We start from the raw sequence: 139,964 nt of genomic DNA, 5'->3' as shown, positions 1-139,964 counted from the left end.
TATAAACTACTACTGGATTGGGACACCAAGGATGAAGAAGTGAAGGAAGTTATGACCAAGTGGGCCATGGACCTTGGATATAACTTAGAATTTGAAAGATGGGAGAAACTCTGGAACAAGGACATGAAATTTACAGCATGTGTTGGACTCCGAGAAAATTTACAAAAAATGATGTACAGGTGGTATATAACCCCTGTGAAATTGGAAAAAATGTTTAAGTCCGGGGACAAGATTTGCTGGAAGTGTAAATCAAAAGAGGGTGACTTCTTCCACATGTGGTGGACATGTGGAGAAGTGAAGAGGTTTTGGGGACTTGTCTATGATGAACTAAAAAAGATTCTGAAATATACCTTCCCTAAAAAACCCGAGGCTTTTCTCCTGGGAATGGTTGGGGAGGAGATAAGGCGAGAAGACCAAACCATGTTCCAATATGCAATGGCAGCAGCCAGGTTACTCTTAGCGCAAAACTGGAAAACCCCTATTATCCCAACTATTAAAGAATGGCAATCCAAGCTACTTGAATACATGGAGCTAGCAATGATGACACAGAAGATCAGGCATCAGAAAAATGTTAAATTTATTAACGATTGGAATAAATTCCTTACATATATAGAAAAAAACATAGGAAATATCAAAATTACAGTAGGTACAATATAAAATCTGAGAGGTACTGATTTAGATGGTAATAAGAAACCGCAGAGATATAAGGTTAAAATAGAGCTCAAACCGTGATGCAGGGAAGTCTTTTAATGTAAGTGGTATGTGTTTATTTATGTTATATGTGTGTTGCTTTGTTTGTTTTGTTTTGTTGTTTAATTTGTGGTGAAAATTAATAAAAATTAAAAAAAAAAAGAAAAGGGGTAAAGGGCTCCCGGCTCTGCAGGCAAACAGGATGACACCACTGGGTTCCTGAGCCCCCACAGGGGTGCCGCAGAAAGAATGTAGTCGGTCAAGGGTGCCATGGACTCGAAAAGGTTGAAAACCTCTGCTCCAAGGGGAAGCCATGGAGAAGAACCTTCTATGCATCCTCTCACCTCAAATCCTGATGGGACCATGAACAGAGTTTCCATCTTCCCTGCTGATCTTGAGATCAAATTGGCTGGTTTTTGGAGGAGGTATTCTGCAGGTATTTAGGATCCAAGGTTTGTAAAGCATCACGAATCCCCAGTAGCCAATGCAAAGCTTTGTTGTACCATTCCATCCCACTGCCCCTGTTAATAACCTGGCACCTGCATTCTGCCCTAGCTGAAGCCTCTGACCATTTTCAAGGGCAGTCCCACATAGACAAGCATATTGCAAAAATCCAAGCAATAGATCACCAGAACTTGAGTTATTGACAGCAGGCTATGCTAGTCCAGGAATGACTAGTTGGTGAACCAGACATAGCTGGAAAAAGGCACTGAGCCTCCAGTGACAATTGTGGATAAAGGAGTAACTCCAAGCTGCAAATCTGCTCCATCAAGGGAATGCTACCCCATCCAAAATGGGCTGTTTCTCCAATTCCTTGATGAAGGAACTGACTATTCACAGTACCTCTGTTTTATTGCAATTCAGTTGGGATTTTGCCAGCTTACCCACCCAGGTCTTCATTAAGTGCCTAGTTAAACTTATGGAACTATGAGTCCCTGCTTTGATATGTAACCAGAACAGTATAGAACAGAACATGGAAGTGGCTCCCCCAGTGCAAAACTTAAAATTTAATCCTTCCTTTAAAAGGAATCCTAATTTTGCAAATTTGTTTAGAAGTAGGCTTCATATGAATAGGACCAGGGTTTTAATTTCCTATTTAAACCTAGTGCATCATTGTAAGATAAGGGAGATAGGCAGACAATTCATTAATTGACAAGTAGAGCAACTCTATTATATATTGGTGCAACAAGACGCAGGAAACATATTACCGGAAACCATTGATCAGGCTATAGGCTAATATAATTTGCTTCTCCTAAATTAAAATAATTAAAATGAACTTAGCATTTCACAACTGTTCTGCTTCCTCCACCCCTAGCTTTGGTAACAGCATGCTTGAGATTCCACAAGTGCAATGTGCAAAAGGTAACAACTCGAGCAGTTGTAGCAGTTAGCAGGATTAGTGCAACCATTGAGGAGACCTAGTACTGTACAGTACTACATAAATTCATATGTAAACCAGCCACTAGAGGGAGTAGGTGTGCCACATAAATTTTAGCCTTGTTTATGCATGCTCTTAGAAAGGGCACGAGATGAGTCCTATCTTCTAGCGCAGTACAGTGGTATCTCGGGTTAAGAACTTAATTTGTTCTGGAGGTCCGTTCTTAACCTGAAACTGTTCTTAACCTGAAGCACCATTTTAGCTAACGGGGCCTCCCGCTGCCTCCACGCTGCTGCCGCGCAATTTCTGTTCTCATCCTGAATCATAGTTCTTATCCCGAGGTACTATTTCTGGGTTAGCGGAGTCTGTAACCTGAAGCATCTGTAACCCAAGGTACCGCTGCATATCTCCCCCTCCACCTAAATCTAGCATAAGGGTTTACCTGAGGCACCTGCCCAAACCTGTATCCCGGTAGGGACCCCACTGCCAATCCTGGGAGTCTCCTGGTCTGCTGCTTCTCCTCCAGGCTGTTGCCTAATTCACCTGGTCTACCTGAGCAGGTAAGCAGTGTGGGGAAGGAGCAGTAACCTCTATGCCCCTTGTCCCTTCCCAGGGACTGGGCCAAGAGGAAGATGCAAGCGGATCAGCAAAGACCACAGTGACAAGATGCAATCTCACTCAGGACTCCCTGAAAATGTGGAAACAATTACAGGCTCTGCTCCACAGTAAGCGTCCAATCTATATTTCTGAACCTTTACAGGCTACATTTACGGCTTAAAGGCAGCTGTAGAGTAGGAAGAACATTTTGTGCTTTCAGGAAAGTTTCACTTCTGATTGCCTCAGAACTTTTCTGAAGGCTCTTCAGAGGATTATTTTATATTGAAGCCTGGGGAATAGAGCAGATTAAAGAAAAAAAATCTGATGATCAAAACATTTTTGCTTCCATAAATACGCCTATGTCCCTACACCCAGAAGCTTCTTTCCTAAGCACTTTGCAGAAAAAGGATGAACAATTGTCTTGGCATTAAAAACCGCATTGGCAATATAGCAGAGGGAGGGCCGCCTGCTGCAAAAGTCTGCACGTTTGACTTCCACGTCATAAAAACAAACTGGATAACACTTGCATGAATGTGAGGATTGCCAGGTCACTACCGGTGGGTGTTCTTGGTTCATTTCTTCTGTGCGGCTGTTTGTGAATTTCCTGTACCTGCCTTAAAGAGGCAGTTTATAGGATCCTTTGTCGTTCGTCATCACTTAAACACAGGCACAGCGTAAACATATGGCTAAGCTTTATGATTATGCTTTAGCAATTAAGATGTTAAGACCTGCTCCAGAGAGATGTGGGTTCTAAGGTAATGTGCAAAATATGCACTTGTTGTGTGCCTCCCTAATCTCTGAACAGTGTGAAATTCAAGGGGTTTCAGGCGCTTAGCCAGGGTTCAGTTTGTATTTCCTCTTGGAAGGAAGGACAGTGTAGACTGTGGTGTCTTTAGGATATATGGTTTATTCATGCATATCTGCAACCTGAGCCTTCTGTGATGCAGTGGTTCACAGCATTCACTCTCCAAAAGGATCTTGTTTCTCCCACGGATTCAAACAAAATCAAACATTGCTCTCAAAAGTTGTTCTGACTGACTCACCAGTTTGCTGCTTTACCTCCAGGTGTTATTACTGCCACTTTCAACTCTAAACTCAGGCTATGTCCTTCTAAGTATCTCAGAGTTGAGGGAGGGCCCCCAGTCATTTGTCTTCTCACACAGTCCTTTTTGTCCCTTTTCCCATTAATGGTTTATATTTAAAGACTGGGTTCAAGGGTGAGAAGGATCTTTCACACATCCTACTTCCTTCCCCATAAACTCAAAACAATATGCATGGCATTCACTGACAAATAAAGTTGTAGGATTGGAAATATTTGCTCGCCGACATTTAGTAGACTCAGGGTAGGAAACCTCAGGCCTGGGGATCAAATGTAACCCTCCAAGTCTCTCCCCCTTGGGCTTATCCCCAGGTAATGCCCCCTCTGTCACACCTCTCTTCTTGGACCTCCCAACAGTCTTCCTTGAATGTTTTTGCCTGGCTGCACTTTGTTCTTGAACTCTAAACATGCCTCTTACTTACCTGAATGGAGGAGAGGTGTGTGTGTTGAAACTAGCCTACTAGATTTTTGGGATTCATTGCTCTGCCCCCTTTTGTCTCTGCACTGCCCACCCCTGGCATGTGGTCCTTAGACAGCTGCCCAGAGGGCATGAAGCCCTTGGCCTGGAAAGGGTTCCCCATTCCTGCAGCAGAGTACAGATCCATTGTTCCCTTTAATGTCCCCTAGTCCTGTGGAACTCCCTATCAATGGAGGTTCAGAAGGAACCATCTTTCCCACCTTCCAGGTGTATTTTGAAAACAAATACCGTTTAAACAGCACTTTTCAATATGAATTTTCTCTTTTTAACCAGTCAGTACTCCATGAGTTCACAATTTTTTTTTAAGCTCTAATGAAAATTCATGAGTGTGAGCTTCTCTTAGTATTTTTGTATGCAACATTTTTGTATGCACCTTTGCCCTATACACACATATTTTCAAATCAATTTCCTCATCTAGAGTGCATTTTTGTATGCTACTATTTTTGTATGCTACTATTATATGTGTTTTATTCACCTTTTACCCTTGCAAACACACACACACATACATATATACAGACACAGCATATTTTTCCATGTATAAGATGCCCCCATGTATAAGACGCCTATTATTTGGGGGGACTCCAAATTAAAAAAGGACCCCTCAGCACTATCTGTGTATGAGATGAGCCCCAATTTTAAACCTAATTTTTTGGTAAAAAAACCTAGTCTTATACATGGAAAGATACGGTGATACACACTGTAAAGATACACACACACACACACACACACACACACTATTGTACACATAACGTGGTTGGAGAACTTCCCTGCAAAATTAGAAGCATTGTGAATTTTGTAAAATGGCCTTATTTCAGTTCCAGTATTATTTATGATAGTGCAAATTGGAGAGGCTCACTTTTAAATGCGAACTGAACTGAACTTCTCAGCCACCCCTGACCAGTTCCCTGAAAAGAGAGAACACTGGTGTGCTTAGAGCTTTGTCATAGCTCCTGTGACTAGCAGGTTTGCCAACAAGCTCTATAGGGATGCAGCTGGCGCTATGGTCTAAACCACTCAGTCTCTGCGGCTTGCTAATCAGAAGGTTGGCATTTTGAATCCACATGACGGTGGTGAGCTCCTGTTGCTCTGTCCCAGCTTCTGCCAACCTAGCAGTTTTAAAGCACACTAGTGCAAATAGATAAATAGGTACTGTTGCAGCGGGAAGGTAAATGCCGTTTCCATGCACTCTGACTTCTGTCATGGCATCCCATTGCACCAGAAGCAGTTTAGTCATGCTGGCCACATGACCCGGAAAGCTGTCTGTGGACAAATGCTGGCTCCCTTGGCCTGAACTTGAAAGTGAGATGAGTGCTGCAACCTCATAGTCATCTTTGACTTGACTTAACCATCCAGGGGTCCTTTACCTTTACCTTGGGACAGATTACGTTGCCTCCTTTTGATCTTCATCTACCTCTACTTTGTTTGTTTGAGCATGTGTATTGTACTCTGAGAAGACAGGAGTGCCTGGCGTGCTCTGGTCTATGGGGTCATGAAGTGTCGGACACGACTAAACGACTAAACAACAACAACAACAATCGTACTCTGAAGTATTGCAAAGTATTTATTGTTCCATTGAAGTTTCTTAAAGAATGTAGCCTGCAATTTTATTTATTAAATGGATAAATCAGCAATGGTGGGTGGCATTTATCAGAGATTTGTGTCAAAACTTCCTTTGGAACAAAGCGGTTTTGTTGGAGCTCATTATCAAACCTTGTGATAATTTTCAGGCATGACAAAAATAAGTTTGGAAAGGATTTTAATCTACAGTATAGTTCATGTTATTTTCTTCGACCAAAGCCTCAGCGATGGGCTTTAAATGAGGATGTACCACCTTGGCAAGTAGGAGGCTGAAGAGGAAATTAAGCCCTGACTTTAATAATGTTTCAAAATGTGCTGCTATTTAGAGGGGAAGGGTTATTGCATTGCATTGTATTGTATTGTCTCAGTTTCATATGTAATTGTTATTTTGTAAACTGCTTAGAAACTGTATTAAATGGTATATAACTGTAGTAATAAGGACACAATCCTAGAACTGCCAGGATGAGTATAGTTATGATCCAGCAGATCTCTGACTGAGCCAGATTACATTCTGATCTTGAAATACATCAAGACCAGCAGATCTGGCCCGACTGCACTGGCTGCCAATTAGTTTATGGCCCCAATTCAAAGTGCTAGTTTTGACCTATAAAGCCCTGAATGGCCCACAACTGCGATATCTAAAGGGCTGCTTCTCCCCATATGAACCAGCCTAGCCCCTGTGATCATCATCTAAGGCCCTTCTTTTTGTGCCTCCTCCATGAGAGGTTCAGAGGGTGGCAACACAATAACAGGCCTTTTCTGTGGTGGCTCCCTGTTTGTGGAATGTTCTCCCCAGGGAGGCTCACCTGACGCCCTTTATATCTTTAGGTGCCCTGCAAAAACATTGTTCTTCACCCAGGCCTTTGGCTAATTGAACAATTTATTATCTTTGAAACTGGGCTGGGTGGGTGTTGTTATTTTGTTTGTTACTATGTTGTGTATTTTTGTGTTTTTATATTGTAAACCACCCTACAATCCTTGGATGAAGGCTATTATAGAAATTGAATGAATAAAAAAAAGACATCTTGTATTGGCAAGTGCAAATTCCTGGAATATGTGGAAATGGCACAATTGACTAACAGACTAAGAGGTAATACTAGGTAATCATTTATTCAAAAAGGGGATATGTATAAGAGATATCTACAGAATAGTAACAGTGGTACAATATCTATGGCAGCGTTTGAATGATTCTTGTCTAAAACAAGCAAAAAGGTATGAATTGTTGTAAGAAAGTATTAGAAAATACAGAAAGCATAAGGTAATAATGATAAGTACATTCATCACCAGAAAGGTTACATGCATTGGGAAAAAGAGATTGCATAAATTTAATTTAAATTCAATTTAAACTGGGGGGGGGGGGGAGAGAATTAAAAAAATACATTTTATTTATTTACTTTTTATGGTTAGTCTGAAAATCCCAGACTTGGTAGCTGAAGCGGTCTGTTGATGGCTCAGTTTTCAGACTGACCTCTTCTAAGTTTTCCAGGTGGTGGAATGGTAGGAATTTTTAAGGTGCTAATAGAACTTCTCTGTTCATGACTCATACAATTGCCGGAATTGGCAACCCGATAATAGTGCCCTGTAAGTGCAGAATTATGGTAATGGCTTCAGGTGGGTGTAGATTAACATGCTTCAGTCTATGACTACTACATATTAATGTTTATTATAATTGGCAGCCAGCACCTACTCAGCTATTTGAAACAGAAGCTGTTGTACATTTCCACTGCTACTGAATGTGAAAGTTTTTTTAGGATAGGTTAGGTGCCAGGTGGAAGGACTGCTGAAAAGCTACAAACCAACAGAAATTCATATGATGGCAATTTTTACTCAGTTCTACTATAACAATGGTGCGCACAACAACAGTGGTTAATGGCTGAAACGTAGCTGTTTCACCTCTCCTGTAAGGCCCCTACCATGGGCTAAATAGCTGTGATGTCATGGAATACTTATCAACACATGATGCATGTGTCATCTACAGAATGTTAGATTTGAAATGATGAAGATCCTGTGAACTACAAGAGATCAAAGGGAATAGGATAACAAGAACTAAGAAGCATGGAAGTAAATTTCAACATATTTTATTCCAGGATCAGACATCACAGAAACTGAAACATCAAACTATTAGAGCTCAGATTTGAATTTAGCATTGCCCCCCCCACCCCAAGGCATCTTTTCCAAGTAAATATGTGCATACTCTACTGTGGTTAAAGGGACTGCATAGCTGTACCTTTAGTTCTAAAATCTGTATTTTTATATTTGAAAATAAATAACAAGCAAATAAAAAAGAAGGGGATGGAGGAACGCAGGAAAATGTTATTTTAAACAATAGAACAGGTTTGTGCAGAGTGAGCAGTGGGAAACACAGAAGTGGGGAGTGGCAGTTTAAAACAAGATTTGTGTTCAGTAAGACGGGAGTTTGGAAAGGCTGTGTGATGTTAGCTTTTTGATGTTAGCTTCTGCACTGTATCTACCTCTGCTATTTCTCCCTGTTAAAACTGGCTTGTTTGTTTTTTAACAACAACAACTCGGTGTTCCTCCATCCCTGCTTTTTTCAAAGCTCTGTCATTTTTAAAAACCACAGTTTTCATTTCAGTGCTCCTCCATCCCTGCTTTACACAAACTTCTGCTGTCATTTGATTACAACGAGAAGGGAGTGATACTGAAAGGAAACAACTGGCAGTTTTAAACTTCTGCCTCTCCCATTCCTCAATTGCCTCATGTGCGAGAGGTAAAGCATGCCAAGACCCCAAATATTCTATAATACCATCCCACAATCATGTATTTCACTCCTGGTACCATATGTTGTCTTCAACATGAAGGTCCAGACTCAGTGTAGTACTTCAGAAAATATACTTTAACAAGCGAACACTCAAGTACGTACAACATCCCTCAACTGAACCTAACATTCTCTAACTGAATAAGTTGACAGGCTTGCTCCTTAAGATTCTATTCAACTTTAAGATACAGTAGGATATATCAGCACGGTGTGTTTGTGCAGAGGGGGGCTGCAGAATAGGAGAGAGGTGGAATAAAATGGGGGTGGTCTGTGTGCAAGGAAAAGTTGAGAAAAATGAGGAGCGTGGAGGGAAAGGGGCCCCTACCATTTAGATCAAGCGAGTTTGCTGCCCCAGGCAGCAGATTCTGAGTGTTCTGAAAGGACAATGAATCATTATTTACTTTTCATTATTATAACAAATAGAAAATATATGAAAGAGGTGCCAAATGGAATGAAAAAGCAAACATAGCAGAGCTTTCTGAAGGATCTTCAAGAGCTTGGGATATCTAAGAAACTTGGGATATCTAAGAAAGAGAAATATTTGCCTCAGAATGGAATGATGGTCAAGGGCCCATATGTCACTTAAACTGTAGCAAGCTCCATGACATCGGTAAGACGTCCACAGCGAGAATAAGGACTAAGCATTAAATATAAATACTTAATTATTCACAACTAGGACAAGGAGAGCATCAGAATAACTTGCATTAATCATCACATGAGTAGCGCATCATCTGCTCAGAGAATGTGGTGTAGCCAGCTGACAAATTTTAGCAAACGGATGTGGTCTGTTAAACTGCACAGGATCTCATTGAGTTTCTCTGCTTTCCAGCACCCAGAACTTCCTTCTCACTCCCTGGCCCCTGTGGGACCCAACTCCCTGGATATTTATTTGCATCTTCATTTCACCAAAGCACAAAAAAGTGTGTGTTTGTGTGTGCGTGCGTGCGTACACACACACACACACACACACACACACACACACAGCTCTCATTCATTGATCACCCCTATCTAACCAAATATCCTCATGTAGTCTACACAGATACATTATTGCAACCAAGGCAAATTTAATTCAAGCCAGACCTTGCCACAGTTTAGCCCTGGATACAGGAATCACTACCGAGGGTAAGGGTGAAGGATATGTAAATTCAAATTCTTTCAGGGTCCCCCCACCCAATCTTAAATCCAGTTCCTCACATTTCTGAAGTTTCTGAATTTTTTAAAAAATCCTCATGAAAATTCATCATAATTTTAGTGTGAAATTATCCTAATAAATACATTTTTATTTGCAGTTTTGACATTATGTGCACAGGTTGGTAAGCGATTTGCCCTAGCATAATGCATTCTTGCAAGCAATGTTCATGATCAAATTATTTTTTATGCAAACTCTCTCATAATATATGCATTTTTAAAAATTCAGATAAAGTTAAATTTCAAAGGGTGCCTGTGTTTCAGTTCCCATACTATTTTGAATTTGATAGATTTGACTTCAAATGCAATCTGAACTGAATTTCTCCCCTATCCTTACTGAGGGAGCAGAGATTCTTCCATTAGCAAGGGGGCCGTTTCTGGAATTCCAGCTGTCAACAAGAATACAAATGTTCTACACCTCCTCTACTTAAGTTCTGACTGAGCAGCCACATCTATTTTGTCCCTCCCCCCATTTTTTGCCTCCAAATATTTTGATGCCGGCCTGGGCACCAGAAACAGGTTTCAATGCTGGTCTAGTATATTGTGAAGAAACAAGGAAGAGAGCATATTCCTTTTCCCACTGATAGTGCCTCCAGTCTGTCACCATTCTGTGGGGTGGATTCAAGTGCAGAGTGCACATTTAGGTTTGTGCAATAAAGCAGTGTGGCACCACTCACCTAGGGAGGAGGCACTTACCACAGGGCCTGAAGCGCACCTAAGCCATGCGTCTCTCCTGGGTGGTTCGGGTGCCTGCAGCCACCGCACTGCCTTTTTGGGCAGTGTGGAGTTGTTGTCAGCCCACTGCCTCCCTCTCAGCTGGAGGGTGGCTGAGAGGGGGAGGTGGTGGGCGGACTCCATGCAGGCCCTGCCCAGAATGCCCTGCCCAGCTCCCCCCCCCATGGACAGCTTGCCCCGCCCCCGGGTGTCTGAGCAGCTAGCTACGCCACTGGTGAATTAAAACACTATTTCACCTTAGCACAGCAAATCTTCTTTTCTGGGTGGAAAAAGAAGACTTTTTGCAGTTGGGGTGAATGAATGAATAGTGGGAAGATGTATCAAGCAAACAAAATAAAAACAGAACCACTGCTCAAGCGAATAAGGATGAATTCAGAATGAATGTTCATTGTCATATTATCTCCCCACAAAGAAATCAAAACAAAAGCTCAATGAAGACGGGACATAGCCTAACCATAAGCTTTGTGACCCAAAATCTTTTTTTAAAAAAATAATATTTATTAACAGTTTAAAAACTATAAAAGAAAGAAAAAGAATTCAACAAAACAATACAATACAAAACAAAAACAAAAACACTACGTAACACTAACACTAAAACATTAAATTAACAAGACACAACAAACACAATTTAAAACACATCCAATAATTTCAGTATCTTATCTTTCATTCACTTGTTTTCACAACCTCCTCACACCTCCCTTTTTGTATTCCACTTCAATTAACTGTTTCAGCAATTCCTTTCCATCTTCCTCAGTTTTCTGTCCTGTAATTTATCTTAACTTATTCTAACCTTATTTTTTCCCTTTAATACATTAAAAATCTATTTGTACTTAATTCCTTATAACCTTTCTGCTAAAGCCATATAACTTCATTCCAACATTTTTCTAACATTCATTGATTTTACAGTATTTCTGTAAATAATCTTTAATTTTTTTCCAATCTTCTTCCACCAACTCTTCTCCCTGGTCTCAGATTTTGCCAGTCATTTCCACCAGTTCCATATAGTCCATCAACTTAATCTGCCATTCTTTCCGGGTGGGTAAATCTTGTGTCTTCCAATACTTCGCGATAAGTATTCTTGCTGCTGTTGTTGCATACATAAAAAAAGGTCTGTCCTTCTTTGGCACCAATTGGCCGACCATGCCCAGGAGAAAGGCCTCTGGTTTCTGCTTTGTGACACAAAATCAGGAGGAATGCTGAATAAACAGATGGCCCTTAGTTGGAGTGTCTGATTTTGACAGGAAAAAAAACCCTTTAGGGAAAGGGAAGTGCCTCTTCCCACATGCAAGCTCTCAAAGATATCAGTTTCTTCCCACACTGCACTGGATTATAAAAGCAAGGGGGAGCAAGAACAAAGATTGATGCCAATGAGTTTCAGATACAGCAGGGGTCACCCACTTCAAACCAGAGAAAATGTCATGTGCATCCCCACCCCAGATGTTTCCTCCCAACCTGAAATTGCTCCTGTATATATTCCTTTGGCCACAGGAGGGTTTATCCAAGCCTAATTTCAGCCAAAAGATTGTCCCTGTGGGTTTCAGGGAAGGCATCTGTGGGCACATGTGCACCCACACTGGCCACCTATGATGTACAGGGTGCAAAACAAGAATAATAATGGCCTTGTTGTTGTGAGGTTGGAAGCGATAAGAGTCAGAAAACACTTTGAACAATTCAAAGCTGGCCAATGATTAATGGATTAATGATTTTAATCCATGGGTAGAGGCTAAACCCAAGTTTATGCTAAGCCAAACACCAGTAGCTTCTTTCTTTCAGGTGACTTAGCTTTCTCAGGTTATGTACTGAGTCATGCTCAATAGCATCTATATGGTCATGGTCATGAACAATCCTTTAAGAGATGTTGTGTGGGGCCATTGGCTCTCACCATGGCCTCAGCAATTACCTAAACCAAAATTGGGGTGAGACCTCATGAGTCAGCTGCTGCTCCTTTTTTTAATATAGGTATGTATATCTTAAATGTTTTAGACCACACCTTCATCCACACATGGATTTCATGGTAGCATCCACAAAAATAGCCACACAATATTAAAACAAAGAATCAAAACCAAAGCAACACAGTAAAAGCAAAAGTAATATAGCAGAAGCTAAAACAACACAGCACATTTATCTAGTTGCTCTAACTAAGGGTAGTATAGATCCTTCCCACCCATCCAAAAAGAGGTGTTACACAAGTCATCTCTAAAATTATCAATGCTGTGGTATTCATAGAAAAAGAAACTTGTCACTCATTTGTACATGTTAACGGTAGGGAAATGCTTGAAATTTCCACAACTGGGGGTTCCACTGAAGTCTAGACAGATTTGCAAATGTCTGTAACAATTTGTGAGCCCATTCTGTGCCCCATGTGCTTTTAAAAATATATTTGCAGAATGTATGTGTCAGAGCTAAAATAGTTGTTCTGCGTTTCAGCCATCTTGTTGGCATCCATCTGTTTTGAGAGACAATGAAGTGCGCCTCCTGGGGTTAAGTCAAACCACTGTGTTAGCAGCACCTGCATTTTTAAGCAATATATGACAAAAGCACAGTGCTTTTTTAAAAAGGGGGTACTCAAGGGTACGCAGTACTGGCACCTTTTGTTGTTAAAAAGTGTGGGACTTACCGTAACAACTTCATGGTGAGTACCGGCACCTATTTTTCTAGAAAAAAAGCACTACGAAAGTCAAAACTAATACTAGATATGAAGTGACAGCTACTATTAGTGTCACAGTAAATTATTATTATTATTATTATTATTATTATTATTATTATTATTATTATTTTACCCAAGTCACCTCCCTGTTCAGTGCTGCTTTCACATGTAAACTCCCATAGTCTATAATTGCAACTCCACTTTTGTTTACAGCTTTGTTTTCAGACATACGTAGAAGCATTCTTTTTATACAGTGGTACATCGGGTTAAGAACTTAATTCGTTCTGGAGGTCCATTCTTCTGAAACTGTTCTTAACCTGAGGTACCACTTTAGCTAATTGCGCCTCCCACTGCCGCTGCGCCACCGCTGCACATTTTCTGTTCTTATCCTGAGGTAAATTTCTTAACCCGAGGTACTATTTCTGGGTTAGCGGAGTCTGTAACCTGAAGCGTCTGTAACCTGAGGTACCACTCTACCGTGAAATCCTTTACCTGCTTTACCACATAGATGTTCATAACATAATTTAATCTCCCACCCCCCCACAAAAACCCCCTACATAAATGAGGATCGATGTATGAGGTATGAAGACAAGTCAAACAGACAAAAAAGCAGGGGAACTATCATGGTTGCTTTACACTATCAAAAGGCTACAAGAAGGAATTGTTATTTCAAGCTGAGTGAGCCAATCCATTTTTCATGCAGGAGAAAGCAAATTGCAGGAAGGTGTAATTTTGAGGGAATTGTCGGGTGATGAAAAAGCTTTGATGAGCGAAGAACAAAGACTGCACAAGACCCTGTGGGCACAAATGAACCCAAGGAGATGTCAGCCAGTTATTAAAATTAGTAGACCTGAAGTTGCAACAAAGAGTTGCAAAAGTTGGAACAGAAAAGAGATAACTGAAACAACTTGCATCGGTTTGCAGAACACAATGTCAACTTAAAAGGCATTTTGTAAACCAAGTTACTTTATGAGCAGATTTTGTGCAAGGTAATTCTGAAAACAAATGAATGCAAAAATTACTGTGAGTTCAGTCCCTAGTTAACAGATACGCTTTATGGTATGGACTGATCTCTAGAAAATAACGTCAATTGTCCTTCCGATATATTTGATTGACTTGCATGGTGTTTACAAGTCTTTCTCTTAATCATTTGTTTATCTCACGTTTCCCTGTCAATTTCCTAACTGCAAAAAGCCCTGGGCTCCTTTGGGAGGAAGGGTGGGATATTAAATAAATAAATAAATAAATAAATAAATAAATAAATAAATAAATGGGGGATTTGTAGTGTTAGGGTCACAGAGTGCTTTATTCCACTTTAGAGATCCTTATTATTGCATGTCATAATTATTCCCAGGGCTTTTTTTTCCAGCTGGAACACACTGGAACTCAGGTCTGCCACCCATCAGGTGGGCGCCATTGCCATTCTAAGAGAACATGGGAGGTGTTCATGGTGAGTTTCAGCACCTCTTTTTCTGGAAAAATAGCACTGATTATTCCATTTTCAGTAACTGTTTGCAGCTGCAAAGGTTTGGGTTTAGCAACTCTGCTTTATCTTCAGTCAGTGCATAAGCTGAAATCCCGTAACTTTTTATACCACAAATGTTCTGACTTATTACTGTCCTGCTTTTATTGCACTATATCCTGTCCAGATGGCAATAATGTGTTAGCATTGGGGAAGCATCGTAAAACAACAGCTCAAGTGGAATAAATCCAGCACTAATGCATTAATATTTTGTCGAGAACATGTTTCAGAATACCCCTGATTTAAACTCCAATTAGGAGGCCCTGCTTTTAAAGTCTTGCCTTCGAATGAGTCATGCAAAATACTGGCAGCCCTGAAGTGACCATCAAGGCTTAGCACCTCATGTTTGCATGAAATGTGTAGTCAGTCCGGAGACCTGAAGGGGCAAAGGTATGGAGCAAACCCTGTTATTACCTCAGTGCAAAAATGTACCATGGATAGCATGAGGTGGACTTCCTTTAAGGGGTGTGACTAGGGACAGGATGTTTATGCATCTATATTTATATCCCTTTACTCATCATGCATACATGATTTGTGGCATTTCCTCAATGAGCTTCAGAACTCCTGAGTTACAGAAATGACATAACCTTTCTTTAGTGGCAGTGGTATAAATTTTCTCTACAGAAAACTGCTGTAAAAAAATTAATGATAATTTTATTATTTATACCCCAGCCATCTGGCTGGGTTGTCCCAGCCACTCTGTGTGGCTTCCAACATAATAAAAACACAGCAAACTTCAAACATTTAAGACTTCCCAATACAGGTGTTCAGGTGTTTTCAGAAACTTGTTTAGTTGTTTACTGTTTGACATCTGATAGGAGGGAATTCTACAGGGTAGGCAGGACTACTGAGAATGCTGCAAAGGGCCTAAACCATAAAGTTTGTGAACAAATCAAATGTATTATGTGCTGCAGAAAAAGTAAGAGGTTCATGGCGAAATTCTCTCCAATGCCCAGTACCCCAAGTAGCTATTATTATTGCTCCTGAAATCAGCGTGAGAACGGCGTACTTGGCCAGCCCAGTTTTATATGCTACAAAGTTCTGTTCAGTTCTTAAGTTTATTATTCTAGCCAAGCCCACGATAAGCTTGTAGCAATAATATTAATAAAATACAGAACATCCACCCATAAAAAAGCCAGCCTCCATGATGTAAGAGAGAGAAAAGATACCATCGCCAGGCCAAGATCAGCCCATCCCTATAGAAGGAAGAAGCTGCCACCAAAGAAGACAAAGAAGATTGGCAAGAATTAATTAATGAACTATTCAGGAAATATTAGATAATTTGAAACCCAAGAAAGAAAGAGGGTATTGTTTTGTTTTTCAAAAAGGGAAATGTTTAATGCATACTTTTCAAGGGTTGTGTACAGATTTTTGCATTAGTAGAACTTTAAGAAATCACTTGTATTAAGAGAAATAAGGTTTGAAAATTGGATTGCTAAGAGTATAAGGCTTTATGGACGTGCATGAATAAGTCAATATAATGGAGCCAAGAGGGGGAGTGGAGGGAAGTCAATTGAGTTAAGAATTACAATTTGAATTTTTATATTTGCTTTGTTATTGTATTATTATTGTTTTTATTATTGTTTTTATTTTTTGTCATTTTTGGAAAATTAATAAATCATTATCAAAGAGACAGACAGAGAGAGAGAGAGAGAGAGAGAGAGAGAGAAGATACCAGAGACACCAACAAGCTAGCCTAATTTCAAATTAAACCTCCGAATCTCCCAGCCTGAGAGCTCTTGATGCTACCCAGTTATTGCTCTTGTGTAAAACTGCAATTGACTTCCCACTGGGTCACATTATTTCTCAATGCACATCCTGCTATATTTCATCCACACCTTTGGGCTCCTCCAAAAGGCATATTTATTCAGCATTCATCCTGATTTGCTTATAGGAAGTCTACTCAGAGGTTACACAATTGCAGTTGATGGGGAGGTCTTGCACAGCAAACTCACTTTCCCATAACACTGAACTTTTTTTGTGATAAGGACAGGGAAATGCACTGGAATGTATGGGATGACGCTTCTTTTTGATGCAACATCATCTGATACAACATCATCTAACCTCCCTATAAACAAATCATTAAATATCTGACATACTCTAATTATCCTGCCATCAATGAAGGATGAATGCTCAGTAAGCAGGTGGTCTGGAAATGACCATGGTAAGAGAAACACAACAGAGACCTGTAAGCGGCTTGCATTCTTTCACTGCTGCTCTATGATGGAGAGGAGAATCAATACTGTGTACAGTTTGCAAAGCCCATTTTTGCTATGGTGTCCTGAATGGTGTCCTGAAGGTTAAGCTATAATTCTGATGATAATAATAATAAAGGACTCATCATCATCATTTTGCTGAGAGCAACAGATCAAGCTGCTTGCCACTCAGTGTTTATTGGATGCAAAGTTTAAATTGGATATTAATTTTTATAGGGCGATTGCTTTATTTCTTGTCTGCTTGTCAATTTTTATTGATCATAGTGAAGGCTTATTGTTTACAGTAATAAAATACTGACTGAGGCCAATTACTTGAAGATGCTTTGAGATGCTGTGAAAAAAAAACTGGGACATAATCTCTAAAACAGATTGATAAAATGCAGTGCACATCTTTTCCCCATTGCCTGTAGTAAAAAGCAAATGTGCTTGAAGGAAATGTACATGTGTACTTCATAAACTATAATTAAACCCACTTCATTAACTATAATTTAAACCTTGTCTTTCAAGCTTCTTTAATCAACAATAACCCACTAAGGTTCCAAAAGCAGCTTTTAATGCCTTTATTTCTGCCAGTACTGCAGGACATCATAAATCATCCAAGGCACTGAATACATACCCTGCTGTTATAGAAAAGCTATGTGGGCTGTTTGGTGAGTGCAGCGGTTTTGAGCCTTTTCAGGTCTGGGAACCATTTTCAACCCAAACATGTCTTTCTTTCTTTCTTTCTTTCTTTCTTTCTTTCTTTCTTTCTTTCTTTCTTTCTTTCTTTCTTTCCTTCCTTCCTTCCTTCCTTCCTTCCTTCCTTCCTTCCTTCCTTCCTTTCTTTCTTTCTTTCTTTCTTTCTTTCTTTCTTTCTTTCTTTACCATATGCTGTTATACTGGTAGTGCTGCTGTTGGGACCCACTGTAGATCAAGCATTGACCCAGTAGTGCGTTCTGACCCACCTAAAAAAAGACCACTTTTATTTAAACAATAGTCAATTGACTCAAGGGACCTATTACAATAAGCAATAAGCTGGTCTGAGTCAGTGTTTTGAGATTTGAAAGCATTTGCTCCCTGATAAGCATGTACAGGCTGCTTAGTTGGCTAAGGATCATTTTGCAATGGTTGCTCAGAGCCAGTCAAACTGCAACTTGTTGCTTACAAACAGCATTCAGGCAGCAAAAATTTGTCAGATCCGTATTTGCCCCAGTGAAATACAAAATGTGTCAAATCTGTGTCATCAGAAGTCAGACCAACTATCTCTGTATCATCCCTCTAATGTAGGCTCCTTATAAAATCATGCAGCAGTACCCTATATAGAGTGCATCTCAAACGTTACGTTGTCCATGCTTATTCCATATTGCTGCTTACACTAGGCAACATATTTAGACATTTGTTTTGAAAGTTGCAAGGAGGAAGGGGAAAAAAAGACTAAACATATGCAATTTTGGGCTTGCCACAACTGAGTTTATTGTGTGTTTGCAGTGTTCCCATTCAGGTTGTGTAGTCCACATGATGATGCCCTCAAACAACACCAATCTCAATGCTTTTCTTCTTTAAATTTAGGTTACCCAATAAGGGGATAATCCAATAAGTTGGGGGAAATCAGGCTCCAAACCTTTCCAGTTGGGGCTGCAGACAATTTATTTCAGTGTTTTTGGATGGGCAGGTCAGTTGTCACTTTCTGCCATTCCGCTTTCCATGCCCACTGCTTCCTGCTTTGATTTCTTCTCCAGTTGTGCTGTTTCCAGCATGCTCCTGAACAGAGTTGAAACTAGAAAACTGCACATGCAAACCATGGAGGTGGGGAATCTACACCCGAAATACAGGGCAGCAATCTGAAAAATGGGTGCTAAGAGTTTACAGTTGTTTTCGCTGCTCTGGTTTGCCAGAAGTGGCTTAGTCATGCTGGCCACATGACCCGGAAGCTGTACGCCGGCTCCCTTGGCCAGTAAAGCGAGATGAGTGCCACAACCCCAGAGTTGTCTGTGACTGGAGCTAATGGTCAGGGGTCCCTTTACCTTTACCTTTCCTTTCTTTTCCAGCCATAGCTGTCAACTTTCCCCTCCCCCCGCCAGTATTCTTTGGAAGGAAAATGTGTTTTAAATTTGCTTTACATGTATGGTGCATCTGCAACATGTGTGAGGTGCCACCTGTAATATGCACACATGCATTGGTGTGTAGGAAAAACATTGTATAAGATACTGCTGCTTAATCTTATAATAATTAGTCTTCTTGGGGAGGAAGATGAATTGGGGCTGTACTAAAATGAATGAAAAGAACAGCCACTAAATACATTGATTCCTTACACCCCGGCCACAGGAATGCACTGTTCTGAAGTGAATTCCGATTATCTGGAAAGTGTGACCCTGCTATGTCCAGGTATTCCAGAACTGAGACGCCATACCCATCATGTATTGTACAAGTGCCACATATACCTGAATCAGCCACGATAAGATTATTGTGGTTTCGACTTCCGGGTTGGCGCCTCCAGCAATGGCTGAATTCCTCTGATAGGGAGGAATTTGCTTCGTGGAAATCAGCGTCTGGCCGCCACGGCGAAGGCGGAGACCCACTAAAAATCACAGGCGGGAGAAGCCTGTGAACGTGGGATTCGGCTGGCACCTTTTGCGCCTCCCCTACTCACGGGGAAACCCAGTTTCGGAGATCCGGAGCGACGTGGGGTGAGTGGCGCGGTGCTTCGTATTGACTGCTTCTTTCACGGAGTGAAGCCGCATTGCTGTTGCCAGAGAGCGCTGACTTTTTCCTGTGGACAATTTGATCTTAAAACAACTACCCGTGAGTAGAACGGAAAATTGGATTTTTAAACGTCTTAATTTGGCACCGAAACGAGGAGGTTTCAAACAGGAAGTCTGCCTTCCCCTTTGTAAATAGACTGAAGCAAAGAGGTTGCAAGCTAAAGTCTTGGAAAGTCCTCTGTAAAGGATTAAACTTCCATTGGCTAAAACCATTAAACCCCCCTTGGAAGCAGGGGAAGAGGGGGGAAATTTTGGATCGCGCAAGCCTGCAGGAGAGAGAGTGAAGAAAGATAAATTACCACCACCCTGAACCTGGACTCGGGATGCTAGTAAGACTGACGTTTTGGGAAAGTTCATTGACTGTGAATAAAACGTTTGTTGACAGATAGTTAAATAAGGGAAATACATTGTTTCCATTGTTTCCTTCTGCGTTTAAAAAGGAGTAAAAGTAACTGAAAATTGAAACTAATTTTATTGCTTGAACCGTGCTTAAAAGGATTAATACAAATAGAAATTGTTTCCCTCTAGAGGGAGCCTTTGAAACTGTTACAAGAGTCGAGCTGGGGGAATCTCCAGCTGCAAGATAAAAAACCGTGAGAACCAGGAATTGACCTTGGATTGGTAAGAATGTCGACAGAAGAAGCCTTAGTGATTGCATTATGCAAGATAAGTGCTTCATTGGAACAGTTCCATAAGAAGACGGATGTGATGACTATTAAAATTGATAACTTGGGACAAAAAGTGACTGATTTGGGACAAAATGTGAACATCTATACAGAAACTATTCAGGAATCGATTCAGGAATCTACTTTGACATGGCAAATTGTGGAGAAGGCGAGGGAGAAAGTTGTTGTTGAATCTAAAGTAATACAAGTGGAGAGAGCCCCAGCCTTACAGAGGCAATTTGATGAATATAAGTTGTTGCCTTCTATGACTGAATTTAGAGAAAGTCAGATTTTGAGGATTGGAGTCCTGCTTGGACTGGAGAAGGAAAGTTGGATAGATCCCCTCATGCAGGGAGGTGCTGACCTTTGGGACCTGGACTTGGGTCAGGAGGAGATTGGAGTTGTGGGGACCTTCAGATTTGGAGGGATTTTGAAAAGATATCTTGAATATCTTTTGGATTTTAGTTTTAACTACGGAGATTTGGCTGACCTGTCGAGAAGGAATAAAAACATTGCTAGGTCGGAGCTTCCCCGAGATCTACTCTTCAGCATCAAAGGAAGGAAACTAAGAACAAGATCAGCAGAAGACAAAGTAAAGGGCATGTATAAATATGAAGAAGATCTGCAGAAGGGACTTGGAAAAGAGTTAAGAGCCTCGGACAGAAGATCACCAGGTTGATGGACTTATCGTGAAGTATTGGAAGACACAAGATTTACCCACCCGGGAAGAATGGCAGATGAAGTTGATGGGCTATATGGAATTGACGGAAAGGACTGGCAGAATCTGGGACCAGGGAGAAGAGACGGTGGAAGAAGATTGGAAAAAAAATTAAAGTTTATTTATAGAAATACTGTAAAATTAATGCGTGTTAGAAAAATGTTGGAATGAAATTATATGGCTTTAGTATAAATGTTATAAGGAGTTAAGTACAAATAAGTATTATAGTATTAGACTCTTTTTCTTCTTTTTTGTAAGGTTTAAAAGTAATAAAAAAAGATTCTTGTGGTTTCTAAGTTCACAGCAAATGTGTCAAAGGTTTTCCAGCCCTCTCTGTTGCCTCCAGCGCAGGATGCTTATTAAGAGTCCTCTTCAAGCAGATTAAGACCAAAACTCTCTCATTATGTGCTGAAAGATGACACCATCTAGCAAACGAATTATTTTCAGGTGTGCAAAGAGCAGGCAGGGCTCCTGTGCAATGTGTAGGATTATGACGATTCGGATCGCGGTGTTTCAAGGACACATCTCATTCCAGTATGCCTCAAAATAACAATGAATGATGACAGCGATGATAATCCAAGAATTTCTGCTTGCCAGTAGGGGAGTATGTTCCAGAATGCATCTCAAGGAAGTGTGTGTGTGTAAAAGAAAGTAACTTCTGGGCCAGAGGTCCACAAAAGGGGAACCACTATTACCTGGGCAACAATGAGAAATGGGCAAAGAAAATTACGTTCCAAATTTGCTTTGTCCGTGGGGAGAAGAAGAGACATGTCCTCTTACATTCAGGTCACCTTCTTCAGGATTGTCCTGCAAAGGAAACAATAGTGTCTGAGGGGAAAGGGGCTCTTTCTTACACTTAAGGTCCTATTGCCTTCATGTGAGTTCTCCTGCCTTCTAGGCTGTGTCCATGTAGTTCCATAAGGCCAGCTCTGCCTCCACGTGCCCTTTTATGGGTTATCCCCACCCTCCCAGTCATATCCTTTGCAGGCTTAATCTTGTGGTTTGGGCAGAGGCCCCGCCCCAATCTCCTTCAACCCCAATCAGCTGCTAAGTGGATTGGCCAGCACCCAATCACCTCCCCTAGAGATGAAGGGCAGGAAAAACAAAGAAGCAAAAATGCGCTGAGTCAAAGATAGTTCTCAGAGAAACAAATAAGGTGCTGAGGCTTCCTCTCATCAGTAGCACCCAGGGCCAGCCAGACATAAAGCAGCAGGAAGACAGGCTGAGGATTGCAGCAACAACAGCAGCAGCAGCAATGGAAAGAGGTACTACTATGAATGTTGGTTGGATGAGATCCAGATTTGTCCCTCTAGGGGGTGCTAGTTCCATCTCATCTTCAAGGAATTGGATAGCTGAGAGGACAAGGAAAACAGCATTTTCTGCTTGCATGTTCAGATCTGCACATCCCTAGTGTTGTCAATGGCTGAGGGCATGTTGTGTACGGAAATGAGTTATCAAAAACTACAGATAGAATATTGGTGCTTTTGCATCAGATCTGAGAAATGCAGGATGCAGTCCTGGTTCTAGACACTGCAAGGCCCGGAATGTTGCTATATCTCAGCTTCTGGTTTCCATCTGTAAAATGGGAATAAGAAGCTTCCTTCATAGGATCATTGTGAAAAGAAGCTTCACAAGGAAATGTTGATGTGTGGCCTGAGCCTTTGGCTGGACTGTATAGCTAAGGAAGCGTTGAGGATGTTTGGCCAGCAGGACATTTGACAATGACAGCTATTTTAGCTACAGTTTTTACAAAGCCATATAGGGAGTCTGAAGGGCCTTTTCAGTGGTGGCTCCCAGCTTGTAGAATGCGCTCTCGAGGGATCTGGCACCATCTTTATCCAGCTTTAGGCACCAAGCAAAGCCTTTTCTCTATTCCTTGCCTTTTGGCCCTTAATTTGAAGAATAGCACTGTGGTGTCTTTTAGTGGGGCAGGGCTCGTAGTCCTGCCTTTTTGTTTTGCTGTGTTTTTAGGCTTTTTTATATGTATTGCTTGAATTGTAGGTTTTTATTGTTGCTTTGAATTGGTTTTAATGTCAGTCCCCTTAAATTACTTTGCAAGAAGAAAACTGGCAAATATTAACATCAAAAATAATAAAGTGTCTGGCCTGTATTAGGATCAAGGCAAGTGGCAACCTACTCTATCAGAGGTCATGGTAGTTCACAGCATTGAGCACACTCGTCAAACCCTCTAGCTATGCAGGGGCTTCTGGGCAACCTATCACTAATAATGGCTTTTGTTCTTATGCTATGGAAGTTACTTAAACAAAGGAAAATTCAGAAATCTACTGAGCAACAGTGACTTCGAGTCACATGATGGTATTTGCTGCTGTGATGTCCCTTAGCTTCTCCCTCAGAAGACATCACTAGGATTCCTTTATCCAAGACACTGAGGAGAACTTTGTCTGTGAAACATTTGGGGCTCCTGGGATGAATCCTGCCTGAGCCCCAAGAGGGATGAATGCTGTTACCGTATTCTCTGTCTAGGCAGAAAAAAGACAAATCTAGAACCAGACCAAAAGTCCATTGTTGGCAACATCCAGGAAAGCTTCCATTGTGAGCAAGAACAGCAATTTCTGGGGTGAGGGAACTAGCAATTATCTGTCTCCTGCTCCCCGTATTTACCAGGGAAATGGTATAATCAAAATTATAGGCAAGATTCGATGAAACAGTTGCACTAGCGAGAACCAGCACAACAAGCGCCACAAGTACAGTGGGATTTTCTCCTCTCTCCTTCCCCATATCAGATCTGGGGGGTCAGGATAATAGTGTGAAAGGGGAGGAGAGGGGAGATTCCTCCATCAGGGAAGCAGAGATGCTTGCAGTGACTGAGCAATTTCCTGTTGTTTTGATTCCATCCAATAGTATTTCCCTGCAAAGGATATTACAGCGGTACCTCAGGTTACATACGCTTCAGGTTACAGACTCTGCTAACCCAGAAATAGTGCTTCAGGTTAAGAACTTTGCTTCAGAATGAGAACAGAAATCGTGCTCCGGTGGCGCAGCGGCAGCAGGAGGCCCCGTTAGCTAAAGTGGTACTTCAGGTTAAGAACAGTTCGGACCTCCGGAATTAATTAAGTACTTAACCCGAGGTACCACTGTAAAGTTTTATAGAAGTTTTTCAGTATTTAATCTACTTACTAAAAACAGAGAGAGAGCATGAAAGCATACAGCAAAGGCAGAGAACTTGTTGCCCTCCAGGTGTTGTTGGACTCCAACTCCCATTAACCCCAGTGAGCACTGCCAATGGTGAAGGATGATTGGCACTGTAGTTCAACAACATGTTGAAGGGGGCATAAGTCTCTCCTTCCTGCTGTAATAGGTTCAATGGAATCTGTATACTAGGGAGGACACCTGGAGTCCCATTGGCCAAATCTGGCCTCCTGGGTGGTGTTATGTGGCCTCTTTTCCCAGAGGGAAAGGGGTGTGAAGGAGCATTGTGTGTGGCAAGGGGATGTGGCAACCTGCCACATTTAGGAGGGGAGGTTGGACTTTGGCCTTCCCCTCTCTTGCCTGAAGTGGTCTTAAATTGACAAAAAAAGTTGCTGACTAGCTCGCTGTTTACATGGGAACAGGATTATTGCATTGCAGGTGGTTGGACTAGATGACGCTCAGGGTCCCTTCCAACTATTCAATTCTACGGTTCTGTAAGTTAAATGGATGCCCAGACAGCTCCCTGTTTCTAAAACAGTCTGGTTTGAAGGCAATAGAAAAACATACAGTCAGAATACAATACAATTATATTATCTGTTTTATTAATCTCTATAACTAAAATGCAGGGTGTAGTTACATTTAAATAGATAACCAAATGGTAGCAACAGAGTTCAACAAGTCCAATGAACCACATAAAGTATTTTCGTTTTCAGCAAAGGCAAAGGTGGAAGGCAGCTAATTTGAGCTAATTCATGGACAATTTGAGATCTGATGTAAATAGTAAAGACACTGAAGGCTATCACGTGACATTTTGCCCTTGCCACGGTTCCCCAACTACAAAGCAGATGTGTATCTGACATTTTCTTTCAGAGATGCTGAATTTCTGGGAGGAATTCAATATCACATTTCCCCAGTTGTTCTGTCAGCTTGCCAGGTGGAACAATCGCCCATCTTCTTCACCATGTGCTGATTTATGGGTTCCCTTGACCCCCAAGCCAAATTTGTGGGGGGCACATGAGGGGAGACAGTGGGGAAGCCCCATTGTACTAGTGGAAGCTCTTGCAGTCCTCTGTTTCTTTTTAAAATACTTTAAAAATGGATTAAGTCTATGCTTGCATGTATTTTAAAAGGGTAATGGCAATGGTAACAGTTTCCATACATGCCTATATTACATTTGTTGTGATAAGAACACATTTCTGTACTTACGTATAGTATTGGCAATACTGAGGTAACCTTGAAACAATTTCAGACCCACTGACTCCAAAGAAATGTTTAGATTCTGTATTCCTAGCTTCCAGTTAAGCAGCTGGGTTGTTGTTTTTTACCAACTTGGTCAGCAACATATGTCAGTAAACTCTTAGGTCATATTATGTAACAGGTCAATTTTATATTGGAGTATATGACTAAGCTTTAAAAATGGTTTCTGAAACTGACCATTACAAAAAAAAATACTGCATTGTCCAGTAAATTTAATTTGATTGGGGTTTGTTTTTGTTTATAGTAAAATAGCAATACGTAACACTTCTCCCCAATTTAAATAAATGTTTATATAGATAGCCAGATGTGAAGTGCTCAGTAGCCATACAGTTTCATTTCTACTAGTTTATTTAAAAAAAAAACACCACCTTGAGTTTAACATATGAATTTATTGCTTTGTACAATCACAATTTGAAGACATAACTAGAACAATACTAAAAATGTGACATAGGAACTGATATGAACAGAATTAAAACAGAAAGTATGAATGCCTTAAATTGGGGTGTCAGTTTTTACCAGGGTGGCAAGAACTGCTCAGGTAAATACAATGCCAACTTTGGGGATCACACTGCTCTATGAACCATGGTACAAGCTTTATTTGCCAGGGCCCCACTGAGGCTGCAGACAACACCCACAAGATCATTAGGCAGCTTGGTGTGAAAAAAAGAATACTATTTTATCTCCTAAATGGAACAAAACAGCGCAGTAATCTAGCATTGTACAGGGGAAAACCTGTTGAGTCACTTCTGACAAGGCATAAGGTGGTAATCTGAGTAAAGACATTTACATAAGGAAAGGTATGGTGATGCTTCCAAAAAATGACATTTCGGTTCATTTAACTATCTCTGCACCACTATGTGTGCTATTTATTCTACTTTGCAATGGGTTTGTATGGCCAGGCTGTTTTGACATGTAGGCTGTATAAACCAGAATGCCCTTTTCCCCCCCATTTCTTTTTATTGAGTTTCATATAATTAACCAAAAAGGAAAAACAAATCCACAGTTACAAAAAAAATAAAAAATAAATAGAAAATGTCTAAACATAACATAAAAATATTGTCCATTTCCATTACAGTTCTTTGTCTTCACATTTGTTTCTTTATATATTTAGGAACTTAACTCAACCAGAATGCCCTTGATTTTCAGAGGAAACTTCATTTGTTGTCATTTTATTTACCGTACTTAAGTTTTTCCAAACCATCTTTTGCGCTGAACCTTCCTTGCATAAACAAAAACCACCAAAATTGATTGGCATACATAAAGAGAAGGAAAAAAAAAACACACACACACGCTCCCTAACATTTAATAGGGCTGAGCCAAAACAAGTTGCAATTAATCATAAATGCTATGAGCCGGAGGAAATTTGGAGCACGGTAAATTATTTCCGCCCTTTGATAGCCTATATTCGCATCTAGAAAATCAGATAACATGCAAACCGGCAATCTTGATAGATTATCAGACATGCATCAGCACAAACTCACCCACATCAAGGCTTTAAAATAAAAATAAAAAACAGACAACCAGATCCACTTCTAGGAAAAAAATGGGCAGTTCGAAAACTCAAGCCATGCAAAAGATATATTAGATGATGTAAAAAGTGACAGATAACAACATGAAAAGGGGTTTCATCTAATGCTAGTTATATTCAGAGGAGACCCATTGAAGTTAATTCAGATGTCTTAGGTTCATTCATGTCCATCTGCCCTGAGCAGAATTTAGTTGGGAAGAACTCAAATAAATTAAGTAGATTAGGCTCCCCTATAATTCCAGACTCTGATCAAGCAGACCCATTTCTTCCTCTGCCACTCCCCATTACTCTGCACAGAGTGTTCACAAATGTTTCTAAAAGGAAGGAATAATTCTAAAACACGAAGACCCTATTCCTGACAAGTCATATGAAGTTATCAGTGATTCCATAAATATCCCTGACAACATTCTTAGCAGTTGCATGAAACATTTGTGCCTGAAGGTATCATCACAGCACAAAATCATTGAATTTTAGCTTCAAAAACAGATAAATCCTCTATCTAAGTTACAGATAGATGATCTGTTAATTTGAGTTTTCTGAGTTTCTCATCTTAAATTCAGTTCTCCATATTTCCGCAGCAATTTGTCATTTTAAAATATCATGAAAATTTGTCAGCATTTTAGTATCAGTTTCTTTTCTATACACATTAATTAATTAAATTTATTTTTATTATTAATTATTAATTAAATTTATTAGTCACTTGATTTGCCACACCAACTCAAAGTGACTTACAATATTTTAAGCAAAAAACCACATACATTGAAACCAGCATTAAAAAACTGTAAGCAGTTTTAAATAATATACACATTTTTGCAAGCAATTTCCCAATATATAATGCAATTTTGTTTGTTCTTTTCATTAATATATTCATTTTTATGCATACTTTCCCCTAATATATGATTTTTTTGTAAAATAAACAACTTTGGTTAGAAAATTGTACCACCAAATTCAGATAACTGCGAATTCCAAAGGATACCTGATGTTGCGGTTTGCACATTTTTTCAGAAAGTACAAATTTGGTTAGTTCACCTTTAAATGTGGACTGAATCAGATTTCTTCTCCATGCCACATCTAGATGTAGGACTGCAATGAGAGTCAGACACATACAAACCTCAAAGAGCTACTTGGGAAGAATGAGTGCTTAGCCCAGCGGTAGGCAACCTATGGCTTGGGGGCCGGATGTGGCCCAATTACCTTGTCAATCTGGCCTGCAGACAGTCCGGGAATCAGCGTGTTTTTACATGAGTAGAATGTGTCCTTTTATTTAAAATGAATCTCTGGGTTATTTGTGGGGCCTGCCTGGTGTTTTTACATGAGTAGAACATGTGCTTTTATTTAAAATGCATCTCTGGGTTATTTGTGGGGCATAGGAATTCGTTCATTCACCCCCCCAAAAAAAAATATAGTCCGGCCCACCACATGGTCTGAGGGACGGTGGACCGGCCCACGGCTGAAAAAGGTTACTGACCCCTGGCTTAGCCAAAAGCCACCTGTTTCTCAGAACCACCCTCCCCTAAAGCGGTTTCTCTTTAAAAACAAACAACTTTACAATCTAAATCCATTTTTCCTTTACAAACCAACCATCCATTCAACAAAAACTCAGTAGTGAAGAACCACTGCCAGTCAGTACAGACAGTGCTGAGCAAATGGACCACTGGTCCGACTCAGTACAAGACAGCTTCCTATATGTCCCTAGTGTTTGACTGAATAGATGCCTCCGGTAGGAGAAAAAGAAGAAAGGCAGATTTTGTCTATCCCCCCCCCCCCCCGCTGTATAGTCCCCAGTGCCCTCTGAAAATTGGTCTCAGAGGGTTGCGTGACCTTCCGGAATATGGTGGAAGGTGGCATTAGGCCTCGAGGGGGAAGAATAAATCATCATCATCAACAACAAAATTGTTTCCCTTTTTCATTAGCAGAAGAATCTGCAGGATCAAAAGTCCATTTGTGAGCACAAGCTCACTGGATTCCAACAAACAGCAGCAACTGGAATCCACTCATAGGGAACAGCATGCCAGAACAGTATGAGGAGGACACTCAGGGGCTAGCATCAGATGACATGAGAGGAAGCAATGACTATGCTGAAAGGAAGGCTAGGGGATAGCATTGTTGTTGTTGTTTAGTCGTTTAGTCGTGTCCGACTCTTCGTGACCCCATGGACCAGAGCACGCCAGGCACCCCTGTCTTCCACTGCCTCCCGCAGCTTGGTCAGACTCATGTTTCAAGAACGCTTCAAGAACACTGTCCAACCATCTCATCCTTTGTCGTCCCCTTCTCCTTGTGCCCTCCATCTTTCCCAACATCAGGGTCTTTTCCAGGGAGTCTTCTCTTCTCATGAGGTGGCCAAAGTATTGGAGCCTCAGCTTCACGATCTGTCCTTCCAGTGAGCACCCAGGGCTAATTTCCTTAAGAATGGATGCGTTTGATCTTCTTGCAGTCCGTGGGACTCTCAAGAGTCTCCTCCAGCACCATAATTCAAAAGCACCAATTCTTCGGCAATCAGCCTTCTTTATGGTCCAGCTCTCACTTCCATACATTACTACTGGGAAAACCATGGCTTTAACTATACAGACCTTTGTTGGCAAGGTGACGTCTCTGCTTTTTAATATACTGTCTAGGTTTGCCATTGCCTTTCTCCCAAGGAGCAGGCGTCTTTTAATTTCGTGGCTGCTGTCACCATCTGCAATGATCATGGAGCCCAAGGAAGTAAAATCTCTCACTGCCTCCAATTCTTCCCCTTCTATTTGCCAGGAGGTGATGGGACCAGTGGCCATGATCTTCATTTTTTTGATGTTGAGCTTCAGACCATATTTTGCGCTCTCCTCTTTCACCCTCATTAAAAGGTTCTTTAATTCCTCCTCACTTTCTGCCATCAAGGTTGTGTCATCTGCATATCTGAGGTTGTTGATATTTCTTCCGGCGATCTTAATTCCAGCTTGGGATTCATCCAGCCCAGCCTTTCGCATGATGAATTCTGCATATAAGTTAAATAAGCCGGGAGACAATATATAGCCTTGCCGTATATAGCATTAATTATAGGCATATTAATTGCCTGCTGACTCTTGCTTTGTTGGATCAGATTAAGGTCAACCTGCTCCAGTACTCTGCTTCCAATAGCAGCTAACCAAACACCTATGGAAGCTCACACAGAAGGAGCATGAAGGTGATGTCATTGTCTGTTTAGAACCAGGTTGTCTCCAGCCACTGGTACAGAGCAGAAGCTACACCATCTTTGAACATGAAGGCTCCATTTAGTGAACCTAACTATCAACCATTGACAGGACTTGACCTCCATGAATTTGTTTTGTCCTGTTTTTCTGAAGTTGCTTTTTGAAGCCATCCAAGCTAAGCCAACATGATGTTTTGTGGCAATGAATTATGCAAGTTAATTATGCTTCTTACCATCTGTTTTGTAGCACTTCCTTCCATGTGTTTTAAACACCAGGTGATTACTTGCTTCCATGTGTGAATCAGCCAGTTCATGTATTTAGTTGAATTATTGATTGAACATACATATTGGAGCCTTATATTTCTTTCTCTTTGTATACCACCCCAGTATGTCTGCAGATTAAGGTGCAACCAAGAGGCATTTTTACTGAAGTAAATAATGATAAATATATGAATCAGTTCAAAAAAAACTTGAAAGGGAGGGAGGGCAGGTTAGATGCAAAACCTGTTAAGGAGAAAGGTTTAATGCAGAGATGGGAAACCTGCGGGCCTCCAGATGTTGTTGAATTCCTGTTTCCATTAGATCCGGACAGCACCATCAGTGGTCAAGGATGCTGGGAGCTGTGGTTCAACATCTGAAGGACCACAGGCTCCCTGTCCCTGATTTAAGAAGAGAATTGACAGGGTCATAACATTTGAAGGAAAACATGGTTTTAGCCAATGCATTTACAACTGACTAGAGGAAGATACAGTAGGAAGAAGGCCCACAGCACTGTATCGTTTTTCAGGTTATCAGAAGCAGTGTTTAAAAACAATGAAAAACATTGGTCTAGGGGAGGGACTACCAGAAGGATGTGCAAAGTCTTTAGCAGGAGATTCAGAAAGGAAAGAGTAGATCTTGAAAAGGAAGACATGATGTGATTGTTGTGACTGCACGTGAGAGATATGCAAATGGAAGAAAGGAGTCAAGAGATGACCTCAGGCTTGTGATGCTATTGCATGAGAAAAAATGATTTCCCTCCACTACTTTAATGCAGAATGATGAGGCCAATTACACCAATTTGTGGATCATAGAAGTCTCAGATTCTAGGAAGGGACCCAGTCTCTCCTAGTTAGACACTTCCTTCATACTCATGCTTTGTTTCCTCAAGACAAGTTTAGCCAGTTCTGGGGCAGTTCTAGCCAGAAAATCTGAGTCAGCTATTATCCACGTGACACATTATGCAGACATGGATCTTGTTTTAAACACAGAGTTAGGACACTCATTGCTCACTGCAAGCCCAATAAACAGGCAGATTCCCGTGGGGTCATTAAAGCCCCACCCTTAATAACCCCACCATTCTCTTCTGGAAGGATGCTATCTTCTGGTTTTCAATAAGCGTCCTTCACATATTACTCTTTTTATGTGTAGAAGTAAAAAACAAAAACAATCTGTTTCAAAGACAAGGGTCTTTGAATTCAGAGCTCAAACCCCCACTAAGGGCTCATGGAGTCAGGATCCAAGTCCCAAATCTCCATGCTCCAACTGCAAGCGAGTGGAGGAGATTAACGAATTGTGAGCCAGCTCTAATTAAACCAGGAATTAATTCCAGAACACACTGATTAATCTAGGATACTGACTCATACAAAGGACTTCATTCTAGGCTGCACACGTTGTATGAACTTCCTCCAGGTGACCATTCTGTGTGTTTCCTATGTTCACTAACAACCAGTAAACATAACAGGCACACTTATTTCTTGCAGAAATGAACTGCAAGGCAGGAATTCAGAGTCAGACTGGGAATGCCAAATCGTAAAATTGAAACATAGCTCAGAGAGGGCCTGAGTCAACGGCACAAGGGTGGGCAGGGAAAGAAAGAGAAATTGGCTAATTTTTATGTATCCTTTGCTTTTTGAGCTGCCATGGGAGTACCAGACCTTTGTGTGAAGGAAGACACTTGAAGGGGCAAACATGCTCGGCAGAATGGACTGAGACACTTTGCACTGCAGAGAGTGGCTGCCACATATAAAAGTTCCTGCAAATCTGTGCACATAAAGAAATGTAGTAGCCTTTGCCTGGTGTGCTAGTTTTTGACCTACAGGGAGGAATGTGAGGGAGCATTTATATAAACCTGCTAATAGTGGAGGCTGGCTTATGGGGCACGGCCACACTAACCACAGTCTGCCCCCAGCCAGCCCCCCCCATGCCTGCCTTACTACTTACAACCAGCCCAGGGAGTGGTACTGCCGGTCAGTTCCTTTGTCTCAGTGTGGTCCCTTGTAGGATTCAGCAGCAGGGAGGATGAGGACAAACCTAGAATGAGCTGGCCCTTTCTGTAATTGGCTCTTGCTCCACCTACAGCTGATCCCCCTCTTCCACCCTTCCATCTTCAGTCCCTAGGGGCAGTAGCTGTCACTGTCCTGCAATGCCAGGGTGAGACTGACTACCACCTGGGTGTGTGTGGCAAATCCAGAATGTGCTCGCTCGCAAAAGGGAAAAACTGAGGTGCAGAAAAGTACAATGCAGGGCATTCCAACAAGCAAGGCTGTTTGCCAGCACAGCAATGCCCGGGTCCACTTGGCAGCCCTGCTCCTTTGTCACCCAAACATATACAGTGGGCTTTGGGTGCAATGATGGGGAGAAGTTCCCTCCATTTGTGAAATTCCCTTTCTTCTCCCTAGAGATGCTCAAGCAGTGTCCACATTAATAGCTGTCCAGTGCCAGGCGAAGTCCTTTCTTTTCTTCTAGGGATTGTAAAGTTGTTATAGCATCATTTCCACACCTTGTATTGATATCCATTATGTGAGTCTCGGCTGTTATCCTGATTAATTTATTTTGCCCTGTGCAGTGTGTTAACCCTCTGTCATTTTGATTAGTTCACCTCCATCATTTTAGGGTTGTGCTATGATTTTTAGGTTTGATTAAGTCAGTGGTTCTCAAAGGATGTGGTGCGCAGGAGAGGATGGCAAGTGTCGTAGGAAGATTCAAGGGCCATCAAAGAAACATTTAAACATTTCAGTGAAGTATAGTACTGAATCAAAATAATATTTTTTTATTTGCTGAATATGGATAAATATATTCTCAAAATGGGAGCAAGTGATATTGATGACAACCCTAGTTGTGTTTCCCACTGTATTTCTTTCTTTCTTTTTTATTATATGTTTTATTGATTTGAAATATTGTATCACAAGAGTACAAAAAAACCCACCACCCATCGGTTAGCAAAAATATATTATGTAGAAATATTTTTTTTTTACAAAAATAAATAAATATTGCATATAAATAAAATACAGTTCTACCATACTTTCAGACTTCCGTCTCTCTCAGCATGGGTCCTTCATTTCCTCATTAACTGCATTATATTATAACAATTAATATAGATTGTCTATATTCTTTATAACATATTATATTGCAGAATGTATATTGTCCCAATGTATTTCTTATCAGTAAAAAAATCTGATATAGCGTGAAGTAAATTCTTATTCTGAAAGTATGGCCCAGATAAAAAAGTTTGAGAACTTCTGGATTAAGTTTGTTTTAAAACAATAAATGGTGTTATTTAAATAAAGTGCACCACCCAGAGAACTCTGGTTATGGGGTGACTCAGAAGCACCATAAATAAATAAATTGAGGCACTGAACAAGACAAGCTGCAAATGTCCCCTGAGAATTTAGAATTATTTTGAGTCCATAGACATAACACCAATGCAAGCTAAGAACCACCTAAGTCAGCTCTGTTTAAGAATAGAACACTTTCCACCTTTCCCTGGGAAGGTGCAATCGTACCCAAAGCCAATAGGAATTTCTGCCAGTCAGAGAGCACACAACTTGACTTACTTTATTTCCTCCTCTCTTTCTAGCTGGAGAAATAGTGCAAAGTGTATTCTCAGGACAGTGGGACATAAGACAACAGCGCAAAGTTCCAGAAATCCCCAAACAAATTAAAGATATGCAGAGCACAGAAGGTGCAGGGGCCCAACCACAACAACACAAATTCCAGGAAATTCCTCTCCAAAGTGATGCAGGACAAGCGGGGAGCTCCGGCGCTTCAGGACAACAACGAGGGTCTTCAGGGCAAGCAGGGAGCTCTGGATCTTCAGGACAACAACGAGGCTTTTCTGGACAACCAGGGAGCTGTAGCTCTTCAGGACAACAACGAGGGTCTTCAGGGCAAGCAGGGAGCTCTGGTTCTTCAGGACGAGGCTTTTCAGGGCAAGCAGGGAGCTCTGGTTCTTCAGGACAACAATGGGGCTTTCCAGGACAGTCAAAGAGCTCTGCTTCTTCAGGTCAGCCAGGGAGCTCTGGCTCTTCAGGACAACAGCGAGGCTCTTTGGGGCAAGCAGGGAGCTCTGGCTCTTCAGGACAACAACAAGGGTCTTCAGGGCAAGCAGGAAGCTCTGGCTCTTCAGGACAAGCAGGGAGCTCTGGTTCTTCAGGACGAGGCTCTTCAGGACAAGCAGGGAGCTCTGGCTCTTCAGGACGAGGCTCTTCAGGACAAGCAGGGAGCTCTGGCTCTTCAGGACGAGGCTCTTCAGGACAAGCAGGGAGCTCTTCAGGACAACAACAAAAAATCCAGGACCTTCCTAGTCCAAGCCAAGACAACAAGGGCGGTGAATTATCTAGGTAAGGAATGGTCACTGAGAGGACAAGTTAGAAAGGATCTCTTGTGTTTACTGGACCCTATTTCCTGTTCAGTTCAGGTATGTGTACAGTACATAGTCACAACTTTAGAGTCTGAAGAGGATACACAAATAAGTCACACTGCACCTGGATTCTGTGCATATTTACCTTATGCACCCGAAAATTGTTTTCTTTAGGAAAACCCAAAAGTTGGAAAATCTGGATGTATAACAGCCCTACCTTACAGTCAGATGATTCAGTGGGGCTCCAGGAAAAGGTGCTTAGCATTGCATCCCACAAGGGGGTTGGAAAGAGGGAGAGAGAGCCAAGTATGGATTGGGACTCAGTTAATATAACCACCTCTCCCCAAAGAGACTCTGTACCTTTAACTGTGATATTAGAGGCATCATTATCATCGCCAACGAAAGCAACTTCCTCCTTTTACTATATCTTTGTACTTGTAGAAGTTGCCCATGCTTAGTTCCTATACATGCAGCTTTTGCAAGAAAAACTGTAGCAACCCTGCTACAGTTAGGCACTCACTAGAATAGTCCTGTGAGCACCACTTTCTCACACCATTATTTTCCCATTTGTAAAAATGAGAATAATAGCAACTAAGTTCATAGTTCAGTTGTGAGGATAAGCAGGATAACAATTGTAGAAGAACTTTGCATTTTAAAGGTGTCCTTGCTCATGTGAACTTGTCCCACTCAACTCAATGGAAAACTACTTAAAATATATAGATTTTACAGCATCTAAATGCATGCTAAGTAATTATGCATAAAACAGCATTATATGCAGAGCTACTCATAGGGAACCATACCATGAAATACACAATCTAGACTAGACCCTAAAATAGAACTTGCCTCCCTGAAAATCTCAACATTTCTTAAGGTAGGTTTTTGATCCTTGTGGCTTGGGAAAACATTTGAAAATTAGTGATTAATGCCCATGAAAGATTCAGACTGCATATGTACATTTGAAACACATGGCCCATGAAAAAAAAATCCTGGGAACTGAAGTTTAAGCTTCACAGAGCTACAATTCCCTGCTTCCTTCACGAACTACAGTTCCTAAGATTATTGGGGTGAGTGTGTGCCTCATAGTTCGTTTAAAAAAGAAAACAAAAAGGTGGACTTTCAGAACTACATTCCCTATGCCTTGCTGAGTTCCCTTCTCTCCATCTTTCTCACCGGCTGCCCTAGTCAACATTTTCCTTCTTTTTGTGTCCTGCACCATCTAAATCCATGCCAAAATATTTCTAATGGATTTATGTGTTTGAATACTATGGAATACTACTGTAAGAGCATAGAATGCAAGCTTACCCATTCATTTTCACAAAAACTCGAGTTTTTGGTGAAGTCTACATGCTGGGTTTTGCATTTTATTCACATGCTTTGGGAAATGGGGTTGCATTCAACTGCATTTTGCTCAGAATAGGCCCATTGAAATTAATGGACCTAAGTTAGTCCTGGTTATTAATTTCAATGGGTCACACAACCCATGGTTGCTCCACCACAATACAGGTCATTTGGGCATGTATATAACTTGTTTGCAATGTATGCACTTTTTACATAGTTGCCTGTCGTTTTCTATCCATGCCCAGTGCTCCAATTCTATACAAGAAGCATAATAGGTTGCTGCCTCCTATTATAAATGAACCAACAACAGGACTGTAGGAGTCACTACAAAGGTTGGCATAGCAAAGAAGCCACACTGTTTATCTACCCAGGCACACTTTTATAGTTGTTTCAGCCAGTTTCCACAACCATCCCCATTTTGTTGTTGTTGTTGTTAACTGAATTTCTATACCACCCTTCATCTGAGGATCACAGGGCAGTTTACAATATAAAAACACAAAAATACATAATGTAATATTCGGTTGCCATGGCATGGGTGTTTTGTTGCGACTTCTTCCAATGTTCTTCTCCACAACCATCACGAAAAACCTATTCAGATTAATTGATTCAGAGTGGACTCATTGAAATGAATGAACATAACTCTTAGGTCCCTTCATTTCTACTCTATGTAAAACTCAGCTGAATACCACGTGAATGGTTTATGCAATCAAAGGTTTGCAATGGGGGCATGTCCTGCAGTTTGCTCAATAATTGCACTGCATTTGCCTTACTTGGGTCAGCTAGTTCCTCTATGTGTCAGTCAGCTGATCTGCTGAAATACACACAATATGTGTCAATCAGGGCATGATTTCTCTTGAGCATGGACACAGCCCTGGAATACATGCATACATAAAACTTGTGAGCACCTGCATCTGGAAACAGGTACAAAGGGTTTTTTTTAACTCTCTGTACTGAGCATCAGGGAAGGGTTTCCAAGGGAGACAACGTGATCTCAAGCCTGGTTTAAATTTAAAACACAAGTTGCTTCAGTCCACAGACAGATTATAGTATGTGTTTGGTCAAAGGACTTAAAAGAAAGAAAGAACAGGCAGATCAAGACTGCTAGCTTAGCTGCCCACGCCTGGAAGCGTGAAGCCAGCTGCAAATCAGGCACAATGTCAGCGGACTGGCAAAACTGGTTTATGGATAAGCACTAAGAAAGTCACCACGCGGGTGGCGCTGTGGGTTAAACCACAGAGCCTAGGACTTGCCGATCAGAAGGTAACCATCCCCAACTTCCTGGATTAGGAGAGCTCTAACCCTAAAGCTGATCAGAAGGTCAACGGTTTGAATCCCTGCGATGGGGTGAGCTCCCGTTGCTCGGTCCCTGCTCCTGCCAACCTAGCAGTTCGAAAGCACGTCAAAGTGCAAGTAGATAAATAGGTACCGCTCTGGCGGGAAGGTAAACGGTGTTTCCGTGCGCTGCTCTGGTTCGCCAGAAGCGGCTTAGTCATGCTGGCCACATGACCCAGAAGCTGTACGCCTGCTCCCTCAGCCAGTAAAGCGAGATGAGTGCCGCAACCCCAGAGTCAGTCACGACTGGACCTAATGGTCAGGGGTCGCTTTACCCTTTACCTTAAGAAAGTCACCACAATCTGGAAGATAAACCAAAACCCAGGAGATGCATGTGACACTTTTCAATTAGGTCGGGGCAAAGTATTATTTAAAAGCAGTTGGATTACAATGATGAACCTGAGCCAGGTATCTAAAGCAAGTATTGTTCTCGAACCACAACAACTCGTCCTGCTCTCCAGCGTTTAAGGAATTAAAGTTCAATGAAATTCCTACACCCAAAAAATCCCAAGAATCCCCGTAATCCTACCTCCTCATTCCTCTTTCACTTCTCCACCTACCTTTTTTGGGTTCAAACTGGCAGTCTTCCTGTCAGCAAAAGCTGTCCAATCAGCTGCTGGGAAGCTGTGAGAAGGGCAATGCTACTCAGCATGACAGGACTGCATCCATGCAACCTGTACGCCTCCAAAGATGTTGCAGCAGCAAGTGCCAGGCCAGGTCTCAGGGTGGAGCCTATTCAATGGGAAACGTTGGAGATGGAAATAGCTCAGGAAACAGGATTAGGTTTTTGGAGGCTTGGGTTAGGTTTTTGGAGGTTGGTCAACATGTGTTATTCACAGGTTATGATACTCCTCTCCAGAAGTAAGGCCGGTCCTGGATCACAGGGTGCTAAACTTTTTGCTTTGCTTTATCCTGCAGAAAGCTACAGTTTATAGCACCCTTAACAAACTAGGATTCAAGGGATGTGTATGTGCTTTAAATATATGGGGCGTGCCTTCTCATGCCTGCTTCTTCTCTAGTCTTCTGTTCTAGTCCTTCCACACCGTCTTGTGGCACCTACATCTCCTTTCTTATAGAATCATAAAATCACAGAATTGTAGAGTTGGAAGGCTTCCTGAGGGTTTTCCAGTGCAACCCACTGCAGTGCAGGCATCTCTCCCCCACCCCATTTTTTAAATTGGTTTTCTCTTATAACACACAAACAGAAAAACAAAAGGAAAACATTACACTTAACACAACATAAAAACAAAAGAAGAATTTTTTCTTCTTGTTCCCAAGTATATTTACATTGCTAAAAGACTTCCTCAACACCCTCCAACCTGAATTTCATCATATCTCAAATTTAGCAGTTCCCAATTTCATATTTATAACATCAATATCTTCTTTCATTACAAACTCTTATCCTTACTTCCAATTATAATAGTCATCATTATTAATCTTTTTCTATCCCTTAGCCTAATCTGTTACTTCTAGGAATTTATTAATTATCTTATATTGCAATATCTCGCTAAATATTCTTTAAATTTCTTCCAATCTTCTTGTGTTTCCTCCTCTTTCTGGTTGCGGATTCTTCCAGTTAGGTCAGCCAGCTCCGAGCGATGCAGGCATCTCAGCACAAGGTCTCCCATCCAGTTTGAAACCATACTGTACCCTGTTTAGCTTTGCAAATGTGCTAGCATTTTTATTACTGTTGGAGTCTGTTCAATCAGACAAGAAGGGAGTGGGTGCAGGCAGTGAAGGTGGACCATTTGATGAACAAATCCAGCATGGAAAATTCAGCTCAACCGATGGGCATTATGATGTGCCTGTTGCAGTATTGTAGTGGATGTGGGCACCCCATCGATGACCCTCCACAGTAGTTGAGAACATGCTGTAGACAGATTCCTTTACTTCTTGTTGCAGTGGGTGGCATTCAATGCTAGTCCTACACAGAGTAGACTCACTGAAGTGAACAAACATAACTCCCATTCATTCATTTCAGTGGCTCTGCTCTGGACTTAGCCCAGTACAATCCAGTGCAGCCCAAAGTTATTTTGACTTTGAACAGATGAGGCAAGTATTGCTAACGTGCAGGCTGTCCAGTGAGCAGCCAGTTCTTAGTGGGGCTCCGTTGATTCTCTGAATGTCACCCTTATCAGCTGAGTTTGTGAGGTAAATGTGGTGGTAGCTCCTAAATACCAGACCCTATTGTGTGTGTGGAATATGCATACCAGCCCCAACGTGACCCACACCCCACTCCAGAGCACGAAGGAAAAACATTTCATTGACCCTTTCCTGAAGCACAATAGGGTTTTGTGCATCTACATTAATAGGACGAGAAGCTGTTAAGCAGGAGATGATTCTCCCCAGGTAGGCACACAATAATAAACAAAATAAGGAAAGCAGACACCCATCAAGGATGATACAATTCTGGGGCATCCTGATTTAGGGGATGGTGTTTTCATAAATGATCCATGACATGGGGGTCTTGCAGCAGCTCTTCAATCTGCTTTGGGTCCATACAATGAAAAGTGATATACACAAGCCTCAAATAAGTAAAATAAATAAATGAGAGCACCTGCTTTCTCTCCAGAATGAACCCCTACGCTGGCCTTGTGGACTGCCTGCGCGCCACCTGGCTGACGGGAAAGACACGTCCCATGGAGTATCGGCAAGGGCAGCTGGAGGCCCTGAATCGCTTCCTGGAGGAGAGGAGGTCAGATCTCCTGCATGCCCTGAATCAAGACATGCGAAGGGTGAGTGTGGTCATCCAGGTCAGAGGAACCACAAGGGTTACGGCATGGTGTGGCTCTTCAGCCCAGAATGGACTCTGCTAATGTATTTTCTTTCTTGCGTCCTCTGTACAGCCCCATTTCGAAGGGGAGGTCGCTGAGGTTGCCTTCACAAGGAGTGAGGTGAACAATGCTCTTAACAACCTGTCCTGTTGGATGAAGGATGAAAACGTGAGCAAGAACTTGGTAAGGAGGCTGAGTTGAAAAAAGAGGAAAGATGACCTCGTGTGTTAAATGGGGAGAAAAGTCTAGAAGCTGTGCTCATTAAACTGGGGGTGGATCTTGTATCTGTGCCGTGCCCTTTCAAAACTGTTATATGGAAGTTCTGTTCGAAGGAGTCATTTAACTCATTCACTATTATTACTATATCTATATCTATCATCTATCTATCTATCCATCTATATCTATCTATCTATCTATCTATCTATCTATCTATCTATCTATCTGTCATCTATCATCTATCTATCTATCTATCTATCTATCTATCTATCTATCTATCTCTCTATCTCTCTATCTCGCTATCTCTCTATCTATCATCTATCTATCTATCATCTATCTATCATCTATCTATCTATCTATCTATCTATCTATCTATCTATCTATCATCTATCTATCTATCTATCATCTATCTATCATCTATCTATCTATCTATCTATCTATCTATCTATCTATCTATCTATCTATTTGTATGTAAGGTCTCAAACTAGGGCCTCCAGCAGCTTGTCTCCTAGTGCTTTAGTTCCTGTGCCAGCAGCACTCAAATTCCCACGGGTTTAGTAAGATCACATAAGTGCCCCATTTTAGCTATGTTGACTGAATGCATTTTCACACTAAAGATCAGCAATGGTTGAAATGCACATTCAGGCTTTCATTTCTACAACTCGCTTCACTCTTCTTCACTCTGCTCCACTTGCTTCATAGATTTTTTTGTGTGCCTTCACTTCCCTATAGGCCACCAAGCTTGACTGTGCCTTCATCCGCAAGGACCCGTACGGCGTGGTCGTCATCATTGCACCCTATAACTACCCCATCCATCTTCTCTTGGTGCCTCTTGTGGGGGCCATCGCAGCTGGTGAGTGAAAAACCATCAGAGGTCCTCCATCTAGTGCTTCACAGCATCTCCCTTCTTCCACTGGTCTCTTTACAGCGGCAGCTCCTTGTTTCCAGACATGCTGAAGTCTTTCTGTCGCCTGTCGTTATGGTAATGTGTCCCTTTTCTCCCACCAGGGAACTGTGTGATTGTCAAACCCGCAGAGCTAGCCCGCCACACGGAAAGGCTTCTTGCCGAAGCGCTGCCTTGTTATCTTGACCCGGTGAGTTCCTTGGTTCTTTCTTGTTTTCTCAGAGCACAACTGATGCCAACTTACTGGACATGCCTTCTTCATGCTCCTGAGCATTACCGTTGTCTTCCTTCCCCGGTGTGATGGGTATTGTCAAGCGGTGGTGCAGGGGCCATCACTGAACTATCTCTCAGGAGGGTGGTGGTGGTAGTGGTTAACTGAATTGCATAAGAGGAGCTGTGCTGGATCTAGTCCAGGACTCTGTTTTCCACAGTAGCCAACCTGATCGCTATGGGAGGTCTGCCAGGGAGGAATGAGCACACCATCACTTTCCTGCCGTTGTTCCGCAGCAACTGGTATTCAGAGGCTCACTATCACTGATTTGGAGAGCTGCACTCTTCATAACAATAGCCACTGGTAGCCTTATCCTGCATGAATTTGTCTAATGCGAACCTTCTCTTATTTTACAGGAAACCTTTGCTGTAGTGACAGGTGGCTCTGAAGAGGTAACCAAACTCCTGGAGAACCAGTTTGATTACATCTTTTTCACAGGTGATCTCTCCTTTTTATTAAAAAAAAAACACCTCCATTTTTATTACCATCACCCTTTATATAGTGTTTATAAAATTAAAGCATTCTCATAAGCCACATCCCAACAGAATGTCAGATTTCTACTTTTTTAAAAAAGCAAACCTTGATCTTGGAACGGCAGTAAATTATAAAAATTAAATATGGGCTATGTTACTTATTTCCAGAATTCATTTTTACACAGATTCTTACTTTAAGCACAGGATTTGGGGTTATCTTGGTGCAGAATGTGAGGTGGGAGTTTGAGGAGTAGCGTATCTCTCTCGTGACTCCCCTCAATCTTGCCATCCCTCTGCAGGGAGTCCTCGCGTGGGAAAGATTATCATGACTGCAGCAGCCAAACACCTGACCCCATTGACTTTGGAGCTGGGGGGCAAAAACCCCTGCTATGTGGATAAATGCTGCAATTTCCAGAATGCGGCCAACCGAATTGTCTGGGGAAAGTTCTTCAACGCTGGCCAGACTTGCATTGCACCAGACTATGTGATCTGCACCATTGAAACGCAGGAGAGGCTGATGCCTTGCCTGCGTCAAGCTATCCGTGAATTCTACGGTGACTGCCCCCAGGATTCGCCCGACTTTGGCCGTCTGATCGACGATAAGCACTTCCGGCGCCTTCGAGCATTCCTGGAATGTGGCCGAGTGGCCATTGGTGGAGAGTCTGATGAGTGTGACCGTTACATTGGTGAGCAAGTGACCTGCTGACAGGGAGCCTGGGGTGGGGGAAAGACCAGGAGACCCTCTTTGATATTTCCCCCCTTTTTATTTTTGACATTTATATCCTGCCCTTTCTCCCTAAGGAGCCCTTGGCAGTAAACAATGTAACAAAACAGAATTAAAATATATTAAAAACATTTAACAGCACAAGAGGAACCCTGGTGGATCAGGCCAAAGGCCCATCTTGTCCAGCATCTTGTTCTCACAGTAGCCAACCAGATGCCTAGAGGGAAGCCCACAAGCAGGTCCTGAGCACAAGAGCACTGGACCCACTTGCACTCCCTAGTAACCGGCATTCAGAGGCAAATTGTGGGCTTGTGCACTGGGAAGTGCAGCCTTGGGTGAAACGAAGGCCATGGCTGAATTGGAAGGCATGGGAGCAATCTGAGAATATAATGTGTCTTGATGCAATCTTCTGCCTGCAGCCCCCACTGTACTGGCTGATGTGAAGGAGTGGGAGCCAATCATGCAAGAAGAGGTCTTTGGGCCCATCCTGCCCATTTTCACTGTGGGAGACTTGGACGAGGCCATCCACTACATCAATAGAAAGCAACGCCCACTGGTTGCCTATGCCTTCTCCTGCGACTGCAAGGTATGCTTTAGGGTTAAAGGTATAGGTAAAGGGACCCCTGACCATTAGGTCCAGTCGTGGCCGACTCTGGGGTGGCGGCGCTCATCTTGCTTTATTGGCCGAGGGAGCCAGCGTACAGCTTCCGGGTCATGTGGCCAGCATGACTAAGCCGCTTCTGGCGAACCAGAGCAGCGCACGGAAATGCTGTTTACCTTCCTGCCGGAGCGGTACATATTTATCTATTTGCACTTTGACGTGCTTTCAAGCTGCTAGGTTGGCAGGAGCAGGGACCGAGCAACGGGAGCTCACCCTGTCGCGGGGATTCAAACCGCTAACCTTCTGATCAGCTTTAGGGTTAGAGCTCTCCTAATCCAGGAAGTTGGGGACGGTTACAGGAACGTGACCCAAGCTGGCCAACAGCCAGAGAAGTGTGGTGCTGCTTTCGAAATGTGCTTATGCTTGGCTGTATCAACATTGGTATAATGTCCACGGAGCAGCTCCCAGCAGCATACCTCTGCATGCCCACAGTGTTTAAACAGTGCGCCGGTGGCAAGGAGGCATGTTGGACCTCGAGATTCTTTGTAACATACAACAAATGTTTGTGTATATGGTAAATGCACAGCCCGAGGCTTGTTTCTTAAGAAGTGAATTCCATGGAGTTAAAGAAGACTTAGCTACAGCATTATTAAGAAACATGTATGGGCTTATATCCATAGAGGGTTGCAGCCTCGTTTCCCAAGTAAGTATGCATAGGATTTTAACCTGAGCAAGAAAGAACAAGCTATATTTGTACCGTGAAAATCAGTGACCACAGTGAATTCTGACAGCAGTGAATTTGCTCTGACCTACAAACATAGAACCTGAGGTTGTTTGTGGTTGTGATGGACAAGGATACAAATACATGCCCACTAAGCCTTTTTTTTAACATAAAATAAAAAATGTACTGAAGTATCTAGCTATACACGGAACAAGGACCATCAAGTGGTGCTACAAGTAATCTAGTGTGCAGCTGTTTGAAAAATAGTCAGAATTTGGTCTATGGCCAGCTCTCTTCCTATTTATCCCCTAGTCCCTTAGCCTAACATTAAAAGGTGACAGAAAACCAAGTGACAGAAAGTAGAGCTGAGGCTTTAGGGTTTTAAAAAACCAGCAAGTGTGCCATATCATTTCAGTTTTGTCCCTTCTGCAGTGAATAGTAATTTTGGAGCAAGAGGTTCATTTGGCAGACTGGCAGCCCAACTATCTTTGCAGTGAGTGAGGCTGTGTGGCTGAGACACACTAGAATGCCTTGCTGGTGTAATTGAAGTTATTAACATCTTTAGATAGCTGTGGTGGCGGAGACTTTAATCTTCAGGCTTCAAAGCAGCCCGTAAATACACCAGTTATTATATGTATCAGTGGCATAAATCACACACAGAGGCTTTTGGCTTCTGGACAAAAGACAGTGTGTTTTGTAAAACCGCCTTTCAAGGTAAATCCTTCTTCCTAGCCAGAGTTGCTGGTAAACAGCAATTCCTGCACTCAAGTAGCATGAATATTGGGAGAGCTCTAAGACCATAAAATTCCTATCACACTCTGGATGTGGGGACGGTGATAGTGTTAGTGTCCAGTGTACTTCCTTGGATAGTGGCTCTGACATTGCAGTATAGTTCCATTCCCCCACCTACCTGCGAGATTTTGAGCCCATTATTTCTTTTTTAAAGGGGAGGGAGTACCCAATGCTTTGTATCTTTTAGTTTTAAAAGATCTCTTGAGAGTCCCATGGACTGCAAGAAGATCAAACCTCTCCATACTGAAGGAAATCAACCCTGAGTGCTCACTGGAAGGACAGATTGTGAAGCTGAGGCTCCAGTACTTTGGCCACCTCATGAGAAGAGAAGACTCCCTGGAGAAGACCCTGATGTTGGGAAAGATGGAGAGCACAAGGAGAAGGGGATGACAGAGGATGAGATGGTTGGATAGTGTTTTCGAGGTTACCAGCATGAGTTTGACCAAACTGCGGGAGGCAGTGGAGGACAGAGGTGCCTGGCGTTCTCTGGTCCATGGGGTCACAAAGAGTCGGACACGACTAAACGACTAAACAACAACAACAACAACAGTGCAAGCTCTCCCACCCCTCTCTCTCCCCCTCTCTCACACACAATTCTATGCATGCTCATGTGAAAGTTAGTTCTACTGAATTAAGTGGAGGCTTACTGTGCAATTCAAAGTGGGGAAATCTGCAAGGGGTCAGACACGCTCGTGATTTACCCCATGCAACGTCCACAATATCCAAACCCCTCCTTGCCAGCAGACCTAGTGGTTTGAATTGCTCTTTGTAGCTCAGGAAAATCTGTATAGCATTTCAGCATGAATTTAATGTGCCACAAAACTCTTTGTTGTTTTTGTTCAAAATTTCAGTTCACATTTAAAATAAACCACCTTATTTAAGGGGGGGGGGCTTAAAATGTGATATATTGCAAAAGTGAATTAAGATCCCTATAAAGCACATGGGAACAGTCCATCAGGAAAAGTTCTTATACAAATGCCATTGAAATGAATGGAAACTGTGCCACAGTCCTAAGTGCCAATTCATGCCCCAGATGTGTATGTTTTTCATAGGCCCATATGAAGCTGCCTTAAACAGTCAGGTCACTGGCCCATCCAGATCAGCATTGTCTCTACCTAGAGATGCCATGGATCAAACCCGCTGAGACTTTCTATATACAACTCAGCTCTGCCGCTGAGTTGACCTCACCCTCCCAGCCCCAATAAAGGGGCTGCGCTGCATTGTGGCAACACCATGTTTGCCAACAAGGTTTTGCTGGGCAGTGAGCTGCGGCCGATCCCAGATCCCTTGTGACTTGGCTTGTTAGACTCACAAAACCTCGTTTTCTGAATTCATTCACCAAATGGGCACTGAAAACAGTTGGATGATGTATCTTCAAAATGTAACACGCGCTACTGTTTTCCTGTTTGGGGTGACTGGGCTGCCTCTGAAACATAAGCTCCTGCCGAAACTGCTGCAAATAGCCAGCAGATGGTGCTAGTGCAGCAGACACCTATTATTTCATTTTGACATGTATTTGCACCCACGTTTTAGTTTTTCTGTAAACTTTCCCACTCATCGCCTCTGCTATCTATCAGAAGCCTAAGTTGTATGTAATTTTATTTTTAAGAATCCAGACTCTGAATGCAAGGGATCCATTTATTAACAGAGGACTGCAACTCCTGCAGAGTATCAGCTGTGCACACATCTCTTGCAGTTCCTTTAGATCAGGGGTCAGCAACCTTTTTCAGCCCTCAGACCATGTGGTGGGCTAGACTGTATTTTGAAAAAAATAAATGAACGAATTCCTATGCCCCACAAATAACCCAGAGATGCATTTTAAATAAAAGCACACATTCTACTAATGCAAAAACACGCTGATTCCCAGACTGTCCGCGGGCCGGATTGAGAAGGCGATTGGGCCACATCCGGCCCCCAGGTATTAGGTTGTCTACCCCTGCTTTAGATTTAGCAAACTTCTAGACAGTAGCCCCACAGCATTTGATATTGCATCCTTTAAAAGTCAGAGCACCTGCTATAATTTTGTTATAGAGACACTACTGAACACGATCTCCCCTAGATAGCTCATTTGGTTAGAGTGTGGTGCTAATAACACCAAGGTTGCAGGTTTGATCCCCATATGGGGCATTTGCATATACCTGCATCACAGTTCACAGATGATTTGCTAGACACTGTCATCAGTACAGAAACTTTTAGAAAGGACTAAGAGAACATGAATGAAAAAAACCCTAATAAATGTATCGACTCACAAAAACAGACAGTACTCAGTGAGCACTACCTCCTTGGTTAAGGGAGTTTCCATTTGGGTTTTGAGATGCAAAATGTCAATAAACATCTATTATTGGAGCAAGTTTGATGATGCAGCTCTGAAGAAAATAAATGCTTGGAAGGGTTTCCAATTACAAAAGCTAAAACCTGTCAAACCCCAAACTTGAGGCTACCAGGGACAAGGCCCTTGATATTCTTCTGCTCTTTTTCTCTCCATAGGTTGTGAACCAAGTATTGAATTGTACAAGCAGTGGCAACTTCTGTGGCAATGATACCATTATATACTCAACATTGGTCTCCTTACCATTTGGTGGCATAGGTATGAATAAGGCCTTTCTCCCCCATGTTGTCTCTTTCCCCTACCTCTGCAAATGCTTCTTCCCAATTTGATACTCCTTCCTTTCCCATGGGTGAAGGCCAAAGGCCTTGAAGGTTTCCGTACTGCTCTTGGTGCATTTGTTGATTACACGCACAAAATGCAAAATAGAAAAGGGAATTAGCTGCAAACATGCACCCCAGCGTGCCATTTAGAAGCTGTAGTCTGGAGATCTGCTGGCAGGAAGGGCTCTAGGCTTTGAACCCGTCCTTTACCAAATTATAGCAATCTTTCTGGGTTAACTTTGTTGTTGTGGGGCTGGAAGAATCACTGTTCAATTCAGGCCAGGTCCCAGTACCTCTAGTTCTAGAAGTAGTAGTTGTTTCATATTCATAGGTACTATTTGTATTACATATTACACTTTTGCAGCATATACACCAAGATAACCATCCTTCTCCATAGGAATATGGCAACAATTTTTTGTATTCAAATCTGCCAGAATGCAGCATCTCCTTCCCCTCCAGTATTCATACGGCAGGCTTAATCAAAGGAACGTGTTTCACATGTCCAGCACAATCCTGTGCATGTTTACTCATACATTAGCTCCATTAGGCTGAAGTCTTGCTCCCAGGCAAGAATGCAGAGGCCTGCAGCTGAATTTCTTTACATTTTTTAAAAGCTGGTTATTATTTTTTATGTGCCACACCATGGATCATTTTCACTAATGATAGTAAAGTGGGAAGTCTTGCCGAACATCAGAACACAGTATCCAAGTATATACTGTTTGCAGGTAGAATCAGGTAATAAGATACTAGATTATCTTTAGTCAATGATTTTAGGTTGTGATGCATTGCCAAGTGGGTTCAAAACCCTGAAAATGCCTTGAAGATAAACATCAAGGGCTGTGATAAGGGAACTCTTTCTGAGCACACCTGCTGCAATCTGGCTTGGAGAAATTGATAGTAGTAGTAGTTGTAGTAGTAGTAGTAGTAGTAATAATAATAATAATAATAATAATAATAATAATAATAATAATTTTATTATTTATATCCCACCCATCTGCCCAGGCTGTTGGGCAAACACTAAGCTTTTGCCAGGGAGCAGGATCTGAACTGTATGCTTTCTTCTTCTGTTGCAGGATACAGCGGCTTAGGCAAGTACCACGGCAAGTTCAGCTTCGACACATTCACTCATCAACGTGGTGCACTCTTGCGCTGCATGGGATTGGAAGCAATCAACACCGTTCGCTACCCTCCCTATACCGAAGGCAAATTACAATTGTTGCTCTCCCTTGTTGACATCAAGCGTAGAGGCATGTGCACCTTGCTTTGAACTCCATGAATCACATATGTCTTCTGGCCCCAGGAGCTGCTAGAAGAATTTAGCTGCTGGAGACAGAGAAGATTGTTTTATCTGGCTCTCTCCTCGCCTCCCAATAAGGCACTTGCCTAAACTTTTACCTTCTGGAAAAGCCTTGCCCCATTATCTTGATTACTTGCTACATGCCCTCCCACCCACCCCTTTTTCTGCTCCCCAGTTTTGGTCGGTCCAATGTCTAGCTGGTGGTTATATTTTGATGTCATACAATGTATAGGACCACCTACTTCAGTTAACTAAGTACTTGCAAGGTTTTTGCAAAAGGTAAAATCACAGTTTGATTTCCCTTTTAACAGAGTTTTATGAAGCTAATTACTGATTTAATGTCCATGATCACCAATTCCTTTGTAAAGACTGGTGAACACTGTACACTGCAATAGCTATCCTCACAAATATATCTGTATCTGTATGATTTCTTAAGGAGTGATATTTTCATGGGTGAAAGTAGAGGCTGGTGCTTAAACCAATTTAATTCCAAGAAGATTCAAAGTTAAATCCATGCAACTTCTTGTACAGCCAAATCTTTTTAGTTCTATATCCTCAATGCAGTCATGCACTATCCCTCAGATGCACCCCTTCTAATAATCACAATTCTTCTGATATCCATTTCTGTACATTAGCCACATCCTTAACTCAGATTCCTCATCCCATCAATAACTTTTGCACTAAGCAATCCTAAGCATCTGTACTCAAAAGTTAATTCCTACCAAGTTCAATGGGGCTTGCTTGCTAGTAATTATGCTTATGAACGCAGCCTTATTAACACTGCTTGCATAACTGAACATTTTACAAGTAAATGTTTTATTTCTGTAATAAAGATCTTGCATCAAATCTAACCAGTTGTTCACTTGTATTATTCAAATGGTGCCATCAGTATACTTAGCATAATTTCCTGCCCCAAGGAACAGAAAGGGACCAGTAGCAGTACTGAGTGAAGAAATCATAAATGGTTCCTAACAAGGAAATGTCCATCCAGAATGTCTGCTTATCCACGTTATCAGGTTTCTTCATCAATCATAATGAATTTTTTTTAATGAACTGTCATTCTCTGCATGTTCTCAGATTCCAAGTTTTCTCCACTCCATATTGTAAATTGTAATCAACTGTTAAGAGGGCAGGTTGTATTTCCACGCAGCTTTTGAAACCCTTCCTCTTCACTCAGTTGGCTGAAAGACTGAGCCCTCAAAGTGGGTTGCACAGGAGGAAGCTGCCTATCATTCACCCGTAGTTATGATCACAGCTACACATATGTATATGTGTGTGTATTCATTCCTATTTGCACTACATACAACTGGAAATCAGATATGTGCCTATTTTGTAATTAAAGCTTTTCCATTTTTTAAAAAAACAAGAACTGCAATTATATATTATTATTATATCCCACCTTTTTCCTTGACAGGGACTCAATGTGGCTTACAGCTAAAATAGGTGGGCAAATAGCTGTTTTTATGTGGTAATAAGGCCCACACTACCTATTTATATCAAAACAAAAGTTCCTGGTATACTCTTGACACAGCTATCTCGCTAACTGGTTTGTATGGATATTTTGAAGAAGAGAAATGATCATACCAATATGAAATCGTTCAACTCTGCAATTGACTTCAAGGCAATGTTACTGACAGAGAGGAACTTCAAAAGAGAATACTGTACGTTAAACCACTGAATTACGAGTAATCAGGAGGGACTGTGTTATTGTGGATAGGACTGGACAATGGATTTTTTATCATAGATGTTAACTGGCTTACCGACGTCAAGATGTTTTTCGCGAACAGTCACTTGCAATAACATAATAGCCCCATACCTTCTACATCTCCTTTCGTTCTGACCTTACTTTACAATACCCCCAAGGATTCATGCACATGCTGCAACTCAGGATAGCATTTCAGGCATCCAATGGAGCAAACTAGTCCACTAAAGCTTATGCAATTTGTTAGTTTTCAAGGTGCCTCTGAGGATAACACGGAGGTGGCGGGAAAGAACACGCTAAACTCGCTGGGGGGTGGGGTGGAGAAGGAATACAGTAATTAATGTAGCAAATAAATAATTATTTTTTAATGTACGCTTCGATCCACTACGCTTGCTAGTAAAAGTCTACGCTGCAGGGAGACCCGCAGCGGCACCAGGCAACGCGAAGATGGAATTCTATGAACCTTCACCAAACCATCTCCGCCAATCCCTGTGGACTTTTAAAATGCTCGCAGCCAATTACGTACTGTTATTGTCCGCGTCATCAACTCACCCTTTCCCCACAAAACATTCCGCCCCTTCCTATCCTTCCATCCAACCAGCCAACCAACCAACCAACCAGCGAAGAGATCCCGCCTCTTCTCAGGGCGCTCCTAGCCAATGAACGTTCAGGAAAGCGGCGATTGGTCCCAGTTTTTACTCCCGCTAGCCGCCGGCTTGGAGCGGAGCTGTGGTCTCTGTCGTGGGTGAGTTCCCTGGCGTCCTTCTTGACGCTCCCTGACGCCGGGCGCGCGCCTTCCCCCCTCCAGGCTCCTGGAAATTCTATCCGCGCGAAAGGTGGAAGGAGAGGGGCGGGGGGAGGGAACGGAGGCCGTGGCGGCGCCTGTGCGCCGGGGACCTTCACGGGGGCGCCAAAGGACATGGAGCTACGCATGCGTGGGGCCGGTTGAGGTCGTGACTACGCATGCGCCTGGTGGGCCCTGAAGGAGCAGGCAGGGGGATGTGCGCATGCGGATTTATTCTGCTCCTATGGCTGAGGGGGAAGGCCGAATTGGTACCGCCCAGGGGGCGGGAGAACAGGAACCAAGGCCCCGCCCCCTGAGTTCCACCTCGACCCCTGCGCCCCACGTTGCGCTTTCGGTTGCCTGAGTAAGTGTCAGCAGCGCCCTCCCCAGGTCTCATCGTCGTCTACGGCGGGAGGGCCGTGCTAGGCCCCGGGTGGGCAGGGGATTCCCTCCCGCTAAGGAGCAGGGGGCGCCTCGCAGGTGCGGCGCCCCTGGCTCTGGGATGCCTCTGCCCAGTCCTGTGTGGGCTGCTGACCGGGATTATTTTAACATTTAACTATAGCAGCCTGTGCACTCTGATAACTTCCCCACTGGGTTGCTGCAGTGTGTGCTTGGTGGGGCTTCCCTTGGAAGCTGTCCCGGTGACACAGTGTCACTGCAGCGAGCGGGGACCATGTCACACCCATTCTGAAAGTGCCGGACTTGCTGCTGGTGAGCTACTGGACTCAGTTCGAGGTGTTGGTACAAGTGTACAAAGCTCTGAGTGCTTTAAGACTCATGGGTATGGCTTCCCCCCGGCACCTGCCAACTGGGTTTTTGCAGTCTGCAGGGAGGCCAGATTTGTGGTGTCCTCGGGGAATATTGAGGCACCAATATTTTGCGTTGCAGTTCTAATTTTGTTTTTAATGTTGCATTCTTATTAGCCACACTGGGCTCTCATGAGAGAAATGGTGGGGTGTAGATAATAAAATAATACCTGAATGACTGCTGTCCTTTGTATTTTCAAAGGGAGAATAGTCATTGTTTTCCTGGCCAATAAGCCTTCAGTGCAACCTGAAATTTTCTTTGTACTTTTCCATAGTCAACAGTGCAATCATATGTGTGCATACTCAGAAGTCTCACTGTGTTTGGTAGGGCATATTTGCTAGTAAGTGAACATTGGCTTGTATAATAATCCTACATATTATGCTTAGAAGTATCAGCCGGTTTGTTCAATAGGGTTTACTTCCAAATAAGTGTGTATAGAATTGTATGCTATGTCTGCATAATGCCACCATCACTCCATATTAAGATTATGACAAATTGCATATGGGGGCTTCTTCAACATGTCCGGAAATATATTTTTTCTTGCCCTCCTTTTAAAAAAACTTTTTAACATCCAGATTTTTGAGTCCTGGTGAACTTGGATCACTTGCACTTTTCCTGTAGAATATTTTAATACATCATATGAAATACAACTGTTGACTGCTGGATTAACAAGATTAGGTAACGGATTTAACTGGATTTAACCAACTTGATTACTGCTACTTCTTTTTTTTTACAAGAGTGTTTTTGTTTTCCTTCCTTGTTCCCTTTGCAGAGGAGTCCTAGACTCAGGTTGAACATGCCTGTGTTGTGGATAACGCGCCAGGCTTCCCGAATAGGTAGGCTGCAACAAAAAAGTCATTCGAGTTCAAAGTTGGCATTTGATCAGAATCCAAGAAGGAATATTTGTTTATGTAAATCCATAGAAATAAAGTTGCAATGACTGATGCTGTCTAATATCCTTGAAGAAAAAACAAAGGGAAGTCTACCATGGGTGATGAAAGTAGACTTCTTGTTGGCTTTTGAACAACTCTTACACCTCTTATGATAGTATATTTGACTGTTTTGAAGAAGTATTTTAGGAAAGTCCTCCAATGTTCTGGCTGTCTCCTAGTTGGATTCTACAGTTGAAGAACCTGAAGGGAACAATATGAATTCTGTGCACACATTGTGGATGCCATTGTTCTTGTGCAAATCTTGAAGACTGTGTGGTTGAAACTTAATTGTTTGTAATACTTTCCTAACACGACCTTTATGGTCTACATAAAACTCAAGTGCTTGAGCCAATTTTGTAGCATTGGCCTGCTTAAAGGCACAACATAGGTTTAGAAGTGCTTCTGGTAGAATTTTCTGGGAAGGTAATTGCATAGTTTCATTTCAAAGTGTACATATAAATCGCAAGATTATGGACATACACTGTAATAAAAGTGGCATATGAATCCAACTAAATAATGGTGCTGTGGTTCTATGCTCCTTTGGGACTCTGGGACTAGTGTTTCTACTCTTATTTAGCATGTTGCCCAAATTTTCTGTTTTCTAGGGACTCCAGTATGCTTAAGTCTTAGCCGACATCTCAGCAACACAACCCCAAGAGCCTCCTACAGTAAGTACATAATAGTGTTCTCTCTGTCTGAACTACTTGAAACGATAGTTTAGAACATTTGTCTCTAGAGGTTGGTCCTAGAGGCTCTTCTTGGGGGCATAGATATGAATTTTGATAATATCTGCATGTCCCCAAAAGTGACACCACACATGAACATTTGGGCATGAATCTCTTTGAAATCTTGGTTTTAATGAACATTAACATGGGAAATTCTTCGTAGGAATGTATTACAATTAAATCTTTGGTGTTTTTGGACAGCAACAGCTTACACTTTTCTGTTTTGGCTGTAGAATATGTAAATCTAAGAGAGGAGCCGACAGACATGAAATCCATTACTGACAAGGCTGCACAGACCGTCCTGTGGACAGAACTTATCCGAGGTGAGAACCAGAATGATGGTTGCAAAGGCTGAGCTGGTAAAGAAGAGAAACTAGTTTTGTAACTTTGAGCAGTTTGTCTGAGTGGGCATGAAGGGGAAGACTCTAATATGCAGTCCTAGAATGGATTATCCAGAGAGCTGGCAACCTCCTCATATCCATGGTCTCCACAGCAGTTTTGTCTAGAACCATGACAAGGTATTTTCATCTCATGCTGACTGGCTGACTGTAACTACAGGCAACTCTCAATTTACACACATTCAATTGGCGTGCTGTGTCTTTTCCCTAGTTTTTCCCAACATTATAGCTACATGGGAAAGTGGAAATAGTGCCCTACCAGGGCATTATTTGCCATTGAGCTAGGTAAAGGTAAAGGGACCCCTGACTGTTAGGTCCAGTCGCGAACGACTCTGGGGTTGCGGCGCTCATCTCGCTTTACTGACTGAGGGAGCCAGTGTACAGTTTCTGGGTCATGTGGCTGGCATGACTAAGCCGCTTCTGGTGAACCAGAGCAGTGCACGGAAACACTGTTTACCTTCCTGCCGGAGCGGTACCTATTTATCTACTTGCACTTTGTACCTGGTGGTAATTGTGACTTGTTCTAGGTAAGCAGGCAAGCTATAGCACTGCAACAATTGGAATATTAAATCTAGTTTAGTTCTAGGTAATTTATTTAGCAGTTAAATAACTCTTAAAATTTGTTTGAACTCTGTTGTTGACATGCTCCCAAGTTTGTGTATTTAAATAAAACATCTGCTTTCTCCTTTCCCTCAGGCTTGGCTATGACCATGAGCTACCTCTTTAGGGAACCTGCCACCATCAACTATCCCTTTGAGAAGGGTCCCCTGAGTCCCCGCTTCCGTGGGGAGCATGCCTTACGCAGATATCCATCTGGAGAGGAGAGGTGCATTGCCTGTAAGCTTTGTGAGGCTGTTTGCCCTGCTCAGGTAAGGCCCTTGTTACCAACTCTTTGCTTCCTTTCTGATGTGGCAGGTGACATTTGTAAGCCTATGGAAAGCTGCAAGCCATTTGGGAGTTAAACTCTCACACAACCTGTATGGATTGGGTAATAGGGCCTGTAATATAGTCCTGTTCAGATTCTATTTGCGAGTAAATTCCATGTCCATGGGACCTACTTTCTTTATCTGAACTACATGAATGTCCATTCTCTTTAATTTGCATGCAGCTGGTAGCAAGAAGTGAAATAATTTGTCTACTTGGTGCTACAATGGTGGGATAAAAATGACAATGTATGGTAGATCACTTGCTTCTGCTACACCTACCCTTGCTGAGCTAGTGCTTGAAATAGGGCTTCCTTTTTGAGCAGGATGGTAGGTTCTTGTTGACTGTGACATCCCTCTAAGCTTGGGTCCCTTCTCTTCCATGGCATCTTTGCAGTTCTGTTGAATCCCTGAGCCTCTTGATTGCAAATGAGGTTGCCTTCATTCCAGCAGGGATAAACTTGCTGTTGCTCCTCCTCTAGTTCAGCATGGGTTTTCAAGGCTTCTATCACTGGGGCTTGGGGAATGCCACATGCTAGTGAGTTACGTCTCTTTCTCCCTCACAGGCAATCACCATTGAGGCAGAGCCCCGTGCTGATGGCAGCCGCAGGACCACTCGCTATGACATTGACATGACCAAGTGCATCTACTGCGGATTCTGCCAAGAAGCTTGTCCAGTTGACGCCATTGTGGAGGTGAATGGGTTGGGTGTTTTAAGGCTAATGAAGAGGTGCTGTTACATTTGCCCTCTTTCAAATTTGTGTCTAGAAGATTGAGCTACTCGGAGAGAGAGAGTATGCAGTATGGACATATCTATGTGTACATGTAATTTTTATTTGACTTCATCCTCCTTTCTGTGTTATGCAGGGTCCCAACTTTGAGTTCTCCACGGAAACACATGAAGAGCTTCTGTACAACAAGGAGAAGCTGCTCAACAATGGTGACAAGTGGGAAGCTGAGATTGCTGCTAACATACAAGCTGACTACTTGTACCGGTGATGGAGCACTTACTACAACCCTCACACATCCTCACCAGCCGAAGCCAAGTCTGCAATAAAGGGCATGCACTCATCGTTTGTCTCCCTGTGTCTTGAGAATGAGGAAGACATTGTAGGCAAACTTTTTGAAGATAATGTAGAATGCAGAGTCCTACTTGGAGAGGAAAGGATGAGGGGGCACATGATCCATCTTTTCTTTTAATGTAGGAGTTTTTATTGCTCTAAGGGGGGAAATTTAAGAGGCAGTGGAAGGGTGTTGGTCTGGGAACAGTTGATGGATAAGGTGAGAGAAAGGAGAACCCAGATCTATTTCGTAGACCTTTTTTGTTGTTGGAAAGATTATTTACTATTATATCTCATTTAGTGGCCTCAAACGTTTTGGACAGGTGTGTATATTTGGAATTTTGGGTGTGTGTCATGGGTGGAATCACAAAATGGCTTTTATGCTGGGCATGACTCCCATTTCTGGTAGGGGCCCCACACTCCTCAGACTCGGTGAACATGCATGCACACAAACCACACATAGTTCCCATCTGCACAGATTCCTGTCCTTTCTCTCTACCTTCCTGCCACCGGTTGGCTTACCTGAGCTTCTTCATTTCTCAGCTCTCACCAGCTTACCATACAGCAGCAGTGATGGGGCTCCTTTTTTTTTTTTACAAGACAAACAAGAGTGTGCTGCAAAGCACTGGCCTCCAGCTGCCACTTATCTTCATCTTCTGGGAATGCACTTGGGCCCATGTGGGGCACTGAGGCAGTGTGGGAAGATGGCAGCAGCTAGAGGCCAGTGCTTCACTTTACAGTAAGCCCTGGGAACCATTGCATTCAGAACATTGTGGAATCAATTCAGATATTCTGGAAAACTTGTTAAGGGTTCCATCAAGGTTAGAAACATGATGCAGGCAGAAAGCTACCTTTCTCCAATGTGGGCTAAGCAAGAACCTTCCCCACTGACAGAATACCTTTCCTCATAAAGTATGTTTTCTCACATGTGAGAGAATTTTAAAGAGGCAACTTAGCTCCCTCCACCTAGGTGCATTCAGTTTGATGCAGTTGTGGGAATCCTATACTGCATGCTTTTTTTCAGAATATTTGAATTGGTTCTGAATAGAGTTGTAAAAGCTGTTTTTGTACTAAGATAGCTACTGCTCAAAGCATTCTTATCTCTCTATTCTGCAGTGAAAGCTTTGTCAGTACTTGCTTGTTTAAGATATGCCTGAGTGGATAAAGGAGGGACATGCACTCAACTCATAAAAGTTTTGCTTTGAGAAGTGGGCACAACCTTCAGCTGTTTAGCTGCTTATTGTCCAGAAGAGGGAGAATTCTTATCTGCCTCTTGTATTTTGTTCAGTCCTAGAAACCCTGTACTCCATGCAGAAAGAATAGTTTTCTTTTGTTCACATTGATGTCCACCACTACTGGTCTATACCATACTTACGGGAGTTCCAGCAGGCCTCTCAGGAGTTGGGTTGCATTATCTCTGAACTCTGATAATTTAAGCAGTCTTGAAAAACAAAAATATTCTCTCCCACCCCCATCCTCTCTTAAGAATGGAGCCAATTTCTTCTGCTGTTGGAACATGATCTGAGTTGTGTTGCACATTTTTGAATTCCTGTTCTGATGAAGTGTTGTCACGTAGCTTTTATTTCTGTTGTGACAGAGCACCCACCCTAAATTCTGAAAGCTCAGGGTTGTGTCACTGGCCCTGTGGATCAGTAGCCTCTATACCGTAAATTTCTGTGTATAAGACTAGGTTCCCCCCCCCCCAAAATGTCAAAAATTAGGGGGCATCTTATACTCTGGGCCATCTCCCCCCATTTTCTTAGAAATCTGAGTCCCCAAAAATAGGGGGCACCTTATACATGGGGTGTCTTATAGACGGGAAATTTCTGTAATTTTCTTCTACCAACAGCATCTTTAAAACTATCAGCACTTAGAAAACAAAGATATGAATTATGAGTAGGAATGGGGAAGGTTGAAATAAAGCAGTACTGGTGCAAAGAGAAAAAAATCCCTACTTACAAATATTGTAAGCATATTGATAACAATTTACTATTGATAAGCATTTCATCTCAAAAGTACACTGGGTTCTGCATACAATTGTTTATCACAGTGCTGGCTCCTCCTGATGCACTGATCATCGCCAGGAGGAACAATAGCCTCCTATCTGCATACTACTGTTTCAATCAGTTCTATCCAATAAGGTCTGCATGACCTGCTAGTTCAGTCTATAGTAACCTGCTTATCTTAAGATTCTTCCTAAATGCTTTCTCTTCTCATTAATATACACACCATCTCCTGTACAGGACAGAAAGCTTGAAACACTGGACAGTTGAAGGGTGTCACTATGAGGCTGGGGGAGGGAGGAGACTGAATGCTGGGAGTGGGAAGTTAGTTCCCACCACATTCCAGGCAGGAAAAGGTAGATAGCAGTGTATAAAATTGTGGTTGTGTACCTCCAATAAGTATGAGAAGCTATCTGCTTAGTGGCAAACATTTCCTATACTGTATTTCCACTGATACATTTTTAGTGAGGATGAATCAGTATGTATAACCAAACCTGAAATAGTATTTGAGACATGTCATGGGGAAAAAGGAACTAAGAGGGAGTCAAATGCTTTTCCATCGGAGAAAATGAAACTTGTAAACTGGGCAGCTGGTGATGAGTAAGTCCTCAAGCAAGCTGGCATTTCCACATGTGTAGCTTTTCAAATCAAAATGACCATATAATCTCTTAACGTAGCGTGAATTGTATTTAGAGCTAAATTCAGTTGAACTACCTTGGTTTGAACATGTATATGTCATTGTATAAAGGAGGATAAAGGATTGTCATGATGGAAGTGGACAGCAGTGTGTTGCTTATTTATAATAAGGTGGAAGGGGCTAGTTGTCACAAAAGCTGCTGATGAATAGCTTGGGGCTACAGTAGCACAACCCTAGTTCAGTGGGGCATGTTGTTAAGTTGTGCACACTTCTTAACAGACACCCGAGGCATCTGGTTATTGTAAAACAAATTACGGTGCAGAACAGCATCTGTATATAATTGCTCCAAACAGAGTCAACATTTTTATTTGAGTATGGCTCCAATAGGCCTCTTAGGTTATTGCCAGCTCAGCCCTCATCAGTGTATATGTGAAGCTGTTTAGCACCAGTGTGCACTGCTTTACACTTACATTTAGCTGCATTTGCCATGTTATTGTCTATCCACTTTAGACAGATCCTTTGGAGCTTTCATTCATTTTATAGTCCCTCATTCTGAATAATGTGATGTTGTCAGGAAACTTGGCCACCTTGTTGCTCACCCCCAGATAATTTATGTATGTTGAATTACCGATACTGGTTCTTGGAGAGATCTATTTCTTATATTCATGTGCTGTGGTTCTGTTTGACCAATTACCAGTCCATAAAAGGACCTGTCCTTTATTTTTTAGCATGCCAGAGGTTCCTTCTTGCTGTACAGTATTCAAAGAGCTTCACCTACGTTATATCATAAACGGAATAGTCCTGCAGCACGTTAGTATTCTGTCCCCCGTCCCCCCCGTGTTGCTAATAATTGCAATATAAACTAGGACTGGCTGGGAATCTCAAGCCTACAGGCCAAACTTGGCCCAGTAGAATTTGTCATTTGGCCAGTGAGGTTGTTTTCCCCTGAAACCATGTAATAATCAGGTGTAGCACTGGTAAAAATGCAGAATTAACACCCTCCCCTCTCATTGTGCACCAGCTGATTCATTAGGTTATGAATAAAAGCTACTAATAAATGATTGTAGCCCACTCCAGCGTGGCATAAGATCCCAGGCTAAACAGTATATTTATCTGAGCTATTCAAAATACCAGACCACAAAGAGAAATAAAGACTTGAAATAAAAAGGCGTATTTTAATGGGGTTGGAAAACTGTCTTGACACCATATCTCTGGACAGGGAACATCCCTTGTGCACAGAAGTCACTAGCAACATCTGCCACTTTGTGAAAAGCTGCTTGAGGGACTTTTCATATTGTTTGGCTGCCTTTTTTGTATTATTTTTATGTTTATACCTCATCTTTCCTTCAAGGACGGTCTATCGTCCCCATTTTATTCCTGCAACAACCCTGAGAGTGAATGACTGGCCCAAGGTCACCCAGTGTGGGATTTTGAACCCTGGTCTCTTAGGTCCCACACCAGCTGTCAAATATCTCTCTTGACAGTGCTATTTTTATAGAAAAAGAGGAGCCGGAACTCAACATGAACGCCTCTCTTGTTCTCAATGGCGCCCACCTGAGAGGTGCTAGAACTGAGTTCCGGATGAACGCCTCTCTTGTTCTCAATGGCGCCCACCTGAGAGGTGCTAGAACTGAGTTCCGGCTGGGGAAAAAAGCCCAGTCTTTTAATACTGTGTCTGTGGTGTGATGCTAGCCGCTTTGGACTTCCTTTTTAAAGGAAAAGGGGGTTACAAATGCACAATTAAATTCAATTAATAAATAGCTGGTCCTCTAGCATTACACATGCAGCTTTCACTGGTTTGTTGATTTGCTTCTACATAGTTGAATTGAGTGTTGCAGGCAGGCAAGAGCATAAGCCTCCCTCCATGCCACATCCAGACCCACAGGTGCCCAGTCCAGGCAGGCCAGAGATTCCTGCAGTTTTTGCCATTGCTGGTTCTGGTGCGCCGCAGGTTGTCAAGCACATAACCAAACCCTTGCCATGTCAAGGAGGTGGTGGGCATCCGAGGTGGGTGCCCTTGTCTGGGTGGCCATCAGGCCCCCGTGCACTATCACGTCCTTTGGGGCATCGCTTTGTCTAGCCACAGAAAGCCCCCCGGACATTTTCCTGGGAGTAAGCGCCGCTGAATAAAAGGTGCAGGCTCGGGGCTGAACGTGGGATTTACTCCAAGGAGGGAAACAGATCAGACTCCATTCTGTTGGAGGGGAGGCGAAAGGGAACCAGGCCACCGACCTCCTCCATCTCTCTCCCCCCACCCCCGGCCTCGCCGGAGCAGCAGGAAGTTCCTCGGAACCGCGTGCGGGGAATCCTCTTGGGGCGGGACAGATCTCGGTCCTCCTTGGAAGGAGCCCAAGCGCCTGTTCCGCGCTCTCAGGACCGCGCTCCCAGGCGCCCGCTTGCTTCTTCCGCCGCATCGCGAGGTTGGTACGGCTTCTTGCCGGCCGGCCCCACCCGTGCCCTACTTCCTCCGAGCGGCCTCCACCCGCCTTCCTCCTCCATGCCGGGCTGCTCTTTCTTCTCGCTGCATCCGCTGCCTCGAAACCAGCCTCAGGTTTCCCCAGGAAAGCAGCTTTCCCCCGTTGCGCTTCCTTCCCCCGCCGGGACTGGTCTCCCATCCCACCCCGCTGCTCTTTGTTCCTGGGAGGGACGGAAGGAGGCGGCGCTCGGTTTAGGGGGCTTCCCGCAGTGGATCAGCCGCAGATCCGGAGGCAGCGGCGCAGTGCGCGCAACCAGTTGTGGCTGCCGGTGGGGGAGAGTAGGTAATGGTTAGGGGCGAGAGCGTGGATTGGTTGGTGATCTTATGGGGTGGGAGTTGTGGGGTTGCTGGAGAAGGAGGTTGGTGGGTGGTTCGCGGAGGGGATCTCTTGGCCTCCCTCCATCTGCGTTTATTTGAGCCGGGGTCGGGGAGCACATCTAGCCGGGCCCCTGTTTTCCTTCCTGGGGTGCGATAGTGCTGGGTTTCCTCATCCACCCACGTGCCTGAGCAAGTCGGGAAAAAAGGTGGTTTCCTTCCGGAAATGCCGTCCTGCCTTCACAATGGCCGCGCTCGTGTGCGGCTGTTCTTTGAGGGTGGCGGTGAGGGTGAAAAGACCAGCCAACCTCCGCTTTTTGGTGGGCTTCCAAACGCAGTTCTATAGCCGGATTGAGAATCGGGAGAAATCTACAGTGATCTGGTTCTAGATCTTCTGGGTGGGGATAGTCAACTGCATATACACTATCCCCCACAATCCTAGAATTCATTAGGGGTATGTGCTTTAAATTCCGTATACATATCCCAAACTTTTTCAAACACAGGTTATGGCTACTGTATTCCCCTCGCCCCCACCCCCAAATCCTAGAGATAACAAGTAGGTGAAATTTGTTACAGATAGGTAGCCGTGTTGGTCTGCCATAGTCAAAACAAAAAAAATTAAAAAAAATTCCTTCCAGTAGCACCTTAAAGACCAACTAAGTTAGTTCTTGGTATGAGCTTTCGTGTGCATGGTATCTGAAGAAGTGTGCATGCACACGAAAGCTCATACCAAGAACTAACTTAGTTGGTCTTTAAGGTGCTACTGGAAGGAATTTTTTTGTTTTGAAGTAGGTGAAATTGTATCTTTTTGTTAGGGTATGTTCTTCTGATGCTGAGGGTCCTCTGTGGAAGTGATGGTGACCTCACAGAACCTCTCTTATTTTTTTACAACTTCCTCACTCAGAATAAAAAATATTAAAGCCAGTGCTTTTTTTCAACCATGAAGTTATTATAGCAAGCGCCACACTTTTAAAGAACCAAAAAAGGGGAGGAGGTGCCAGTACTTCGCACCCTTGAGTACCCCTTGAAAAAAACACTGATTAGAGGTATGACCCCTGGTGGAAAAGGTTGCAGCACTTGTTTTACACTTTTCCATGCCCTCTTCTTTTTATTTTTATATGATTCTATGGTTCCCAGAATTGTCACAGAAGAGGGGTTGATTGTTGACCACTCTGAATTGTAGCTCTGTGAGGAAAACAGAGGCACCTAACAATTCACAGCACCCTCAACAAATTACAGTTCCCAGGATTGTTTGGGGCTGGCCATGACTGTTTAGAATGGTACTTCTTTAAAGTATCTGTGCCTCCCTCCCTGTACAATTTGGAGGGGGCACACCTGTACACTTCCATGTTCATCAAATAAAAAACACCATTTTGCTTATATTTTTTGTTCTCTGGGACTAACACAGCACAAAGATGGGAAAAATAATGCATTAATTTGTATTTGCAATCCATAATCAGAAATAAAATGTTCAAGTAGTGGCATAGTCGCCTGGCACTCATGATCCAGAGTTCCTTCATTTTAAGTCTTGTTATGTTGGACAGTGTTTTTTCTGTGTAGTGTGGGAACACAAAGTTCTGAGAGACAGACAGACAGAGGGAGAGAAATGTGCTTCTTAGACACCTCTGGAGACTACACAGGACCTCACAAGGCCTAATACGCAGCAGGGAGTGCCTAGGTCTTCTGCCAGTAAATTAATAGATCCCCTCTGGGACCAGTTTTCTTCCTTTTGGGAGCTCTGAAGAAAGGCAGGGTTCATTGTGTGCACATATTCTCTCTTGCCACTGCAGAATTGCAACGGAATAAATTTGCACCTATGGCACTTCTTGACCAAAACCTTTAAAGGAATAGAAGACTTGTTCTTAACTAAATATTTCAATCACTAATACAGGGATGGGGAACCTGCGCCCACCAGATATTGTTGAGGCTCCAACTCCCATCGGCCGCAGCCAGCATGGTCAGTGCTCAGAGATGATGGGAGTTGTAGTTCATAAATATCAGGAGGGCCATAAGTTTTCCATGCCTGTCCTCATATAAGGTGCATCCCCCTTCAGTAACATCCAAACAGTAATCAGCCTGGAGTCAAGGGGATCTTCAAAGTAGCAGATAGGTGCTTGGGGTGAGACTAGGCCTACATGTCTTGGTGGTGATGCTTTGAGGGGATTGCAGGGTAGATAGATAGATAATTTATTACGGTCGGAGACCAGCTTATGGATTGCAGGGTACATGGGTGGGAGCGAGACACTGAAAGCGGTGAGCTGGCAAGTTTCTCAGGGGGAAAATGGGAAGAATAGTGGCTGCACATTTTACCTCATAACTTGGGTTCCAAAATGCTAGCAATTTATTCTTATGAAAAGAGGGAGGGGGACAGAACTAGGAATCTGGGGGTTATGGTTCATGGGACAGGAGTCCAGAGGAAACCCATCCCCCTGGACACCCATGGCAGGGTGCCCTGCTATGAATATGTAGCTTCAGTAGCAAGAAATGGCCTCATGCAGTTTGCTAACCTGGAATACTAGATATTCTGTTTAACCATAGCCTTGCAGTGGTGTCTGTGGTCTAGACACTTATCTCTGTATGTACTGTATTTTGACTGTTGGTAAGTCTTCATAGTTTCTCCAGACAAGCAGAGAGTTGTGGGAGGTGCCGCTCTTCAGCTATTGTTATTGCTATTCGTTTTCTCCCAGCAGAAGTGATCCACCACTCAGGTAATTCTAACAATATGGAGAAGAGAAATTGAGAATGAAGATTTGAGGGGGAAATGCAATTTTTTGACTGACCACCAGATCTTGCCTATTGCTTCTGCTTCTCCTCAGGCCCAGCTCATGACTGCAAGGATCTCTCCCCTGTTTTGTCCAACCTGAGTACCGCAGTGCTCTGCCACCTCGGGACATTTTGACCTCTCAGTGAGCAACTTGGGAGTTCTGAGTCAGGCGCCCGTTGTGAAACGGGAGGCCAGGTCTTGCCCTGGAAATTGTGTCGCAATCCCAGAGTTCAGAAAATCCCACGTGAGTCAGCAGAGTCTGGGCGCCAGCTGCAAGCAGTCAGCCCCTCGGAGCTGCAAAAGACACAACTGGAAAGTTGCTGCCTGCGGAGCTCCTGCAGGGTTGGCCCCATCTTCCTGCCGTCTTTCCACTTTGTGAAATACCTAGAGGTAAGGGAGAACCCTTTTTGCCAAGTAGACTTAGGGGGCTTTCGCTGCTACTGCACCTGAGCTTCATGTAGACTCTTCCTACATTCTTAGTGATGACCTTCTGCAGGTTGTTTGTGCCCTCCTTCCTGAGCCTCTTTTTGCTCGTCTGTTATTTCCCCTCCAATGGACAACCTGTCCCCTTCACTGTCCCTGAAGGCATCTTCTTTCCTCTGCACAATCCTGTTCCTATTCCCAGTCATTGATTCATTGTAGTAGGACACTTGGTGATAAGGGGAGGACATCCCAAATCCCTCTCTACCTTCCTGGTCCCAGTACAAATGAACGTTAGCCTGTCAAGGGAGGTGATGTGCATATTAGTTCCCTTTGGGCCTCATCAACTCTGTTCAACTCTCTGTTTTAGGACTCAGCTGTGCAGCTGCAAATAAGACCTTTTAAATGTGTTGTAAAGTGCAATGTACAAATGTGACAATAGATGGCGAAAGTGAGCTATGCCAAATTCAATGTATTTTCCAAAACCTTTTTTAAAAAAAGCATTTTCACAGTGTTTTAAATATGTGTGTACATTCCAGATTCCACCTTGGTCTCCTCCAGCAAACATGGGCTCCATGTTCCGCAGCGAAGAGATTTGCCTGGCCCAGCTCTTCTTGCAGTCGGCTTCGGCATACAGTTGTGTCAGTGAATTAGGCGAGCAAGGACTTGTGGAATTCCGTGATGTACGTGCAAGAGGGTTTGGGGAACCTTTTTTTGGGGGTGGGGACACCAAACAAGCATGTTGTAGCCATTTTCATAGAGTAATTTTCGTACAAAAAGTACATTTAAAATCCAACCTAAATTCCAATTCCAGTGCCCTTGGGTCATTGTGATGATTTTATAGATTGGTATTGTTTTTCTACCATCTAAGTCTCAAAAAGTCTTACGTCAGTAAAAAGACATAATATACAAATTTTAAAAAAGAAATTGAACATCAGAAATTTAAGACAGAAATGTAATGACAGGTCTTTGCTTTTAAGCCTCCTGTCTGAGTGCTTTTTCTTTTCTCCATCGCTTTTCCCATTAAAAAACCCTGCTTTTCACTGCTGAATAGAAAAAATGGCAAATCTGCAGAAAATCCAAATTGCCGTTCATTCCAATTCCGTATTAAAGAGCATTGTTTTCTTGGGGAAAGCAGTGGGGCAAGGGGGGAAAAGTGCTCAGACACGGACCAGGGATTCCTAGAAACTATGGATGAGCCCTAATAAAATGTTCAGGAAACCTGGAGAAGATGGTAGAATTGGGGTGAGATAGAGAAATGGATGTTTTATATCTGGGCAAAGGGTCATGCTGCCATTGCAAGCCTTAAGAATGGGTCAGCAAGCAATGGAAAATTGGGCTGCCTGGTTTGCAGTGTTATCTGCGCAATCTTTGGTGGGCTCTTCACTAGTAATGTTCTTTTTTTCTTTCTAGCTGAACCCCCATGTCAGCGCCTTCCAGCGACGTTTCGTGGGGGAAATCCGGCGGTGTGAAGATATGGAGAAATCCTTCAGTGAGTGGCACTCCGGGGGGCGGGGCGGGCTGTCCTCTGCTGGGTGGCTTAGATGATGACCTTACCATCGGGTTGGTGACACAAATCTTCTGAAGACGCACCCAGGCCGGCCATGTTGCCACAAAACTGCCTTGCACCCTGCCAAGAGCAGTCAGAAGACAGGGCCAAGTTTCTGGGCGTTGAAATTGCATTAGGAAATCATGAGACTTTTGCAAACAATGCAACATTTTAGATGTAATTTCTGGTTTCTGGCTGAGGATAGTTGCACTTCCCCTCTCGGCCTGTTTTTACTGTCCTTGTTCAAACTGAAGCATCTGTAAAAATGGAGAAGGGGTTAGTCAGTTGTTGCATTGCCATCTGTGATAGCTGGCTGCTATAATTTGCACTTCTTGCCCTCCACCTGCCTGTTGTGACTTCCTGTTTCTTCTTCCTCTATCATCAGTTTGTAGCATTTGAGGGTGGTTTGCATATTCCATATTTTTCTTTTCTAATGTCCTCCTCTGATTAAGATCTCATTTAACATGTTTGACTTTTTTTGGCACTCAGAACGTTTTGGGAAAGCACTAAGGGCATTTTGAAAAGCACATCATGTTACTATTACAGTGGTACCTCGGGTTAAGTACTTAATTCATTCCGGAGGTCCGTACTTAACCTGAAACTGTTCTTAACCTGAAGCACCACTTTAGCTAATGGGGCCTCCTGCTGCTGCTGCACCGCCGGAGCACGATTTCTGTTCTCAACCTGAAGCAGAGTTCTTAACCTGAAGCACTATTTCTGGGTTAGCGGAGTATGTAACCTGAATAGTATTTAACCTGAAGCGTATGTAACCCGAGGTACCACTGTACATGAAACAAACGTATCTCAAAAAGTTTTTCCAGTAGTCAAAAGTCGTTAATGTGAAATATTTGATTTGGGGGGAATCCAGTAAAGCACATTTGCTGCTGCTACTAATATTAAGCATGTGTATGGTGCTTTCAATAGTTTAAAAGTCCTCATGTGTATTGTTTGCTGGGTTACCTTCCCTAGTCAGCCATATTTCCTGGGAGATAATGGGGACTGCATCTCTCTCTCTCTCTCTCTCTCTCTCTCTCTCTCTCTCTCTCTCACACACACACACACACACAGAGAGAGAGAGAGAGAGAGAGAGAGAGAGAGAGAGAGAGAGAATATTGCAAACTGTGCAATTTCCTGGGGGGGGGGGGGGGGGCTTGTTTGTACCAAAGGGGAAAATTTCCCTAGTGCAAATGGGAGCCACTTGGGCCCAATCCAGATTGGAATGGGCCCAATGGCACTGGGTGGGGGGGGGCCTTTAATCCTTTGCTGCCCACTGTAGTCGCAATCCAGATTGGGGGCTGCACAAGTGCAGTCTGCATTGCCAAAAAAGGATCAATTTGTCTGAACAGCTCTTTTTGGGTGATACAAATTGCCAGTGTGTCCCTCTCCATTTTGGTTCAGCGCTGAAGCAAGGGGTAAAGAATTAAAGCTTCCTTATTCCCATGCAGCAGGATCCTGATTCTTACCAGGCTGTACTGGCTGGGGAAGAAGAGTAGCTAGCACAGAAGTTGAGGAAGGAGCAGGGTGGGGACTAATAGTAAAGGCCCCCTTTACTATTGGATGATGGTGATGAATGATTAAATTTCTATCCTGTCCTTCTTCCCAGCAGAGCTCCGAGCAGCAAACATCAAAATGTTTAAACAATGCAATTTATACAAACAATACAATGTTTGTAATTTTAGGAAGCAATCCACTTTTGTAAAATAAGCGAGGAAACCTTTTTTTTTCTTACTTTAGGAAAAATATGCCTGCTTATATCCCTGGCTACAGTGTACTCTGCAAATTCACAGTGCTGTTTATGATTTAGATGCTCTGGTCACCACCTACTGTGCCTCCTGGATTCAGTTGCAGCAAACGAAAATTATAGTGGTTATTTCTGACATCCTGTGCTCAGCTTAGAAGAGCCAAAGGCCCACTTCTTTCTGGAAGTGGAAGCTCTCGCAATTTCATAACAATGTAATTCTCGTAATTGCAGAAGCTAGCGTATTTAGGAAATTCCTGACTTTCAAGCCTGTCTAAAGCCTGAGAATTACTTAAGTATTTGGCTGAATCAAGCCAAAGGCCCATCTGCTCCAGCATCTTGCTCTCACAGGGGCCAATGAGACGTAAATGGAAAGCATGCAAGCAGGAGGACATGAGCGAAACAGCACTCTCCTCGCTTGTGCTCCCTAGCAAATGCTGTTCAGAGCATTGTGCCTCTGGCACTGAACAGAGCCGTCATGACTAGTAGACATTCTTGAACCCACAATCTTGAGATTAAGAGTCTCATGCTTTACCAACGGAGCTATTTCGCTATCCTCTGAAAAATCTTTCAAAGCTATCTTTTAGAGCTATACAAGTTGGTGGCCGTTGCTACACCTTGGGAGTAGCAAATTCCAAAGTTTAAATATATGCTGTGTGATGCATCTTTGGCAGGCTTGTACAACATCCAGCCAAATTCAGCTATACCAGGGTTAGCAACCTTTTGGGGCCAGTGGGCCCATTTTGAGAAAGTGCCGCGATCTCCTGTCCCAAAATGGGTGCCATAAGGACACGGCGTAACACAAAATGGCTGCTGCATCTGAAAGAGCAGGAAAAGGCGACAGCAACACAAAATGGTGTCAGTGTGCCTCTTCTCATCAGCCCCCCCATCAATGGGGGGAAAGGCATCTGCACCAGCCCCTTTCAGTCGCAGAGAAACAGTCCTTGCACCTCTCCTGTGTTCAGAACAGATGAGAGCGTGAGTGTCCAATCCTGGCATCTAATAAAATTTGGGCATGCTTAAGAGATTTCTGTTTAACGTAGGAGAGGTTGAGTACAGGTAGAACCAACTGTGTCCCATGTTCTGGATCTTTTTATTTATTTATAAATCTTTTTTGTTGAGTTTTACATTACTAATTTAAATTCAAAAATTAAACATCATCATTTAGGATTCCCTGAATCCTTTGACTCCCCTCCACCCTTCCATGGTTACCATTTTCAATCTTTTCCCACTGCTTCACATATTTTCTCTATTTTTCTAAAATAGCACAGTTTTACCTTAGCTTTTCATACATTACAAGCGTTACTTGGATCCTGCCAAATTTTTTTGTTGTTTGCAGTATTTTCTTAGGTATATTGTAAATTTCCCCCATTCCTTCTTAAATTTCCTCTCTTCCTGGTTTCTGATTTTCCCGGTCAATTTCGCCATTTTGGTATAGTCCATCATCTTCATCAGCCATTTGTCTCTGGTTGGGACTTTATCTTCTTTCCATCTCCCATGTTCTGGATCTTTGAGAGAGTATTTACTCATTGCAAACTCTTGCAGCTGAATGTTTTCTGGGCCTTGGGAGCAGAGGACAGTCCCAGGTTCTGCCCTTCTTCCTTATGTCTCTAATCTCCCTCTCCAGCTTTCTTAGCACAGCAAGTGTGGAAGGCAGGCCTGACACTGACACCCCCTGAGGAGAACCTGCCAGCTCCTCTGGCTCGGGATGCCCTGCAGATCCAGGAGCACTCTGAGCGGCTGGCGCAGGAGCTGCGGGAGGTGAGCCACAACCGCGAGAAGCTGGTTGGTCGGCTGCAGGAGCTGCGGGAGCACATTCAGGTGCTGCAGGAGGGACAGCGTTTCACTGGCCAACTGGTAAGTGAGTTCCGCCCCTTCCGCTTCCTGCTCCATCAAGACTCTCTGCTGCGCTTGGAGGAGAAAGGGATGCAACTGCAGCTGATTGGCTGAAAGTTAGATTAGGCTTGCTGAAATTGTACATTACTTCCCATAGTGCGGGGGGGGGGGGGGGCTTAAAGCAATTTGCAGCAAGAATGAAATACAATAACGGAAATGAGATCCTTGAGGCAATACGGAATAAAAATATGCTAAAAAGAAAATAATTCATTTCTCCCCCCCCCAAAAAAAAGGGTGTCATGTTTCACAGTGACAGCAACTACTACTACTACTAATAATAATAATAATAGGCATAGAGTATCAAGCCTGCTGGTGATTTTCTTCTTTGCTGTTCTCCTAATGCTTTAAAACTATTTGAATATTATTTGACAATATCTGAGTGGCCTGTTGCTCAAAAAAACACAAACTGACCTGTCAGTGCCTGGCACTCTCTACTCCCTCCCTCCCTGGGCTCTGTCACTTGAAGCAGTTTTCTCCTAGCCGGATTCTGGTAGAGCAAATGAGCTTGACTGAAGAGAAAAGCTACTTTACATGGTGGAGCACAGCCCGGTTAGGAGTGGAGAGCCTCACCTTGCCTGCATGTTTTAAACCTTTTGTTAAAAAATCACCTTGACTCCTCCACCCGTGACTTTTTTTTTTACTTGAATGAGCAAATACATGAAGAACAACTCTGACTGTCCCTGTTGCATTTAGCTTGGCCCTGGATTTTATTACTGGAGCCTATCAAATTTAAGAATATTACGTTGTTGAACACTGAAGGTGGTCCTGGGACACCTGAGAGGGAGCTCACGAGTCCTGGGATGGTAGCAGGCCCTTCTCTCACAGGCTGTTTTCCCATCCGCAGGTGCCGTTAGCATCACCAGCTCGCCCACGAGCCTTCTCTGACAGAGAACCTCTGCTTGACCCGTCCATGGCACAGCGGCTTGACCTCAAAGTAAAGTGAGTTGTGAGGGGGCGGGCGGGTCATTCAGGTTGACAGGGTAACCCTTCTGTATGAGAGATGAAGCTTGTCAAGTAAACCAAAGCCATTGTTCCTGAAGTGAGAGCTGATGTAGCCTAATGGTTAAGAACATGAGGCAGGACATTCTCATTTTTATTTTAAAAAAATAAAAATGTCAGTGTCACAAACTGTATGTGGCCTTGCATAAGCCACTATTTAAATACTAATAATGACCCCAATATTATTAATACAGTGGTACCTCGGGTTAAGTACTCAAGTCATTCTGGAGGTCCATTTTTAACATGAAACTGTTCTTAACCTGAAGCACCACTTTAGCTAATGGGGTCTCCTGCTGCCGCCACGCCACCAGAGCACTATATATTTTCTCATCCTGAAGCAAAATTCTTAACCCGGGGTACTATTTCTGGGTTAGCGGAGTATGTAACCTGAAGCGTATGTAACCCAAGGTACCACAGGATTTGAATAATTTTCAGTAATAACCACAGTATTAATAATAATTGTGTAATAGTCAATAATGATAATTGCAGTGGGCAGTTCTGCTAGGGAAAGCTCTTCAGGAATTTCCCATACCTGTTTTCTCCCTCAGTGCCCCCTAAATCTGCTCCTGAAGGTTGAGGGGAAACCCACAACAGCTTTAAGGGGCACACAGGGCCCCTTAATGCACACTGTTTCAGGGCAAGGAGAGGAGAAGGGGGAGGTGTTCCATTGCACAGCCCAAAGTGCCTTGCGCTAGCAAAACTGTTCAGTTGGACACCGTCCAGTATTAAAAGTAACCAAAATCCAGAATGAATTTTTTGTCAGCAGGGAGTAAAACAGCATGGAAAGTATGGCAAGACTTTCAGAAGGGCATTCTGTAACTGGAGTCCCACCACTGAGAAGGCCCTTTCCTCAGTTGATGGGGGCATCTGAAGAAGGTCATCTGAAATTGACCTTGGTTACCTAAGGTGAATGCTCATCTAGCTTCTAGGGTTGTTACAGGGATTACTATGATAATGTTTATGAGGCACTTGGTAGACTACAAATGCAGTATCTAGATGCTAAGGGCTTGTTATGTTGCCGCAGGGCACTGTGTGCTCAGCCTCATGTATGCAGTTTCAGTGTGCATTTTGTATGCTCTCCCCTTTGCTCTCAAGCTTTATCGCAGGCGTGATCCACCCATGGCGGGTGAATGTGTTTGAACGGCTGCTGTGGCGCGCATGCCGTGGCTACCTTGTGGCCAACTTCACTGAGATGCCGGAGCCCATGGAAAACCCAGCCACGGTGAGACGGAATGAAGAAAACGGGTGGGTGGGGTGTAAGATGGCTGCCTGTGAGGGGTGGCAGGCAATGTAGAGGGGGGGGTGGGATTCAAGGCCTGAGTTTGGGTGGAGCAGGGTGTGGCACAGCTTGGGAGGCTGCATGTACACTCTGTCATGTGGCTTAGGCCGAAGGCCCGAATGGTCCTTCTCCTGCTCCTCTCAAGTGCAGAGGTTTCTGAGCAACCTGTCCCTTCATGTGTAGGGCGAGAGCGTCACCTGGGTCATCTTTCTCATCTCCTTCTGGGGGGAACAGATCGGGCAGAAAATCCGCAAGATTGCTGACTGGTGAGTGCTGTGGGTGGTGCATGTTCCCTCTGATGTCTATTGATGCTGAATAACACCCCTCATCCGTCTGCCTTGGTCTCCTTCTGCTTGCTGTTTATAATTTTCCTGCCCTGATGCCATAACATCCCTAAGGTCCAACAAATCACAGGCCCTGCAATGTTTCACCCTGTTTCACACATGACATGCCTTTTTACCTCCTCGAGAGGCCTGCACACACCCACCCTCCAAATCAATTACTGTGATATGTTCCTTGCATTTAAATTTATTTATTTGGTTTTTCAGATTGAGATTTTACAGTCACATATTTAACATACAACATAAGAACAGGATTCCAGTGAATCTCTTGGACTTCCCTCCTCCCCTTTGTGGGTCCTATTTTTAATCATTTCCTCCTGCATCTTTTATCCAAATCTTTTATCTTGCCATTGTGTCCAAAATTCACCATTAAACTACAAGTGATATTCCAATCCTACTAGCAATTTTAACTGTTTACAATGGTCTTTAAGATAAGTTATAAATTTCCCCCTGTGCCTTGTTCCAGTGGTGTCTGACAGACCATGAGGCTGAGGAAAAAGTCAGACACTGACTATATTCCTTATTCCCTAAGACAGCTCTACCTATCTTCACACACTGGCCAAGCTACCCACCATCTTATCTTATCTCATCTCATCTCATCTCATCTCATCTCATCTCATCTCATCTCATCTTATCTTATCTTATCTTATCTTATCATCTTTTCTTTTCTTTTGAAATCATTTTTATTTGATTTTACAACGCAAAATTATATTTTAAAAATTCAAATATATATCTATATGCCCACCATCTTTCAACAAATTGCTCCCTCTGCTCCTCTGTGTTGCCTCCTACCATCTCCACCCACCAGTATGTGTGCATGTGCCTGTGTGTATTCACTCTGTGTTGTGTCCCTCCAAAGCTTTCACTGCCACCTGTATCCTTACGCCGACAAAGAGGCGGAGCGCTTGGAGACACTGTATAAACTGCGCACTCAGATTGAAGATCTGACCACGGTAAGGTGATAAGGACTGCTTAGGGTAGTACACAGGGTGGGCTTGAAATCCGGGAAATACTGTCAGAGAGCTTTTGAGAGGATCCATGGTTTCCAGTTCTGGGGCAGGAAAGGAAATTGCATGGGTGCAGTAGTGAGAGTGTACCACTGCAGATGATTAATTTCTTTTCCAAATTTTAAATAGGGGAGGGGGGTTGGTGTATATTAATTGGTTTGCAACCGTTGTTGTCATTGTATTTGCTAGTTTCTTTATACAAAAAAAGTGTCTCACTGTGACTTAGCAGCAAAATTCAAAGAGGTGAAATGATTAAAAAAAACCAAAATGACATACAATTCAAAATCCTTAAAATGCTCATCCAACCATGCAATAAATAAGGACAAGTCCTACCCCAAACCACTAAAAGATGAGCATCACAGGGTTTAATTAAGGCCTTGTAATTTAAAACAGGATCACACCACTTTGAACAGACATGGCTTCCCCTAGAGAATATTGGGAACTGGAGGTTAAGGGCACTTAAACCACTCAGGGTTGTAATTCTGTGAGTTTCACAGTCAAGCCCTCTTCCCAGGATATTCTGGGAACTGTCGCTTTGTGAGAGGAGTAGGGTTCTCCTAACAGCTCTAAGCACCCTAAACAAACTACAGTTCCCAGGATTCTTTGGCAGAAGCCATGACTGTTTAAATTTGTATGGCATTACTTTAAATGTATAGTGCAAATGGGGCCTTGAACGTACTTTCCTCCTACCCCAGATCCTAATTTCTCTGGGCGGGAAAGGCCAGTATATTGGTGCAAGTGCTCCTCCCCACAATGGTTTTCTCCACTGCATTCATGCAGAGTGTCACATTTCAAATCTGCAACCACACTCTGTACTTCCTGTGGCCCCGTGTGCAGCCACATTTCCAGACTAGTAGCTCTAAGCAGCACTTTCCATTGCTCAACTGATTCCTTAAAAAATGAAGTACTTTCCTTCCTAAATCCCCCTTTTGCTCCAAGTCTTCCACCGTCTCCTGAGTTCTGCTTCACACTCCTTATGAGAAAACAGGTCTTGGGCCAGACGGAGCAATACCTGGACCAGCTGCTGCAGAAGGTGCTCTTGGAACTGCCGGCTTGGCAAGTGCGGATACAGAAGATGAAGGCCATCTACTTCATCCTCAACCAGTGCAGCTTCAACATCACCGACAAGTGCCTCATCGGGGAAGTCTGGTGCCCCGTCCGCGACCTTCCTGCCGTTCAGCAGGCTCTGCGTGAGGGATCGGTTAGTGCTGCAGAATATTGGCTCCCTTCTGCTTCTCCTTCCATGTACCTTCCATTTCATGTCCCCCTCCCCCTTCTTTTTGTACACCTACCTGTTTGCACAAGTAAAGAGCAAAATATTTTGAGTCAGGGGTTGATACATGTGCTTTGTCCTCCCCACTCCCTGTGGGTTGGGCCAAAGGAAGGTAAATAGAGTCCCAGCAGGGCAAGGGCCAAGAGATTTTGCTGCCTGATGCAAAGGACAAGATGGTACTCTCTCCCCATTCCATACACAAAAGTCCACCTTGCTGGCAGGTTGACTCGTCCTTCAACACTGGTTATAGGACAGTGTCCTCCACTGTGCCTGAAGGCAGCAGGGTAGCTTAGGGAGTACAGGACCAGAGTAGCTTCTGGGGCTCTGTGGGAACAGTAGGGTGGAGCTGCCATTGCTCTCTTGCTCCCTAGGATTTTTTGCCTGAGGCTGCTACCTTGGTTCGCCTAATGGTAGGGCCAGCTCTGGGCAATACAGTTGTACCTTGGAAGCCGAACGCCTTGGCACTCGTACGTTTTGGCTCCCGAACGCTGCAAACCTGGAAGTGAATGTTCCGGTTTGCAAATGTTCTTTGGAACCCGAACATCTGGTGCGGCTTCCGATTGGCTGCAGGAGCTTCCTGCAGCCGATCGGAAGCCACATCTTGGTTTCCGAACATTTTGGAAGTCAAAAGGACTTCTAGAACGGATTCCGTTCTACTTCCGAGGTACAACTGTACATTGGTAATATATTGAGACAAATTTAGGATATGGCAATGTTCTTCTCCCTCCCCCTCCCTTCTCCTTCCCTCCCTCTCTATCTCCCTTTCCCCACCCCCCACTAGCTAGGACCACACCCAGCTGTATGAATGCCTCTCTCCTTTTTCAGAGCTCCTGGGCAAACCAATGTACTTGATGCTCCTGAACTGCCCAGTTTGACCCTCTCTTCCCCTTACAGCACCGCAGCGGTTCTGGGGTGGAGTGCTTTGTTCATCAGATTCCCTGCACTGAGAGCCCCCCAACCCTCATTCGCACCAACAAGTTCACTGCCGGCTTCCAGAGCATTGTTGACGCCTACGGGGTATCCAGCTATCAGGAGGTGAACCCAGGTGAGCAGATCTGCCACATCCTGCTCTTGACCTTGCAAGGGGCATGCACAGTTGCTCAGTGGAACATCCTCTTTTTGGCGAAAGAGGGAGGGCACCAGGGCATTGCGCACTGACCTTTGAGAGATTGCTCCCAATAAAGGAAGGCTGTGTGTTTTCTTGGCTTTCTGGCTATGGGACAGAGAGGAGGAGGAGGAAAACTAGAATGGATCTTGTGGGTGGAATTGTCTTCACAGTTGGCCAGGAGTGGAGAGTTTGTCTCTCCCCCCCCCCCCCCGATGCCACTGAACTACAGTTCCTATCAACCCTGACCAGTGGCCATGCTGGCTGGGACTGATGGGAGTTGGAGTCCAACGATGTCTTGAGTTGCACAGGTTCCTCGCTCCTGCTGTAAGTCAAGCAGAGCAGGGCGAGAGTGGATTATATATTTTTTATATCCTACTTGATTAGTATCATTAGATTAGATGCTTTGCAGTTCAAAGAAAGGAGAGGTTTGTGATTTGGGGCTAGGTTAGGTGAAATGGCAATTGACTCCCTGGTTTTTTTGTGGGGGTTGCAAAGGGGGGGGGGGTTGCCTGGACTTCCTATCTGACGCTAGACCTGCTTTGCAGCTCCCTATACCATCATCACCTTCCCTTTCCTGTTTGCTGTCATGTTTGGGGATGTTGGCCATGGGCTGCTGATGTTCCTCTTTGCCCTTTGGATGGTGCTGGCTGAGAACCGCCCCAGCATGAAGAAGGTGCAGAATGAGGTGAGCCCCAGATTGCGGAAGAGGCAGCGGGTGGGAGGGGATATGCTTTGGGTGGACGGAAAAGGATCACATGCTTTCTACAATACACCTCGGGATATGTTTTTATTTTATTTAGTACCTTTGTTCTCATTGCCACTTCCCTTGTTCTCTTATAATGGCAATGGCGCCTACCTGAGAGGTGCTGGAACTGAGTTCTGGCTGAGAAAAAACCCTGGTTCTCCTTCGCCCTATTTTACCCTTGCAAGCAACCCTGTGAGGTAGGCTTAGATATAGCGACAGGCCCAAGGTCACCCAATGAGATTCATGACCAGGTGGGGATTTGAACCTGGGTCTAATCCAGGTTCTGATCAGTCACACTAACCACACCAGAGATTTACCATCTCGTCAAACATACCCTTGTCTTCCTGCCCCCAGATCTGGCAGATGTTCTTTGAGGGCCGCTACCTCATCCTCCTGATGGGCGCCTTCTCTATCTACACTGGCTTCATCTACAACGAGTGCTTCAGCAAGGCCACCAACATCTTCCCCTCTGCCTGGAGCATCGCTACCATGGCCAACCAATCGAATTGGAGGTACTGACTAGCCCATGACCCAAAGCAATGCGGGCGGCCTCTTCTTTCATGACGGCTGCATCATTCTCATGTGCTGAAGCAATTCCTTCTCCTTACAGTGAGGACTTTTTAGCTGGAAACCCTGTTCTTGCTCTGAACCCCAATGTCACAGGAGTTTTCAAAGGTCCCTACCCTTTTGGGATAGATCCGGTAAGTATTGTAAGAGCACAAGAGCTGTTTCTCAGCTTTCCCCAGGCTGGTGTCCTTCATAGGTTGCAATGCCCACGAGGGCACCAGATTATGTGGGGCTGCTTTAACTGATTGAACAGTGCGGGACCCCTGGTAATTGCTGTTTGATGTGTGAAGGTCAGATAAGGGTGTTCTGTGGGGTGTTAGGGGAGGGGCAGTGTCTCTGGTAGGGGACACATCAAGTACTTTATCCACCATTGATCCCCACCCTGCACTCAGCTCTCACCTGTGGCGCCTAGAAGCTGTTGACATGTGACAGTGGCCACACCCCAGGTAATGGCTGAACCACATGAGGGTAGCCAGGGAGTCTCAAACCCTCAGTGGGCTAGGGACTTGTTTGTCCCCTGCATGCGAATCCAGAAAATTGAGCAGATGAGACCAATAGCATAAGGAAGACTGTTTCTGCACGTGCTGTAGAGGGTAATGAGAGGCAGATCGGGCTTATCAACCTGGGAAGGTAGCCCATCTAGGAGAAGGAAAGCTGATCCTTAACCACTGTTGCCTTGTGGGATATCTTCAGGAGAAGAAAAGGCTAAGGAGTAAACCCTACACAAATCCAGAGTGGAGTCCCTAAGGCGGTTGGATGGTGTCTTGTACATCTCCTTCTGGCAACTCCTGCAGCCAAGCTGGTGCCAAACGTATCGCTCTGCTTTCCTTCGGAGCACATCAGTGAGACTGAGAGGGTGGTCTTGTTGTCTGGGAAGCCCAGGACCTCCATACACACTGCCCGGCTTGTGCTCTGGAGAGGCGCTAAAGTTGCTAATGCAGCAAGAACAACATGGGAGGCAGCAGTTACGAGGAAGTGTTCTCTCCTTATCCCCTCTTCTAAAAGTATTGTGTATTGAATGCAGCCTTCTGCAACCTGGTGTAGTTTTGGACTACAATTCCCATCTGCCCTTAGCCAGCATGTCCAGTGGTCAGGGCTGATGGGACTTGTAGTCCAAAATATCTGGAGGGTTCCAGGTTGGGGGAAGCTGGCTTATCATGTATGCATGTTCTTGATTCTTCCCTTCCATGCCTGTGACTCAGATCTGGAGCCTGGCCATCAACCATCTCACCTTCTTAAACTCCTTCAAGATGAAGATGTCTGTGATCCTGGGCATTGTGCACATGAGCTTTGGGGTCTGCCTTGGCATCTTCAACTACATGTAAGTACTGGGCTGGTCCTCCACCTGCAGCTGCTCCTGCGAGGGACGCGAAGGACCCCTCTGGTGCCATTTCACCCATTGATTCCTGCCAAAGGAATCCTGTCTTGCTTTCAGCCAACAGATAGGAATTCAAAAAGGGGATTAGACAAATTCGTGGAAAATAAAACTACCAGTGGCTACTAGCCATGATGACGTCCATTGTTGGAGGTGGGAAGCCTCTGTATATGTAGTTCCTTGAGTGTCCCTAAGTGTGCAAAGGGCTGTTGCACTTGGCTCCTGCCTGTGGTCTTCCCATAGGCATCTGGATAATAACTCTGCAAGCAGGACGATGCACTGCATGGAGCTCTGGCCTGACCCAGCAGGAATCTTCTTATGATCCTGACACATTTATTCTCATGCTCCCTCTGTTGCTTGCTCATTTTTTACAGCCACTTCAAGAACTACTACAAGATTCTCCTGGTTTTCGTTCCGGAGATCATCTTCCTGCTGGGACTCTTCGGCTACCTTGTAATCCTGATCTTTTACAAATGGCTGGCATATGACGTCTCCGATTCCCAGTCTGCTCCCAGCATCCTCATCCACTTCATTAACATGTTCATGTTCTCAAATGATGCTGATAACGTCCCACTCTTTAACCACCAGGTAACATTTTGTGGCGCTGTGCTTTATCTGTTGGGTGTCTGATGGGTGTTGACATCCAGCTCCTCGGGTGTTTCTTCCCCTGCTCCTCTCCCCATCCTGCTTTGGGGAGGGAAACGTTCAGGACTTGTAAGGCTGGCTGAGACAGAGTAGATCCAGTAATCAAGGGGCGGGGAATCTTTTTCAGGCTGGGAGACACATCTCCTTCTGGGCATGCCAGTGGTTGGAGGGACTAGAGGAAATTTGGGCTGAGTAGCAAATGTAAGAATTGTACCTTTGTACAGTAGGCTAGGCGGGTGGCGCTGTGGGTTAAACCACAGAGCCTAGGGCTTGCCGATCAGAAGGTCAGCGGCTCGAATCCCCACGACAGGGTGAGCTCCCATTGCTCGGTCCCTGATCCTGCCCACCTAGCAGTTCGAAAGCACGTCAAAGTGCAAGTAGATAAATAGGTACCGCTCTGGCAGGAAGGTAAATGGCATTTCTGTTCACTGCTCTGGTTCGCCAGAAGTGGCTTAGTCATGCTGGCCACATGACCCGGAAGCTGTCTGCGGACAAATGGTGGCTCCCTCGGCCAATAAAGCAAGATGAGTGTCGCAACCTCAGAGTCGGTCACGACTGGACCTAATGGTCAGGGGTCCCTTTACCTTTACTTTACCTTTACAGTAGGCTAGCTTTGACACATATGTCTCTCTGTGTCCTCCATCCATACAAGTATGAGGCATTGTTAGAAAAGGGCACATTCCAGATAGGCAAAAAGACTTGGGATGCCAAGCCACACAAGGGGAAGTTGGGGAAACTTCTGATGGCCAATAAAGGGGGGGGGGGAGGCCCGTATTTGGCCCCCAGGCCTGAGGTTCCCCATCAGTTTACAGCAGAGTGAGAAAATAGACCTTACCCAGATAGTGGGTTACCCACATTATCTACATTACCCGGTGGCCCAAACAACATTGGGTGCTGGTGGGCTTCTAAGAGAAGCTTATGGGAAAAGTCAGTTGAGGTGGCTTAAGCCTGCTTTACTCAAGTATGTTTATCGTTTGATAACCTGCCACTTGATGAAATGCTGCTGAATCTGAGAACTGTCTTAGTTGAAATACGCTGTGTTCTAATGTGAAGGTTTCATTGACCTGGGGTGCTTGATCTCTGACAGGTGCTTCACAAGGGCAAGTCATCACTTGTTGTAGCCACTGAGTGATGAATGTGCATGTTTGAATCAGCCCTATGCAAGGAGGCACAGACCCACAAGGTCACCAGCCAGTTGGGGCTGGGGGGTAATTCCTTTCTGACCTTGAACACAGTGATCAGTTGCAAACCTGAATACAAAAACAAAACCCGACTGCTGAGGGCTCCGTGAAAATGTCATTTCCTGTCTCCTGAAAATTTCCTCTATGTTCAAAATCCCAAGTCCATTTTATGTCTGAAGGCTTTCGTGGTATTTTTTTATTGCATTTGCTGTACTTTGAAGTTGTTGTTTGCCTACACAAACAATTTAAAGTTGCATGGAGTAGTCCAAATATTACAAGGGACTGCATTTTTGAGCTTTACTGAGCAGTGCCTCATTGAAATGCATAGTGCTAGTCACATCATCTTGGGTGGGTGGGGAGCTGGGCACCTTGGGACAGATTACCAGGTTTGTTTCCTTTGTTTCCAGCTGACAAGGCACTTAGGTGTCACGTTTTGGTTTGCTCAGCTGTAATTTTATTGGCAAGACTGCGTCATAGCGGGGCTGAAGACTGAGTGGGAAGCAGGAAGGATCCTCACCAACCGAAGCCCTGTAGGATGGGAGCTGAGCCAGAACAGGGAGAGGAGATGGTGGGAGAAATGGGCACCATAGGCACATCCCTTTTCCGAGTGGCCCAAGTCCCAGTTTTTAAGACTGGGCCTGCAATCAGTGTTTCCTTTCTGCCCAGTGAGATCAGGCGTGGTCTGTGGCTTTGTACTGTGGCTGATTATGATGATGTTTCTGTGTGGTTATTTAATGATTTGTTGCAATTGACCGGGGTACTTTCTTGCTGATGTCTTGATATTATCTCATAATACTATATCCAAAATGGAATCCTGAATTTTGCTGGGTTTTTGTTTCTGTTCTATTTTGAACTGTCCAATACAGTCATACCTCGTGTTGCGTTTGCTTCAGGTTCAGCATTTTCAGGTTGCGTCCTGTTGCGACCCGGAAGTACCAGAAAGGGTTACTTCCGAGTTTCGCCACTCGCACATGCGCAGACGCGCAAAATGACGTCATGCGTAGAAGTGGCAAATCTCGGCACACACAGACGCGGCTTGTGTTCTGCTCATGTTGCGAACGGGCCTCCGGAACGGATCCCATTCGCAATCAGAGGTACCACTGTATTTCGAATTGTTCAAGGTGACAGTGTGGTTTCGGTGTGATCCCCCCCACCCCATTTCTGTGGGTTGCAAACTACCTTAAATGCACTGATATAGAAAGGTGCCATATCAATTTTGAAAACTAAATAAAAATGTACTTGGCTCGCTCCCAGCCTTCCTTTCTTCCAGCTGTTCTGACTTGCAGGATCTTTCTCTTTCACTCCAGGCCCTGGTGCAGACAGTGTTGGTGGTGGTAGCCCTGGCTTGCGTGCCTATCCTGCTGCTGGGGACCCCCTTGTACCTCTGGAGCCAGCACCGACAGAAGGCCTCTTTGTCCAGGGTAAGACCCCTCTATATGACTGGGCCTGGGGCTGCTGTCCACCCCTGCCTTTCTATATCCCAGTCCCCTTGTTGGGGAGGACTGAAAGCTCGAGGACTGAGTCTGAGGATGATCTCAGATGGCCACCTAGATGCCACAAGTGGGAAGCTGTGTGTCATGGGAAGGATTCTGTGGAGGAACAGTGTCACTTTTAACCTTGTGGGTTCAGGATTGTGATACTTGAAGCCTTTCTGTGTGCAAGGCTGTCCAATCACCCCCCCCCCCACTGACCAATGTGTTTCTGGGATGCTTGCAGCACAATGCCTCCAGCGCAGAAGAGCGCCAGCCTCTGCTAAACTCTCAGGAGCCGAGCAGATCCGTGAATGTTGCTGAGGACGATGTGGATTGTGCCAAATCCAAACAGGAGTTGGAGGTAATTTTCTGTCCAGCAGGTCAGGATTCTGGGACATGACTCCCATTTTCACCAAGTAAGTGCAGAAGTTGCTGCTGAATGGGAGTGGTGTTTTTTGGTTTTGTTTCTGTGTAAATTTAGAATCATATTGTAAAAAAAAGGTATGGGGATAAAAGGAAAGTTTGAAATGTGTGGAGTAAGGGAGGCAATAAGCACAGAAGATTGGGGGCTGGCGCTGGTTCAGTTGCTAAAAAAGGAGAGGTACATGGGCCTGGAAGCTACACCTTCTGACTTGAAAGGTTGGAGTGAGTTGGTGGTGAAGCAAATACACTCTTCATATGCTCAAGAGCCCCATCCCAATTTCTCATTCATTCACACCTTCAAAGACTGACCCTAAAAGAAAAAAGATCCCAAGGAATGAACAATAAATCCAGCTGGGGGGGCAAATGGAAGGAGTTAGAAAAGGCCACGTTCAGAAGCAGGTAGGCTTGTTCTTCCTAAGAACAAGGGCTTGAAGTCCTCAAATATTGTGCCTTTGCAGGGGCTATTCATAATAGCACCTTCTTAAGACCTCTGTTGTTGAGAGAGGCTACACAGAGGTGAATTATTGGAGCTTGTCTGGATGAGGTTAGAGGGGATGACCTCTAAGAGACTCCTGCATGGACTCTGCTCAGAACTGTAGGCCCTTTCTTTGCTGCTGTTCAGGATACTTAAAAAAACTAAACTTGGCTGAAAACCTCCAACTTGTCGTGGCATCTCAGATTACCATCATATGGAAATAATGTTGAGCCAAGCAGCGCTTCACTGGCATAAAAGGCTAGGATCCCCCATGACACTTTTTGCAGGTTCTTTGAGTATACAGAAAAGGCACTGGTTGCTGTTTTTAAAAACAAAAACAAGTTACCAGGAAAACTGCTCAGAATCTGGCTTGGGAGTCTGGTTTTCCTTAGGAACATGTTTAAGGTGAAAAGTTCTTCCCATTTGCAGAAAGTTCTTAAATAGAGTCTACATATGCTCTCCACCAAGTCCTTAGCCTTAGACCAGGGCTGAAGAACCTGTTGTCCTCCAGATGCTGCTGAACTACAGTTCCCATCATCCTTTGGGAACTATTGGCTGTGGTGCCTGAGGGCTGATGGGAGCTGGAGGGCCACAGGGTTTCCCAACCCCCTGCCTTACACTCTGGAAGCAGCTCATGGAGGAGTGGGCTTTCATTTGAGTCCCTATGCTGGTTTAGAGTATTAGACTAATCCATGGGTAGGCAAACTAAGGCTGGATCCGGCCCAATTGCCTTCTAAATCTGGCTTGCGGACAGTCTGGGAATCAGCATGTTTTTACATGAGTAGAATGTGTGCTTTTATTTAAAATGCATCTCTGGGTTATTTGTGGGGCATAGAAATTCGTTCATCCCCCCCCCTTCAAAAAAAAATATAGTCCAGCCCCCTACAAGGTCTGAGGAACAGTGGACCGTCCCCCTGCTGAAAAAGTTTGCTGACCCCTTGCCACCCCACTGATTCTTGCCTTTCCCCCCTTCAGTTTGACTTCTCCGATGTGTTCATGCATCAGGCAATCCACACCATCGAGTACTGCCTGGGCTGCATCTCAAACACAGCCTCCTACCTCCGGCTCTGGGCTCTCAGCTTGGCCCATGCACGTGAGTTTCAGGGGCTGGGAGAGGAACGAGCAGAAAGCAGGAAGCACGACAAGCGATTTGGCCACACAGACCTGGGGGAGGCCGGTGGGCAAGATGGTTTTTGGAGACCTCACCACATGATACAGGCATCAGGCCCCATTCCTGCACTGTTGGAGGCTCCTTTGCAGCCACTTCTAAAAGCTTTTGAGGGACTCTCTCTGCCCCAGCATGTTTGTGATGTGGTTTAGATTTTTTTATGGCAATATCTTAGTCTTCAGACTGGAGCTAGCAATGTGTATTGTGATTGTGGGGTGCTTGCATTTGTTAGCTGCCTTGAGTGTCTTTTGAACATTAGGTGGGATATGTGTTTTGAAATAAAGAAATGCATTTTTGACTGGTGGATGTATTCAGGGCCTATAGGGAACAGGAAGTGTGTGTGTGTGTGTGTGTGTGTGTTAGCGTGTTAGCGGTTGGGGCTTTACAAAGTACTAAGGGTGGAATTCAGTGATTGTTCTGTCAGCGCAAGCATTTCTGCTTGTCAGATGGAATAATCTTCTTTTTCCAAGCCCCCCCCCCAGCTGCTTTTGGGGCTGGGGGAAGCCCCATAGCACTAGCAGGATTCATTGTACTGGTTCCCATTAGTGCAGCTCCTCAGTTGGATCCCACCTTGGGTGGTTTGTAAGGGAGGGGAAAGGCTGTTTGGCTGCTCTAGTGCTCCCTGACAAGTCCTTCACCCATCCTTCTCCACAGAGCTCTCAGAGGTCCTGTGGACCATGGTGATGAGGAACGGCCTCCATTTTACGGGCTACAAAGGTGGGGTCCTCCTCGTCCCGGTTTTTGCCTTCTTTGCGGTACTGACTGTGGCAATCCTGCTGGTGATGGAGGGGCTGTCGGCTTTCCTGCATGCCCTGCGTCTGCACTGGTGAGAGACACACATGTACATACCCTCTTTCTGTCAGTGAATCCTGTGCAAGAGCTGCTCTCTCACTTGGCTTGCTGCCGTGGGCTCTTTGGGGCGGGAATGCGGGAGATAAATCTAGTCAATCAATAAGACTGCCAGGTGCTTCCACTCTGAGCACTGAGACCCAGGTGGGGTTAGGGGTGTGGGTGATAGAGGACTCTCCTCCTCACGAGTTCAGGAAAATTGTTCTGTGTGAGAGGGAGGGACCTGGAGTGGCAGAGTTTATTTCTCCTTCCTCCACCCAACTGTGAATCAGGCCGGGACCTGCCTGTTTCAGGGATTGTGTTACTACTGGGATCAGTGGCGTAGTGTGGGTTGTCAGCACCCGGGGCAAGGCAAGTAATTTGCGCCCCCTAACCCGTGGATTTGCGCCCCCTAACCCCCAGATGTTGCGCCCGGTGCGGCCAGCCCCCCCTGCACCCCCCACGCTACGCCACTGACTGGGATTAGTGTTGCAAGCTGAGAGCAGTGCTTCTGGATTTCAACTTGACCACTCTTGTGTTGTTGTTTTTCAGGGTGGAATTCCAGAACAAATTCTACACAGGCTCTGGGTACCGGTTCACCCCGTTCACCTTCACTACAGACATCTGGGTTTAAGAGAGAAAGGACTTCTTTCTTCCCAGAGAGCAGATGTACTGTGTGCCCGCATGAGCCAATTGGCTTATGCTGTGTTTTCTTTTTTACATGAACGACTGTCTCTTGCTTCCTTCTTTCTACCACTTGTGCCTTGTGTCTGACTGGAAGGTGTGGCAGAACTTCTTTAACTCCCCTGACACGCACCTTTCTTGGGGAAGGAACTACCTGCCCTGTCCCCGTCTGTCTGCTACAATTAAAGTGAGGTCCTTCGCTGCCTCACTGCCAGGATATCAGTATTTAGGATGGAGTTCTGGAATTTAGGGTTTATCAAGCCATGTTCCTTCCAGTTCTCGATCCTTATGACTTGCAGCTGAACCAGCTTGCCTTGTGCATATCTCTATAGCTGTTAAGAGTTGCTTCTAGGAAAGAATGGGAAGCGGCCTTAAGGAACATCAGAATATGGATACCACTCACTATATAGGTGTTTTTACAGGGCTGCTAGGTGGCTCTCTCTCTCTTCTTGCTTCATCCCTGTTTGCTGGGGTGCAGCCTTTCTGATGCACATCAGAGGACAAGAGGCCCGGCCTCAGGTACTTGGGCCTTCTGGTTTTTCTAAATTTACATTCAGTCATCCAGGTCTGAGACTCTCTTGTTTCCCTGATGGAGAGCCTGGAGTTGACATTGCATCAGCCAATGCATGATGTGGGGCTGCACATTAAAGCCAAGCCCTCAGTGCATGCATGTTTTTGAAAGGACTCTACCTGTGCTAGCAAGCTAGTACTTGTCTTTTCCTCATTCATGCTGTTTTACCAACTGCTAGCAAAATCCACCAACAGCTGGGGACAACAGCTCTGTACAGGTGGAATACAGAGACTTAAATTGCCATGGGCAAGAGAGGGGCTCCTGCCCTGCATTCAGAGGTGCCTAGACACCCAGAGCCCCCACAACAAATGTTTTGTGGGGATCCACACTGCAGGGCCCTCCACTCAACTTCTGAGGTCTCACAAGGAGGTCTCACGAGGCACCGGAACCTGACTTCCAGTGCCACCGGAAGTCACTTTCTGAGGCCAGGGGGCGCGTGTGACATCATGTCATGCCGCATGTGACGTCATGATGTCACGAGCACTGGGCACCCATAACCTGGGGCCCAAGTTGGCTCCCCTGCCTGGATTGCAGAAAAAACTTCCTTCATACTGAAGGCACAGCATGTCATGGGCAGGACTCAAGACTCACGCTGCCATTTAAGAGAAAGACAATGCTTGTGAGCAGGCTGCTGAGAACTCTGTGCTTTAAAAGCCCTCATAAACTCTTTGTCGCTGTAGCTACCAAATCCCACAATAAAGACAAGATTCTTAACCTTCCCTGCATTTTAATACTCTCCTCTGAGTTTATTTTTGATGCAAAGCTGATTTAGGATTTCTGATTTGTAGAATTGGGTTTTCAGCCATTTTTTCCAGTGCTGTGGGGTTTTGGAATTGGGAGACAAATTGCTTTACAACGAGCTGAGGAGCAGAAGCAGTTAGGAAATGGCCAGTATCTCAGCCAAGTATGTTTCTTACACTTCACCAAGCTTCAGCTTGGACTCTGCACCCCTCTCAAAGGAGACGGATACTGTACCCAGCCTCTGTTAACTGTCCATATACATAGGGGACAATAAGTTAGAAATTACGTTTGCCTCGGGTGGGGAAGAGGGAAGGGTACCAGGGCTTGAAGGTACCATCCACAAAGTGCCCTGGAAGGTAAACAGGAATGGACTAGACCTCCTTAGCAGGCCGTGCAACGATGGATGCTGCATGAGGAGAAGGTGGACCTGAGGCGAGTCCCTGGAAGATAGGTTCAGCCTTGGGGTAGGTTGGGGGGAGAGAGGAGGGAACTGCCTGATCTGTCCACCGGGTCTCTCTTCCTTCACTGTTCATAGTCCCCGGCAGTGTAGATGTTGAGAGCGTGGAAGCTGGTGGCCCGGCTGCTGGGGAGGGCGTAGGGCGTTGCCCGGGAGCGGGCTCCCACGTAGATGCTGTGATAGGAGAGGTGCTTGTAGGGCAGGGACCCTGATGCTTCACTCAAGGGTCGTCGAGCAAGGCACATGTCTGGGAGGGTGGCGGGTGTGACCAGGGGTGGGTGCTGCAGCTGGGAGGCGTCTCTGAAGAGGGAAGGAGGGAGGTGATGATTGCTGGCAAACCCTAGAAAAAGAGAAGGAGCTTAGAGCTGAATGACTTCCCTGGCCAACCAAAGTCAGCATGACTCACTCCTGGAAATATTTAAGTCTGTCACTTTTTCACATCCTGCCAACTCGATCCATTCTGTTAATCAGAATGGAGAAGGCTAAGCCACGAGTGACTGAGAAATTTGCTCCAAACTTCCACCCCTGTGGTTTACCTCTATTCAATCTCACCAAGAGCTCAGAATCTCTGCAGGCTATGCCATGGCTTATACTATACCACGGCGGCGGCTGAAAAGCTTCTCTTGGGTGGTTGTGGCTCCATATTTGTAGCAATACACTAACTGCGTGGTTTGGCTAGGTCATGTGGTTGGTTTCTATACCAGTGGTTCTCTCAGTGCAGATGTGGCACTTGTTTAGAAGGTGACCATGCCACCTTGCTGAACCGTGTAATTGCTACTCGCATGCTCTACTGAGATCTCACAGAGAACTGCATGAATATGACTACACTGCAGTTAGGAAAGCAAAGAAACCAAACTACATATGAAGAAAGGCATAGTGAGCAAAATATCCAGAATATCATAGGGTGAGCAAGGGAGATATTATTTGTTTGTTAATAGCATTTTTACACCATCTAATATTTCAGACATCTCCAAGATGTTATACTATGTATTTTTGTGTTTCTGTATTGTAAACCACCCTGTTATCCTCGGATAAAAGGTGGTATAGAAATAAAAATAAATAGAATTTAAATAAAATAAAAATAAAAGAGATGTCAAAAGATACAAAGAGCACTGAGAAACTGCTTCCTAGTCACTGGAAGCCCTTACTATGCAGCATTCCCTCTCGTTAGAAATAATTGCATGTATGATTCTTAGCTAATTTTTGCACACATAAGCACCGCAGTTGAGATTATTAGCATCAAACATCTAAGTTTGTGCCTGAGAAAAATCTGCACCAAAGTCATGACGGTGACCAAAGTCAAGGAGGAGACCCTGCCATCTCTCCATAGCCCCACCATGCCCTGTACCTTCCCATGGAGTTCTCTACATGCAAGGCTTATTTACCATTTGTTTTTTTCACCTTACCCTTTTCTGTGGTTTCTTGAAGCTGGGCTAAGGGAGCCGCACCCCCATTCCGAGATAAGCAGCCTAATAGTTTTCCTGGTGAGCCAGGCCTAGGCAGAAAAACAAGACATGCACTTCATTGGTGATGGACTTTGTGGAAATAGGACAGGCAGAGCTATAGAAGTTGTTATTGGGAGCAGTCCCAGACTTGGCTGCTTCTGTTCTTACTACCATTATCCCTCCCATCTCCTTTTGCTCCACTCGGTAGAGTAGCTGGATGCAAAAGAGGACAGGGCTCCAGCACCTTTGTTTAATAGCTGTGCAGAAGAAGGAATTTCAGCCTGTGCAGGTTGCTATACATACCAGAATTCCCTCTTCTATGCACACATTAATGGGCCACAAGCCTTGTTTTCCCTGGCATGTGGCCACCCTAGCTATTCAGGTGGCACACAGATTGTCACATACTGGCCGAGAATTTCCAACCCAGCGTTTGTTTCTAAAATGCATCTTCTGCCTGTCTTCCCCACTCAGAGTAATACTTCTCTAAAGGTACAATCTTATATAAACTTACCTGGTAGAAAGCACCATTGTATTCAGTGGGGCTTGCTTTTGAGTAGCCAGGCATAGCAGTTGTGTATAGCTTGCCATAAGTGACCAGCAATGTCATATAAGTGAGTGGGTGGGCGGGCTGGTGGAGGGATGGACCTCTCACTTCCATTGCTAGTCTGCTTGGTTTCCATGCTTCCTGTGGAGGAAGGGAAATCTATCCCTGAGTTCTATTCACCTCTTTGGTAGAAGACAACTTTGATTTTACAAGCCTGCTTAAAAGGCTTTGGAGGAACAGCCAAATGGGAAACAAAGGCTGCTGGTCTTAGCCATCTAGAAGCTAGTAACTTTTGTGGGCTTATTTACAAGGCTGATGTGTATAGGATTGCAGCCTGAGAATGGAATTTGCTCTGTTTGCAGCTACATCGCCTAAGAGGCTTATCCCTCCACCTGTGTTTGAGAAGGCAGTGCCATGTGCGGAGACTTACCAGTCATCTGGCTCACACTCCCGGAACCCTTTTGCGAAGGGGTTGCTAGCAATTTTCAGCTGTGTGATCTGCCGAGAGAGTGAATGAGTTTTCAAGCACACACATTTTCCCTGCCGCTCCCTCTCTTGCTATAGTGGAGCTGTTGCTCTAGCTACTGCCTGAGAAAGCAACACCAGCCATGATGTTACTACTGTGGTGCATCCCGATCTATGTCACGACCCTATGAAACTTAAGCACACTGCTGGGAGCTCTTTGAAAGAAGAGCAGGATACATGTATTTAGCATTCAATCCCAGGACATAGCGTTGAAGCTAAGCAGGTCTGGGTGTGATTAGTACCTGGATGGGAGACGATCTGGGCACTACAAGCATGCCACTTTGGATTCTATGAGGGATATAGGTGGGATGTACAAAAGCAAAATGGATATTTGTACATTGATTTCTCCATGTACGTTTGCTTTTTATCCTTACAACAATCCAGTGATATAGGTTATGTTGGTGACTTAAGGCTACCCAATGCACTGTGTAGTTTTACAGATAATGCCTTCTCAATTCACAGCTATCTCTAAACATTACACCACATTAAACAATTAAAGGCAATTATTACGGCACCGTGAAAGATGCATTAGGAATGCTGCACAGCTTGGATTGCACAGCCAAAGGTGTCAGTGTATGTATAGATCTGTTTGCCGGCCTCCACCAGCCACACTTAGTCCTGTCCCAATCCTGATTCTCTCCAATAGGCCAGCTCTCCCATGTGATACTGACCAGTGTCACCAGAGGGCTGTGCATGCGTGTTCTCTCACCCGGTGGTTCTGATAGGCTGTCACTGCCATGAACTGAGTCTCTGTGAAGATGAAGGACTTGAAATTCTCCTGGGCGTAGCGCTCGCTATCTGGCCGTGGATCTACCACCACCACATGGAAGCGTGGCTGGTACCTGTGCATGGAGTTCAGGATGATCTGTTTGATCAAGACAAAGCGACATTTCAGATGGCTGTTCAATAAATGGGCTCTCATTTAACAACTCTTGTTTACACACCCAGGAACATCAAACGACTCCCACACCCCATGCGTATTCCACATGCAAATGTATCCCCTGAATGGTGCACAGTGTAAGTGGGAAGTCCCATAAATACACTCTTGCAAGTTGTTTTCATTTTAAGTAGTAGGGACATAGGAAGCTGCCTTAAAGGGGAGTCTTCAAGCCCTACCTGGAGACGCCAGGGACTGAACTTATAAATACCACCAGGTTACATTTATTATGTTACATATGATGCATATTTTTATGCTCCCTCCCATTTTTCTGAGATAGGAAAACTTGCAGGGAAGCAGTGTTAACCCTGATTTGGTTTCCCTCCCTTCAGGTACAGCTAAGTACAGTGCAACCAGGTGACTAAACTGTATAATGACACTATCTGCAAAGACACTGCACAATTAACTTACATGGCCATTGTCATCCATCAAGTTGTTGGTGAGCTTGAGCTTGTCAAAGGAGACAATTTGCCTCATCCACTGGCCTCCCTTGGCAGGGGAGTCAGGGTGGAAGTGAACCCGGCCAGGTGTAGCAGGATCTGCCTTGCCAGCTACCAGCCAAGCGGAGCTGTGGAATGCGTATCTGCAGGGGAAAGGGATTATGTTGAGGAAGGCCCCTTCCTTCCTACCTGATTGAGGACCTGCAAGAGTTTGGGTGGGTCTACTATGCTTGCCTTGGTGTGCAGCTATATATAATCCCAAACTACAGTTAAGCGGGGGGGGGGGGATTCCAGTTTGTTTTGTTCTGTGTATAGAATTCAAGCATATTTTTATGGGGCATTCTACAGCAAGGTAAAACAAGAGGCAGGATTCACGTATAGCAAACATTCAGATTGAGAGGCTTAACAACCATGAAAATTTCTGAGCAAGCATTTTCAGTGCAGGGAACAACAGAAGCTGGAAGGTCAGAATAGCGAAAAAGGAAAATAAACAGAGGGAAATTGGAATCTTCACATGCAGTACTGCATATAACATATTGCATTTTATCCTTCATGTGCATCATAAGTTCAGAGACCATCTCGGCCACCATTAACTAATTCCAGCCCAATCCCCTGTATGTTCTTGGTGGGCAACTAATACTGGGAAGACGTCACATTGATGAACCGTACTTCCCTCACCCAAAGGGGCCTGATGCCAAGTGCCTCTGGGATTGGCAACAGAGAGCCAAACCTGGCCAGATGCATGCTGTTTTCCTGCAGAAACTTTCCACGTGCAAATCTCTTCTACATATTAAGCAGTGCAGAAAACCGCTGGGCTGCTTTGTGTGTTGTTAATGGTTTATCAGGGTTTTCTTCTGGCTTGAAACCCTTCTGCATTTCCTCTGTAGTTTCCTCTCCCCTCCAATCTCACACATCCTCACTCACCAACCCTTAAACTCACTACACACTTTCAAACTCCATACAATACGAGAAAGAGAAATAAAATAAATAAATAAATTAACCATGGCACTGTTAAAGATAGTAAAATTAATTTTAAACTTCCCTCAAATAATGAAGTTGCTTTAACTGATATTAGTCTTTTTATGTTGTTGCAACCCACCCTGGGACCTTACAGTGAAGGATGGGGAAGAAATCTGTGTGTGTGTGTGTGTGTGTGTGTGTGTGTGAGAGAGAGAGAGAGAGAGAGAGAGAGAGAGAGAGAGAGATGTCTACTCCAAATCTCTACATCTTATTGTGTTTTACCAAACAGATGTGTCCTGGCTCAGTGCAAGGGTGGAGTTGACTGTTAGGTTTCTGTTTGTGCCACTGTGCAGTGCTTGGAGTCATAAGACTCTGTTTACATTCCAGAGATTCCAGACTGTTGGAAGTCTCACGGGAGATAAGAGACGGATGTTGATATTACTGGTTTCCTATTCCTTTGTTCCAGTTGCCTCTCTGCTTTCACAGAGAGAGGATGTATACTCTTTTCTGTCTGCGTAGTTAGAAATAAAACTCTTAGCAATGTAGCTCATATTTTATCATCCTTCAGCTGCTGCTTGAATACTCTGCGTAATGGGAACATGCCTGGAGCCTCATCAAAGGCTTAGGTCATTAATCATCGTCGGAAGGGGTTCCGGAGACTCGACCGGAGGAGTGGCTCGGTAGAACGGAGATTCCGACATTGACTATATTCCATTATTAGGCTGCTCTCCACCCCTTCTAAATGGTCTAAATAGCACTTAGTTCCCATTAGGGATAGTGGTTAATTTGTACAGTTAAATCCCACCTGGAAGCTACTTCTCATAACTCTGATGGGGTCAAGGGGTTACTGCGGGGTAAGTTAGTGATGAGGGAAGTAGTACCTTTTAATTTTGATATTTCCTTTATTACTACATTCCAGGGCAAGATTTGAAACTTGATTTTGGAACAGAATCTCAGCTCAATTTAAGGCTTGATTCAATTAACACTCTACACAAAGGGCACAGATTTTTTTATATTATTCCATTCATTTGATCAACATAGGAACCTGTACATATCTGGAAAACAACAAAACAGCAACGAGCAGCTCCATGTAATAAATCAACACATCTTCTGCAGGTTTAAAAAGTCAGGGTGCCTCAGTTCAGAACTCCCTGCTCCTACCTATGAATTTATAGAAATCCTTCCATTAACACTTCTCAGGCCTAGCCACACGCCATGTCTTTTGAGTCTCACTGGCACCTAGCTTGCTCTCGCTGACTGGCTAACTAGCAGAAATGGCTCCAAACTCATTGTCTCAGAGCCAGGCCCAGGCCATACCGGTATCTCTTGTCGTCCAAAGGCACAAAGTCCATGAGCAGCACATAGTCAGCCAAGGGATCCATGCCGGATATCTTCACCTGGAAGGTGGGGAACATCCTCCTGCCACAGGGAGAAAGGAGTTTGCCGGGTGATTCTGCTTTCCCACTGCCCGCTAACCTCCATCTTACCCAGGGTAGGGTAGAGGTAGCCAACTGTGTGTCTTCTAGATGCTGTTGGACTCTCCTCAGCCCCAGCCAGAATAGCCAGTGGTCAGTGATGTTGGAGACTGGCAACATCTGGAGAACTTCACATTGGCTACTGCTGAGGGAGATGCCCAGGGCCTTTTGCAACAGGATACAATAGCTTGAGGCAGGGTGGGGAGGGGCTGCAGTCCTTAGAGCAATGGCTCATGGTTTCTTGCCCATTGTTGTGGGAAGCCCACCTCAGGCTTTGTTGTAGGGGGCACAATAAACACCCTTGGATCACACTTTCCCTGATGGTACACAGAGAGTTGTGGTACAGTTTGTAACTGTAGGAGTTTGCTCCATTTAAATAGCAGACCTGCACATTGTTTTGGGCTGTGGTCCTGGGAGTTGTCTGAAAGATAATCTCCTTCCCTACAAACACTCCTGGACATTATGAACAGCAGAGGGGGCTCTACTGGCTGTTCTGCTGCCCTCAGAAACCCAGGGTGGAGATGGTCCTGGAGAGGGCATTCTCTGCGGCAGCCCCTAGGTTGTGTAGATACCTCCTCATATAGGTGAGCCTGGCAGTACGGCTATACAATTTTCAGCAAATGCTGAAGAGGCACCTCTTTGCCCTGACCTTTGACACTTGAAATATATAGTTTAAACATCTGATTTTGGTGTGTACCTTAAGGTGAAGGGCAGGTAAATAAAAACAATGCCAAATGCCTGAATGAATGGGTATTCCATTATATAGGGCACATTATTAAGGTCATTGTAATTTGGTGTTGCTCCTTAATGTTAGACTAGTAAAAGCTAATAAGGATTATTGTAGTTCCTGTTTAGTCGCTTTATAGATCAAAGCTGTGTTTTTAATCCTTAATCCTTGGACCAAAGAACATTATACCTACCGCCCTGCCTTGGTGACAATCATCTCAGTGCCAAGGCTATTGAACTCCTCCCAGAGACTCCTCATCTCCAGTTGCACAGTGACGCCAGAGACACACTGGTTTTTCCTGGCCAACTGGGAGCTGACCCCTTGCTTTGCTGCTCCCTCCACTTCATACTGCTCAAACTCTGGTGTTGTCGCCAGCAGGCATGGTGCTCCCACAGGGCTTGGTGAGAAGGGGCAGCCGTCCGACGTCAGCACACTCAAGCTTGCGGCGATGAATGCTGGGGATGGAGAGAAGGACAACTGGCATAATGACTATATTATGGCTATGTATGAACACAGGAGGCTGCCTTACAACGAGTCAGACCTTTGCTCCATGTTGTCAGCACAGACTGAAAGCAGCTTTATTAGATTTCAAAAAAAGGGGACATTCTTAGCCCCAACTGGAAACGCCGGGGATTGTTCCTGTGAGCCGTTGGCATGCAAAACAGATGCTCTACCACAGAGCTATGCCCCTTCAGCTCTGACATGAATGGCTGTAGCTCAGGAACCGTCTGCCAAAGGAGAATGCTGACTCTGAGGCTACTCCTTCCCTGCAGTTGCTTCAGGCAGAGCCATAGCTATGGCGGGGAGCACTAGCTAGATTCCTTGCCCTGGGTGAAGCATCCAGAGAGATGCCATTGAGGCTCCCAGCCTGTGTGTGTATGCAAATGTGCATGTGTTTGAGGGGTGCCAAACTGGGATGAAATAAAGTTTAGTTTCACCCCTGGCTTCAGGGATACAATGAGGGCTCAGCCCCCCAAAATGACTATTGGGGGAGAGAACTGGGCTCAGAGATATCACACCAGAAGGTCCACATGCGCGGACTGTCTTTGAGCCCAACTCTTTCCTTCTTCCCAGTCTGCAAGAGGGGTGGCAGGAGATGGCTGACCTGCCTCCCTAGAGTAAGGGCTCATCAATGCTTTCCTTTGCTCCGTACTTTCTAGGCACTTGTCTGGGCTTGCCAAGTCGATCTCCGAGCAGCTGGGTTTTCTTGTCCTGGCCCTTTCCCCAGGAAAACCTGTGCTTTGCCACTGAATTGGAGCAAACAGAAAGCCATGGAAAACCCAGTTACCGTTTGCTCCAATTCATTGGTAAAACACCAGGACAAAAAGCAAAACAAAACAAAACCCTGCTCGGACAAAGACCTGGAAAACTCAGACCTGTGCCTAGAAATCTGACACAAAAGGGAATGTGGATGAACCTTAATTCTGCCTGGTTTAGAAGCTCCCATGCACCCATACCGTGTCTCTTCAGACCCATGGCTAGTACCTGCTTTCCAGTGGCACGAGAGAAGAGTATGGCTGTCCTGCATGCTTGAGGCAGTCTAGAGAGTCCAGTAATCCAACGCTCCACCCCACTGACACCCCATCTGACATCTAGTTTGGTCCTGTAACTCACTGCCAAGGCCAGCCCTCACATATAACAGGGAGTGGTGTTGGTGGGGCTCTACTTCAGGCAGCAAAATGTCTTGGGTCTGCACTTAATAATATTGCTACAGGACTGCTGTCTGCGGCAATCAGTGTAATGGGGCTATGCCACTCACTTAACCACTCTGGCTGGGTCAACAGAATAACAGTGCAAACGTGCCGGTGGAGCCCATCTGGCACTCCTGCCAAAGCATCTATACCACCCGGGCATTGTCTCTGCCCCTCACCATCTTGATATGCTGCAGCAGCTCAGCCAGAGGGAGATCAGGCGAGTGGCGCAGCCTCACTACCCTGTCCACTGCTGCCGGCTGCAGTGCTTACCTGGGTGGGCATGAGGTCCACAGGAGGCTTATGTCAATTTGTGGAGACCCATAGCTTGACACTTTGGGCAACCAAAGTCCACTGCCCTCCCAGTGGACTAGCCTGCACACTAAGATGCTCCACAGCTAAACCTCAGTTCTCTGTCCTCAGGTTGCTTTGAAAACTCCAAATTATATGCTGTCCTTTCCACACAGGCTCCTTTGCTGAACGGGGGCTGGGAGGAGGGAGAGAATACTTCCTCATGTAGTTTCTTAGCCATGCTTAAGATCAGCTCTTGAGAGCCAGCAGCCCAGTCCTTATAACCTGGATAAATTTATCCAACTGAGTGCAACCCTTCTTTGCAATTACAGAATCACACAGTTGGAAGGGACCTTGAGGGGTCATTTAGCCCAATCACCAAACCCAATAATAATATGGAAATAGCTGAGCTGGATCTGATCCGTAGTCCATCCATAGTCACAGCCATGTCATTAGAGGAAATCCCTATGACATTCCTGAAGTCCCACTTGAACTTCTGGCGTTTCTCAATAATTCCCAACCATTAGATCCATTCTCTCCCTTAAATCTGGTAGCATTCTTACAGGTCTGGATAAGAGGCAAAGAGACATTCCTCCTGGGAACTACTGGGGTGGGTGGGAGATTTCAACCCACAAGTCACACACATCCTAAGCACCACAGCATCCACCTTGCTTCCCACCCAGGGTGCCAAAGAACCACCAGCTTCATGATCCAAGTTCTTAGCTGGAGAGCAGCTCATGGAAAATTTACCTGAGAAGATGCAGCTCTTCAGCTATGTTGAATGGCAAGGCAAAAGAGCCATGAATGCAAAGCTCCTAACCCACTTTAAGGAATCAAGAGGTCTCTACATGTGTCATGAAATGCCCAAAGAGAAAAGTAACAGGGTCCAGAGCACCGATGGGTGCATGCCTGGCTCCTGCAGTGCCAAGCAGGCTTTACCTGACATTGCCCGCGATGCTGGGATGACTTCGGGTTGTTCAGTTTGGCTCGTCTCTCTCCGTCTCGCCACGTCCCCCTTTGCAATGTTCTGAGTTGAATCTCTGGGATGGTGTGAGCGATTTTATTTTCCTTCATAACAGTGTTGGGGGGCAGGAGGTGGACCCACGTCAGCCAAGACTTCCACTCCCTCCAATGGGAAGCAAGATGGGGAAATGGGTGGATGGGGGAGAGGCTTCGCTGGGTGACATGGCAAGACCAACAGCGCATGCTGGAGGCATTTGAGTAGCTACACGTACATACAGCAAATAAAATGCACAGCGATTAATGAGTAGGATGAGCAGGTGGCTGAGAGCAGCAACCCTGGGACCACATCCTGGGCCGAGACAATATTGCTGAAGCCGGAGGGTTAAAAAGGATAGTGGGTGCAACAGCTTTAATTTGTTGTTAATATTCCTCAGTGATCCTCATAAAAACCAAGGTGGAGGTCTTGAGTGACAAAAGGGTCAAAGTCTGTAGCATATAGACAAGAGGGGACAGGGCTACGGGTCAAGTTGTATAGAGGAGGGTTGTGGTTTTTTGGCAGTGCAGCTTTTCTTACTGCTCGAGTTTTAATGACATGATGAGATGCCCCTGCTAAATCCCCCTTCTGTGTAACTGTTTAGGGCACAGGAACTCCCACCATCTTCAGGAGCACAGGATGAACTGTTTGATGGAGGCAGCTTGTCAAACCACTGTGGAAAATGGTCTCTGAGATGCCTCCCCCTCCTTTAAAGGGGCTGTTTAGTGAGCTGAGAGGGGAAGCATGTTGCGGGGTGGGGAAGCTGTGAGGAGAGGGGCTGGGATCAAGCTGTGAGGTGTAAAGTGAGGAAGAGTTGGCCAGGTGTGGGGGAAGAGAGGTTGGCAGCAGGGTTGGCAGGTGGAGCAAAGCAGGGGTAACAGCTTGCAAAAAATAATAATAGTATCTGTACATTTTGTCTCATATATCAGACTCTGCCAATGCTACAGAATAAACATCCACAAATGTATTAGTTGAACATTTGATAGATAAGGTAAAGATATGTACAATTTTATAACATGCAGAGAACAATATGTGCAAAGAAATCAGAGAGGGGAGCTGAGGGAAGTCTTTGGTGGGGGGGAGTGGGAGAGGTGGGGGGAAAGGGGAAAAATAATGTAATTGATTATTTGGACTGATAAGTTGTTATGTTGAAATTGTTTAATAATGTTTGTTTTTTTAAAGACTCTGCCATTGCTACAAACGTACTTTTTTAATGAAAGCTGGGGATCTGGAGATTGTTTCCTCCGGGAGGTGCAACTGTCCCCTATTGTCTCCCCCCCCCCATGGGTGCTCACTACTAACACAGAAAGCTCCCCACTTGTCCTCTTCCTCATGCCCTCTCCAAGCATGTAAATAAGGATACAAGAGCAGCAGCTGCCTCCATTTCCCTTGCCCTCTCCTGCTGGGCCCAGAGGGAGAGGGAAAGTGGTTGGGCAGTGGCAGGAGTGGCAAAGAGGTGGGCTTGCTCAGGCGGCAGACAGTGAGTGAACCCACATGTGCATGCAACATCGAGGGGCGGCTTGCATTCTTCAAGTAGCCATCCCAGATCAAGCACGGCATGAAGACTTACACAAGAGGCTGAGTAGGCTAGTGAGGGAGCCATCTTCCCTTCCTCTCCGCCTCTCCATGCTTAGCCCTCAGGCACAGGGCCATGGTCTTCCCCTCCATCCATCTTCCTCCTGCCAAGCTGGCGACAGCTGCTCCTTGTGCCTTCTCACACCTCCTCATCTTGCCGCTCAATACCTGCCGGGGAGTTATTAGAGCTGCCACTGCTGGTGACAGAAGGAGATAAATGGGCAGTAGCTGAGGAGGGTGCCCCCTCGGCAATGAGACTGTGAGGGAGGCCAGATCTGGGGTGGGTGTGATGGTACCTTTAGCATGAGGGAGGGAAGGATGGCTCCCAGAGAGCAGCAGGCAAGAGAAGTCCTTACTGAGGTATTTTGCAGGGAGAGAAAATAACATGAAGGATGGAATGGATTCTATTCATCACAGACCCAAAAGAGTCAGTGGTTTCTCCAGGAGTCCTATCCTGCAGAAGAATAGGGCGCAATTGTCAATTCTACCTATTTATATCGCTATAAATTTGAGCTGGTCTATGGCTTTTGAATCTTGCCTCTCACCTCTGGTCAGTTTAAGCTGCAATCCTATGCACACTTACCTAGACAGGGTCAGCCCTACCACTAGGTGGAGTGAGGCAGCTGCCTCAGACAGCAAATGCTAGAGGGACAGGGACTGTTTGCCACATAGTTTGCCCTACACCCCCTCAGGTGCTGTGGAGGACGCTGTCCCATTGCCAGTGTTGAAGTAAAATTAAACTGGTTAGCTTCTGTATGTGGAAATGAGGGAAGGCACTGTCTTGTCCTTTGTTTCAAGTAGCAAAATGTCTTGGACCAGTTCTGTAGCTGGTAAGAACACAGACTCTTTCCTACATGACACTGTTACCCTACATGGAGATCTTCCACATGACATTGTTTTGTGCTTCCTAATCAAATGGTAGAAAATTCCACTAATGACTGGAATCTGTGGCTAGAAGACAATTCTTTTGCTAGGAGTGATAGTAGCTAAGAGCACAATGATGTTTCTCAATGGGAGCTCATGGTTGGTAGCTACCTAGAAATCTTGTTCTGTCATTTGAAGGAGATAAGAATCAGAACTTGAAGCAGGAGACCCAAAGCTAGTGGAGGGGATATTGTAAAGTGGGTGCATTTGTGTGTGAGGGAGAAGAAAAAGGCATTTGTGGAGTGAGACAAAAAGAGAGCTATGCTTGCTGAATGTACTTTGGGGTGCAAGGCATCTTTCTCTGGCAGTGCAGTGAGGGAGCATGCAAGAGTGTTTAGAAATATCTGTTCATTAATAAGAAGGCAGAGCAGTTGTAAACAGTGTGAGCCCCAAAGCTGCATCTAGTTTTGGAACATCATCATCAGTGCTTTTTTCTGGGGGGGACGCAGGTGTACGCATACCCCTAAACATTTTGTGGATCTTTGCACTTTTGTCCATTTACTGTATTTATTTTCCTTGATTTGATCTATAAAATGGTGGGGGTTTTTGAGTCAAAATGAGAGTACCCCAAACATTTTTTAAGAAAAAAAGCACTGATCATCATTATCCATGGACTTCAAACTGTTGACTAGACAGTATTATGTCTTATCCTTTGTCTAGGACTAGATTCTAGGGGGCTGGAGTGCACAACTCAGGGTGCTCCCAGGCAACATGATTACTGAGCATTCATCCTGATTTGTTTACAGGGTGGATAGGCAATGTCAGCTAGTTAATGAGTGGGCTTCTTTTGCAAAACCTCCCAATCAACTGGCATTGTGTGGCCTGAATTTGCCACTACGTGATTGAATCCCACCTGAAAATAGCAATAGTCTGCAAATGTCCTGCAAGTGTGAACCCAACCACTCAGGCTGGGGTAATTTCATACTTAATCCCTAGCAATTATTCTTAATTTCTTGCCCAGTTTGGGTTCTTTGACTCAGAACTTAAGACAGGGCAACATTTTGGTGCAGATGCAGTGTGGTCCATAGGTCACTGGCAATTGCAACAAGAAAATAATTCACCAGGCTCCAAACAGCTAGAGCTAAAGGTTAAATGTTCACTTTCCAGCCTCACTGTGACTCTAACAGCTCAAGTACACTGAGGCGACAGGAGCCGTCCTGAGCTAAGAACCCATATTAATTTAAGTCCTCTGACAGGTAAGTGTTCCCAACTTCTGTTATTTTCCCACCGAACATCGTGAAGGCCAAGAGCTTACTCTGGATAGCAGGACTGTGTTCATTTACATTTTTCCATACACTTTGGTAAACTAAATCATCTTATGGGGCACAAATGTTTCCTATTCTTCTCATAAGCCCTTCTTCCAAATATCTTTGGATTTCCTCAGAGTTGTCCTTCTGCCAGTTCTGCGAAGTCTTCACAAGATACTTGCGAGTTTGTGGACTCTCCAGCTGCAGGTATGTGGATTTGTACAGATTAGGAACTGGCAGCCAAATAATGAGCTGCTTAATTCAAATTAATATGGGACATTTAGTACTATGGCCCTTCTCACCCTCTTAGGGTTGTTTGGTCACAATGCTGAAGTAACGGTGGAAACCACAACTGGAAGAGTTGCCCTCCTATTTCATTCATAAATGGTAGCATAAATGCTGTCTGGTCTAGACTCCAGTCTACAAACTGTGCTCTCTTGCCAGCTTCCTCCTTGCCCACAGTGTACAGCTCCTCCTATCTGTATGTCTTACGTATAACTTTGCTCAGTCCTACAAGGCTCTTTCTTTCTCCAATTGCACTCAGCCATTGTTTTCTCAACTTTCTGCTTTTCAGGTCACTTCCTACTTTAAGAATGGGGAACATGTGGCCCTGCGGATACTTTTGGAGCTCCTTTCAGGCCCAGCCAGCATGGCTAATGATCAGGGGTGATGGGAGTTGAAATCCAATTATAGAGCCATAAAAGATGGGCAAAAGCCGTGCTTTTTTCTAAAATAAAAATGTTTAGGGGTACTCTCATTTTCCTACTCGTATTGAAATACTGCCCCTCAATGAGGCCAAACTTAGATTCACAAAATGTTTAGAGGGGGTGCGTACCCCTGCGTGCCCCCCACCGAAAAAAGCACTGGATGAAACACAGTACGCTGTGCCGATGTAGGTGGTGGTTGCTGCTTGCTGCTTTCCCTCCCCTTCGCCGTGACCCTTGTTGCCGACACCATCTTCCCCCCTCTCCTCTTGCTGCCTTCCACTACTTTTCTGCTGCTGCTTCTCTTCCTTCTGCCTCCAGTGCAAGGACATCCTTGCAGCATCTTTGCAGCTCAGTATCACACTGCAAAGAAGAGGCCTTTCCTCAGAGCAAGGTATGGCAGTTATGGTAGTCACAGAGAGGGTGGTCACCACTGCCATTTTGCTACCACCATGGCAAACATTGTTGAAAGTTTGTCTCTGCTAAACTTTAAAGTTCAACGGAGGGCCAAGTGTCAGTGGTACCTCAGTCACAATGCCTTGTGCTCTTTCTCTCTGCAGATCAGCTGTTCCTACCATCAGAGCATTATTTGCATTCAGCTTGGCCCTTTTGACCATTGTAGCTGTTTTTCTACATTGACCCCTCTCAAGACATTTAGTTGTATCTCATGGGTGGTATTCAACTAACTCCTTGCCCTGTTTTCTCCCTGTGGCTCCAATTTCCTTATTGTGCTCCCCTGAAGGCAGCCATTTCTGGATTTCTTCTTCTGCTGTTCCTAGAAAGAATCCTGGCTGCCACTTGCATCATCTGCTTCCTCTGTTTGCACCCCCTCAGAGGTTTCTAGCTGCAGATCAGCTAGCAGCCCTCCCACTTCTGGCAGGATGGATGCAGAGTAGAAATTGCCAGCCAACTTGAAGATGAAATCCCCAACAATACTGCAATCCTAGCTTTCTGCAGTTTCTCCATTATAGGTTGAAGCTCTGCTGCTGTCCCAGGGTTTCAAAAATAGATCTTAACACGCTGAACTTTCACTTCCTCATGTTTCAGCACGTGGAAATTGTGCAACGTCTTAAGCACAGCTTCTTTAATTGTAAACCTCTTAAATCTTATCACTAGATCTCTCATTTCACCGCTGTTTGGCTCCCTTGGACTGGGGGCCCCATAAGCTTGTTCAGTGTCCTGCCAGGTCACTTCTACTGGCAATTTCAAGTCCTGGAACCAGTGCAATATAAATGACGCAAGGCCCTCCCATTCCTCTCTCCAGAAGGCCCAGATCTGAACATAAGATTTTACCCTGCATGTTCTCCTGCTTCTCCAGGCATAATTGTAAGTCTCTAGCTGCCATTTTCAATTTCAGCAGCTAGCTCTTTTCGGAGCATTTTAAGGTAAGCTAGAATTTCCCCTTTGCTGAACTTGGCCCCATCATGCACCATGTCAGCATCTTGGTGACACTGACAGGGCCCATTTTTCCTGTTGTTTTAGTTGGGAAAACTGAGGATTTGAAGCTTTCCACTGGAAATATATAAAAAAGAGAAGGGTCAAAGATACTGAAGAGTATTATTGTTATTGTTATTATTGTTGTTGTTAAAATGCCCCATGTGTTCAGCCCCAAAAGGCCTTCTTCAGGGGCTTTCCTGCAAAACAATAGGTCCACATGTGAATTAACCATAGTTATATTTTGGTTTATACATGTTTTATTAATTGCGTGGTCCTATCTTTCTGTAAAAGAAAAAAAAGATGCTGTAGATATTGTTTGTAAACTTGCATCCATATCAATTAGCATATGCAAATAAATGTATTTTTATTTTTATTTTTTCCTTTTTGCTGGTGTTGCATGTCCTCATTTTAGTGGTGTGCTGAGTGGCCACTCTAACTGAAACTTATCTCTGCTATTTCACTGTTTAACCTGGCAGTCAGAAGGAGCAATGGGTCTACATTGCAGCTTCCATTCACCTGTCCACCTCTGTGCAGTCCTATAGAAGAGTCACAGTCTTGTCTTCATAGAATTGTAGAGCTGGAAGGGTCCATGAGGGTCATCTAGTCCAACCCCCTGCAGTGCAGGACTCTTTTGCCCGACGTGAGTCTTGAACCCACAACCCTGAGATTAAAAGACTTCTGCTCTACCAATGGAGCTGTCCAGCAGCTAGGATTCAGGAGGCGCACACATCAGCTGTCTAGCTCCTTCCCATGAAGTCTGTCTTCATGGTTAGAATCAGGCAGGCGCACTGGCAGACAGAAAGGCATATTGCAAAACAAAAACAAAAAATCCCAACAACAGAGATACAATCACAAGCAACCGTGCCATGTTTGAAAGAGAAGGGGATGGCAAAGGTTTTCCCCCAGAGCTGGTGGTAACTGTGGAAGGGATAGCCTCTGTAGCAGACAGCAAATTTAACTGGGCATCAGATTCCAAGGAGAACCCCTGCACCCCATGGTACTCCACAACCAGCCAACTCATAGCTCCATATGCTGCCTGCAAATGTCTCCTGGTCCTTTCGTCTACTTCTTTTAATTTTTGCAATTTATTTTTAATTTCAAGTACCGAAACATATCCATACAAGGATTACAGAGCTTAGTAGCTGTACAGAAAAGAAAGCAAAATAGCGGCTGATGGTTGTAGTTTTAGACGTTCCAAGAAAGGCAATCAAACGAAAGTGTCTCTCCATAAGGTTCAAGGAGTTGATGGAGGGTGAAAACTATGTCCAATTGTCTTAACAAAGTCTCTCTCTGATCCTTTCCTAATTGAAAGCTGGTGACAAACTGCTTCTTGGCCCCTCAGCTTAGATATGAGGAATGTCGTGTTCCCAAATGCTCCTGGGTGTTGCATTCTAAAGGCTGCCAGATTCCCAACTATCAGAAAAACATATTTAAGTTATTAATGACTACAGCAGTTCTTTTGTTAACGTCCCTGGCCGCTCATCAGCTGGGCGTTCCCCATTATCAAGATGTCCAAATTCATGATGTTATGAAAGATGAAACTTGAGAGCATGAGTGCTTCTCCCTCCTCCCTATTTTTTATTATTTAAATCTCATAATAATTAAAGTCATGTGGGAGGGTGTGCACTTGTATTTTAAACAGGAGATTTGTGGGTTTTTTGCATATGCATACCAATAACATGCAAACCATTTAAATGTTTGAGATAATAGTCACTTTAGATGCAAACTCCCTCTGCTGGTCTCTCCAAATAGCACCTATGCTTTCGAGTCATGCCAGGGTGAAGGGAGGTTGCCAAGGCCTGATGAGGTGGAGAAATGGAAGTAGCAGAAAGTTAACTATTTGAAGACACTGCAGGATGCGTGAGGCTTTGAAAGTCCTGGACCGGCTTCAGAAAATGGGAATTGGGAGCATGGTATTACAGTGGTCCCAATCCTGCCTTCAGAACCAAGTCCAGAGAGTAGCATTGGGAAAGTGCCCCCTGGTGGCTCTTATGGGGTGCTGCAGGGGACTGTCTTATCTCCACTGCTGTTTAATATCATTCTGCATGAAGTCGCTGGGAGTGGTCATTAGGAGTTTGGGGGCAAGGTGCTAATGGTTATTTCGCCTTAATCATTGAATCAAAAGAGGCTGCTGCGCAGTTCCTGGGCCATTGCCTGGATGCAGCTGTGAAATGGATGAGCTAAAACAAGCTGAGCTTGTATCCTGGCAAGACAGAGGCGCTGGGGGTGAGTAGCTCCCATGTCTGAGAAATTGGTCAGTTGCCTACCCTGAATGGGGCTGCCCTCCCTCTGAAGGAGCTGGTTCACAGTTTGAGGGGGTGCTTCTGGTCCAGCTTGGTCACAGGAGGCACTGTGGCTAGAAGTTCCTTTGACCAGCTGCGACTGATTCAACAGCAACAGTCATTCCTGGACTGGGAAAGCATTGCCACAGTAGTTTGTGAATTTTCAATGCTGTGGATTTACTGCAATGTACTCTATGTGGGGATCCCTCTTGCTTGATCCAGAAACTGCAGTTAGTACAAAATGCTGCAGCATGATTGCTGGCAGGAGTGAGGCCTTGTCAGCATATAACACCTGTGCTCAGAGATTTGCGCTGGTTGCCGATTTGCTGCCGAGCCAAGTTTAAGGTGTCACTGTTAGGATATAAAAGCCCTTAAGAACTGGGGACCGGTTTATGTATTAGATCGCCTCACCCTCCACGTGCCCCCTCGGCCATTTCGATTGGCGAAATTGGCACTACATAATAGGTGCCACATAATACCTGTTCTGTATTTGTAAGAACTCAATCATTCAGTGTGGCAGCTCCTACACTTTGGAACTCCCTGCCTCTTGAGATCAAGAGGGATCTTCATCGCACTCTTTTTGGTGCCTGCTAGATACATTCTTGTTTAGGCAAGCCCACCCTGAAGCTTAGGAAGTAATTTTAATCTGTTTTAGTATTTTAACGTCTGTATGTTTTAAAATAGGGTTGAAATTTTACTGTTTTATCTTTTGTAAACTGCTTTGAATTTTTTTTTACAATCAAGCAGCATATAAATGTTATGACAAACAAAGGCTTTGCAGAAGTGTCTATTAAGGAGGGCTTTGGGGGACAGAAATAGTTTGGCTAGGTGCAAATGGGGGGAATTTTTTTCTCTGATGTTTCCAAAAGGGCAACAGTCATTTCTTGGCTTTCTTTCTCCTAACAGGAGCCAAAACTACTGCAGTCATGGCGGAACTTCAACGTCTCCCCTCCTTGAAACGAGTGGCTGTTTCTGGGGGCACTCATGGGAATGAGATGTCGGGAGTTTACCTGGCCAAGCACTGGCTCAGCGACCCCTCTGAGTTGCAACGCGGCACCTTCCAAGCTACGCCCTTCCTGGGCAACCCACGGGCAGTTGAACAATGTGTGCGCTACATTGGGAGGGATCTTAATCGGGCTTTCCTCAATGAATTTCTCACGTGAGTCTGTGACCCTGTGTGTTGCTCTGCAGAGCTTCCCTAGGAAAGGCAAGGGTTATGCCACTCCTGCTACTGGGGAAGGGCAACTGCATTGGTTTGCATTCCTCTCAGCTAGATTGGAGGGTGTGGTGGAGTGCTAAATCATCACTCAAGGCTGGATTTTGCTGCATAAGGCTGGGGTGGAGAACGTTTGGCTCTCTTGATGTTTCTGAACTACAACTCCTCTCATCCCAGGCCATTGACCAGGCTTGCTAGGGCTGATGGGAGTTGTAGTTCAGAAACATCTGGAAGACCTCCATGGGAAAATGTCATCTCCAGTCCTGGTTGAAATCCCTCTTTTGGCCCAGGAATCTGCCAATTTGTCATCACCTTTGTTTTGCTCATCTGTTTCTTAGCTCCAAGGACTCTGACATAGACCACTATGAAGTTCAACGTGCTCAGGAGATCAACCAGAGTTTTGGGCCCAGGGGTTCATCTCAGGCCTATGACTTTATGTTTGACCTACATAACACTACAGCCAACATGGGCGCCTGCCTTTTCGTGGCCACTGAGCACTGCCTGTTGCCCATGCACATGTGTCACTACATTCAGGTAAGCCCATGATCCTGGGATCTCCTGAAAATCTCATTTCTCCAGCTTTTTCAGGGAAGTAAAGCTGAAGTTTCCCCTTAAAAGCTACTTCTGTTCTTTTCTCCACAGAAGCATTATTCAATGGGGCCCTGCACCATCTTCCTTTATCAGAAGCCAGGAGAGGAGACTCTTTACCTCACTTCAGTGGCCAAAGCTGGAATAGGTAGGGAGTGATAATCAGCCTGGGCATTCCTGATGGCAGAGAACTGAAATATACTCAGAGTTGCAAAGTGATTTCATGCTCTTTATTCAGCTCATAGTGGTGAGGAGGAATGAATGAAAGTCCCCTCAAAGTATCTGCTTTATATACATTATTTACACAATGGGCTGCACATGATTGGCTAATTCCGGAATTCTACTGTAAGCCAATCAGGTTGTAGATTCACTTCTATCTGGAGCATGATTGGGTGGTTCCTGCCAACCAATCATACTGCTGCATTGTTCTAGGACCAATCAGACTGCTGCATTCTGGATCCTATTGTTCTAGGACCAATCAGATTGCTGCATTTTGGATCCTATTGTTCTAGGACCAATCAGACTGCTGCAGTTTGGATCCTATTCAACTCAGTACATGACAAGAACTATCCGTTCTAGGTCAACTTTGACAGGAGGGGCAGGGCCACTCACCTGTCAGTCATCATATAATTGTGTATCATGCTCCCCAGAGGAGCTCAGGGTAGGAGACATGTTTTCTCTCCCCTTTACACTCACAATAACCCTGGGAGGAAAAATAAGCTAAGAGGCAGTGAGTGGTCTAAGACCACCCAATAAGCTTTGTGGGTGAGGGAGGGGATTTAAACCCAGGCTACCGTCCCCCAAATCCAACACTCTCAACAACGATGCTACACCACACTGGTTCTGATACTGAGCAGGCCAAGGGTGGAAATGTGTTTCATATAGGTGTACTAACGCCAGGTGTTCGACCCAAAGGTAATGGCATGCTGTGCTTAAAACATTACCAAAGCAAGGGAGTGAAATGCACAGGATCAGACCACCGCTGTGCCAGTTATGCAAAAGGCTTTCAGGAAGCTCATGCTTTACGTAAGATAGGCAGAGGGACTCTGCTGGGATAATTCCATAATGACTTCTCTGTTATTCCCCTGCAGCGTTAGAGCTAGGTCCTCAGCCCCAAGGAGTGGCGCGCGCGGACTGCCTTGCTCAGATGAGATCCATCATGGCCTGTGCTCTGGACTTCATTGAGCTTTTTAACAAAGGTGACCTATCCCACCATTCCTCGTTCTGTACTGATTCTTGGGATTTGGAGCTGGTCTAAATTAGAGGCAGGAACTCTTTTCACCCTCAGGGACTGCATTCCCTCACGAGGAGCCTCCTACTGGGAGGCCTTGTGACAGTGGTGCCCAGGCCTAGAGACAAAAGTGGGTGGGGCAGAGCCAGTGGCAAAATGGGCGGAGCCATGGGTGAGAGACTTCCCTTTGCACAGTAGGTGCCATTCCAGCCATGCAAAGGTCAGAGGTTTTGACAAACACACTCCTCTTCGTCTTCCATTCGGCCAAGTGAGAGGCATTGTTGCTGCTGAAGGGCAAATTCCAGCCAGGCAAAAGCACCTGATGAAATCTCAGAGCAGGGCCTGTGTGGTCTAGGGAAGGGGTGTGGTCTGGGAAGAGGCATGAGGGCCTGATAAAGAGCCCCTAGGAAGCCACATTTGGCCTCCACCCTTGAGCTAAATGGATGTGACTGGCATGGGTCCAAGAACTTTTCTTTTGCCTTGCTGTTTTCCCTGGGAAACCCTCTATTTATTCCTGAATCAGAACAAATGTCAGTAGGGTTTTCTGCAAATTGATGCTTGTTCTGATTCAGCAGTAAACAGCGGGTTTTCCCAGAGAAAGTGACAGGACCAAAAAAACCACAAAACCCTCTCAGAGAAATCACAGGAAAAACAGAATAAATTGAAGGACAAAGGAAAGTGTGAGTGAGCCCTTAGATAGTTGACGATGCCTTTTTAATTTTAGTGGTGAATGTTGACAGTCTTTCCCCATCCACGCACACATTTTTCTCTTGTGAGTATATAGACAGAAGTACATAGTAAGCGTCTGGCCTACCAACCAACCACCATACATTACTCAGAAATCATTCTGACGATATAATTCATGTTTTATGATATATGCTTCTAGAGTGGTCCACTCTAGAGTGGTCCAAGTGGTTGTTGTTTTTAAATGAATTTTGGCCTGAAGCCTTGACCAACGCTCAGGTACCACTTGCTGACATACAGCCCCCATAGTGATTGTGGCTCAGGAGTGGGGTGGGGACCCCACACTTTCCTCGGCCCTAATGGACAATTAGGGATGCGGGTGGCGCTGTGGGTTAAACCACAGAGCCTAGGACTTGCCGATCAGAAGGTCGGTGGTTCAAATCCCCGCGATGGGGTGAGCTCCCATTGCTCGGTCTCTGCTCCTGCCAACCTAGCAGTTCGAAAGCATGTCAAAGTGCAAGTAGATAAATAGGTACCACTCCGGCAGGAAGGTAAATGGCGTTTCCGTGTGCTGCTCTGGTTCGCCAGAAGTGGCTTAGTCATGCTGGCTACATGATCTGGAAGCTGTACACCGCTCCCTCGGCCAATAAAGTAAGATGAGCACCGCAACCCCACAGTTGGTCACAGCTGGACCTAATGGGCAGGGCTCCCTTTACCTTTACTTTAATGGACCATTGGCCATTAAGTGAGGCACTCTCCCTTTCTATGGTCTGGTTGTCTTTCTATCTCCTCTTGTCAGGCACATTGTTCCCAGCCTTTGAGATTGAAGCATACAAGGTGGTTGAACGTGTGGATTTTCCCCGTTATCCTGATGGTGAGATCTCTGCTGTGATACATCCCAATCTGCAGGTGAGTATGGAGGGAAAAGGAAAGAAGGGGGGAGCAGACTCCTCCCTCCCTCTCTCTCTCTCTCTCTCTCTCTCTCTCTCTCTCTCTCTCTGTGTGTGTGTGTGTGTGTGTGTGTAAAAAATGTAATCTGTATGCATCTTTGTAGCAGCTGCTGCTTCTCCTACACCAGGCATGGCCAAACTTGGCCCTCCAGATCTTGTTGGCCTACAACTCCCATCATCCCTAGCTAACAGGACCAGTGGTCAGGGATTATGGGAATTGTAGTCCCAAAACATCTGGAGGGCCGAGTTTGGCCATGCCTGTCTTACACAATGTGTTAAAGGACTAGGCTCCTACACCTTTAAAAAGTGTGTAGAAATGAGAATGTTGGTAGGTGTTACAAAAGAGAGGAACCTGCCAAACTTGCAGGGGCCAAAATTCTTTCCCATGCACAATTGTTGTAAGTGTCTTAGCAGTCACTTTCTACTACATCTTATCACCCATCATCCTGCAGGCAGCCGTGTGGAAAAATCCTTGCTGCATCTGTTCCAGCTTCTGTGAGAGTTGCTCTTGCCACTCCCGTGCAGAGAAGATGTAGGAATGCTTGCTCCAGGTGATGCTTCTGACTGTTCTGCCTTTAGCTTATAATCACATCCTCTCTCTTTAGGATAAAGATTTCCAGCCCCTGAAGCCCGGGGACCCCATTTTCCAGACGCTCAGTGGAGATGTGATTCTGTATGAGGGTGACAGCATCACCTACCCAGCCTTCATCAATGAGGCCGCCTACTATGAGAAGAAAGTGGCTTTCGTCAAGATGGAGAAACGCACATTCGCCCAACCTGCACTGCAGAAGGAGCTTTAAATAAGTTACGTTTAACCCCAGGAACAAACCAGACATCACCAGAAGCCAGTTCAAATGAATACATTTTATATCGTCTAAGAAGCCTCTGTAGTATCCCTCCCCTAGGCACCGTATATTTGCACAAAAAATAAAGAGTCCTTGTATAATTTCATAGTTTATTACTGGAGACAGCTCTATCTCGTGCTTATAGGATACGATAACATCATTCTCTAAAACAGTAGTTCATTGCCTTTTCATCCAAAGAATTTGCACTGGGCTGGTCCCCCTGCAAGTTTTCTAGATTGCCTTTTAATATCTGTGGGATGGAACTGTTCTGTTGGAGTGGATCACTGTGTTCTAATACGGTTAGAGTTAGCATGAATAGAAGGTGTGAGTCTAGATTCAAATCCTGTGATCTAGTCAGGACTGCCTGAGCCATTTTAGCTCAGGCTCAGCTGCCCTACCCCCCAAATGTCCTTCTTCATGAGGGTGGTCACAAAAATAAAAGGATGCTTATTTGCATAATCCAATTTTACATGTATCATTGCAAATTTTGAAAATGTTTATAATTTGAATGAAAGTGCAATGCATCTCACTATACTGGGAAAGACTGACCAGGTGACTTGTGTGCCAGCTCAGTCTCCTGCCCCGTGCTGTGAATGGGAAACTTTAAGGATCCAGCTCTCTCATATACAAGGCCCCTGCCCTTCCTTCTTATGGTTCATTATCTTTAAAATGGACTTGGACTGGATTGCCCTTCAGTTAGAGATGACCTTCCAATTAGAGGACTGTCCCCTGTAAGGTAAAGCAGGTGGCCACCCTTTCCCTCTCAGTGGTGACACTGTTGGGAATGACCAATGAGATAATGGCAGTGTTATCCGATGGGTGTGTGGGAGGAGGGAAGAAGGATTCTCTCTCACTTCTAAAATAGATACATAATCTTATGAATGAAAGGTTCCCCAGAGCTCACAGTCTTACGATTCTGGGTGCCTAATTAACGGTATTGGATCTGCCCCACTGCTTTTGCATACAATGCTGCTTTTCCAGCTCCCCCCCCCCCCAATATGCTGCTACCTATGAGGTTGCCCCATACTCAGTTGGGCCACCTAGTCAAGACCCAGAACTGTCTGCTCTGCCTGGTGGTAACTCTCTGGGGTTTCATTCAGTGGGGCTTTCCTGACCTTCCTGCAGCTACCCTACCTCTTGGCTCAAAATGCTGGTGATGCAGCCTGGGAACTTTAGAACGTGGGATATTTGCTCTAACAATGAGCTATGCTCTACAAACCCTTTTATTTTGCAGTACAGGCTCCTGCCAGCTCTTGGCATAGGAGAGAGAAAGGACTTGAACTGTGGCTTAAACTGTTGCACTACAAAAAATACAAAGTTGAGGCTTCAGCAAGGTAGTCCTTGGGGAGCACTTCACATTTTCTGGAAATACATAGCAATGGGCTGGTTCTTCCAGTTTGCTACTGGCTAGGCCTGAGTTTTGTTGTATTGATTTAACAAGACAGTGCACACGCACCCCCAGTAATGTAGCCTAGTGGGGATGGACAGAAGCACACTAAGGTTTATTTCTTCCCTTTCCATCTTAAGGCCTCTGCAAAAAGGCCTTTCATTCATGTATTTGTTTTGCCCTGGAGATATATGGATACCACCATTCAAATTCAGGAGAATACTGACATCCCAAGGAGGAGTGAAATATGAAATTTTGCTCGGATCAACTTCCTGATTTTAGTGGCATTCTCCAGGAATTCTGGGCTCATAGATGAAACCCAAAATACTGAATGTATTTTGCTTTGATATTATCTGTTATAGTGTTTTGCTTTTAACTGAGATTTTGTATACCAGACAGACAGACAGATATTAGATTGGTTTGTGATATAGAAATGAAAGAATAAAATAGAAAAATACTGTGCAGAAAACTTGGATACAGGAAGATCACCCAAAGCTTTAGATCTGATCCATAGTTCAGACGATCTTCCATATCCAGAGGAGAGAGGAGGCCTCTTCAGGAGCCCAGCTGCAGGATAGCTCCCCTGGGCCAGAGTTTTCCCCCTGAGATATCTTGCACCATGTGAAGGTGGAGTCAGCTGGTAGTTGGGTGTGCATGGGTTTTCACTGAAGGACCCAGAACTGGAGGAGATACTGCAGCCTTCTGTGGGTGTTGCCCCACTATCTCGAAGAGGTGAAGAGACATCAAAGGGCAGCCAGCTCCCTCTGGCTATCAGGGAGAAAGGGCAGTAATTCTGGAAGTAAGAAAATACTCACTTCCCCTTTGGATCTTGTTACCTGCTTGACAGCATCATCACAAACTCTGAAACAGGTGGGAAGAGGAGAATCAGTCCCCGCGATAGCCACTGCGTGCACCCTCTGCATCCCCCATGTCATACACATGACGTTAGCCACAATCCACATCTATTCTGTATCTATCCCCCCTAACCCCTGTTGCATTTAGAGAAGACGGTTAATAGGGAAGGTGCTCTGTTCTCTCACCATCAAAGTCCACTCTTCCATCCCCATTGAGGTCCATGTCCTGCAGGATCTCATCCACTTCCTGGCCATTGAGTTGCTCCCCCAGGAGTACAGTCACAGCCTGGCGCAGCTCTGCCCCACTGATCGCTCCATCCCCATCTGTGTCAAACTTCAGAAAGAAAGGCACATGCACAATGTTACCTCCAGCTCAGACACTTCGGTTTCCTTTACCCTCAAATCCTCCAAGATCCTCCCCTTTTCATGCTTACCCCCATGATCCCCAATCCTGGTCACCCCACTCCACCTCGGCTCCTTTATCCTAAGCTGGCAAGCATTTACTAGTAGCTTTGGTCCCCTTCACACAACCACCTGCAGCAGCAAAGGAGTTGTTTCCCTGTGATATCATGCCCTTCAGGAGTGTGTGGGGTGTTGTGTAAATGAATGAATGAATGAATGAATGAATGAATGAATGAACAAATGAAGTATCCATCTAGTGAGAGACAGTTGCAGGTGTCTTTCTCATTCATCTAGTATTTCACCTCCTCATGTAGTGCCAAAGGCCATTGGCTCCACTCCTTTATACATACATAGTGTGCAATTGCCCCAGAGAGAAGCAGCTGTCTCTCACCGCTGTGGGTACCTGGGTGTGAGAAGCAAGCTCATATACCATTTACATTTGCCGGGTCTAACATAGCTGCTTGCAGCCCTACCAAGGTAAGATTGTTTTAGCTTATTTTAGAAGCCGCTCCTTGTTCCATAGCATCAAGAGAAACCTATCAGGCACCTCTTGTCTCGGTTCATCTTATGTGCACATAGCAGCTCAATGAAGAGAACCAGCACTAAGACAGGAGATATGCTTTTGAACACATGTTAGCCATATCTAAGACATACTACTTGCCCCCTAGGAGCTTGCACAACACAGAAACACGTTCTCCTGCATAGGCTGAAACATTCCACCTGCCAAGAAATTTTGTTATTCACACAGACAGCTGCCAGAGGGCAATGTATTAATACTTCATCTAATTAATTCCCTTTATTTGGCTATAGTAAGATCCATCATGGGCAGCCAACCATTCTTCCAACTGTCATCTCTAATCTGTGGAGCCAGTAGGACTACCAAGCACTCCAACCAAAATAAGCCAAGATTATGGTTGATACGTTTTACAGACTAATGTGGCAAACACAGAGCTATTCTGCACACACAGAGCACTATCCAAGACCCTGAAAAGGCTGAAAGAACTTTCATATTTATTTCTGAAATGTATATGCCATATGGCTAGCCCTATGGGGTCTTCAAAAAGCTTGCAGTTTAAAAACAACAATGAAAAATACATTATCTAGTGCAGGCTTCCTCAACCTCGGCTCTCCAGATGTTTTTGGCCTACAGCTCCCATGATCCCTAGCTAGCAGGGCCAGTGGTCAGGGATGATGGGAACTGTAGTATCAAAACATCTGGAGGGCCGAGGGAGAGGAAGCCTGATCTAGTGCTAGTAAGTTACCTTGTTTTGTGGATTGCTGAGAATCAGTTACTTTTTTGACCCATAATAATTGATAAACAATATAACTTGATTCCAGTAGTGAGAGGACAGGGTAACTATGAATGTCTTAGCCCAGATGTGAGGAGCCTTTGGCCCTCCAGGTGCTGCTGAACTACAACTCTCATCAGCCACAGAAAGCACAGCCAATGGCCAAGGATATTGGGAAATGTAGTTCTACAACATCTGGAGGGCCAAGATGATTCCCTGGTTAGTTGCCACCCACATTTCTAGCCTGAACCTACATACTTCTGTGTGTCTTACAATTCATCAGGGATGAATCCCTTATAATGTCAGGGCTTATGGAAATATAATGTGCAGTTGTATCTAAAGCATTACATGGAATATGGTTTGAGGAATATCACAATTCCCTGCTTCTCTGCCGCTGATTGGCTTCCCATCATTACCTCACGGAAGGCAATTTTCAGCTCCCTCACGCCCACCATGTGAGCAGTCTCCTCACGCAACTTTGGGCCCATCATCTCTACGAAGTCCTCAAAGTCTACACGACCTCCCACTATGAGGAAAGAGAAGGAGAGAAAAAGTCAGCTTCCCAAGGACTGGGCAGAGAAGGTAGTTGCACTTTTTATGGAATGACTGCTGCACACTCAGTATCACAAACGGAACCTGCAGCATGGAGAGTTCCTGTTCATTGTTCTAGTCAGTCCACCATGCCCTTCTTTTGCATAATTCTCTATCCCAGGGCTGTCCAACACGTGGCCTGAGGCATCAAGCTCTTTTTTGGCGGCCCTCAGCAACATTTGACAACACACACCCAGCCCCACCACAGCCCTCTGTGCTACCTTCCCAAAGCCAGGTGAGAGAGGTGCTGGGCTTTGGAAAAGAGGTGTGAGAGTTCTGACAAGGTCCTAGCATCATCCTACCTCCTTCCAAAGGCCTAGTTAGCCCTTTCCCAGCTTTGGGGAGGAGGTGGGAGGACTCTAGTACTCTGCCAGAGCCTCATTTAATTTATCAGCTTTGGGAAGGCAGCATGAGGGCTGGGAAGGGGCATCAAATTTTGGTCTCGCTCCGCTCTTCTGCATGACAAGGCAGTGAATGGCCTGCAGGTTCCGTGTGGAAGTACTCTTGCTACCCATTTGGTATGAAAAGTTGGACCTCCCTGCTCTATCCCATTCCCAGCTGATTTACTGCTCCCCCCTCACCCAACAGTCATACTTCATTATGTGGCTACTGAGCATGTTCAGTCCTCATTGGTATTCCCTTGCCACCACCCCCACATTTTTGTACTTCCACAAGCCTTGAGGTTCAACCAGATCTGCTGATACCACCTCCCTTTTGTGCACGGACAGTTCTGTTTTGGGTACGTAAGCAGCAGCACTCACAGCTGAACGCTGGAAATAGAGAGAACGAGTTACTTTCTCAGGAGTAAAATGGTGGTGAAGAAAGGAGAGCAGAGCACTGGTGTCTTGCATTTAAGCAAGCAACAAAGAACCAGCTTATCTACAGCCTGAGTCTAATCATATTGTTCAAAAGCAAGGAGGCTGCTTGTTTATTTAGTTACGGTAAATATATATTGCAGAACGTTTGTTAGCATTTTAGCTGCTGGTACACTGCATGTCAGTTTTGTGTACCATTTGACATATCACAGACTGCAGCTGGTAAGATTCATTTTGAACAGCTAAATATGCTAATATTTTATAAGGCAGGTATGGGTCTACAATATATGTTCACTAGGGATGGAGAGAATTCGGTTCTCTTCATTTCTCATTTTTCCGTTCTTAAATTCTGTTTCCACATTTTTGCAGCACATATATATATATGAGAGAACGTCTCTTAATAAACACATTTCTGTATGCAATTTTGACCGATGTACACATTTTTTTGGAAGCAATTTCCCCTGCTATAATAAATTTGGCATGTTATTTTCCCAAATACATTCATTTTTATGCATGCTTTTCCATACTATGTGCATTTTTGTAAACATTATTTGGCTGGAAAACCGCAGTGCGAGTTCCAAAGAGTAGCTGCATTTTGGTTTGCGTATTGTTTCGGTCAGTGCAAATGTGGTAGATTCTCCTTTAAATGAAAACTGAATCAAAATTCTCCTGCATCCTTGGTGCTCACCTATGCACCTTTATATCATGTGTAATGGAGAAGATGCATCCATTCTCCATTGGCCAGTCAGAACTTCTAGAGACTATGGGGGAGGAGTTGAAGCCTGTAAAATGTCTGCTGCTGCTTCTTCTTTTTTAATTGTCCCTAAAGACAATTCTGAATATCAGAAAGTCTACCCCTGGTGATAGGAACCACTGAAACTGCAATTCTGGGGTGAGGGCATTCAGCCAGAAGCCTTCGGGCTGTAAGGAACAAGGCAGCACTTCCTGAAGCAGATTTTGGGTACATATCCCCACCTGCACCCCGCAACTCACTGCGCATTTTGATGTGTTGGGAGATCTCAATCAGCTCCATCTCGGTGGGCATGTAGCCCATAGTTCTCATGCACTCTCCCAGGTCCTTGTAACTGATGTAGCCGTCCTGGTCAGTGTCAAACTCCTTAAAGGCATCTAGCAGTTCTGCAAGAAAAGTCCCAAAGACATTTCACAGAAGTGAGACAATGATACCTGCCTTGACCTCCTCTCTCCTCATCTTGGGGACACAGGAAGACCATGCAGTCATGCAGGAGACAAGAGGACAACAGAAAGAACAAACTTGCCCTCAGGGGTTGCTCTAGTTATGAAACTTCAAAGGGCTGCTGGATGTCTCTCACACTAATAAAGGCAAGTTGCTTTTGAAGAAATTTAATGCACAGCTTTTGTGTTTGTGATAAACACTGCAAAAAATGAAATTGCTGTGTGGGACTATAATGGCCATTTAGGCACCGGTGTCCTGTTTTCCAACTCTTGATGTTTTTAATTATGAAATGTAACGATGTGACCAGACAACAGTGATTATGCCATGGTCCTAGTAAGTCCCTTGTTGACATCACTTATTTTGCCTAACTAATGGATAGTTCGTAATTAGTGGCAACTCTAAATTAAATTGCCAAGTGGGAATGTCCCACATCTTTTTGTGCCAACCCAAAACTGCTCTCTCATGCACTGTCCCCAGAATCACAACAGCTAGGAAAAGGACGCCATGCATGGTAGTGGGAAAAACTATTACAGGTGTAATCCTGATGGAAAAGATTGGGGAACAGTCAGATCCTTGGCAGGCGGAATAAAGAGGATCAAGTAATCTGGTTGAGGGATGCCTGCTGAGGAGCAGAGTGTCCTATTGGCTCATCTCATCTACTGAGAATCCTTTGCTACACAATTTATTTACTTCATAAGATTTATATTTTGCTTGATTGCAACAACAAACAAACCTCAAAGCAGTGTGATGAGCAGAGGTTGTTCCCAAGGAGAATTACAACACCTAGTTTGGGGGCAGCAAAAATGTGGTACCAACAGTCATTTAGTGAGCAAACATTTTGCTACATTTGCTTTGTAGAATTGAGATAGCAAATGGGTGATGGAGTGAAGGTAAAAATGATTGTTTTATTGACCTTCTTAATTTGAAAGGCCTTTGTGCAGCATAGGGCCAGTTTGCATATAATGCTAAAGGACCATTAATCCTTGGCTTGTCTGATCATTCAAACACTGCCCAGTGGCTTAACTGTGGTTTGGTCACTCCCAACAAAGCACAATCTGAAGCCATGGTTTGTTGTTGGCTTATGATTCTTGGTTTGTGTTTTAACAATGGCTTGATGTTACGTGCTAACCCAACACCCTTCCTTAGCCATGATTCCCCACCCCAGAGATGTTCATTAAGTTACAAAGTCATGAGGCAAGAGCAGCTGGAAACCAAACCAAACTTTGGAGAAACAAGTTGTGATTTGTTTAATCGTTTGTAGGGCAATTTGGGTTAGCTCATGCTTTGTAGTGTTGATGTGCCAAATAATTCATAGCAATTTTATTTTCATATGTTCATGTTGTACATGTGATTTTTCCTCCCCAGCATTTTGAATGAAATGTGGGAAATTTCTCTCTCTTTTGCTCTGATTTAAAATATACATTTGGCATCACTTCCAAACTAGGATGCTGAAGAACTATCCCAGGGATATTTGGGGAAAGTGACGGGATCTGTGCACTGCCCTTTTACTGTGTCTGCTGTAGTAAAAAACAGCATACTGCATTTCCCCTCTCCTGTGCCCCATGAAGTTTGGTCTCCAATTCCCCAGCACCTTCCTTCAACAATGCCAACTCACCATCCAGCTCCACTGGCGAAAGCTCCCTCTCCTGGCAAATAGGGAGACAAAAAACAAGGAGAGTAGAGAGTTAGAACCCAAAGTCTCTTGCAAACTGCTTCTATTTATTCTGTCTAGAAGTGAATCATCATGAGCAGAGTTAAGCGGGTGGATGAAATATCAGAACGGGAAACTCCTACAAGACATTTGTCTGTTTCTTTGCTTTTTTTCTAAGCTACCTTATCTTCATAGCAATGGAGCTGCATTAGGAGAATGTACCTCTTAGAGGAAAATATTTATTTTAGGGTTGTCAGACGTCTGGAATTTTCCAGACATACTGGGTATTCAGCCCTCTTAAACAGCATCCAGGTGGAAATCACTGAAATGTCCAGGAAAATGTATGGCAGACATATGGCAGCCCATGTCGGTAGTGATGATTTTGGTGATTTTCATTAAAAAATAACTCAAAAACTCATTTTTTTGTGTTGAGTTTCTTCAATAAAAGCTCAACAACTTTGGTGAAAAAAAGAAAAGCTAAACAACTTTGCCAACAACTTTTGTGTCCAGATTTTCACTTTTTCAAATATGGCAACCCTGTACTTGGATAGACTGCCGAGACTCAAAGACTAGTATCAGCAATTTGCAGGGCAATCCTTTCCATGTCCCCTCATGCATAAGCCCTACTGAATTCACTAGGGTTTACTCACACGTAGGGTTAAGATTGCAATCTAACTTCTGGGTTGTATGTCTCCAGCTGTGTTCCCCCTTTTCCTGACTGGATCATCAATGGTAGGATCCTGCCCAGGTTGTCAGCTGTCTTTTTTTTAAAAAAAGGACTTTTCATATATTCTCCAATGTTTTGATTTATGTACCGGTAAGTAAAAGCTGCCTGGTCTTGCACTATGCAGTTCTCTTTTCAATCATTTCAGGAAATACCCATCTATTTCCAACCACACTCAAAATATACTTACATGACTTAACCATACTTTATGTAATAACATCTGATTATTAATATGTGCAGTGCAGCATTTTTTCCCATTACCTAACGTATTTGTCCTGGAATCTGTTTGCTTTTGTATTCCATTTATTAAATTCCAGATTGGATCTGTGCAGCCCAGTCTTACATGTGTTTACCCAGAAGTAAGATTTAATTAAGTTCAGTTGGTCTTGCTGCTAAGTTAGGGCACATAATACATCCCAGTAAATATCACCTCTTCCTCAAAGACAATTCTTCATGTGATTACAGTTCTGTCAGGTATGTCCTCCTAGTGGTGCAGTAATAAAATTGCCAGCACATTTGCAAAGCTCCAGACCTGTTGCAAAGGTAAGCAACTGCGTGTTGAGATTCCTGCAGTGGGTTTGGACTAAATGACTCTCAGGATCCCTCACAACTCTACAATTCTATTATTCTATTCAGGAAATAGTTGTAATTCACAGTGCAGCAGCAACATGTATTCAGACAAATGTACATTTTATGTAGTCAAACAAAGGTTTAAAAAAGTTTCCAAATAACAAAAACAAAAGCGTTTTACTCAGCTTTACACAACAATCTTCTTCAGTACGTTTCTTATTGAACTACCCTCTAAATTGTTTCATTTTCACTTTCTCCCATACTGTATCAAGATTTATATCTTCCTGACTGAATGATGTATGGATATAATTTGGTTCTCAAAGCTCACCATTATTATTACCCAGAGTTTTATTGGGGGGGGGGGATATCTGTAGCAACTGAAATGTAGACCTCCTTGCCTTTTCAACAATTTATCAGGAGAAAAAATCATACAGTAGGAAATTAAGGCTGCCACCCTAGTATACCTGATTACCCGGACATAACAAAGTGAACAATTTTGTCCAAAATACATAGATTCTCTGTATCTAGTGCTTTTTTTCTAAAAAATAAAATAAAAAAATATTTAGGGGTACTCTCATTTTCCTACTCATGTTGAAATACTGCCCCTCAATGAGGCCAAACTTAGATTCACAAAATGTTAAGGGGTATGCGTACCCCCCAGAAAAAAAGCACTGGCTGTATCTAAATATGATGGGTCCCTATTGAATCAGCAGGGTTGTTGATAGCTCTCACTGAGCCAACCAGCCTACGTCAGTCAATATATATTCAGTCTATGTCAGTCAATATATATTCTTAGCATATTTATTCCTCAAATAATAAACTCTGATGATGAGCGCCAACAGGAATGAAGCCAAAACATAGCCACTGAAAGAACAAGAGGGATGTATCAGCATGTATGGTTGGGGGAAACTCCAACGCATACAAGAGTATGGGGGGAGCCTTAAAGGGCAAGGAACCCCCAAAACAGTCCAGTGAGAACTGATTATGCTCAGTGCAGAATTCTGAATGTCAGCTTGGGAAGGAAAACTAGAAAAATGGGGAAATGCAATATGAGTATTCTGCACAGTTGACTGCCTGGAACCTTGAACAGGAACATACGTTTTGGGACCCCTCTATAATTGTTGATATCACAAATGTTCTGGTTTATTTTTGTCCTGCTTTTATCGTGCTATAGCCCCTCCAGACGACAACAACGTGGTAGCATTGGGAAAGCATCAAGGAGCAACTAAAAGCAGAATAAACCCACCTCTCTGATGCATTATCACTGTGTCAAGAACGTTATGCAGAATGCATTTGCTGTGAAACGCCCAGTGCACACTGCAGCATTTTATTACAGGAGTTGCCTATCTTTACTGCTAAGCAAATATTTCCCTGTCAATGTCCTCTGAGAAGTCCCCACCCCACCCAGTCCTTCGGAAGGCAGCTCATTAGCAGGGAGGGAAGATTGCATAATAAACTGAGGCTCAGAACAACCCTCCCCACCTCCACCCCACTGAGAAATCGCTTCCCAAATTAACCTGCTGAAGGTTGGATTATATGGATTGGAGGTCAAGAGCAGATCACTGACTCACCAGATCCTTTCTCTGCCATCCCTGTGTGAATAGAAGAAGGCTGCTAGCACAGGGATGCTGACTAAAAGCTGGTGCTGCTGGTGCTGCTGGTGCTGCTGCTCTTAGGGAGCTGACTGCCTGTGTCCCCATGGGACCCCTCAACCCACTCCCAACCAGAAGAGAGCCTTGGGAAACCCCAATGGCTAGACTACAGTTCCTTCAGCCCTTCTCCCCACCTATCTCTAGGGCTAATGGGATTTCCTGCCCTCCCAGCAGGGCATCCTCAGTCTCCAGCTATTTATATGAACTAATCAAGTTGGGGTCAGGATGTTGCAGAGGCCTAGTTATAATCTTCACAGGCCTTCCACCACCCCTCTTGCTTGCTGTGTCCAAGTGGATCTGCTCTGTTCTGGTTCCTGAAGCCCACTCAGCCTCTGCACTAAAGACTAGCTTTTGCATCTGCAAGGAAACCTTGGTCAGGAAATAAGCACCACGGAGCTATCCAAAGCTGTACATATCAGTGGCCCCTACATCAGGGCAAGGTAATGGGAGAGAATAAGGCTGGATGTTTTGGACAGTTAGCCCCAGCCAGCACAGCTGTGCTCCAGTCAGCCCCAGCATCATACAACCTTGCAGGCTGGGGCTGATGATAGTTGCTGTTGTTGTTGTTAAACAAATGTATAGATCACTTGTATAGATGGCATATAGCTATCTAAGCGGTAAAACCGGAATAGAGCACAGGAACACAAACTCTAAGAACAATAAAATAAATTCAGCAAACTCTAAAATAATACCCCATCCATACAAACTTTAAAAACAGTGAAAACATTTCATCTAATATAAATTACTGGGTTACACCTCTGGGAAAGGTAAACAGAAATGTCTTCAGTAAGTGCCTTAACCTTCATAATGCCAGGTGCTTGTCTGATTTCAGCTGGTAATTAATTCCCAAGAGCTGGAGCTGCAGCACTCAAAACCCAGTTTCTAGCATGGACTAAGCACATCTCTGGAGCACACAATCCTCTTGGCAGTGTCCTGTCTGAGCAGCTCAGTCGCCAGGCAGGAATATAGTGGGCAAGGTAGTCCCTTAGATATCCTGATCCCAAGTTGTTTAGGGCTTTTAATGCTGGAAGTGAAACATCTGGGGGGCACCAGCTTGAAAAAGGCTGGAATAAGGCATACAGATGCAGCAGTATTACAGAGTTGTAATGTAGGCAGATTAGGCTACATTTGCCCATATACCCCAGTATTGTCCACTTTGACTGGCAGCATCTCAGGCAGAGGGCTTTCGCATCCCACAATCTTTTTAACCAGATATTCTGAGCTTGGCGCCTTCTGCAGGCAAAGCAGGAGTTCTGCCAGTAGCTCAAAATATCTATATGTTTCCCAGTAGGAATATACTGCTTTGGAAAATTCAGCATGCAAGCTGCCATCCTAATAAACTGCCATCCCTGCTCTCCAGGCATTCCATCCATGCCTTACTGCCAGTAATATACCCTCTTCTTCAGTGAAGATATCACGCTTAAACACTCTGCTGAACAACTAACTTTCATTAATGCGATGCTAGGCTGTGGAAAAATGTAACTTGGGTAGCAGCAGGGCCGGATTTAGGTTTGATGAGGCCCTAAGCTCCTGAAGGTAATGGGGCCCTTTATATAGCAGGCGGGGCCCATTACTTACATCATAGGAGCCTACACAACACAAAACACTGGTGCTGTATGTAGGTTTTATTTATTTGTTTTTTATCTTATATTTTGGAAATGTACATCCAGTTGATTCTTTCCTTTAATTTTTTCGGGGGGCCCCAAGAGAGTGGGGCCCTAAGCTATAGCTTGTTTAGCTTATATGTAAATCCGGCACTGGGTAGCAGGGCTGCTCGCAAAGTGCACTCCCCATGTGCTCTGCTCAAGCAAACCATTGTATTTCCAGGGTCAAAATCTGAGGGGGAACCTGGCTCTGCAGGTTTGCAGTGGGAAACCAGCAGCGCACAGCAAAGATTGGCTGGTGCTTGCGAGGTCACAAAACCAGCCTGCCCACTTTCCCTGGAAGAGTTTTGTAATTCTTTTCAAAACTTTTCTCAACAAGTAAACAAGATGGCAAACAGTTCAATGGCTGAATACATGACATCCTAAAGAAACACAATTAACAATGGGACAACACATTGGAAGCATAATAGGAGAGGCGGCAAAGCTACCGTATTTTTCGCCCCATAGGACGCACCTAGTTCTTTTGGGGGGGAAATAAAGGGGGAAAAATAATTTTCCCCCCAAGGCGTGGGGCTGGGGCGGGGGATGCCCGAGCTTCCCCCGACCCCAGCCCCCAGAACAGGCTGCTATCCACAAGCCTAGGGAGCCCGACGGGAAGTCGCACTAGTCTCCCCAGGCTTGCAGATATCTGTCCCCCGAGCTTGTGGGGCTGGCAGCCTCCAAACCAGGTCGGGGAATAGCGGGATGGCGGCGCTCCGCCTCCCCGCTGTCCCCCGAGCTTGTGGGGCTGCCCGATATCTGCCCGAAGCCCAGGGTGCGCTCCGGAGCGTGCCCCGTGCTTCGGGCTGCAGGCTGCCGCCTGCAAGCCTTGCGAGCCCGGCGGGAACTCCTGCCGGGCTCGCAAGGCTAGCGGATAGCTTCCTGAAGCCTGGAGAGCGAGAGGGGTCGGTGCGCACCGACCCCTCTCGCTCTCCAGGCTTCAGTGAAAGCCTGCATTCGCCACATAGGACGCACACACATTTCCCCTTCATTTTTGGCGGGGGGAAAGTGTGTCCTATAGGGCGAAAAATACGCTAACTATTGTACCAGTATACCTAGCTGGCCACTATGCCCATCACTGACACTACAAAGGTGGGAGGAAGCCCCATTCATTTCACTCCCACCCCAGGAGATCATTCTGTTGCCACTCCTGTGGACACCACCTCAGCTTTGAGCCAACACTGAATGGGCTACCTGCCCCCACCCAGCAACTCTGCACAATACGTTGCTTGTACTCCATCGCCATTTATCCTAGACCACTTTCCGCATTGTCCTTCCTGAGCCCACTCAGCCCTTACTGCTCCGCTTTCCTAGTTCCCTTTTCTGCATTCCCCATGGGGGACCTGCAACGAAATGCAGGGGTCACACTTCCAGGCACGTTCATGCCCACCTCCCTATTTGATTCCACGCACTCTCAACCATTAGCCAGCATCCCATGCCTACTGAATCTGCTCAGTCCTCATTTGACTGTTATAGGGGTCTCCCCTTAATATTCTTTATTTTTTTTCCTACTTCTGCAAACCCTGGGTTTCCCCTGAGCCTGCCGATACCACCTTCATGTGTGTGGATGGCTCCATTTTGGCTACACAAAGATCTCCTTGGAGCATGAGTTTGCCACTGATGTCCAGGACGCATCGCCTCTCAGCCCCGCTTCTCCCTTCTGCATCCCCTCCTGCTACAGACAGCAACTCACCTTGCCAAAGACAGTGTTGAGGAAAGGAGAGTAGGTCTTAATGGCAGCTGCATGGGGGTCAGCCTGATGCTTTTTGCTGTGTTTGCGCCCGTGGCCAGAGTTGGATCTTTGCCTGGATTCAGAGCCAGGGCTTCTGCTGCCCTTGGGCTCGCTTTCTTCCTTGGGGGGCTGCTCGCCTTCCTGCGCTTTGCCCTTGGCCGGGCCCTCTGCCTCTCCGGACTGCTTGCGTTGCATGGGACAGGTGTCTCTCTCGGAGATAGGCACCCTGTGAAGACTGAGAATGGGGGGGGGGGGCTTAAGAAGAAGCCAAGAAATCCTCTTATACTCCACCTCCAGGGAGGAGCAGGGTGGGGTGGGGAAGCCAATTAGTGAGGATTATTGTAGAGATGGCAGGGCTGGCTTCCAACCCCTTTGTCCCATGGACAAAGCCATCTCCAAGCTCTCCCATCTATAGCTGCCAAGTGGCAGAGCATGTGTTGATGTTTTTCCAGGCACATTGCCTTGAGCATGAGCGAGCCGTCTCCAGTTAAGCTCTCCCAAGCAGCTGAAATGAGGACATCAGTGGCCAAAAGGAGACAAGGAATTAGGTCCCAGAGGTGCTGCCTTTCCGGGGTTGCAACAGTGGTATAAAGTCACCACGAGACAGTGGTTGTAATGTACCTGCTCATCACGCCCATAGCACTTGCAGTCCTTCTCTACTTTTCTGTTCCTTTAGCTCCACATAGTGGCTGATTTTCCAACTCTGGACACAAGACACCACACCATAGGATGTTATGCATGATTATTCACAAGTCAGTATAACTCACGCCCTAGTCTGCAGAAATGCAGCCAGGGTCTTCCTGGAAACAACACTCACTTTGGGGGGATGGAAGCCAGGATAGTCTCATTAGCCTCAGGAAAAGAAGAATATGATATATGCAAAAGGTGATTCCTCCAAGCACTGCGCTGAAATTATTGACAACTCATGGCAACACACACCCTTTAGAACAGGGATGTTTAACAAGTTGATTGCGATCTACAGGTCGATCGGGGCGTGTCAAAGCTCAACAACTCTGGTCAATCCAATGAGTAGATCATTGTCAGCTTTTTTTATAGTCGGAGTAGATTGCAGTCTCTTGGAAGCAGGATGTGCCTGCTTTAGAACAAACTGGATTTAACAGGCGGCTCAGGGTATATGAAAACAAAGCAGGGAATAGGTTCTATGCAGTTGGATTACATTATATGTGTGGTGTAACAACATGCCAGCTTTCAATTTACACACAACTCAATCTCAATTACGTTTATTGCTTTATTGTTAAATGAACAAGGTCATTTCAAAGATCATAAACAACAGAAAATAAAAAAGGTAAAATCAAAAGAAGTGAAACCACTTTCAGCAGAGGGAAGATAATGAAAGATAGTAAATACAAATGCCTTTCAACAAAGCAAATCTCCTACATTTCTGAGCCGTTGAAAAATGTGCAACTTTCAGTGTAACCTTTTCCCTCCTTGTCAGATAGGTGATGGATTCTTTTAAATAGGCCATTCCTGTTTTGCATCATTTTCTCATCAAATTTCCTTCTAGGCAGAACATGGTATAAAATATGGCAACATATTGTTAACTGAGCTCCACAAATACACATTAGCTAATCTACTGCAATTTTATGGTAATAGCCCTAGCGATAATGGGGAAGCTTCCTGTTTCTGGGAAGGCCTTATGTAAGTAAAAAAGTGAAATGTTTGATTAAGTAACTAAATATGGAGTAAGTCCAATTGAACACAGGGGGGCTTACTTCTGAGATGTTTGCAATGCATCTCTCTTGCATGTGTTACTTTAATAAGTTGAATGTAACAAAAATATAGAGGATTTAGCAAAGTCCTTATCAGCCATATAAGCTTCCTCAATTGGTTTAGTTCTTTTTTGCAGCAGTTTTTCATGCATTTGAGCTTCAAACTGGAGCATCCAGTTGCAGACATTTTTGGAAGTATTTTGGAAATAATACAGATAATGCAGATTGTCATATCACTACATAAGCTTAATATGCATAAATTGTTTGTGCTCTAATTCATGCAACAGAGATCCCAGTCATAAACTTAAAATTGTTTTGTGGTATTTACAATTGACCCACCTCTGATAACATACAGATTCACAGAGGAAGCAGTTTCCCAAGCATTCATCCTGAGCCCCGGGGAGATCAAGAGTGGTAGTCAACTAACTTTTTTATGCAAGTTAGACCCATTGAACATTAATTCCAATGTATCCACTCTGAGCAAAACTTAGTTGAATCCCAATCAATGTCTTCAGTTCCTGCAAAGGTCAGGATTATTTGCAGAGACCTGGTGCCTATTCGGACTAATGGGGCAGAAGGCTGGAAGCCAGGGTCAAGGACAAGCTGAGTCAACTAATTCCAGCTTTGTCCCCATCCTGCCCCCTGCTGAGTTCTACAAAAGGCAACACTGAGACCAAAGAGGAGGAGGAGGAAGAGGAGGAGGTTGATAGGCTGTGCCACTCCCTGAAAGGTTGTAAGGAGGATGAAAGACATGCAGGTGGGAGTTGGCTGAGAGCAGTCTGAGGTTGGTGGAGCCACGCTCCTCTAACCCAATGGCCAGCCTCTACCGGGATGGGGTCCAAAATCCATCCCTTCTTCCCATTTGCTCCCTAGTTGACCCATTTCATTTCTCAGGGCAATCCTATGTGTCTACTCAGAAGCAAGCCCGACTGAGTTCAATGAGACTTATTCCCAAGCCCACAACCACTGGCTTCACATTCAAATTCTAATGTAAGCTCTTTGGGGCAGGGAACTTTTTCTGCTGTTTTCTTTCTTAATGCCTAATGTACACTGAGGGGGTTAAGAACTGCAATAAATTCTGAACAAGCCCATCCTGCCTTGAAGCAGTTGCGTGTCTCCTTCCAAGTATAGTTCAGGACAGTCCACACCAGCGGGCTCAGGCACCTTCCACGCACCGACCGACACGGAACTGGCAGGCTTAAAAGTCTGCGCCCTGCGAGTCAAAGGAAATGGTGTGTGCGCGATCTCAGAATCACTTATATTATGCGCAGAATGAGAGGGTGGCTCCGTCCCTGCCCTGAGAAGCTTTATAGCCTCCCACCACCCTAAGGTAACTTTCACATCACTAGGAGCGCGTTTCTCATCAAGAAAAGCGGTTCCGACGCCCACAATTCCTCCTGAAAAATCCCCGCCTTCCCTTCAGTTTGGTTACTCTCATTAGTTCCCGGCAGGGAAAGCAGGAATGCACTCGGCGCACGCTCAGAGGCACTTTCTCCTCGACTCAAGTCAGGGGACGGCCCCGCCGTCGAAAAACGCCAGGCTGGCGGAGTTCTGCGCACAGTCTCTTGCGCCACCCTCGCAGCCTGGAAATTGCGCGCCAAGACAAGCGGCGGAGACGGCAGTTCCTGGGCCCGGCCCGGCCCATCTCCCCCGTCCCGTCGCGGCGGGTGTTGCCCGGGCAGGCAGTCCTTGGCGCGCGCCGGGGTGCGTGGCCGGCCGCTGACCCCAGAGACAGCCCTTCCCCTCGTCTCGCCTCTCCCAGCCCCGAAGGCAGGTGAACTGGGCGCGGGGAAGGAAGCTTCCTCGGCCTGCCCTCGCCGCTGCTGCTGTCACTTCCTGTAGCCGCCGAGAGCCCAGCCCAACCCGGGTCCTCCTCCTCCTCCTCCTTCTGCTGCTGCTCCCTCCCTCCCTCCCCGCAGCCGCCTGCACCGCCCTGGGCAGCGCGCAAGGGAGAGGCTGCTGCGGTCGCCCCCGTCCTCCCCAGCCGGTGAGTGGCGGTGGGCGGGTGAAGCTCGGCGGGGATTGCGGGTGGGGAGAGGGGAGGCGGAGAGAGCCGGGCCCGGAGGCGCTTCCCGGGCGGGAAGAGCGGGGAATCAGGCAGGCTAAAGCGAGGAGGAAGAGGCGGAGGCGTCGGTTTCGCCAGACCCAGCTCGGTCGCTGTTCCTCTGCGCCCCCGCCTCCCCAGAGTCCCGCCCTGCTGCTGTGCCTTTGCCTCTCCGGTGCCGGGAACGGGAAGGGAGCGGCAATTTCCCCACCCCGCCTCCCCAGCTTCCCTTTCGGTACTTTCTAGATCGAGAGCTTGCTGCTTATATGCAAACCAAAATATATGTATAAGGGAGCGGTTTCTCGGTGCCAGGGGGAGGGAAAGCACTTTGTAGGTGCTCAGAGGCTCCCTTGGGCTGTGTCTGTGCCATCGGGCTCGACCGCTAGCATTCAATAATTTCTGGGGCTAAACCCCAGCAGAGTTGCTCTTCCCTATTGAAAAAGTACCCGGTGAGGTCACTCCCCTCGCCCCGGCAAGGCCTTGGCCCCTTAAAAGGGTATGTTGTAGTTTGGAGGAAGGGAGGGTATGCTCCAGGTAAGCGCTGGTGGGGCCACACCTTCCTTGCGCCAGATTCTTCTGGTCCCTTTTCGTCCAATAGTAACAGCTGCGCTTTGGTTGCAAAATGTTCGGCTGCACATCCGGCTGCGGCTTCAGTGGACCAACTGTGCTGTGATTTAACCATTTCCCTGTGGGGTTGTTTCTTGCAGGAAAGGAGTTTTCGGGAAACACTTCCTTTCCCAAGGAAAAGAGTGTCTGTGTGTGTGTGTGTGTGTGTGTGCGCGCGCACACACACACACACACAACAACAACCCTGAACCCGTTGCTTTTCTCAAGTTCTTGCTTTATGTTGTTTTCTCCCTCCGCCTCCTTTTGGTCCCCAAACTCCAAAACAGGAAGACTTCTGGGTTCGAAGTTCTGGTTTGCTGGTGTTAGGTAGCATCCGGCCAATTCTTCTGCACCTTCCTGTCTTCCTCCAAAGTTTTCCTGGCTGCGCAGAAGAATAAACAAGGCTTGCCCATTCTTGAGTCCTTCTCTGTCATCGGCCATTCTCACAGGAACCACCCAAAGGGATCTTTCTCCTGTGGCTTTGAGTCACACCTGGTTACAGTTCGGAGTAGTGGGTGGGACTGCCACTGAAACCTGAAGACGGAAGCAGCTGGGTGCAGATGGTGGTTCCTACCCCATATCCCCAAAAGTCTTATGACTGTGTGCTTGAAACAGAACTTGTGCTTAAATGGATTGATTCCCTTTACTGTAAGGGTAGTGTGCTGTGGTTGCAGAGCTTTTAAATGCTTGCTTCTAGCCTTAAAGGTTTTTGTTTGGTCTCACTGATCAGGTGATGAAGTAGCAGGCTGAATTTTGCTTTTGGTGGGCACTGATTCCATGAAAAACACGTCTATATAAGGCTACAGGAAGTTCAGTGCGTTTTCCTTCTCTTGCGACTGACTACTGAATGTCCGCTGTCAGTCATCCATAGATAGGCCTTGATGGGGCCTTTTGATTAATTACACTACGGGGTTTTAACTTCAGTGATTTTGGCCTGCCACTTTTCAGGGGTGACATTGGGGTGGGTATGTACTCTGGTCTTGTAAGTGTATTTTCATTTCTGGCATTTCACATGTAAACCAAAGAAATGCAATAGCAGAGCCTCTGTACCAGAGTGTGTAGAGCACTATATCTTTTGATTTATGGTGTGCACGCATCTATTGAAAAGGCAAGTGTTTGGAATGAAGCTGGGATTCTACTGCAGGATTCATAAAGGAGAAAGCTAATTCCCTCTTCCGCTGTGTTTCCCTCCCACCTGCATAGAGCCGAATCAAGGTAGAAACCCACCCTCCCGTAATAAAGGAGGTTGGATATTAGACGATAGACTGGCAGCGATTGAAACAGAAACAGGACAACAAGTGGCAAATAATCCAGCCAGAGCCATCAATGAGCCTCTGCACGTGACTATTGCCTATACACAGAAGCAAAGCACAGAGAAAATGCCAGTTGTCAATTATAAAATGAGCTGGAGTGCAAAAATTTGTACGGAGGCCAAAACTGTAGAGCTGCCGAGAGCCTGAGTGCACAGAGGTATTTATGTATAGAGGGGGAAATATGAATGTTTGCGGGGGTGGGGTCCAAGTTTGATCAGGAGCACCCAAGGCTTCGTGCTCATTGTCGAAAGAGGTCAGACTTGCAACATCTTCAGCAAGTGAAGTGATTGCAATCTGTGCGGCAGCTCTGCCGAATTCCTTTGATTCCTGCTCCACATTTCTGAACAACCTTATTACAGTCCTATTAGAAATCATATTGCAGCATGGCCCTTGGGGAGCGTTGTGCGTGAGCCAGCCTGCGAGATTATAAAGGCGTGTCGCTTTTCTTCTCTTCTGCCTCTGCAGCCATGTCCTTCCGAAAGGTTGTGCGCCAGAGCAAATTCCGCCACGTCTTTGGGCAGCCCGTCAAGAATGACCAGTGCTACGATGACATCCGGGTGTCCCGAGTCACTTGGGACAGCACTTTCTGCGCTGTCAACCCCAAGTTTGTGGCTGTGATTATAGAGGCCAGTGGAGGAGGGGCCTTCATGGTGCTTCCGCTACAGAAGGTGAGGGAACAGTTTGACCTGGGAAGCACTGGGCTCGCTTTCATTACAGGTTCTTAAGTTGAAGCCAGTGACCACTGGGGGTGGCGCCAGCCACAGATTTCTTGCGCCAGCAAAAGGTTAGACTAGATGACACTTTGAAGTCCCTCCCGACCCTAACACTCTTAAGTACAGTGGTACCTCGAGTTACAAACGCCTCAGGTTACAAACGCTTCAGGTTACAAACTCTGCTAACCTGGAAGAGTTACCTCAAGGTGAGAACTTTGCCCCAGGATGAGAACGGAAATTGTGTGCCAGCGGCAGCAAGAGGCCCCATTAGCGAAAGAACAGTTTCAGGTTAAGAACAGTTTCAGGTTAAGAACGGACCTCCAGAACGAATTAAGTTCATAACTAGAGGTACCAGTGTACTGGGGATGTCACTGGATGGAAGTAGGAATAGGGAAGATGTGCACAAGGTTGACTGGCCCCAAGAATTTCTCAGCTCATAAGAAGAGGCTTCCTGGATCAGGCCAGGGACTCATCTAGTCCAGCATCCTGTTCTCACAGTGGCCAACCAGATGCCTTGTGGGAAACCTGCAAGCAGGACCCAGACACAAGCGCACTCTTCCCCTCCTGCGGTTTCCATGTGGCCTCCGGTTATGGAGGCAGAGCATAGCCATCACTGCTAGTAGCCATTGTTAGCTTTGTCCTCCCTGAATTAGTCTAATCCTTTCTTAAAGTCATCCAGGTTGGTGGCCACCACTGCCTCATGTGGGAGAGAGTTCCATAGTTTAATTCTGCACTGCATGAAGAAGTACTTTCTTTTATCTTGTCCTGAATCTTGCAATATTCTAACTTTGGTCTCAATATATCATTCCTCCTCCTGCTTCTTCTCCTATCTTGTGTTTTGTGTCTTCGAGCACATAATATTTTAGGGGTACTGAGGGATGGAACAGAGCGGTTGTACTGGGACTGCTGATAGTCTTGTAGGGCAAGTGGGGAAAGCTGGAACAGGAAACAGGATAGTGGCTTTGAGGAGCCTGGAAGAGACTGCCTGATGAATCTTGTCTCCTTTTTCCCCCCAGACCGGACGCATTGATAAGTCTTACCCCACGGTGTGTGGGCACACAGGACCTGTTTTGGACATTGACTGGTGCCCGCACAATGATAACGTCATCGCTAGTGGCTCTGAGGATTGCACTGTTATGGTGAGGGGCAGCTGGTAAAAGGACTGTGTGTGTGTGTGTGTGTGTGTGTGTGTGAGAGAGAGAGAGAGGGGGGGGGGAGAGAGAGAAGGGGGGCCTCACTTGTAGCCATGCTCTTGGCTAAATATATACAGAAGGTTGGAGCTGTACATTTTAATGAATCAAGCAGTCAGTATTGAGTGGCAAATTGAGCATGCTGTGCATTTGAAAATTATATTTTTAAAGCAAGTTTCTAGTCCTTCAGATTGTGGAGGCTTGAAAGCACAGACTCTCTGAAGTTTGGTATGTGTGTACAGGCAGGATAGCTGAGCAAGGTTTTCAGTAGCAGGGTGGGGAGGCCTGTTGACTGCTCCAGATACTGCTTGGTCTCTTATCATAATTATTTAGCAGAGGCGGACTATATTAGGCAAATTAAGTTTGCATATGCAAATATGTTTTGTTACAATACAATGTGCAGGGCAAATAATTCAGACGGAGGAGCTGTTAGCTGGGCTGTAGACACGGGAAGCAAGATGCTATCTGCAGAATGTGGGATGATGGGATCAGGAGAATGACCCTTTAGTGTGGAGCAAGCTAAAGCCAGATTGTACCCCCCCCCCCACGGGTGGCTGGCTGTTGTTTGGTGTTTGGTTCAGGATGATGGGAGAGCGAGGTTTGTGGGAGGCTGTGCCATTGGTGACAGGACCAGAGCAGACGAAAGTGTTTTGCCGGTTGAGCCATTTCACTCCCGTCTTTCTCTCCAGGTATGGCAGATCCCCGAGAATGGATTGACACTGCCTCTGACGGAGCCAGTGGTTGTTCTAGAAGGGCACTCTAAGCGTGTGGGCATCATCACTTGGCATCCAACTGCCCGCAACGTCCTCCTCAGTGCAGGTACCATCTGTGGTGGTTGGTGGTGGAGTAAGAGGCAGAATAAAAGTGGAGAACATCTGGCTGCAAAGCTTACATGCTGGGGTGGTTGGGACCCAAAGTTAAGGGCAGCCTAACACAGAATTCTGTGGCAAACCTCTTCCAATGAGCACCGTTTTCCCCCAGGCTGTGACAACGTGGTGATCGTGTGGAACGTGGGCACAACTGAAGAGCTTTACCGCCTGGAAGATCTGCATCCTGACCTCATTTATAATGTCAGCTGGAACCGTGACGGCAGCCTCTTCTGCTCGTCCTGCAAGGATAAAAGTGTGCGCATCATTGACCCCCGCCGCGGGCAGGTTGTAGCGGTATGTTTCTCCCTCCTTTGAAGCTTTTTGTTTCTGGTCTGCCTATCTTGCCATGCTTGACCTGTTTACATGAGTGTTCCCTCTCTTTGGCAATCTATTACTTCCTGGCCATTCTGCAAGTCAAAGGGACTCGCCTTTGTGTTTTGGGAATGTTGCAGTGGGATGTGTTTGGGCCACAGTCGGTGCTCCCTGTCCTGTTATCTGAGCAGTGGTATCTGTAGTTTGTGCCTCCCTAGTCCCCTTTTCTAGCTTGGTTGCAAGGCTCACGCATGAGATGTGACCTGTGCTGCTTTGACTGTGCAGTAATTTGGTGATGGGAAGCTCACGCTTTGCCTCCTGGGTTAATTAGCTCTCAGCAGTGCTGATCTTTATGGAGTTGACATGTTAGTGGGCTATCTATAAGATAGGCTCTGATGCATGGCAGTGTTTATATTGCTTATTGGGTAGTGCTTGGAGAAGCCTAATTTTAATTGAAGATGAAGACCGCATATGGAATGTGCTCTAGGCAGAGGTGCTGGCTTACGATGAATCTAAATGTCACAACCGGCAAAAACCAGACTTTTCACTTTCATTTTCGGTAGAGCAAGTTATGCACATTTTCAGATGAAGTAAATGAATTTACATGTGTGTGTGCATGTATCAGCAAGAGTTCAAGGCGGTGTCATCTTTGCTACGCAGGGGACACTGTGCTAATGGCAAAATCTACAGGAGGGAAGGAGACATGAGGTTGATAAGGTGATGCTAAATAGGGGAGCAGAAGCAGGGGATCTGTGCAGAGAGAAGCTGTGAAAAAGGGTGAATTCCCTTCAGCCCCCGAGAGCTCGTCTGATAGTCGGGGATGGTGAAATCCAGAAACATCTGGAGAGCCACTGGTCCCCCACCCCTGTTCTGGAATCCTCATCAGATCCCTCCGAGGCTTCACCCATCTCTTCCTCTCTTCCCTCTCCCTCCCAAGCCTTTTATGAGAATTAATAAAGGCTTCTCATCAGGCGTCTCAAGAATCTGATCATGCTGTCAATGATAATGCATAAGCATTTCCCAGGTGTGTTTCTGTAATATTATTGAGAAATCAGTTCACAGGTGTTTCCAGCTAAGCCCCAGTTTTGGTATGTGACTATATATAAATTGGCAGCACTGTATAGGATTGGGAAATGATTAAATTGGTGTTATCTGTGAGATTGCTTCCCCAGATCTCCATTCTCTTCCTTGCTTGAGACTCAGGCCTGTATATAATTTAATGTGTTGTGACCTCTGAGGCTCAACCTCTTCCTTCCTTTCCCCTCTCCTACATAGGTTGATCTGGAATCTGAAGAAGGGATGAAAATGGGTTAACTTTTTTTAATATAAAAAGCTTATTTTAAGAAGGAAGTAATATTTCAAAATAACGTATCTCTATGCTGTATTTGCATTCATCCGTCGTCATGCTGGTGAACAAGGGCACAGGGTGAAGGAAGCCCAAGAAGCCCTGAGTGGGCAGGCTGGCACAAAGAGTGGGCAGGTGGCCCAGGCACACCCTCCCTCCCTCTGCCTTCGCCACAGCCACTTGCCAGGAGGAAGGAACTGAAGGTGGGGAAAGTCCTTCTCCTCTTCATCTACCTGTTGCTGCTGAGAGAAGGAAACCTGTATTTTAAAATGAAGGCTCCTTTGCCCTGGCTGAGACTGTGGGGAAAATGGAAGAGGAGAAAAACGTTCTCCCCTTCATTCCCTCCCCACTGCCAGTGGTGGCTGTGGTAAAGGGAATGTGGGGATAGGTGGGTTGGGGTGAGGTGTAAAGGAAGGGAGTTGGCAATGGGATGATGGGAAGGTGGGGTTTGGGGGCAAAGTGAGCTGAGACAGCAGCCCCAAGTGCAGCATAAACACATCTACACATTCTAACTTACGATGTTTTTGGAGTGGGTTCCTTTTGTCAATAGTAACATGGCAGTAAGTGGTTTTAACAGATGTAGTTCTTCCATTCATTGCAGCACTATGCTGGGAGAGGTTGCCTGGCTTTTAAATTCTGCTGTTAAAGGTGCATCAAATGCCTTTGCCTATGTGAACACCGTGTCTTTTTAGGCTCCAGATCATACCCTTTGTCTGCACAGCCCCATGTTGCCTGCACGGACTACAGCAGTGGCTCTCAGAACGAGTCTCTCAGCCCTGCGGTGAGAGGCCCTCCTAACTGGAGATGCCTCAGACCCTTCTGCATACAAGACACCTCCACGTATCTTCCTCTGGAGTGGGGTGGAATGAGCTGCTGAGGGCCAGACACAGTCTGATCCTGGGGAAAGGTGCTCATGATTTTAGGGGGAATGTAAACTCAGATGAGTGACTCTCCTGTTGTAGTTCGGATCCAGCATAGCAGATATGGGAGCAAAACCCGCATTTGTGCTGCAGTATAGCGGAGCCTGCCTGCTGCTTCACCCCTTGAATTCCCCACATCTTACCCTTTTTTTTGCTTCACAGGAGAAGGAGAAAGCCCATGAGGGAGCGCGCCCTATGCGGGCCATATTCTTAGCGGATGGGAAGATCTTCACGACCGGTTTCAGCCGTATGAGTGAACGGCAGCTGGCACTCTGGGACCCGGTGAGTGGGAAGGTGGATCTGGGAGTGAGGTGTGTGTGGAATGTGGTGGTGTGTGTGTGTGTGTGTGTGTGTGTGTGTGTGTGTGTAAGCTCTCTCTGTGTGTTCAGGGTCTCTTGTCCTGAGCAAAGAACTCCTGTTGAACTCCATGTGTTTGAGAGGTGAGAGGCAACAACTGAAGAGAGACTGCTTTGTGCACATAGACTTGTCCCTGCCCCTCAATTAGGGTCTTAACCACGTGGGGTTTTCAATCTCGGTGGGTTCATGGGTATATGGAGCACGCTCCCCTCTTGCTCTCAAGTGAATGGTGTCAGGATGGATGGCAGGTGAATCATCACATCAAGATTGTGATGGTGTGAAGGATAGCATTTGAACAAGGAGGTCTGTAACCTGTGCCTTTCTGTTTTTGCAGGAGAATTTGGAGGAGCCCACGGCATTGCAAGAGCTGGACTCAAGCAATGGGGCCCTTCTTCCCTTCTATGACCCCGACACCAACGTGGTGTATGTCTGTGGCAAGGTATGCTTTCCTACTAAGCAGAAATTAGGGGAATTAAGTTAAAATCAGAGTCTGCATTTGACAGCTTGCAGTTTAATATACCTTCGGGTATAGGGCAGTATATAAATCCAATAAATAAAGGGGAATAAAAAAGGAAAAGGTTCCAGTTTCAGTCCCTGGCATCTGCAAATAGGGCAAAAGAAGACACCTGCAGCCAGGCCCTGCAGGCCAGATGCCCCCAACCTGGTGTTTTCCAGATGCTTTGGACTACGATTCCCATCATCCCTAACCATATCCCATGCTGGCTGGGGCTGATGGTAGTTGGAGTCTTACCAATGTCTGGAGGGCGTCAGGTTGGGGGAAAGCTGCTGTAGAGAATACTGAACTAAGTGGACTCCAGGGTCTGACCTCCGTATAAGATGGTTAAAGGGCAAAGCTGGCTTCTTTTGGGGGTTCCAGAACTCTGGGTTAGTACCCTGTCTCTGAAGTGGGAGTGAATACCATGCAAGGTGGGCATTCCCTTGGCCCTCTTCCTCAACCAGCCTGTCCCACTGAAAGCGAAGTGCTCAGGGGGGAAGTGGCCCGCCCAGGGATGCCAAGCATCACAATGTCCTCTATAGGCTTAGTAACACTGTGTGCATCCTTTTTGCCCTCTCCTCCTTCCAGGGCGACTCCAGCATCCGGTACTTCGAGATCACGGCAGAAGCACCCTACATCCACTTCCTGAACACATTCACTAGCAAAGAACCCCAGCGTGGCATGGGATGGATGCCCAAGCGGGGTCTGGATGTCAACAAGTGTGAGATTGCCAGGTATTCTGAATAATACTGGGGCTGGGCGTGTGTGTGTGTGTGTGTGTGTGAGAGAGAGAGAGAAAGTGAGAGAGAGACAGCAGCGAAAGAACTGGTAGTCTTGACTGGCTGCTTGTGCATCAATCTTTCTCTCTTGATGTGTTTCTGCAGGTTTTACAAACTCCACGAACGCAAGTGTGAGCCCATTATCATGACTGTGCCAAGGAAGGTGAGTATTTGATAGTGGGGGCTAGCCTACTTTTTCAAGAAACTGCTGCTTAAGCTACAAGGGACGGGGGGGGGGGGGGCTTCCCTTGCTGCTGTTTCGGGACCAAGCAACTGCAGATGAGCCATGACCTGTCTGTGGGTGGCTTGATGGTTCTGCATTAGAATCTTGAAACATTAATCCGTGGGGCTGTTGCCACTGCTGTGTTCACCCATAACCTCATATACCCTGGAAGGTTGTGAGCATTTCAGTTCTGTCCATTGGGACAGGTGGTTGTGTCCCTTTGTAGCTTGGTATTTCCATCCAGCGCTTTTCTCCCCTCCGGTTTCCAGCTGTCCAGAAGGATCTTCTAAAGTCATATGCTGAAACCATTGCCTTTTCAACCCTGTTCCTTCTCTGATCAGAAACATTTATCTTTTCCCATATGACGGTTGTGTGTGCTTTACTTGCCTTTAAGCCAAGCGGAGCATTACATAAGCATTAAATATCTATACAACTTTTAGCAGACATTTGAAGGCAGGCCTGTATTGGGATGTTTTTAATGTTTGAAGTTTTATTATGTTTTTATATGTGTTGGAAGCTGCCCAGAGTGCCTGAGGCCTGAATTATAATTCATTATTAAGCAAATCCCTCCCTCCCCTCCAGTGTTCAGGTCTCAAGCTTTATACATATGCCTGTATGCATATAAACTGAATCTGTGCCCCTGTCTAGCTTTGAAACTATGTGGATTTAATAATAATGCTACTGCTTGACAGTTAAATAGCGTGATAGTCAAAGCACGCTGCCTGTTTCGTCTTTTAAAACTGCTCTGTAAGACAGGCCAATATAAAGTGGAGACTGAGAATTGGAAATTTTGAAACACAGCAAATGTGTTGGGTGTTTTACCTTGTACATTCCATGGGAGGGGAGAGCAGCACTGTTCCATATTGTCCCAGGCTCTTAACACTGCCTTCTCTCTCTCTCTGCAGTCAGATTTGTTCCAAGATGATTTGTACCCAGACACAGCTGGGCCTGAAGCCACCATGGAAGCCGAGGAATGGGTGGCAGGGAAGACGGCGGGCCCCATCCTGATCTCGCTGCGAGAAGCCTACGTGCCCACCAAGCAGCGTGACCTCAAAGTCAGCCGGAGGAGCTTGCTGCAAGATAGCCGCCCCGCTGCTGCCCCCAGCGCCGGGCTGAGTGCCACACACCCCAGTGCCATGTCTCAGTCTGCTGCCACGCCTGCCATTAGCGTCAGCGCTGCCAGTGGGGTATGTGCAGGGCTGGCGCCTGCGCCGGAACAGGGGGTTCTGTGGGTGCGTTGTTTGATTGGCGCTTCTCTGTCGTCCCTCGCAGGGTTGCAGAGCGGGTGAGCTGGGGTGGGGGTGTGGGTGGATGTGGGTTAGAGCCAAGTGCAAGGAGCAGAACAGGATTCTGATGTGCCTTGGGGAGGGAGAACGGAGGAGAAGGTCTGCATGTCCAATATTCACTGCATCCTGGGACTCTCCAGCATTCTCTCCAATAATAAAGCAAAGCCTTTGTAGTTTTGGAGCAGTCATCCAATTTCAGTTGTTGGAGAAAAGCCAGTAGGGCTTGACCAGAGGCTGTGGTTAGAAAGTG

The 139,964-nt window shown here is 45.0% G+C and overlaps 7 protein-coding genes across 33 annotated transcripts in view; 5 read left to right on the top strand and 2 right to left on the bottom strand.

Moving 5' to 3' along the window:
- Nucleotides 1-22,162: 22,162 nt before the first annotated feature.
- ALDH3B1 (aldehyde dehydrogenase 3 family member B1) lies at nt 22,163-49,693 on the top strand. Of its 10 annotated transcripts, none has more exons than XM_083727205.1 (13): nt 22,163-22,293; nt 33,968-34,123; nt 34,310-34,393; nt 34,559-34,730; nt 39,993-40,155; nt 40,267-40,377; nt 41,143-41,263; nt 41,419-41,504; nt 41,942-42,023; nt 42,358-42,744; nt 43,202-43,368; nt 47,384-47,483; nt 48,619-49,693. In XM_083727205.1, exons 1-13 carry the CDS (start codon nt 22,284-22,286, stop codon nt 48,810-48,812), a joined length of 1,833 nt encoding a protein of 610 aa, XP_083583331.1. In that variant the 5' UTR covers nt 22,163-22,283; the 3' UTR covers nt 48,813-49,693. The 10 variants fall into 10 exon arrangements, with proteins under 10 accessions (XP_083583331.1, XP_083583339.1, XP_083583335.1 ...); XM_083727213.1 differs by having other exon boundaries at nt 33,968-34,169; nt 34,356-34,393; XM_083727209.1 differs by having other exon boundaries at nt 34,310-34,730.
- A 1,534-nt stretch (nt 49,694-51,227) lies between these two features.
- On the top strand, nt 51,228-56,185 carry NDUFS8 (NADH:ubiquinone oxidoreductase core subunit S8). 5 transcript variants are annotated; one of them, XM_083727653.1, is made up of 7 exons: nt 51,228-51,289; nt 52,908-52,971; nt 53,673-53,735; nt 54,026-54,115; nt 54,887-55,059; nt 55,680-55,808; nt 55,981-56,185. In XM_083727653.1, exons 2-7 carry the CDS (start codon nt 52,932-52,934, stop codon nt 56,110-56,112), a joined length of 627 nt encoding a protein of 208 aa, XP_083583779.1. In that variant the 5' UTR covers nt 51,228-51,289; nt 52,908-52,931; the 3' UTR covers nt 56,113-56,185. The 5 variants fall into 5 exon arrangements, with proteins under 5 accessions (XP_083583779.1, XP_083583782.1, XP_083583780.1 ...); XM_083727656.1 differs by having other exon boundaries at nt 51,256-52,813; XM_083727654.1 differs by lacking the exon at nt 51,228-51,289 and adding an exon at nt 51,521-51,692.
- A 9,105-nt stretch (nt 56,186-65,290) lies between these two features.
- TCIRG1 (T cell immune regulator 1, ATPase H+ transporting V0 subunit a3) lies at nt 65,291-86,838 on the top strand. Of its 4 annotated transcripts, none has more exons than XM_083727166.1 (19): nt 65,291-65,472; nt 66,203-66,281; nt 69,704-69,933; nt 70,817-70,911; nt 72,067-72,193; nt 72,434-72,516; nt 73,451-73,544; nt 74,587-74,799; nt 75,766-75,916; nt 76,525-76,664; nt 77,079-77,236; nt 77,335-77,425; nt 78,494-78,612; nt 79,041-79,254; nt 81,800-81,913; nt 82,209-82,325; nt 83,838-83,955; nt 84,685-84,856; nt 85,411-86,838. In XM_083727166.1, exons 1-19 carry the CDS (start codon nt 65,356-65,358, stop codon nt 85,490-85,492), a joined length of 2,514 nt encoding a protein of 837 aa, XP_083583292.1. In that variant the 5' UTR covers nt 65,291-65,355; the 3' UTR covers nt 85,493-86,838. The 4 variants fall into 4 exon arrangements, with proteins under 4 accessions (XP_083583292.1, XP_083583291.1, XP_083583294.1 ...); XM_083727165.1 differs by having other exon boundaries at nt 70,814-70,911; XM_083727168.1 differs by lacking the exons at nt 65,291-65,472; nt 66,203-66,281 and having other exon boundaries at nt 69,719-69,933; nt 70,817-71,164; nt 71,389-72,193.
- TBX10 (T-box transcription factor 10) lies at nt 86,425-99,155 on the bottom strand. Its single transcript, XM_083727526.1, has 8 exons — nt 98,914-99,155; nt 94,558-94,819; nt 93,480-93,581; nt 91,174-91,345; nt 90,535-90,690; nt 89,731-89,798; nt 88,718-88,806; nt 86,425-87,651 (listed from the first exon to the last, which is right to left on the bottom strand). Exons 1-8 carry the CDS (start codon nt 98,969-98,971, stop codon nt 87,377-87,379), a joined length of 1,182 nt encoding a protein of 393 aa, XP_083583652.1. The 5' UTR covers nt 98,972-99,155; the 3' UTR covers nt 86,425-87,376.
- Nucleotides 99,156-102,385: 3,230 nt separating this feature from the next.
- ACY3 (aminoacylase 3) lies at nt 102,386-111,485 on the top strand. 8 transcript variants are annotated; one of them, XM_083728532.1, is made up of 8 exons: nt 102,386-103,119; nt 103,707-103,870; nt 106,419-106,671; nt 107,067-107,262; nt 107,347-107,464; nt 108,408-108,515; nt 110,031-110,140; nt 110,787-111,127. In XM_083728532.1, exons 3-8 carry the CDS (start codon nt 106,439-106,441, stop codon nt 110,979-110,981), a joined length of 960 nt encoding a protein of 319 aa, XP_083584658.1. In that variant the 5' UTR covers nt 102,386-103,119; nt 103,707-103,870; nt 106,419-106,438; the 3' UTR covers nt 110,982-111,127. The 8 variants fall into 8 exon arrangements, with proteins under 8 accessions (XP_083584658.1, XP_083584657.1, XP_083584660.1 ...); XM_083728531.1 differs by having other exon boundaries at nt 102,386-103,178; XM_083728534.1 differs by lacking the exon at nt 103,707-103,870 and having other exon boundaries at nt 102,386-103,178; nt 107,371-107,464; nt 110,787-111,485.
- A 110-nt stretch (nt 111,486-111,595) lies between these two features.
- On the bottom strand, nt 111,596-125,794 carry LOC310839703 (calcium-binding protein 2-like). Of its 2 annotated transcripts, XM_083728613.1 has the most exons (7): nt 125,493-125,794; nt 119,175-119,205; nt 117,358-117,501; nt 115,375-115,484; nt 113,454-113,601; nt 113,229-113,274; nt 111,596-113,136 (listed from the first exon to the last, which is right to left on the bottom strand). In XM_083728613.1, the coding sequence occupies exons 1-6, from the start codon at nt 125,724-125,726 to the stop codon at nt 113,246-113,248; spliced, it is 696 nt and encodes a 231-aa protein (XP_083584739.1). In that variant the 5' UTR covers nt 125,727-125,794; the 3' UTR covers nt 111,596-113,136; nt 113,229-113,245. The 2 variants fall into 2 exon arrangements, with proteins under 2 accessions (XP_083584739.1, XP_083584738.1); XM_083728612.1 differs by having other exon boundaries at nt 111,596-113,274.
- A 3,002-nt stretch (nt 125,795-128,796) lies between these two features.
- CORO1B (coronin 1B) overlaps nt 128,797-139,964 on the top strand; it is a 12,947-nt gene continuing 1,779 nt past the window's right edge. The window contains exons 1-10 of one of the 3 annotated variants that reach the window (XM_083755841.1): nt 128,797-129,248; nt 131,690-131,892; nt 132,954-133,076; nt 133,817-133,946; nt 134,109-134,290; nt 136,736-136,855; nt 137,265-137,369; nt 138,015-138,160; nt 138,311-138,368; nt 139,334-139,615. In XM_083755841.1, the coding sequence (XP_083611967.1) occupies nt 131,692-131,892; nt 132,954-133,076; nt 133,817-133,946; nt 134,109-134,290; nt 136,736-136,855; nt 137,265-137,369; nt 138,015-138,160; nt 138,311-138,368; nt 139,334-139,615 (1,347 nt within the window). In that variant the 5' untranslated portion in view covers nt 128,797-129,248; nt 131,690-131,691. Of the gene's footprint in view, nt 129,249-129,292; nt 129,541-130,198; nt 131,382-131,689; nt 131,893-132,953; nt 133,077-133,816; nt 133,947-134,108; nt 134,291-136,735; nt 136,856-137,264; nt 137,370-138,014; nt 138,161-138,310; nt 138,369-139,333; nt 139,616-139,964 lie in introns of those variants that run through there. The other 2 variants (XM_083755843.1, XM_083755842.1) reach the window with 2 other exon arrangements.

This window comes from Podarcis gaigeae, assembly GCF_964106915.1.
Source record: "Podarcis gaigeae genome assembly, chromosome: 1".
Lineage (NCBI taxonomy): Eukaryota > Metazoa > Chordata > Lepidosauria > Squamata > Lacertidae > Podarcis > Podarcis gaigeae.
The sequence above is the reverse complement of the archived record's forward strand: the minus strand, read 5'-3'. Positions and strand labels throughout refer to the sequence as shown.

Coding starts and splice junctions, on each gene's coding strand:
- ALDH3B1 (XM_083727204.1), top strand. Junction 41,264..41,418: donor TGTGGGGGCCATCGCAGCTG/GTGAGTGAAAAA, acceptor TTCTCCCACCAG/GGAACTGTGTGATTGTCAAA. Junction 42,745..43,201: donor TGAGTGTGACCGTTACATTG/GTGAGCAAGTGA, acceptor TTCTGCCTGCAG/CCCCCACTGTACTGGCTGAT.
- LOC310839703 (XM_083728612.1), bottom strand. CDS start 125,726: ATGCAACGCAAGCAGTCCGGAGAGGCAGAGGGCCCGGCCAAGGGCAAA. Junction 115,485..117,357: donor CCAACACATCAAAATGCGCA/GTGAGTTGCGGG, acceptor CTTTCCTCATAG/TGGGAGGTCGTGTAGACTTT. Junction 113,275..113,453: donor TGGAAGAGTGGACTTTGATG/GTGAGAGAACAG, acceptor CACCTGTTTCAG/AGTTTGTGATGATGCTGTCA.
- ACY3 (XM_083728527.1), top strand. CDS start 105,402: ATGGATGAGCTAAAACAAGCTGAGCTTGTATCCTGGCAAGACAGAGGC. Junction 108,516..110,030: donor CATTGAGCTTTTTAACAAAG/GTGACCTATCCC, acceptor TCCTCTTGTCAG/GCACATTGTTCCCAGCCTTT. Junction 110,141..110,786: donor TGATACATCCCAATCTGCAG/GTGAGTATGGAG, acceptor CTCTCTCTTTAG/GATAAAGATTTCCAGCCCCT.
- TCIRG1 (XM_083727165.1), top strand. CDS start 65,356: ATGGGCTCCATGTTCCGCAGCGAAGAGATTTGCCTGGCCCAGCTCTTC. Junction 69,934..70,813: donor AGCGTTTCACTGGCCAACTG/GTAAGTGAGTTC, acceptor TTTTCCCATCCG/CAGGTGCCGTTAGCATCACC. Junction 83,956..84,684: donor TCTCAGCTTGGCCCATGCAC/GTGAGTTTCAGG, acceptor CCTTCTCCACAG/AGCTCTCAGAGGTCCTGTGG.
- NDUFS8 (XM_083727653.1), top strand. CDS start 52,932: ATGCCTGTGTTGTGGATAACGCGCCAGGCTTCCCGAATAG. Junction 53,736..54,025: donor AACCCCAAGAGCCTCCTACA/GTAAGTACATAA, acceptor TTTTGGCTGTAG/AATATGTAAATCTAAGAGAG. Junction 55,060..55,679: donor AGGCTGTTTGCCCTGCTCAG/GTAAGGCCCTTG, acceptor TCTCCCTCACAG/GCAATCACCATTGAGGCAGA.
- TBX10 (XM_083727526.1), bottom strand. CDS start 98,971: ATGGAGAGGCGGAGAGGAAGGGAAGATGGCTCCCTCACTAGCCTACTC. Junction 90,691..91,173: donor TGATGGATGACAATGGCCAT/GTAAGTTAATTG, acceptor TTGATCAAACAG/ATCATCCTGAACTCCATGCA. Junction 89,799..90,534: donor CAGCCTATCAGAACCACCGG/GTGAGAGAACAC, acceptor CTCTCTCGGCAG/ATCACACAGCTGAAAATTGC.